We start from the raw sequence: 102,765 nt of genomic DNA on the forward strand, positions 1-102,765 counted from the left end.
AGTGCACCTGGCGACACTGTTATTGCAAGAGCCTCTTCATCTGAGAGGTACAGTCTATCTGTCGGGGGGGTTGAAGGCATTGTACTTGAGATATGTCCAGACATTTGAGAAAAGGAACTTGGCCACCGCCCATGTAAGGCCACTTCCGCATTATAATAGGTAACTTCTCTGGCCCAGTATAATGATGCTGCCTGGGTGCAGAACGTACTGGATTGGGGCGGGGCAGGCTCTTATAGCGGAACGGGCCAGACCCACATTGACAACATCTTGATGACGTCAACGTCCACTTCAAGCTCGAGTATTTGGAACCGAATGCTTAACCTAGCATTCATTCATGGCACTAACTTCCTCTGAAACACTGCGAAGGAACGACACGATAAAGGTTAGTGTGGGAATAACTTGAATCCGGAAAAATTACGATACCTTTTGATACTTACAATAAATACATGTATGGTGATAAAAATTCATTCCATACTGTACGAATTCACCTCTGAACCCGTGCCTGAACATGTCTCAAACCGGCAGTGTGGTCTGCGCTTCGGCTCTGCTGAATGTTATGTACTATTAGAGCAGAAAACAATTGAAAATGGAAATAGAATAAAGTAGACAATAGTTGGTCCCGTTTGATGCCAGTAATTTTAGGCACTACGTTCAAATTTGTGACTTGCCTTGTTCAATAGCCTTATCACATCCAGTCGTAGATGCTGCGTTGAGAATTCTACATCGGGATTAGGGTTGGATTAGGGCCATGACTTAAAACCGGAGAGGGCTGGATTAATAGCCTGATATCTGGTTGCTGCACAACAGCTAGGCTATCTGCTTGGCTCCAATCAATCATACCATCAGCTCGATTTAGTAATAGCATAAACTGCTTTCTGCCGAGAAGCCCAGTCATTGCACAAGCTATTGTTACAGAAGTACATTCCAGACTCATCTTGTCGCCTAATGCTCGAAACGGAAACAGCCACCATTTCCGTCCCACCTGCCGACTCCTAAATCAACTGCAGAAATATGCAAAGCACCTACCGCAGCGTTCCAGTTTTTCTTCTAGGGTCCGGCAATTTTTTGTAGTGGCAGAAGCTTCAGACAAATTTCAGTCTGCGTTTTACTTCATGCCTGGTACGGCGACCCCGTTACGTTGAATCCATTATAAAGTCAAGGGACAGTGCATATGTTCTGCCAGACTTCTAGAAGATCCGTCACCAACCAAAAATGAAAAAACAATGGTTTTTTATTTTAGCTGCCAGCAGTGGTCATTCAGCAGGTGAAGTATGATACTTAAGCAGCTTTTATAACAGTCGCTGATCCATTAGTGGCTCTCTGCACCTCTGGCATTGTATACTTGGAATATAGCTTGAATTGATGGTGAGTATATACTATACATCTACAGAACACAAGATACAGCTTCAATTTCAAATCGTGAGTCTACCGGTAAGTATCAAACACCTCTAAAGAGAAAAAAGGTGCTGAACGTACAGCACGTTTACAGCCGTACTAGGAAGTAGTCAACTCCGTTAATAAAACACACTTTAGCATGGCCTCTGGACTAGTCCCATTCCTCAGTAACAAATCTCGCAAATCCTTATACCTCCAGCTACTTAGGCCCTCCTGGCAGATTATCTTCACACCTTCTGTACCTTCAGCATTGATCACAATATCCCGATTTTGGGCCAAATCTCTGTATCTGTCGACAAATTTCTGCGCAATTCTTTGACGTTCCTCATCTACCATTGAATTTTGACTCAAGTCCACAAGCTCCAGTTTGCGGTTCGGATGCATATTATGATCATACGTGGCAGGATCTAGATGCAGATAAAGATTTCTCAATCTCTGAAAGCGCTCTAAACCCACTTGTTGATTCAAATAGAAGAGTGATGATTTCGCCACATCAATGCATAGTGATAAACTTTCAAGTCTCTGCAGTGCTCCCGGGTCAAATTGTTCCCGGAATGGAAAATATGCACAGATTTCATTAGAAATTACGTGCGGTAAAAGATGGCCAAACACTACAATATCATGCTTGAAGTTGAGATAAACCTTTGGCGAAAGTTTCGCCACCTCAGCTTCATTGCTTTTGGTTAGCGTCGAGTATGGAACGCCTTTGACGCTGAACCCATGATAATATACTCCTGCTCGCCTCAAGGGGGGACACCTGACATTACCGAAAGTGAGTTTATAGTGCGCCAGAGCAAGCATACGTGATTCAGAACAGATGTGTAAAGGCACAGGAATAGGTGTAGGGCAAAGAACTTCATATTCAGGTTCATAATTGTCGTCGTTGAAGGCGAGAGTATCGAGATGCTCTTCAGGAAACGGGCGCATATTTATGCATACGACGCGAGGCTGGGAAAGAATTATGTCCCAGATGAGGCGGCGGATCTCAGAAGGGAGGTCGTTGAACGCTGTCATTGCTGCTTTGTATCGTGCTTCTGTAAAGTCAGATGGATCCTAGCCAGAAAAGAGTATATTGTCGGTTCGATCGATTCAAGAAATAAATCAACTGTTTCATTTCTCATAAAAGTTAGATTCTGAAACAAGAGGGCTACGGTGGGGTTAGTTGGTTGGTTGGTTGGTTGTTTGTTTTCATACCCTGACCCCTCGCCGAAATTGGATCCCAGAATCATGTGATATTACGCGTGAATCGAATTTTTGAAATTGCGCGCCCAGAGCCAGCCGGAAATGGCTGTAATTTTCGCAGGTTATTCACCAAATCCAGCGCTATCAATTAATTCTAGTTCTACTAGGTAAGTCGCTAGCAATAGAGGAAGATGCTATAACAATACCATTAATAGACGAAAACCTCATTCTGCAGAGTTCAGCGCAACACAACAGAACTACTATAACAAAACAACACACAAGAACAAATCAAGCAGTAATTTTCACAGCATGTGAAAAGCATGTGATAGAAATTTAAACAAGAACAGATCCAAAAACTAAATACTATATATTTAATATCGTCAAAAATCAATTCATAACAATAGAGCAACTCATAGAAGTGACAGATCTCATACTACATATAATAAAGAGCAAATCATGCAAATACATTGATGCGCTCTTCATCAAAGCATTTCATTGCTCAATAGATCAAAGACTTCACAATCACATAAGGCGAGCGCACAGAGGCGTTACGTGAATTCAAGGGGCTGCTTAAATGGATTCAAGAGGATGTCACTGCAATTTGTACAATCACCGCGCAAATATCACAATCAAGCAAAGCATTGGGCACGTGCACGTCCAACTCTGATTCTGCTATTTAATGGAAAAGGTACCAAGCCCAGACCTGGCAAGCTGCTATATAGAGTGTGAGCTCATCTTAGTCCCAAAGCGTCGGTTTGTCGACTACTGGAGTCAGCTGTGCGGAGCTAGGTATAGATATTGAAATCATAGGGAAAATTTGTGACAATTTGGAGTGCGCTTGTATGAAGAAGCTCTAACCAATGGATCTTGTAGACTGAGCTGAGTGAGCTAGAGCTCGCGCAGTGAAGAGCAATCTAAGCCTGGCTCTCACCAGCCACATCTTTATTACCGCATGTCAATTGCCTTTGGGTGATATTAATCTTTTCGCGAACCATGCCGCCGGAGCCAAGGTCCTACACAATCACTACACTAGTTGGGTGAAGACCTTTAGCAGGTCCGCGTACGTGCGTGTTCCTACGTGGGGAATCGTCATTGACGGCATCCCGGTACGACACGTGGAGATGAGTGAGGAATTCATGCGAGAGCTCGCCGCGGAGAACACCAACTGGGGCCAACTAGGATTCGAGGTAGAGATCGCGTACGTAGGGTGGCTCACCAAGCTATTATTATTTTATAGATCGTACGCAGGCTGCCTATTAAGTTGTGTCACAAAAGGCTGAAATTCTGAAAATTTGTTCCGTGTAAGATTGATTTTTCCTCTTATTGTCAACCCTAGCATTTGATATTTCTAGTTGATTGAATCTTATTGATTTCCATATTCTATTCTGTAGGATTATCAATGAAGTTCTAGAATCTCGCCAGAGCCTTAGGAAATCTGGAGTTAAAGTTATAAGACTTGTCTTCACTACTACCGACCAGTTATCCCGCTATGTCGTATATAACTCTCTTTAAAAAAGCTACGCGCCGTCAGCACCTGCAAGTATCCTGGTTAAGCACGTTTTGCATCTGCTATTTCACTTCATGTTTCCTCTACTATCGCACAATCGACATAAAATGATGCAAAATCCAACTTGATGACTTTGATCTTTTGACGCCCATCCAAATAGAATGAAATGCACTGGGGGTCTATAGAAAAAATCAGTCCTATTCTTCTATTACGTGCCTGACCCCTTTTTAGCACTCTTCATTAGCCGTGTAAAAAATAAGCACCTACCGAAAGGGATGGAATTAGCCATGAAGACCATGGTTATTTCGCCATTAATATATCATCCCAAGTCACCTGAGTAAAATCAGAAATGAGTAGACGCAGTTTTAGCATTGACGAGAAATTATTTACAACGTTTCGTAGTGACTTCTGTCCTAGATTCGCTCTTTTCCACGGCCTACTAAAACATCTAGAGTATAGACGCCATGGACGATGAAAGCTAGAAGTGCGGGGAAGTGTGGTTGTCTCATCTCATGGCTATCATTTTTTTACATTGGAAGCTCAACCATAGAGTGCAGGATGATAAAATAGTTGAAAATATCAAACAGTCGAATATCGTGGGTAGATACGCACGCAGCTCTAAATAGAGTGTCAAAGCAGCTAACACGCCCACGGATTGTTGGTAAAATCTAATATGTAGCTAGTAGTACTAATCGGAAAATTATCCGATTTGGCTATATGGTAGATATTCAAAGATTATTTAGACCCTACGTTCAGTTATACAACATATGTTGTAAGGCCATGCGCAAATCATCACGATTCCGAGACTATTTTACCTGGCTGGCGATCACCCGACGAAATTTCTACATAGTTCGATCGAGATGTAGCATATAGACAAAACCCTGAGGTCCTCCAATACGAACATGCCTCTGAGAGACTGTGGCTACAGACCTCACTCACAGATACCTCTAGAAGTCATCAATATCTTCCCTAACTGTGAGTACAGTGGAAATGAATTGCGTAGTTGAGGAGTTTGGGGCCAGTACTACCGATGCTATCAATCATAAAACGCAGGTTCCAATCGTTCTCACGCCTTAGGACGTTACTTGGATAGATTGACGGAAGATTCAACTACTGAATTCCCTTAAGCTCCAGTGAACTTTATTGATGTCTCCGCTATCATGTCCATAATGAGTTTTATTTTTTAAGAAGATTCTATCAACGTTAGCAATTGAGCTTTACAAACTTTCTCTAATATGTGGTTCAATATTTTGACTTAGCAACACTCCTGGAACCATCTACACCGCACTATTGATTGTCACCTTGGTCCAGTGCTTGAATTTGTACATGTCCATAAAAATGTATAGAGAACAGAATCTTAGTACGTAATCTTGAATACCCACGCATACCGATCTGCATCAGCAACAGACTGAGAAACATTGAACTGCACAGACCCGTTGGACAGTTGTTGACTAGCTACTATTTTGCCGTGCTGATCACCACCAACAACCGTGACTTTGTCGCCTGGGACCCATGGGATGGGACTGTTCAGTACAATGGTAGAATTTGGCTGACTTAGACTCATGATGTAAAAGGCTTCTGGAGTTGTAGTGAAGCGGATGTTTTGTCCCTCCTCGGGAGTCACAAACCAGTAAGAAGTGTTGAAAATAGCTTCTGCGTGGGACTTGATCCAAACACCAGCATCACGAAGATTGGTCTGTTCGACTTCAAGAATTGTGCCGTTTGCCTGAGGGCCTATATCTAAGAGGAAGTTCCCATTCTTGCTTATAATATCGACCAAACTTGTCACGATCGCAGAGGCATTCATATAACCTGACAACGGGGTGGCTCTATTGTAGCCAAAGCTGAAAGGATCCATGCCCAGATTAGATTCCCACTTGCGGACTTGAACCCCAGAGTATCGTGCGTACTCGGGGGTGTCAAAGTCACCAGGTAATCCACACCGTGAGTTCATCAATACTTGGCGATTTTGTTGAGCGGCACGATTGAACCACGAAGACGCAAATTCAGCGGTCTTATTCGGTCCACCGATATCACACCACATGATTTCAGAACCGAGTTCCGCGAGAGCATTCATTTGCGGGATTATAATATCTTCGATGTAGTCAGACACATCAACAAAGCCAGTATAAGGAAGCGTTTCGTTGGTAAACGGATTTGTTGCATTTCCTACGCAGTGATTCAGAATTTTCGTACGATCAAAATCGTTTCAGCGGCAGGAATCTCACCTCCTGGCCAGGACCCAAAGCCATATTTGGCGTAAGCTGGACTGAACCACTCTGGTAGAGAATAGTACGCTGCCCTATGGAGATGTGGTTGGTATTTCTGGGCAGCATCAAAGAGTTCCTAATACATGTTAGAATAAACTATTTAGAAGGTTATAGGAGAGTGAGTTACCTTCAATAAGTTCCTATATGGATATTGAGCTACAGATGTTCTTGTGCTGACGTTGGCTGGAAGGTCAAAAAGAGCATATCCGTCATGATGCTTGCTGACTTGTACAAAATAGTTAGCGCCTGCATCTGCGAAAAGATCCACCCATTCTTTAGGATCCCATGCGTCTGCTGTGAAGTTCTGTATGAAGTTGTCGTAAACCACGTTTTGACCATATGTCTGCTGGTGATATTGGTATGTCTGTGACCATGAGTCCGGTCCTTGATTGAGAGCCCACCAATACCTATAAGAGTATAAGCGGCGCTCTTTCTTACATTAAAGATATAATTTTACCATTCGGCATAAGACTCCTTATTGCCAGTATTTCCCCACCCTGGGACAGAGTAAACACCCCAGTGAATAAAAATTCCGTACTTGGCATTGTTGAACCAATTGGGGGACTCATGCGAGTACACCGATTCGTAGGTTGGTTCATAGGTACCGATGCCGTACGTGGCATTAAATGTGTATCTATGACTCTTGACATCATGTCCTGATAAGACAATCGTCGCGTTACCAGTACTACCAGGTTTTATACCAGGCTTATTCACGACGCCAATATCGACAGTAACTTGATCACCTGGGCGCAGTCTCTTTATGAGCCCTTCCTGTACAGTATGCAATCCAGGAGATTCAACTGTTAAACTGACTGAGTTGTTCGACAAGACAAAATCAGAGCCAACATTATTCACAACCACTTCGATGATTTGAGTTTTATCGGATTTATCAACCCATTTCTTGGTTGATCGGGCAAAGTGAATTTCAAGATTCGGACCTGGTACAGGGGACGAAGATATCGGTGTCAGGGACATGGAGAAAACATGCATTCTGGACCCGACTCCAGTTCCGAGATCAGGAAGCGTCAATGATATCAAATCCTTTGATGAATCTAGCCAATTTGTTGTCTGGAATATATTAGTCCGGTTGTAGTCCACACCAACATCAGTAATGCGATATGGGAACACCAAATCTCCGCCCTCCGGGTATGGCCAGCTCCACCATGGCGGAACGAGCACATATCCTGTACTCGTTGTGCCGTCGGAGTAAGTTGCAGTGACTGGACCGGACTGCATACCAGACTCGGATGCCGCTAGCATCTCCAAGCTCAGATATCTCCCCTTGGGAACGTTGACAGTTTGTCCAAGAACCACAATATTGTCGTTCCCTGTTGCATTGTAATTGGGAAACGAGAAGTTGATACCATTGTACACAAAACTCGACGGTGGAATGTCCACAGCGGGATATGCACCTATCATGAAGGTATACCAATCAGGACCACTTTCACTCAACGTTATGAGATAGCCAATCTTACCACCACTGCCGTCAAAATTACCATCACCAGATACAGTTCCAAAACCACGATTGTTAAAAAGGGTATCTATGTCGAGAGTAATTGAAGGAGTTTGACCAGCAAGTGGTTGAAAGTCGTTGACGGGTTTGAATAGTACTTGGCTCAACGCGGAGGAGCACAGGGCCCCATACAGTGCCCAATACTTGTTAATTGAAGCCATGTTTGCATAGCGAAAATGCAAAATCATAGAGAAATGCATCCGTAGATATTTTCAGTGCCGACCAGTCCATTAAACTTAAATCTTTTTGTAGCCCCTGTTGACGTGAAGCACTCAGTAAGAAATCTTTGTTCGATAGGATTAAGTCATGCTAAACATACTATGAAGACCCACATGCGGGCAAATCCGTGAGGCTGTGATATTTTCCGGGGCTTTCATATTTCCGTAGGATAATTTATTTTCCTTACTGAATGAGTTATAGAGAATTTCTTTGTCCCGCATGTAGAGTCTCTTCAAGAAAAACACTAGAGTATGACTGAGTATCAAAATTAAAAGCTAGTTTAATATTAATATTTGTATTATATTTATATTAATAAGTTCTATTCTGATATTAAATTACTAAATCTATAAAGTTTATGAATTATGATTGTGGCGCTCGTGTTGCGGGTTTGAAGAAAGGTAAGTGGGAGACTACTTGTAGCGTTAACACTAAGGCCAATTAGCGTGAAATAGCTACTACTATGCAGTTATTTAATATACTCTGGGGATTAAAACGGTAGCGTCCAGAGTCCCAGGGTGGATCTTCAACTTAACTCGCTCATTTTGTGCTCGCTTTTCCGGGGATCTCGTTCCTACTAGAACACATCTCAGGAAATAGGCGGCTCGTCGCAGACGGTTAGAACATGTCCGAGGTAGCTACTGTAAGTGCGACATTCAACCTGTACCCATATGATTCGTCCTCTCTGTCCGGTCAGTCAAGTATTGCCCCGGGGTGACTTGCTTAGAGTTCATGTTTACGTTACATCTTTCATTCCACAGTCGCCTTCTCATCACTAAAGGACGATATTACAGATACACGATAGGGTGGTTAATATTCCAGTGTCTCCCTTCGTCCGTAAGACTTTTAGCCGTGTGAAGGTTTCCCCCTGGTTGTTTCTTGGTTGGGAATTACTGAGGGGCAGGTCTCGAAGTCCGGGGTAAATGGCCTTGCGATTCGTGATGAGTATTCTCGAATTACCTTACGTAACTCTACAAGGGAAACAGGCAATACGATTGAAAAGAGGCTACAAGAACTGGATTGGGAAAAGGCTACCCCGACAAGCCTATGATTCGAAGCAAAGGGAAAATACTTTGTATTCCTAATATTCTGCTCTTGCTAACTAAGAAATGGGGTACAGGAGGGGGGTTGCTATATGAGGCCTCTTACCTCTTGATACGTATTCCAGAATGCGTATAACAACATTCCGGCGTGTATACGTTGAAGCAAGGTTTGCCTAGTTGCTGATATACGAATTGACGTTCCGACATAAAGAAAGCGCTTTGTTCTTTGCCTCTGGATATCATATTTAGTGACCATAACAATGACAAGATGTGTAGGACTTTGATATAAGCCCTTACCTTCTTGCAATTGGCTTCTACAGGCTCTTTTTAGATAAGAGACACGGTTACAGCTTAGATAAACTTTAACTAAAATACTGACTAGCTGTAAAATCTAGCATCAACACTATTATATAATACAATTAATATTCTTGATACTAAGTTGTAAATTATACTTCTGTATAGTGTTTATTTTCAACTATGTTACTGTTACTATCTTTCTGGTTTATTCCGCTGAAGAGATGGAGTGGCAGATATCGGAGTGACTGTGTGATAACGTATCAGAAATTGAGGACAGTATAGTTGTGATCAGGGCACATAAGGCTCGTGCGCTGCTGCTTGGACTGAAAATTGCCTTTCACGTGATTGGCTCAATTGCAATCGACGCTAACGCTTGCACTTTCAGCCATGAATTGAAAAGTATCGTTATACTACATGATGCCTAGTTGGATGTTGCCGATGCAATACGATACAGTATCTGCATTGTTGACATGAATTCTTGTGCTATCGCGTGCTTATGTTCCTTCAATCAGCGTCAAGATTATTCCCAGCATGTACGATACCATTTTCAGGGGCGGGTGGTGCTACCTATCTGTTACGGGGCAAGAAAAGACTCTGTGAAAACACTTGATTGGAAACTAACGAAGACGACAGCTGATTTCTAACACTTACTACGGGGGCGAGAAGCCCATACTTATAGACGAAGGTCCCTACGCTCGGGCCAACCGTTAGGGCTCGAATAGGGATATCCGGGGGATATGCAGGCAATATATTGCCAGATATATATTCCGGGGTCGATAATTGACTTGCATATCCTCCGGGGCCCGTTGCCAAAGGCCCAACGGGGCGGATCTCCGCCCAGATATGTTCCGAGATATATATCCTCCGCGGTGGGCCCGTGACACTATCTATATCAAAGACCAAGTTTTCATTGGCTCTGACATTGGCCCCTGTACCTTTGGTGTGTATCGGCCTCGTTGAGGTTTAATCTTCGGTTGGCTAAAGGAAATTCCCAGACTCACATCTCAAGCGCCAAGAAAGATAGACGGTATCACACGTCTCTAGTTTATGCAAGATAATGCTGGACGATACATCTGAATATCTGAACCTCTAGAGAAGCCAGGCTCGAAGGCACGAAGGCATCAGATGAGACTCTTTGGCCTAAAAGCGGACTACCTCTAGATCTAATTCTACATATATAAACCACGCCTACTTCTTAAAGTCATACTTAACTTATGTTAATCCTCAATCTGTTCACTAGATGGTTGATCCAGAGATAAGTCCACATTAAAAGGAATAATAAAAAATTCAAGTAATATATCTGCAGGAGTCTCTATCATGATCTCTTCTTCTACTGCATATACAAAACCAAGGATATACCAGTTACCAATCTAGGCTGGTATAGGTGGTTGCTGTGTCTCCATTTCGATAGACATACTAGATATTAGAGAAAGAATTTCAAAAGGACAGAATAGTGGTAGGAAGTCAGCACTATTTATACCTATCTGACCTATTTTTAGGGGGGCTGAGCGATCCAACTCTCGTGATTTCATAGCAATCTAGTACATGAAAGAGGAGTAGAGCAGAGACGAGTGAGCCCATTATAAAAAACTTAGCCTCGTAAGTCCAATAAGGTGTAAAAGACGAACACCAACCATGCTGAATCACAGCGTAGCGTGACTCTCGTCGTTGCACAGTCGGCGCTAGCAATCCTGAAGCGGAAAATACTCACAGTGAATGAAGGATAGCCGATCAACCATCACCCCAGGCGGTAGAGCCAATTCCTCACATACCGTGTATATGGAGTTTCATCGGATGAGAGGAAGAGTCGGAGGTCGAGTTCCTTGGGGAGACACTGCTGGAAGCTCACTCCATGTATGATTCGTAGTCATGCACGCAGGAGTAATCCGGCATATCTCTTTCTGTTGTCTCACTTGAATGATATTTCTCTGTATCCCCTAAAACACTTAGAGGAATCTCGTCATAACTGCTCAAACTCGCAACGTCTCTTTCTAATATCTCGATCAAATCACCTTTTTCAATATGTAAGCGCCACTGTGGATTATCGTAGCAGTCAGAAAAATTATTTATCTATCTGAAGATTATAGACCATGTACAGAAGACAGCAGCGAATCTGGCGTTTCGTTTCGATCAGAATGAAACCTCAATCCCCCTTCCTTTGACCGGCAGAACATGTTCAGTAGACATTGCTCAATCCCTCGATGGGCTTCCAAACTCAGGCTACTTATGATGTTTGTCATTTGCATCACATAGTCCACTTTCTGAGACCCAGAGGCATAAAATCGTAAGAAGTGCTGGTCAAGAAAGGACCGTATGGCGTGGACAGATGATTTCCAGGTGGTCGGAGCTGCTGACAAGGACATGTCCAGAACTGCGAGAGCATTCATGTCGGTTGAGGAAAACGAAGAGACTTGCTGACCACGGGTCTGAGATAGATATTCTTGTACAATGACACTTATAGACAATAGAGATGATAGTCTGTGGTTATCGGCGTCAGAGGGCCCGTTCGGTAGCAGGAAAGTCGGGGATATAGAGAAGGCAGTGTCTGCGTCGTAATTTGATTTTATAGCCAAGACTGAATGATAGATGGATGGAAACATTGATAGACCCTCTTGGCGTAATTTTGAAGACATGCTATTCAGATTACGCATGTCTTGGATGAAAGATATGAGCCATAACGATCGCAGGCGTCTGATATCGATTTCCATACCCAGAACCGACCTGTGTAGGATATTCGGATTGGCGATAACGGAGAGATTGTTCGTTGGCGAAAACCAGGATGGTTGCGACATCAATGAGACTCTTATGAGCCTTCAGTTTCTCCAGACTCAAGAAAGTACTTCAAAGGGAGAGGATAGCTCTGTGCAGTAACTTACAGGGTGACCACTAATTGTAACCTCCAGTCATCATGTAATTCGTGTAGACCTCCTCTGGCTTCTATCATCCCTTGCAGCCCATCTCTATGGACTTGCCATTCCTCTTCAGTACCCCAATACCTCTAGTTCATCCAATGTCAATATGTTGCGAGGAAATACCCTTCGCCGTTAGGATATAACGTCATACCTCGAATGTGAGCAGTCGAACCACGGCTGCAAAAGCATCGTTACTCAAAGATTGCACAGGGTCATTCACCCATTGACCCAGTATGTCCACTGCTTGTGCCTTGTATTTCAAGACTTCAAATTCTGTAGTACCGCGGGTGGGCAACGTGCCCCCATACAGATAGGCAAGATGCGCCGCAGAATGAGCCATGATGGAATTAAAGGAAGCAGCATTAGAAAGATCCAGCGGAAACCAAACATCTCGCATGGGATTGAAATCAAAGGCCGGGATTTCGTCGAACATCATAGTTGCATGCGCAGTCAGCCCTGTTTTCAGTAAAGTTAGCTGTATGTACGAAAAGGCCAAGGACATGTGTCTTCGGGCACCGGGAGAACGGTACAATGATGAATTAGCTTATGATGCGTAGCGGTTAGCATCACAGGGAATACTTCGAAGGGGTCCAATCTGGATGAGCTTAACGCGTAGTTCAATCCTGTGAGGACCTGCGCTCGAATTCCCTGCGGAATCACCAGCTCGGTACTCAAGTTTGGGTTGTTCTTTGTCTGGCCATGCTCATACTGGAGCTCATCGACGGGGAATGTATCGGCAGAAGTAATCGTTGGAGCATTAGTAGAGTGTATTATTGAAGGAACTGCCTGGGTACTTGGGCTCCTGAAAGCCAAAGCTAGTTCCTCTGCAGCGGAGTCGGATTTGGCTCGTAATGGTCGTCTTGTGCTGTGATGAGATTTAGCCTTTTCCAATCGCTTTCGTCTCTCCTGCCAATGCGCTCGCATAGCATGAGTACGGAGTCCGTGTGGATTATTATCAAGAACAAAGGCGAAGCGTGATTGGCCATGCTCTCCGGAATGAGACGAGGAGTCCGAGGGGATGCTACTGCTGCCCTTTTGGGGTTTTGTCAGCTTGTGACTGTTTGATTGCATGTTTTCCGTCATCAACCGCATCGAAAAAGGAGAATTTTTACAGTCATGATCAATCGATTTGACTGACAAAACAACTGAAAACTCATCTCTTACCTTGGTCCACTCTAAACGGAATTCGAATCAATGAGATTAGACCGATCGATCGCGTCCAAGACCCGACCCCACACTAGTACAGTATTTTTAATAGTTACCACAAAATACCATAAATACAGCGGATAGATAAACCTTTGAAGAAATTCCTTGGTTGACATTCTCACATCGTAGGTAAATAAAGTGCGTGGATATTAGAAAACCGCCACATGTGCAGCTGGTTAAACTTCTTTTTGATTATGAAAAATGCAACGGCTGATACATCACGTTCTAGAAACGTTTCCATTCTAATAATAAATGCACGGATTAAAAATCAGGATACAAATGCGCCAGTGGTACGGAGGTTAATCCAGGTATTCCGTACCATTAGACCAGGATATCAGATCTCGGTCAGCAGCATTGCTACCGCGTGGCATTTGCGAACATAAAAAGTGGTTTTTGTTTAGCTCTGTGGAGTTGACAAGACGCTGCTTGCGAAGTCATTGACCCACTGCCTTTCTAAACCCACTAAACCCAGACATTTAGTCGATAGATCAGTCAGTCAGTCCATGATGCAACAGAATGAAATAAGAGAGTCCTTACATCGTATTGCATCTCATTTTCACCGCTCCGTACGCACGCAGGTAGAGAAGGCAACAAGTGGCGCATCTCCACCTGCACTAACTGTCAAAGCTTCTACGAGACAACCGGAAGACTTGATTCGTCACGTTGTATTTCCGGATCCGGATCAACCATCTTGTTATAGCTAGCTTACCTCCACTACCTAATTAACACCATACAGACTTTGGAGAGAAGGAGCTCGTCATATCATTTCACATTTGATACTAAGTCTCAGCGTCATGATCGACATTACTGTAAAATGGTGTTGTAGATTCTCATTAAGCATGATAATTATCGAGATTATAACTAGGATGTAGCTACCAGTAGTTGTGTCACACATTCAATTCTGTATTCATTTTCAACACAAAGACAAGCAATTATTATCTTCAAATACGATCAAAAGGAGAAATCTACAATCATGTCGAAAGGTAGGACTTGTGATGTGGTTACGGCCCCGAAATCAAGTTCAATTTTAACGAGTCTGCTATAGAAAATTCCGGTTCATTTGACAAACTCTTCCACCATAAAAATCGTGATGAGCACGGTGTACACTCAGGATATCAGGCTCAACCCTCAGGCGAGACTCGCCCACAGCATGAAAGTGAGATCAAACGTTTTGAGAACGATCTCAAAAAAGAGGAGAACAAGCTCAAAAACTATCTCGACAAGGACGAAGAACTCGAGGAGGAGGGCAAGACCTATGGAGGCTTGATGTAAAGAGCTCACAAGCTCTAGCAGAGTTTTTGTCACGCTATAACTGTTTCGTATTGATAATTTTCGAATTATTCATAATTACACATCCTAAATGGGCCGAGGCTAGTCGTTGGACATGAAATTTAGACGATAACAAGGTTTTAGAGAATCAATATCAGAGGGCTATCCGGTTAACTATAGCATTGTGCTCAGCTGGATCCATATCCACTATACTTAGACTAGCAGTACTGCCTTCGTTTCGGGAAATAGTAGCCCGCCAACCACGGATCAAAGATAGTCTTTCCCGATTCGTCAGTTGTTCAAAAGTCATGATGGCATACGAGCATGATCTACTTCCCGCTTATCCGTGAATGACACAAGCGCCGCTTCTGACTTGCCATGTTTGGCCATTGAAAATAGTCCAGATCCACAGCTATGGATAGCTGACACGCAGGATCACAAGTCATTCAATTGGTCAAGAAGAAATCATATCAATGATAGGTCAGATAATCCACGTCTTGAACTGGATATCTCGATGCGCAGATTGACGCTATGTCTATCTAGGTGAATTGTTGAAGAGTTCGACGGATATAAAGAGGTCGTATTTTCCTCTTGAAAGCATCAATTACTAAGGTACTCAAGATCTTGTTTAGGTATAGTTAGTCTTCAATTGACCGTATACCATCACTATGTCTTACTATACACTTGCTGAAGGTAATTGGAGCTCATCCTTCACCTATTGTTGCATTGTTAATCGTTTTAATGACAGGTTGCCCCTTTCCGAGAAATGATACCAGTGTTCAAGTCCGCAATGGGTCGGGAGGTGGCCTTGTATTACTCCAAGACACTCAGCTGATTGAAACACTGGCACATTTCTCTCGTGAGAGAATCCCCGAGAGGTGAATGGCCTTTTTTATAACCGCGTGTAGCCTATTATTTCTGACTGGAAAAACTTATAGAGTGGTCCATGCAAAAGCTGTTGGGTATACATCTTATTGAATCATATCTAAAAACCACCATCCTTGCCTAACGCATATTATAGAGCATACGGGGAATTCGAATGCACTCATGATTGCACTGATATCACTTCGGCCAGTTTCCTCAGTACGGTTGGAAAGAAAAGCGAAGTGCTTCTGCGCATTTCCACTGTTGGTCCAGAGGCTGGCTCAGCAGACACGACTCGAGATGTTCATGGATGGGGCATGAAGATAAAGACGGATGAAGGGAACTTGGACTGGGTGTTTAACAATACAGTCAGTACAACCTTTGACATGTGGCTCGCTCGGACTTCGTTCCTGACATAAGATCTTGGGTCTGGGTAGCCCGTATTTTTCGTTCGGGATCCGATTAAATTTCCGTCCTTGAACCGATCGCACAAAAGAAACCCACGAACTCATAGGCCAGACCCAAATATGGTAAATACAGATGTTGCAATTTTGAAAGCAATGAAAACTGATACTAACGAGCAAATAGTTCTGGGAGTAAGATATCAAGCTAGTATCTTGTCAATTTGGACGTTCATACTTATATTCTCTTCTCGGATAGTTTCCATGTCGGTAACCCCGAAGGCATTCATGAACTCATGCACTTGTTCAGCGACCGTGGAACACCAGCTTCACTTCGCCATATAAATGCATACAGTGGACATACTTATAAGTTCACTAAAGAGGTAAGTGAACTTTAAAAGGCTCCATTGAGCGACTGCTCACCTTTATCACTACAGGATGGCTCCTTCAAATACATCAAGATCCATATCAAAAGTCAACTCGGCGTCAAGAACATGACTAATGATGATGCTGTGCGAACTGCAGGGGAGAATCCAGATTTCTACATGCAGGACATGTATGAAGCAATTGAAAGAGGTGATTATCCCGTGTGGAATGTCTACGTGCAGGTCATGGACCCAAAAGAAGCCGAGACCTACAAGTGGAATATCTTCGACATGACAAAAGTGTGGCCGCACAAGGACTTTCCACTACGGGAAATTGGGAAGTTGACTTTAAATCGTAATGTGCGTATACTAAGCTTGTGTTGACATTACTTTCTCCACTCCAGCTGACCATGAGTCCCAGCCACGAAACTTTTTTACCGATATTGAACAGGCAGCTTTCTCTCCGTCCAACATGGTCCCTGGAATTGCTCCATCTGCTGATCCTAGTTCGTGCAGCACCCATTCTGCTCTTGAGAAACATGATTCTGACTTTTTGTCCCCTTATTACTAGTGCTTCAAGCTCGAATGTTCGCCTATCCCGATGCCGCGCGCTACCGTCTAGGGACAAATTATCAGATGCTTCCCACAAACGCAGCCAAAGCCCCAGTATACTGTCCATTTCAGCGAGATGGATTCATGAATTTTTCTGAAAATTATGGTGATGATCCCAATTATGTGGGCTCCTCCCTCAAGCCAACTGTGTTTGCCATGAACTCCTCCGGTAAACCCAAAACAAGCACCATTACCGAACATGAAAAGTGGGTTGGAGAGGTCTCTACGTTCACCAGCACTTTCCAGCCTCAGGACTTTGAGCAGGCCACAGGGCTGTGGAAGGTCCTAGGACGTGAACCAGGTCATCAGGACCGATACATTGATAATGTGTCCGGGCATATCAAGGGTGTTACTAGCAAGCAGCTTCGAGAGAAGGTTTACAGTATGTTTTTATTTACTCTCTCCTTGCATTCTAATATTTAGTTTAATTAAAAACTAACTACTTTCAGATCTTTACAGTTCTGTTGATGCAGCTCTAGGCCGGCGTGTTAAGGAAGTAACTGAGGCAAAGCTCTCCAAGGAAGGTCGCAAGTAATTCCTGGTTTGCGACAGTACTTGTCAATCACATCGTACCTGTCTTTGAGAGGAGATACTCAGATTCTTAATTTGTTACTAATTATGCTTCTATACTAAGAATTGCCATTTGTTAGAATCATAGCGATCTAAAGTAATAGTGGTCTTTTATTCTGTTCAACGCTGTCATGGTCAGAAATTAGATGAAGACTGTCTCACAAGGGTCATTTTCGAGTTCAACCAAGCTAGGAACCATAATCATTGTCACTAACACTGATATTTCGATATCACTATTTAGAAGTGGCTATTCGCCTATAAGAATCATCGGCCTGTTCTTCATATTTGCTAAGTTCGTCATCCCAGCGTGCGCTGCTTTCTTCCTCTTCACAGCCAAGCCGATCAACTCAAGCAGGTCACAATTTGTAGCACTCCTGGATGCATTGTCTGCAAAATCATCTGAGAGGTATAGATTCTTCATTCGCTCATCATCGATAGGCTGTCCATCATTTTGCATCCGTAGCAAATCTCGAAGAGACACCTCCGCTGAGCCAAACAAAACACCTTCAGATTTCCATCAGCTGTAATTCGAAGACGATTACAGGACCCGCAAAAGTTGTGTGTCATGCTAGTTATAAATCCCACTTGGCCGGCAAAACCCGGTATTTGATAATTTCTACTAGTGTCGTTTTCAAGGCCGGTCGTCTTCAAGATTTCCGGGTATTTGGTTCAGATCATCGTGAGCATCCCTTGATAAGATACCATCCAATTCTGCTCCCATTTATTCCCATCGAACAGCATGTACTCAATAAAGCGTACTTCAATTGGGCTTTCTCCGGCCATTTCCACGAAAGAGAGAATCTCACATTCATTCAGGCCACGTATCACTGTATAATTGATTTTTAATTTTACACCAGCGCCCATTCGATTCATCTCCAGAATCTAGCCGATGCTTTTTCTCTATACTTCTAACCCTTAGCTACATCTTCTTATTATAATCTAAAATTAAAATAGATCTAAGATGTCTAAACTTAGATTACTCCTATTAAACCAGCCTCCATCATTATATCTAGCTTTTATAGTAAGAATATACTATTTATTATCAAGCATAGTTCCTATAAACCATTTTAGCGTAGTTTGCTAATAGCTTACATCAAGGAGATAATATCTTTTTGTACCATTGGCTCCCCTCTAGTTAATCTAATCTTTGTGACTCCTTCTGAAACAAAAAGGGATGACAGGTATACAATTTCCGCAGTTGTCAACAAATGAGACGGCGGAGAAAGGTCAATGCCTTCTTCTGGCATGCAATACATACAACGCAGGTTGCAGCGTTCGGTCACACTGACACGCAGATAGTTATGTTGTCGATGAAACCCGTCTACTAGATTCTCTGAAATGGGTTTCTTCAGCGGCCGTAGAGCCGGGACTTTCTGAAAATTGACGGTACTTCAAAAAGGTGGAACACAGTGTTCTATCTTTATCTTGGGAGGTTGTATTCGTGCTATGGAGACGCCATGCTCCAGCCATTCTTCTCGCTCTTCGAGGGCCAGTCGAAGTAACACCACATCCCTAAATTGAGGAGAACGCTGAGACCCACGATCGGGGCTCTATTCTGCCTAGCCTTTGCGGTGACATTTTTCTCATATTTTTCTAAGTGAGTTGATCAGGATCGTAGAAGAATATGGTATGGAAAAAAAGAGGTTTGTAGCAAGTTCCATTATCACGGAAGGTCACATGTCATTACCAGTTTGGGCCTTCTGCAATGATGGCCTAGTTAGCTCTACTTTTCAGCAGGCTATCCTCGGTTGATTGGGTATCTTATTGGTTATATCTTGTCGAAGTATATCATATCAAGCTACATCGTGCGCAATGCAGGGACCGCGAAGCTGCGTGGTTAGCAGGTTTGGGTACTACCCAATAATGCAAGGGTCGGTTACCACGGACGACATAGAGTTTAGCCAGAATCTAAGAATCTCTCCGCTTCAAGTGTTTCTGAATCAGCACACATGAAAGGCTTCTGGTTGGTTTGATAGTATTACTCAACGCGGAAACTACCCATACTGCGTCGCTATCTTGTTACCCACTCTTGAGGACCATGTGCTTCGACATAGTACATCGTATCTTATTAGTATAGTAAACCCTGTTTATCACATCAATTGATACTCGGCTTCGGGGTGACATGTCCAAGTTCCCCACTTCCCTCTCTTCTCGTGACCCCGGTTTTGTGAGTCGATCAGCCATGCGCGTAGCTAATGAATTAAATAATAAATGCCACGCACGCCATGCACGGCCAAGACGACCGACCGGAAGATATTCGGATACATCGCAACCCGCCAACCATGACTGACTGACGGATTGACAGATGAGCATCCATTTTGTGTAGTATATGTTTTCCTCGTAGAGAATCTGAGCGTCGTTGACACTCCGCATCGTCCTACCCAGCAAGCAGCAATGTAGTAGTTAATATATACGCAGTTGGTCAATGATCCGGTGGTCAGATCCATACCTGAGATGAAACGAGGAAAACGTTTCCGCGGATCCCGCTAAAAAGGTATTTGGTGCTGTTGTCAACTTTGTGAAGAGGGTAAAGTGGACCTGATAGGTTCTTATCGAGGGATAGATAGATATGGAGGTCATTGATTTCCTCTTAAGCTGCATCTACCCCTCTTTCCTATCAAGTTTTCCTTCTTGTCTTTTCACAGTCTGAGTGCAATTCATCGGATAAAATGCATTACAAAAACAATCTTCTCGCCGCTGCGGCTATCATCCCAGCCATCCAGCTCTCTGCCGCCGAGACTATTCTCGGTGCTTACATCTTCCACCGTCACGGCGACCGCACATCCAAAAGCACCCCGCCTGCCTCCCTCACTGACCTGGGATACCACGAAGTTCTCGGTGCAGGCACAAATTTCCATGACCGTTACATTGCCGATGGCTCAGCGACCCAGATCCTAGGCATCCAGAGCGAGACCGTCAAATTATCGCAGTTGGCCGTCAGCGCGCCTCTGGACAATGTCCTCCAGAACTCGGCCGCGGGCTGGCTTCAGGGTCTTTATCCGCCTGTCGGTAGCGCATCGAACCAGACTCTTCGCAATGGCACTGTCGTTGAAGCTCCCTTGAATGGATATCAGCTTATTCCGATTAGTATCATAAGCCCCGGCAGCGGAAGTGAAGATAACGCATGGCTTCAAAGCTCTTCATCCTGCAACAATGCCCTAATCAGCAGTAATGAATTCTTCAGCTCAGATATCTACCTTGAATATCTCAACTCCACCACGGACTTGTACCAAAATGTGGCTCCTGCAGTGAATGCCACCTTCACCGAGTCCCAGCTGAGCTTTAAGAATGCCTACGTTATCTGGGATTTGCTCAATGTTGCATTAATTCACAATTCGACTACGGATTACCCTGCGCTCAGCGGCGTGAGTAACGAGACTATGCATGAGCTTCTCGTTCTCGCTAATATTCACGAATACAACCTCGCCTACAACGCTTCCAACACCGCGCGTGCCATTGCCGGCTCCCAGCTCGCCAGCCAGGTCCTGCTCGCTCTCAATAATACCATTACCAGCGCAAATGACGCCAGACTCAACGTCCAGTTTGGGTCTTACGGTACTTTCCAATCCTATTTTGGTCTCGCCAACCTCACCGCTGCCGACCGCATCTTCTACGGCATCCCCGATTATGCGTCTAGCATGGTCTGGGAACTGGTCACCAACGCCACAGTGACTAACGGCGCATTCCCATCTGCATCCGACGTCAGCGTGCGCTTCCTCTTTAACAACGGCACTTCAGCAACCACCACCAACCTAACCGCGTACCCGCTATTCGGTGGCACAGAGACTGAACTCCCCTGGACAGACTTTGTGACTCAGACACAAAAGTTTGCGGTCACGAGTCAGGATCAGTGGTGTCAGGTTTGCGGTAATACCACCGGTGTTTGTGCCAGCACAACTGCTTCCAGTTCATCTTCTTCGGCTTCGTCGTCGTCGGTGAGCAGTGGATCGGGCATTTCGAATGCTGTTGCGGGTGTGATTGGTGCTATGGTTACGCTTGGCGTTATCCTTGGTCTGGAGGTTATTGCTATGTTGCTGGGTGGATTGAGACTTGTTAAGAAGAAGTCTTTGGTTGCTTTAGCTGACGCTGGTGCTGAGAGTGCTACTGGTGGAAAGTAGAGGAACTTCTGCTGAGAGAAGGACGTAGTGAGCAATGATTCATGCTTGTTGCACTTGTTGTGCTTCCCCCCCGTTCCAGGCAACATCTGCCGAAGCCCCTATTTTCCCTTATCCATATAAACCTGCACACGCCCCCAGAACTTGAAGCTTCCCTTCCCCTTTATTTTCCTCATGTTGTGATATCTATTCGAGGATACCCTTATAGTGATCATTAGGCGGGATTAGCCCGCAACCACTAGTTTTGGGATATCTTTTACGTGCAAATTTTTGGGGATATTAAGATGTTGAAAATGGATTCATGAATTTCTCTGAAAATTATGGCGATGATCCTAATTATGTCGGCTCCTTCCTCAAACCAACAGTATTTAGTATAAATTCCTCTAGTCAACCTAAATTAAACACCATCATATAACATAAAAAGTGGGTTAAGGAAGTTTACACTTTCAGTAGTATTATTGAGTATTAGGACTTTTAGCAAGCCATAAGGTTATGGAAGATCTTAGGACATGAACCATGTTATCAGGACTAATATATAGACAATATATTCACATATATCAAAGATGTAACTAGCAAGGAGCTTTAAGAGAAGGTTTACTAAATGTGTTGAATAACTCTTTGCAGCTTTGATATTCTGGTTAAATAAAAACTGACTATTTCCAGACCTTTATAGTTGTGTTGATGCGCAGCTGGGCCAGCGTATCAAGGAAGCAACCGAAGCAAAGGTCTCCATTATGGGTCATAAGTAATTTCTCGTTTTCTGGCAATATTTTTCTATCATATCGTATCATTCAGGAGACACTCAGATTGTTCATCTATCACTCATCAATATTCCCTTACAAGATCGCTACTCTATTGTATTGATAGCCATTCAAGTAATCGTAGTCATTTCTAAAGTACTTTATGCTCAACGCTCTTATGGTTGGATAGAAAGATGTTGACCATGTCACAAGGTCATGAGATACTTGTTATACTAGCTGATTATTGTGTAGTACTTGACAGATATTAGAGTATTTTACTTGATGTGCAAGCCCAACCGATCAAGGGGCCATTTCCTGTTTCTTATCACTGGTACTTTGATACTTAAGTAGAAGTATCTATCCACCTATAAACAACATTGGCCTGTTATTCATACTCGCTAGTTCCGTCATTCTAGCGTACTTTGCTTTCTTCCTCTTCACAGCCAAGCCGATTAATTCAAGGAGGTCACGAGTTGCGGCGTTCCTGGATCCTTGTCTGCTAAATCATCTAGGAGGCGTAGATCCTTCATTCGCTCATGGTCGATAGGCTGTCCATCATTTTGAATTCGTAGCACTTACGCTGAACCAAACCAACATACCTTCATATTTCCGTCAGCTGTGATTCGAAGACGATTACGGGAGCGTGAAATAATATGGTATAAAAAAAGGAATTTGGTGGCACATTCCATTATCATGGAATATCACATGTCATGACTCATTACCAATTTAATTACTCTCAAATACCTTATTGCCTGTCTTTCAGCAGGCCATAGTATCCTCGGTTGATTCGGTATCCTATTGGACATAGCACACATCAAGCTGCTGCGTGCGGCGTGCGCAATGCTAGGACCGCGAAACTGCCTGGTCTAGGCCCCCAATACCATGCAGGACTAGCACGGAAACAAGATAAGTAAACTCATAGAGTCTAGAGAAAATCTTAGAATCTCCCCGCTTTAAGTGTTTCTGAATCAGCTCATATGAGAGGCTTCTCGTTGGCCCAAAGGTATTGCTTAACACGGAAACGCATACCATACCTAGTACGTAGTCTCTCACCATGCCCCACGCGATAGTACCTAAGACGTTGGATTCACATTGATTCGTTCAATGAAGAAAAGGGCGATCGCGTCCCTTTCCCTCTCAAGGAACAGGTAGTCAGCTTCGGATAATTACACATGAAAGCATCCATGCGCGTATCGACCAGTATCCGGATCCGGCGCATTACCCCGAAATATACAATAATATATTTCGAGATCAAAAAGAGCGAAGCATAAGGACCTAAGAAAGATGAGAGGTTGTTTTAGTTCTTTGCTAGATGCGTAGCGTAATTACCTTAACCACCACGATTACTGCCTGATAAAGTCTCCAGCCTTTCACTCCTGATACAGTATGTGGGCCATTTATCACTAGTGATAAAATCGAGATCTCTTTCTTTGGATAAATCACGACCATTTATAACAACCAGACAATCCACCCATGCTGATCCTCGTAAATTATAGGTGATTTACGTCCAACATTGACCAAATATGCTCATACCGAATCTGGAGATAGTAATGGCCAATAACCGCCCAGGGATACTCATATCACCTCGTGAGTGGCCCCACAAACTCATTCTGGCATGAGTACGAGACCTATGGTTATCCTATCTACAATCCTGCACGTCTCGACTTCACGCTTAAACCACGGTGTTTGAGAGGGCGCTGCAATTGTGGGTATGAGCAGCTCTTCACCAAAAAGAAGAAGAAGACATCACTCCTCAAAGACATAAAAGCTCTATAGTCTCCTCATGACAGCCACAGGTCAATTTACAAGTTCTATCGAATTGAAACATCTTCTACCCTTAAATAACTTTTGCACTCACCATGGCTGTCAAGGACGGAGCTCGCTTTGACTTTATTGTCGTCGGCGGTGGCACAGCAGGCAACATCGTTGCTTGCCGCCTTGCAGAAAACCCGAATGTCAGGATCCTTGTTGTCGAAGCCGGCATTGGCACATCTAAGAATAACGAAGAGATCCGGACTCCCGGTCTTGCAATGGAAATTCGCGGTAGTCAATACGACTGGGCGTACAAGACAACCATGGTCAAGCGTGATGACTATGAGCGTATCGAAAAGCCCAACACCCGTGGAAAGGCCCTTGGTGGCAGTTCGTCGCTGAACTACTTCTCTTGGGTGCCCGGCTCTAAGGGTACCTTTGACTTGTGGGAAGAATACGGCGGAAAGGAATGGACTTGGGATCCTCTGATTTACTACCTTCGCAAGAGTGTTACGTACCATGATGACGAAGGACTCTACTCGCCAGACCTGAAGAAAATTGGCGGCGGTGGACCGATCCCAATTTCCCATGCCCGCCTTATGCCTGAAATGAAAGGTTTCCGTGACCTTGTCACCAAGGCTTGGAAGTCCACTGGGGAGCCTGTCACCGAGAACATCTTCGATGGAACGATGCGTGGTCTGGTTCACAGTGTAAACACGATCTACAACGGCCGGCGTTCCGGGAGTTTCCTCGCAGTTGCTGACAAGCCTAATGTCACAATTCTTCCCGAAGTTCATTCGAAGAAGCTTATTATTAACAATGCCGATCGAATTGCCAAGGGTGTGGTTGTGATTAACGCATCTGGGCAAGAGCTAAGTTTCTATGCCACCCGTGAAGTCATCGTCTCCGAGGGTGTCTTTGAGACCCCGAAGCTTCTGATGCTTAGCGGTATTGGACCAGCACCTGAGCTAGCCAAGCACAACATCCCTCTTATTGTGGACTCACGCCATGTCGGTCAGCATCTCTTGGATCACCCTGGGGTTCCATTTGTTCTCCGTCTCAAGGATGAATATTCAATGGACAACCATGTATTGCGCAAGGGCCCTCTACAGGATAAAACTCTCTCAGCATATGCCAATGGCCACACTGGTGCCATGGGATCTCCGTTCCTGGAGTTGATCGGTTTCCCTCGTATTGACAAGTACTTGGAGAAGTCTCCCGAATACCGTGCTGCCAAGGCTGCCAACGACGGACTCGACCCCTTTTGTCCGTACGGCCAGCCTCATTTCGAGCTTGACTTCATTCCTCTTTTCGGCAGTGCTTTCCAATGGCATTTCCCGCACCCCAAGAAAGGTAGTTATATGACGGTCATGGTTGACCTCGTTCGCCCTGTCTCTCCGGGCGGTGAGGTTACACTTAACAGTGCCGATCCATTGGAGCAGGCGAATATCAATCTGAACTATTTCGCCAACGACCTTGATATCATTGCCATGCGTGAGGGTATTCGATTCACGTATGACGTCCTCAAGAATGGCCCTGGGTTCAAAGATATTGTTGTGGATGAATACCCTTGGGAGATGCCGCTAGATGACGATGAGGCGATGAAAAGAACGGTGTTAGATCGTTCTCAAACCTCGTTCCACCCTTGTGGTACTGCACGCTTATCTAAAAATATCCAGCAGGGTGTGGTAGATGCCGGCCTTAAGGTCCACGGCGTCAAAAACCTCCGTGTCATCGATGCCTCTGTTATCCCTGAAATTCCGGACTGCCGTATTCAGAACTCGGTCTACATGGTTGCTGAGAAGGGAGCGGATGCTATCAAGAGTGATCATAAAGATCTTTATCATTAGTGGAAGGGGGTTTTATTTTTGTTAAAATAAATGACTGATACAGAGAGATTCGGAACCTTCATGTGTCATGGACCTGGATCCACCCTATTTCTAACAGCGTGTCGTAAACCGGATGATTCGTAATCCACTAGAAGAGAGAACTCTTCACTTAACGGCGTTTAAATGATATTCTGATATCGAAAGGGCCTGCCGGATGCCTAAGTAATAAACAAGCAGGCCTAGTAAGGCGTTATATGGACTACGTATTTCCCAATTTCTATGGCAAAGAACGCTTACTGCTCAACTATTAGATTATTAGATTAAATAGTGATTTTACATATAGAGTAGCAAATACTAAAATAGCATTTGTTATATTTCCATTCTTTGAGTACGGAGGGTGCGCGAGATGATGACTTGTCAGCCTGCGCGTATCCCTGCGACGTTCAAGGTAGCCATTTGAAGCCTATGTGTCAAAACTATAAAAGACACGCGATTCATGACTTGATAAATTCAATAAGGTCTTTGTTCACTTCGTCAACATTGATATTATGAATAGCGTGTGATCCTCCCTTGTAGATCTTCAGCCTGCCTTAAGGCAGGAGCTTTGCTGACTTCAGCCCAGAGGCCTTAATTGGAACAACTTGATCATCATCCCCATGCAGGACTAGCACAGGGATATTAATATTCTTTAGATCTTGTGTGAAATCAGTTTCCGAGAAATCCTTGATGGAGTCATACGCGGACTTGAAACTGGTGTTCATTCCTTATTGTCACCAGCTCCGGATTTATCCCTTACTTTTCTGTGCATCAGGTCAGTTAAATCTAAAGAACGGTCCGCTGGGTACATCTAGAAAGAACTGGGCTCGATCTTTATGCATGGCCTGCCGGAACAAATCGAAGACAGACTTGTCGGTCCCCTCGGGGTTGATATCGGTCTTCACCATCAGAGGAGGCACGGCACTGACAAGGACGGCTTTCTTAAAACAGACAGTGCCATGCTTTCCAAGGTAATGGGTGACCTCTCCTCCTCCATAAGAGTGGCCAACCATCACTGCGTCTTTGACCTTCAGATGCGCAAAAAGTTCCTCGAGGTCATCGACAAAGGTATCTATGTGATTTCCATCCTAGGTCTTGGCTAGCACAAGTTTGACTGTTGCAAAACTTAAAAGACCAAGGATTACTTGTTAATATTCTTGTTTCCCAATATTCGTCACTACCTAGAGTATGAGGAACCAATATCAAGATGTGTATTGACTCAGGTAAAGAGGTCAATAGATCCTGTTGCATGACCAGGAGTAGCTAGAAAGAACCTCTCGTAGTTAGTGCCATCGTTTACGGTGCGTGCTTGGTATGAGCGGCGTCGCTCATGATCCCGAGATATGTATGCGGAGCCCAAGTAAGCGACGTTTACGAAGCCGGGTCAAGTATAAATACTATCAACAAAGTAAGTTAGGTTATATTGAGCTATGACATTTGTAACGGACCGTCTACCTCAATTGATGCAGTAGTGCCGTGGGAATATCTTAGAAATGTTGAACCTCACTCGGGCTCTAGTCTAGTCAACGATACAAGCTGAACAATAAAATGTAACTGGGGTACCTAAAAAATATACATAAGATAGAAGAGACTCTTTGTATAGCCTGGTGTCTATATTAGTTGCTATGCCAGGGGCGACATGGTAAAGCCCTTGCACTAAGCCAAGGATGGAAATAAAACACATATCAAAATCAAAAAAGAAAATTTCTCCATACTAATGAGAATGCAAATCCGACTCCCGATCGACGCAGCCCGAAAGTGATGTCCCAAGCCGCTGATCCTTTATGTGCTGTGCCTTTTTCTGAGCTGGTATGAGGCTCACACGCTAACTACATTGTGAAGACTCATATGAAAGATAAGGCCTCGCAAGGTGAGGTCTACGAGGCCCTTAGCTGGTCCTTACTGTTGTTCATCTGATTTTGGGCTTCATAAACTACGTGCACAATCGCATCTTTTCCTAAAGTCAAGGTATGAGAGCTTGGTGATGGTTTCCGGCTAGTAAAGCTCATCCTCTTATTGCCCAGAAGCCTAAGTCCCAAATCATGCCACATTCTCTCGTCAACGATATCAACGAATCTCCATTGCAAGGAACGTCGATATTGGTATGTGTTCCGTTGAATCCTAGTCGTGCCAATTCGTAGTTCGTAGGCTTCGCTGTCCGTGAGTGCGCGCGCGTAGGCTTACAACTCCAGTATGAAGTTGCGGGCAATTTATACAGCGGTTAGCTTAAACTAGAATTAAAGCTATAGAAAGCTCTAGAATAAGAATCACACCAGTATAGAATTATTTTCAAGTAAATGACGCCGTGGTCTCTTGGAAATATAAGATTGAGTGAATAGCGACATAACAAACCATTCGTGGGGCCCTAACGTGTGAAACTTTCACTGATATGTTTAAATTACCTATATTAAAGAGCTCTAAAGATTATAGCTATATTCTGGAACTGATTATAATTCTTATGGGATAGCACATGTATGGAATAGGGGACGTTACGCTCTTATCATGGTGAGGGGACAACGCTCGAGAGATAAATAGGCATAGTGTAAACCTAATATATTTGCCGTAAAATCTAAAGTGGAACCCCATCAGGAGCAGGCTATCTGTAGGGCCATATGTAGGCATTTTTCCGGCTGAGATATTCTCAGTCGCAGGGCCCCAAGGCTATACGGAAGGATCTCGTCCATCTTAGCTACATTCTTCACACAACTCATATACAGGTAGCACTTCAAAGAATTGATTGTCTGATTGTCTGATTATCTAAAGAACTGTCGACTGTGATTAATGGCAGATATACAGAGCATACATGGAATTCGTGATCAAACTTCTCGCTAGGCGAATTACCCCAATGTGTAAATGTACAATCGTAAAGTCGAAAAGGATACTCTAGAATCCATTTCAAGGACTTTAACTGGTCAGAATTTGGCTATTTCGGACGATGGTGAGGATTAATTTCATGCAGCTAGTCATCTTGATTCCTCCTGCTCATTTCAACTTGCCAATTGCGATTGCAAGGAAGAAGGCGCTCGCCTGGCCCTCAACCGCTTGGAAATCTTTCACTAAGAATATGGAAAACGAAAGAGTGATATCGTGCCATGCGTCTCAAGCAAATTGATGAACTACAGAACGGAGTTATGCGCGCATATAACATTTAATTATACCAAACCTCTTACCGCCACAATGTTGGGGACCAGTTGACAATGGTGGATCTAGCTCTTATCTTTTCAATGGAAAACTACTCCACAGAATGATCAAGCACACGTGCGGCAATGCAAACATTACCGGTAAACTTTCAATTTTGGCGCCAAGGTGGATACCGGTATACGATGTACTGCGGTACTTACTTTAATCCAGCCCTTGTGTGTTAAATAGTACGCCCCAAAGGCGATTCTTACGGCCGTCTCACCCTCGCTATTTTACATAGCCCTGGATGGCTTACAAGCACGTACGCAGTATGTTGGTCACGGCAACTAGGCGCTGATCATATGGGCATAGTTAATGCTCGTTCATGTACCTCGTATGCAGGACATGGATTGACATTAATTTGAGAAGCAGCCAATCAGAGGGCTCGAGTACTAGAGTTTATTATCCGTCGGGAAATTTATTCCAATTGAAAATTAACCATACTTAGTAACTCGACAGATACTTCCAAGCTAAGGGCATGCTAAGGAACACAGGCCCACCACGACAGCGTTTCAGGCCATGGAAACAATCGCTCTTGAGCATTTGAGTAAGAGCCAAGCTCAGTTTCACCAGTACTTCCATTGGCCATGTAATTTGGATGAAACATCCAACGTATATAGCACAAGTTGAAAGTTAGGATCTGCGGTCGAGGCTGCCTTGGTGGTACTGCACGAATTTACGTGGATATGAGGATGTCTACGATAGGGGGTCGAGTTGGTACTATGTATCTATGTAACACTTTTGTGATTGATACCATGCCTTTCTACTTGACTTGGACTTTTCTGAGTTATCCAAGAGTTGATCTCTGTATATTCTTGAATTTTCACCCCAGACGCTCCTTTTTCTGATCATTCACACGCTCATTACATTTGTTCATCAAAACATGTTTTGCTTCAATCATTTCTTTAAACTTTTTGTTTTGCTCGTCCCCCTCGTGTCCGGGTTTACGCATCCTGGACTCCTCGTAACAAGCAACGATATCAATCGCATAAAACAAAAGCTTGATGCCCACAAAGATCCGTGGTTGGCATCATGGAGACAGTTGATTTCAATGAAATCTGCGAGTGCCTCTTATACCAACAATGCCGTCAGCAGCGTTGACCGAGACACTCAAGGCTCAACCCCGCCAAACGCAGACCGGCTCTGGCATGACGCAGGGGCAGCATTTGCTCTTGCGCTTCGATGGAAGATTTCCGGCGACACCTCGTATGCCGACACCGCCGTAAATATCCTGACAGCATGGAGTGACAAACTCTACTCCATCGGAGCGAATGACGATCAGTATCTGGTGGCGGGCCTGCAAGGCCACGAACTCGCTAATGTCGGAGAGCTGCTCAGGGACTATCCGCCCTTTGTATCTGGGGGAGGCCAAGCCAAGTTTCTCAATATGATGACCAGTCTCTTCCTGGAGAAAAACTTGTTCTTCCTCAACCACCGCGATGGGTCGGAGCATATCGTCAAGCATTTTTTCGCAAATTGGGAGCTTGCCAACCTAGCCTCAGCCATGGCTATTTCCGTGTTGACAGATAATCAAACCGCATGGGAGTATTCCATTGACTATTTCAAAAATGGGGCTGGCAATGGAGCAATCAACAATGCTGTGACTAATATCGTGCTGGAACCTGAGACCGGCAACCCATTGGGCCAGGGGCAAGAGGAAGGTCGTGATCAAGGTCATTCGGCCCTGGATTTCCAGCTGCTGGGTGTTATTGGACAGCAGGCATGGAACCAAGGAGAGGACCTCTTTGCTTACAACAACAGTCGCATTCTTCTTGGGTACGTCTCATTTATCTTGCGGCACTAATTGTCAAAGCTGTAGAGCTTATCGTGAAATACTAGGGCGGAGTACTTTGCTCGATATAATTTGGGCAATGATGTCCCGTTTGAACCCTACACCAATGGGATTGTCTCCTTCCACCAGATCAGCAATGCATCACGTGGAGCTTGTCGTCCGGCATGGGAACTGCTATACAACCATTATGTCGTGATTAAGAACCAGAAGGCGCCGTGGACCACGAAATTTTGGAACAAATCCTTGGAGCAATTTGGAGGACATGAACCAGGAGCGGGCGCTTGGGGGGAAGGAAGCGGGCATTACGACTCACTGGGCTGGGGTTCTTTGCTGTACCGGCTGGAGGAGTCTGATGTCGCACAGGCAGCGAATATTGCGATCAGCACTTCAAGTTTGATACCCTCTAGCATACTACGTAGTGTATATTCGGCCGTCGGCTCGTCATTGGTTCTACCTACAATTACACCTACTCACACCCCAAGCGGTCGCCGACACCATCATCACTCTCATTACAGTTCATCTGCTTCCACTTCGACAACCGTTCCGCCTCAGGACGCGTGTTACGCTGCTTGAAGTAATATCTCGGCTCCTACATGGTTTGGAGGAGTGAGCATATTTATTCTTAAATTTGTCAGCTTTCTGGGCATATCACCGGGTAGTGAGAATGTAGTTGGCCAGTTTCATTAGAAAGCTCCACTTGAACTGCCATGAAACTGAGTCTCAGTTGAGTGAATAAGTAGATTATTTATACACTTTAGATTACTGAATCGAAAGGCAAAGCATCGCTCACCATTACTCTAAAATTTGCAATTTTCATGTCTATTTTAGCACAGTAGTGGTGAAAGTGTCACACAGTCAACGAAAGAATCATTACTCTATGCAACGTAAGTATAGCCTCTGCGATCGAGCCAAAAACATCAAAGGGAGCGAGCTATAGCTAGTTCGTCATATCTCCCCAACGATAGGCAGATGTAATAGTTATGCGCAGCAGCAGCATGGATATTCCATACCGGAGCTAGCCACCATCGAAAAGTTGCATCTAGGCGGATGCGAGAAACATCACGTACCTATGAATGACACGTCCTCGGGAAAGGATGTCCGGTAAACCCCGCAAACAGCAAGGACCAACCTCACTTACTTAACGTCCACACCATCTCATACAGGAATCTCGGGCAAATGCACGGAGACGGGGACCGGTGCCCATCCGGGACTTTCTCCGGGTGTTTCCAAGCAAATGCATCCTCCGCGGGGCTCCACGAAATCCAGGTTCTCTAATCCGCGGGAGATTACTTGTGGCGGGAATAAACCATGAAAATCAACCCAAGTCCATCCGTGGCGAGGTCTGACCGAATTCTTCGTGCCTCATGAAGAAGCCAACCAGTTCCTCCCGGGGCTTTTCCCGCGTTTTACATTCGGTCTGCAAGATTGCTCGACATGGTCGGCTTCCAGTGCTGCAATCGTCCCCGGTAGTGGTAGTCTATTTTCTATTTATCGTCAGATTGTCCGCCTTCTCGCATCTTAATCATAACAGGCAAGGGAAACGCCTGATCTTTTAGTTCCTAGCGAAAAAGATGGCTAAGTCTCTATCATCCCTGGGTCGAGCCGCCTTTGCTGCGCTTGGTTTTATTATTGGTTTTTCTAGTACGATAGTCACCGCCGATGCCACGGCAGCTGGTCCTGGGAGCGTATTGGTACCTTCGATTCCCAGTCCCATCGCTCAATCTAATAACTACACCGTCAAGGTCCGCTCAGGGGGCGACAAGCAATGGCGGTCAGTCGATCTGTACTGGACCAGGGTCATGGTTGCTAATGTGACGACTGGTGCTGGAATATATCATAACTCATCTGTGGGAATATTCGACTTTGACGGTGTTGTCGATATCAGCATTGAACCCAGCCGGGATCTTTTCCCCTCGATTGACTCTGTTAGGATCCGACCCTTGTCTTATGACATTCCCTGGACGCTCAATGGGCGCACTATCCTGCTTACACTCTCGGAGCCTACGAACCTGGTTGTGGAAGTCAATGGTGATGTCTTCCAGGTTCTCCACCTCTTTCTCAACAAAATAGACACGGTTGTCCCTCAGCAGGTGAAGAATGGAACCGTAACCTCCTTTAGTCCTGGTTATCATCAGCTCAACCAGACATACAAAATATCGTCAGAAGAGACTGTGTATCTGGCTCCAGGAGCCGTGGTCAAGGGATCGTTCTTATTCCTCAACGTAGAGAACGCTCGCCTTATCGGACATGGTGTTATCTACGGCAGCAGCCTTAATGCAGTCAACGTGAGTTTTTCCAACAACATCCTCGTCGACGGCCCTACCGTTCTCAGCCCCTTGCACGCATCCGTCGGGGTCGGCTCTAGCCACGATATCCTCATCCGCAACTTTCGGGTCATCAGCTCCGGCCAGTGGGGCGATGGCATCGACACGTGGTGCAGCCAAAATATCACTTACGAAAAGCTGTTCATGCGAACGGGGGATGATTCCTTGGCTTTCTATCTTTCGTCATCGCCCTACAGTGGCGACAGTCAGAATATCACCATCCGGGACTCGTCCGTTTGGGCAGATGTGGCACATCCCCTCAATGTTGGCGGCTTTGGAGGAAACGAAACCATGTCTGACCTGACATTCGACAACATCGATATTCTAGATCAACACGAGCCGCAGATCTACTATCAGGGTTGCATGGCAATGAGTACTAGCAATGGCAATATTGTGAAAAACGTGCTCTTCAGCAACATTCGTGTCGAGAATTTCCGTCTGGGCATGCTGTTTAGTTTTAAAGTGGCATACAACCCCAAGTATGATTCCTTCGCCGGTGGAACTTTATCTAACATTACGGTGCGGGATGTCGAATACAATGGCTCGGACAGCAATATTTCCATCATGTCTGGTTATGACAAGAATTCACAAATTGAGTTTGTCAACTTTGAAGGATTGAGGATTAATGGCCAGCTTATCTGGTCAGGCATGCAAAAGGCGCCTTGGTATGCTGTGTCCGATTATGTGCCTATGTGGGTTGACGATCACGTGGTGAATGTAACCTGGTCAGAATAAATTCTGCAATCGATCTGATTGTCAGGTAACCAGGAGCAATTCAATACGAGCTAATGAATGCCTCGTCTTAACTTGGAAGGTTCCCGTCTTTTTCTTTCTCCTGCTTCAATTACAGTTAGTGTTATCACGCATTTTTTGACCTGGCATCAGCACGGATTTCAGCTAACTTTAAAAGACGTCATATAACTTCTATATCAGATCATTGGTATTTTTGTTCAAATAAGGGTGCCCCATACTTGCATAGCTTAAGTAATTCCTCTGGGACCCGGATTGAGTGGGAGGTGCATCTGTGAATTATGATTGAGAACTAAGGCAGAAACAACCGTAGTCCGCTACGAGACTGTAAATGTTGCCGTCCTTGGAGCTTTAGATAGCGGCAACTTATTAGGATGAGTATAGGCTCAACTGCAGCAAGTTTCATGCAGATACAAGCTGTCAAATATGGGTGGAGAGTATCGTGCTTTCAGTCTACCCTTGCTGAAAGCCCCATTCTCGGATTCAGCTTATTCAAATACAAAAGGAGTCGAAAGAGAGAAATGAAAGGTGCTTCTTTTTGAAAAATGATCGATTTTTGTTACAGACTAGAGCGTCTCTACAGACGGGACGTGACACGAGCGTTCTTGATATTATACAAAATGCTCATTCATGTCAGATGACCTTCTCACTTTCGTTGATTTCGAGCAGCGTAAAATGTGAATTTTTGTGAATGACAGGACAGCAGAACGTAAGAGTCGTACCTCCCTCTGCTTCTCTTCGGAATGATGTAATCTTTTTCACCCATGCCTGAAACGGCCGCTTGATGGATCGCATCTGGCCATGTCTTTCCATGCTGTCTAACGGACCGCTCTCGCCAAATCTGACGAAATCTGGCCGGTCTGAGATATGCATGGCTGCCATGAGGGCCCAAGGATCAAGCCGTTCTCCTGCCCAAAGTCGCGCGAACACATCGACTGAAAGCTCCACACTTCCATTGATGGAGAATGTGTCATTCACGTCCAGTTTTCGCTTCTTGAACACTTGATTACTGATTTGGCTGGCTAATCGGTCTATTGCCTTATCTAATGTGACTGCTGAAGTAGAGTCCTGCAGATAATGAGCCTGACCATAATCCTGATAAAGCCAGATTGCTAGATTGGGAAGTCTCACAGATTCTGATTGATGTTTTGCTTTTATTTCTTGCAATTCGTCCTCCGAGATGACATTTTTCTCTCGCAAAGTTGACTTTGGGGTCCACAGTCAGTTCCTGTGTGGTGTGGAGACTTTGCAGGATCCGTCGATGGACAGTGTGTGGCAGGTCCGTCTGGTGCCTATTGAGTAAGTGGACGATGTCAACCATCTGATAGACCGTACCCAGAAAGGACACACACTCGGTGAGATCCTGTTCAGGCATGAATGGAAACTCTGTTCGCTGTCTGGACAGATGTTTACCAACTACTACACGATGAGATCGCAGACTGTGAGTAAAATGGGACTTTGGTTTGAATCTCTACTAGCACGAGTTGTATCGGGATGAGTTGGTGTTCAAAGCTGGTGTCAATTTAAGATGGTGTCAGATCCGAGTTGACAGAGTGGGTCTCTCTCAGTTAGCTGTACCCTATTCTCACTAGCTGCAGGCTCAGCGGTCACACCGCAATAGTAGTCGCTCTAACAGAGCCCCTTGACACATCCATCAAGACTACAGAAAGCTTCAGAGTGCTAGAGGAAAGCCAGTAGAGCAAGTTTGACTTAGTGTTTTATCGTGATTTCTTTGTCTTAAAAAGGAACTGCGACACACGGAAAGATCCAAGGGCTCAACCCCTCTTATTACACTTACGTAAGCAAGAGTCACAACCAGGTCTTGCCCATGTCTTGATCTCTCTTCAATCAATCAATCAATAAATCAATCAATCATGCTCTATTATATTAATCCAGATTGATTCCCCTTGGATCTTCTATAACCCCTCAATACGTACAAGACCATGCTGTAATTGTTTAACTCCACAAAAGCGTGTGCTTTGGCTCATCTGTTTTCAAACCCTATCCGTAGTCGTGGCGTCAAGGACTCGATCCTTATCCACCCGTTTGTCACGTGCACCCGTAGCACTCATAGCCAGCTGTGAGACCTACGGATATGATCATTACTAACTTTTGGTACTTCGTCGAGAATGCCATCATCGCGAAAGTTAGAAAAATTTCATAAATTCGTTGCCATCCAGCCATTTTGTTTGGCATCCAAAACCTGGAACCTTATTACTGCTGCGATACTTCACCTCTTGTGGAAGACATACGGTGAGGTGACTTCAACGAGATGAACCAGTCTCGAGTAGGTGGAGCTATTACGGGTCTTGCTGTGGCCATGTCGTTTATACTGCTCTCGACGGTCACACGGATATTTGTGAGGCTTGTCTGGCCTGCAGATGACAAGCTCTTCCTGGATGACTATATCATTGTCTTTGCCACGGTTTGTTTCGTCTCCGTCCCCTTCAAAATGATTCTCTATATTAGGGCTGACTATCTGAGTGGTAGGCCGTTGCGGTTGCTGACTGTGTAGTGTTACTAGGTCTCGGTGCGGTCTATCCCTCGACTAGTATTTCACTCTTGCTGACTGAGTGTTGCTCTACGCAGAGATCCCTCATGGATTGGGGAGGCATATTTCAACAGTGAAATATGCTGATTTACAAAGCGTGTTACTGGTGAGGAGAGTCTAATTTGCGCCTTCAATAGACGCTGATACGTTGGTGGGGTGAGGAAACAGGGCGAATTTATTACCAGTCACTTGTACAATTTTGCACTCGCCGGCATCAAACTAAGCATCCTGGCGTTGTACTATCGAATCTTCATAACTGAAACGTTCCGGAAAATTGTTGTGGCAGTTGCCACCTTTGTCGTTTTGTGGCTCATCACAATCGAGATTTCTGTCTTCTTGATCTGCCGGCCGTTACAGACTTTTTGGAATCCCCGCCTTTCCAAAAACTGCCTCGATGTAACCGCCATGATATACTATGTAACAACGTCAAACCTAGTCACCGATCTTGTGGTATTTGTACTCCCGGTTCCGATAATTATTCGACTCCACACAACTACGAGGAGCAAGGTCGCCCTATGTATTCTATTCTCGATTGGAATTTTGTTCGTCTAACTACTTTCCCTGGACAAGCCAATCTCAGCTAAATGGAAATTATGTAGGACATGCGGCATCAGTGCCGCTCGACTGACATATGCCTATATCCAGAAATCACCTGATATCACTTGTGAGTGTACTACTATTCCTCTGTACCTTCAACCATAATTTCTCTATGGGGAAATCATGCTCATGTGACTTTCCAGATGACGGAGTCCCATTTACACTTCTTTCAACCTATGAAATGCTGGGTGGCATTATGTGCGCAAACCTCCCAATCATCTACAAATTGTTAAGGCGCACGTTCCGGGGAGTTCATTCTGCGGAACACTCACAGGAGCCTTTTTGGCTTTCCGAGAATAATGATGGCAACCCGGCCGGCTGAAATCCACTATCCAATAATTATTATTCTCTTGGCAACAATTATGCGACAACCTTCGAAGCGCAAACTGAGGCCCAGGTAGGCCACAATACATAAAAGTACGCACCTTAGACATGTTTTTCTATTGAGAATGAAGATTCCACCAGAGGAAGGTATGTCTGACGAAGCTAATATTAGAGGCTAGCAAATGATGTCTACGTAAACGTTTCAGCTACAACACGAAACTGCTTCTACTCGTCATTTTCCACATGGATAACCGCATCCTTCAACGTGCGAGCGGGAACCTGACGATTGAAATCATTTCGATCTCGCGATAGAATCTGACAAGAGCTCCATCTCCTGCCCGACTAGCCTTGTTTGAATACATCCCAACAATCCCTTCCCGCTCCATGTCTTCGATAGTTGGCTTTTTAATGACCCGCTCATCGGCTCTGTTCGGTATATGCTAGCGAAGCTACTCTCTGTGGGTATCAGTGGGTTTTGGTTCATTCGCGGTCAATCATTGTAAGGCCAGATAGACAGGAAAAACTTCCGGGAGACTTTCTTCTAGCCAATGAGCTCGGCTTTTGTTCGCTTTGTTTCTTGCTTGCCTTAAGTTCTCTAGAAGGCAAGAAGTGCCGATCGGAGTGCTGATTAGTATTTCTTCGTCTTTGCCGATTTTACCCAAGTCGTGTTGAATAACGCTGCCATGAGAGCCTTCAGGGCGACTGACTACAATATTGCCCTGACGAATATCGTGCTCCGCTGAAGTAGCTCCTTCGCCAATGCCTACCATTAAAGACGGAAAGACGAGTGAGGCCATCCGCAAGGAGATCCGTGCATTGTGTTTTGAGATGGAGGCAGCGGGCTTGATGGCGGACTTCCCTTGCCTTATAATTCGTGGTATATGTGACTATGCCAACTCGCATAAGAATTTATAATGGCAAGGCTATGTGCACTAGCGGCGGCGGCTCCCACGAAAGAGCTGCTAGGCTATGTTCTAAAAGGTGTATCTCAAGAAAGTTTAGTTGCAGAGATCTGTCGTCAGTAATATCAGCATTCTATAGTCATTTTTTAGATTTTCTGATACCAAGTTTCAATTATAATCACTAGCCCTGCTTGAAAATATTAAGCAGGATCAAAGGAAGGCTTTTGATCAACGAGAAAGCCATCACCGCGAAAATCTAGAGAGAGATCAACGTCGTTGTCATCAAGCACTCAAGACATCCACTTATTGAAATTCAAGAATATCAATCCGGATCGAGTGGAAGGAACGTGCGAGTGGGTACTGAAGAGCCCTGAGTATCTGCGTTGATGGAATGCCACACGCAATGATCTCCTGTGGATCTCGGCTGACCCAGGATGCGGTAAATCCGTACTAGCCAAATCCCTAATCGATGGGGGTGTTTTGGATTTCCGACCAAAATATTTGCATTGTGTATTTCTTTTTCAAGGACAATGATGAGCAGAATAACATATATATGGAATTTTCAAATATACGAACGATTAATATAAATTACTAACATTCGTCACCCTAGACAGCGGCCCTTATTCAGTGGCTAGCTTCAGCAGGTATCAATACTATTACTCCTAACATTCGTCACGGATTGATCCTGGGGGCGTATTGCGGGTGCGCACCGCAAGGCTCACAACCGCTGAGCCAAAAAGACCAAGACGTCTAGCCAGAGTCTAGACGTTGCCCTCGCACATATAAATCATGGGATGATCGGAAACAGAGATTTAGAGAACGGAGCGCGGGGATTGTAAGGGTTTATCCTTACCGTTGGTCAAACGTTTCACCTTTAAGTGGGCTGCACCCATTAAGTAGTACACCATTACTAGTGAAACACTAGTGCATACCCAAAAAAAAGTAGTGATAAACACGGGCCATGCGATCTCGACGCGCTCATGTCATATTACGGACGTACTTCTCGATGCGGTCGATTATACGAACGCAAACCCCGACCGACCAATAAGAAAATGCGCTTCTGTGAAGTCGATGGCTCTTGCCCCTAACTCCACCATCAACTTTATCTTCTGTTAATAACTTGAATTGAGAATACGTCGGAACCTTCCCGGTGACTGCCCAGATGTGTTTTTTGCAAGAGTAATACGGTATGATGGTCTTGCTGGAAAATCAAAGCCATGAGCAAGCACGAGCCGCAGAATCCCTATATCAAGAATATAGTGATAATTGGAAGACAATTGGAAGAAAATTGGCCTATATTGAAGATAAAGTACCCAGGGTACATGTGGAAGAGAATGTAAAAATTATCCAGACAATTTTGAGTGACGACATCTGATACATCATATGCTTCATCTCTGCAGTTCTCATCATATTTTGCACGTGTGGCACTGCAATCGAATGAATTCTAAGTATTTAAGTGCTTTCCTCGTCAAGAAAAATTTGAGGTACTGTCAGTTCGGGTCTCTCCTGCAGAATTGGCATTCTTAACGATAATCGTCTCGCCTGTGGCGCTGGTAATTCGCACGTCAACATAATCAACGCCAAAACCACTGGCATTTTGGAAGAAGTTGTACTCGCTCCGCGTAGTAGGTTGCCACGTATTGCCACCATCGGTGCTAACCTCAAGAGATTTGACTGGCACATTGGAATTAACGACCTGCATACTAAACCAGTACTTGGATGATCCGGATTGGGTGCTCAAGTAGAGGGGACTGGGGATATCGCACTTGACGAACTCCCAGTCCACGTCGATACGTCCCACTTTGAGATCAGCCAATTGGGTGAAACCATTGGGCAGTAGGTCAAGGTGGTTCAAACCGCAGTCGCCAGGACACTGATTGACAATCTGCTAAAATTAGTATCACACAAAACCCAGAGCGTCTGCTTCTTGCGCTGAACTGACCATGAGCTTAACTGACTTTCCATCTTGACCAGTTACAGATACGCAAGCACCACAGTAGGCAGAAGTATCCCAGTTGTCTACTGAGAGAGCTGCGCCATAAATTCCCGCGGGAAGGTTGTAACCCGCAGTTGAAAACATACAAGTTCCATCTACATCGCCACCATCATAAGATGTAGCCTGGCCGTGCATAATGCCGCCCAATGGTGATGCCGCGCTCGGTGAAGGGGAAGGAGAAGACGACCCTTGTGAGGTGCTCGAAGTTGAAGAAACCGGAGGAGCTGGTGAATTGGAGACTGGAGAAACCAAGGTAGAAGAAGAGACGACACTGGCGTTGGGTGCGATGGATGGAACCTGAACATCCTGTAGCGTTGGCGAGACGGGTGAGCCACTGGCGTAGGTGACACTTTGAGCCGAAGTAGCTGAAGATGATGTTCCACCACTACCCAATGCCGTTGCGGATGGCGTAACGATCCCGGTTGAGGCAGGGTAGGGAATTGGAAGTACGGAAGTTGACGTGGCGGGAACAGCAGCTTTTGCTGAGCTAGCGATATGGCTTATTGGTGTGACTATGGTTTGGACGTACATCGCCATGGTATATCCACTGGGGCAGCTTCCGAACGCGATATCAGCCCTGACACTGGTGCTTAAACCAACCAAGCCGACAAGAATGGCCTTCCAATACATCCTGAATAATAAGTAACTTGAAGCGGAAAACGAATGATAGAAAGTAGCGAAATTCACACAAAAGGGTAGGGAGGAAAGTTAATTCCAAAAGCAGAAGGAAATAGAATCAAAGACTGATTGCGATCAACGCGAGACGGGTAATGTTTAAAGAGAGTAATCCTGTGGCAATGAAAAACAAGTCAAAATATCTGTAACAGCTTTTCGTCGGCCGCGCCTGGAATGAGGGTAGATTATATCTATCCTCAGCAAGCTGGCATGTATCCTGCCAGGATACTTGAATTTTGCTCCGCAGATATTGAGGCTGAACAAAGTTTCACGGTGCTCCACTGTGGAAATTGTATTGGCGGGCCATGTTTCACTTAAGAACATTGATAATGCGGTGGTAAAATGAATGAAGCTAATATCTCGAGAATAAGATCCTCGTGGGTTAGCTCACCAATCTGTTGAATCTAAATCCACATGAACTGGTGCTCAATCTGCTCATGTGCGCCATCTAAGCCTGTATACTCGATGGCTTGCTTCTGTTCCGGGTAATTTCTGACTTGTGTCGAGTCTCGATGCAGGTGAAATGAAGGCCCGTTAACTGTTTCCAGGCTTCTATCTCTTTTTAAATTAATCTAATAGGGGATCACAAGAGTGCGTTGCTTGTTTGAAGATATTGCTTTTTGCTCTGGATAGATCTGCTCGCAATTCTGCTTAAAACAGGATTCTAGAGCCATCATAGAGTTTGGGTTAATTGAGCATTATATTCAAAACATCTGTTTGGACAAGACTGTGTCCCTTTTCAACCGTCAGCTAATTCCGTTTTGTTGTCTATTCTACTGTTTCATCAATACTTTAAAGACAGCAAATTACTCTTGCTCCTGGATTTATAACTATTTTTAATAAGCAAGCATCCAATCTCTATTCCGATTTTTCATATCCTACAAATATAAAAGGACGATTAGAGCAGGTCTTGCTAGCTGATCTGAAGCAGACTCAACTAAATTGTTTATATTCACTGCCATGATGTAGCCACTATGTAGCCACTACCCAACGCGAAACCGATCAGAAACCCCTTCGAGGAACTTACTACTTTGAAAACAAGAAAGAGGTGGCTATATTAAAGACATGAATGAGAGATATATCGTCTAAAATATCATCCATGCAAATCATCGCAGCGCAAAGATTGCAGATTTTACTGTAAAAAAATATCTCGTATAATATCCACTCAGAATAGTCTAGATGAAACAATCGCATTTGAGGCTCCGTTTCCACGATATTAATTTATGGGTCCGCGTTACTCATTTGGGAGAATATGCCGGCTAATAAATTTAACTTAGATTGCAAATTTTTGGATTGCTGGAGGCCAGTAACTACCATGGGTACGAGATCGCCTCCTTAATTACCTTTACAGCGGATAAATTCCATAATACAGAATAGTATCTTTGCCGGTCTAGGGCTAAGTGCCGACTACTAAGCCATTTTGAAATCAGCATCGTTAAGAATTTTCCGTGCGCTCTATAAGATATGTCCGCTAGTTGGTTTTTATCCAAATTTACCGAAGAAACAGAGGATGGTGGAAGCAGTTATCCGCTCAGCCAGGTTTCATCCATCTCCGAACCTTGAAGCCTCAGATGGATCTACCGCCAAGAATCGACCAGCAACTCTAGATATAAACCAAACATGTCTGTACTACAGATACAACAGCAGTCACAATCTTAATTTCCTTCATCTCTAAAAAGCCAAGCAACTGCACTCTTCTTTCGTTACTCCCACTTTTACGCTCGCTAAACAACATACTCCTTCAACATGAAGCGTTCTTATTCTCTTTTACTACCAATCCTTGCGTTGGGCAATACTGTGACTGGATCCGTGATTGCCAGGCGAGACTTGTGTGGTCAGTATGAAACCCAATCTGTCGGACCATACACTTTTTACACGAACCTCTGGGGCGAGAGCAGTGCTACATCTGGATGGCAGTGCTCTGGCATTGACTACCATAGCGGAAATGAAGTTTCATGGCACACTGTTTGGGACTGGGCGGGAGGCCCATCTTCTGTCAAGAGCTACTCAAACATTGAGTATGCATTTGGTTGGAAGCAGTTTTCTTCCATCTCGAACATCCCAACAACCTGGAATTGGAAGTAAGTGTCGCGTTCATCATCCTGACCCGTTTCTTGTTTGTGGATTGTATATTGCATTGTATAAACATGTTCATACATTCGTTGCCATTTACCCAGCTGACGTGTGCATCTTCGAAATGTGTAGATACACAGGCTCAAATGTCGTTGCGGATGTCTCGTATGATATTTTTACCTCTCCCTATCCCGATGGACCAGCTTCCTATGAGATCATGATCTGGGTCGGTGCACTTGGTGGTGCTGGGCCTATCTCTAGCACTGGAAGCCCGCTTGCGACTGTCGATATTGCTGGCGCTACATGGAAGCTTTACAAAGGCCCCAATACCTCTTGGACGGTCTTTAGCTTCGTTGCTGAAAACGAACAGACAACTTTCAATGCGGATCTTATGGACTTTTTCCACTATCTGATTCAGAATGAAGGCTTCCCTGCTAGCCAGTACGTGCAACATATTGCATCTGGGACCGAGCCTTTTGATGGAATCAATGCGCAGTTGACAACTACTGAGTACATGATCTCGGTCAACTAAGTTGACGAGGGATGTCTCAACGAGTTGTTGTTCTGCAATATAATTCTGTGACTAGCACTTAACCCACCTGATTCGGTACGAAACAATACTGTGTTAGGTTCATTCTCGGTCAATACGAGTCTGAGCTTTTTGCAAGGCGTTGGGACCAAAGGCTAGATAAATTGCTAGTTACCTTTTTTTGTTCTTGGTCTTTTGATTTTGCTATTCCTCGAACGCGAGGCGAACCGTGTTGAGTGAGTTCTCTCCAGCTGACATAGAGAGGTGCTCAGGAGTAGATGTACGATTAAGGAGTAAATGTACGATTCTTAGCTAGAACGTGAAGGTCCATATATTAGCAGCTTTTCGTTGCTCCTTAGAAGCCTTAATTGAAGGCTGCGAGCCAGCTTGCTGACTAATACCCGCTAACAAGACGGGATCACGTGCCCTAGAAACAGTCGCGCATCCGGCCTGCCTTACAAAAGCTTTTGTCAGCTTGCATGACGTGGGAGAAAATACGTGCGTCGCGCTCCGCCCGCATGTCACGTGTACTTACTGGTAAGTCTCCTGGTAGTTCTTAGCAAGTTGCAGCGATGTCATATTTATATTAGATAGAAATTACGCAAACCGAGCTATCAAGGAGAGATTGGTGCTGAATGCCTGTCATCAATCATCATTATTGTGACGACTACGGAAGCTTCTCCGAATACGGGCTGCTTCGGATTTTTTTTTAAAAAAATGCCACTGCTTTTCTGCCATGGCGTTCGTGCAATGGGCGCGATAGGAAATTAGTTCGCAAGGAGATCAATACCTATCCTTACACTTATGTTGCGAAATAAATATTTTCCTCATCAAACCATAATGATGAGGTATTTACAAATATAGCCACTAAGACTCGTTCTCTAGTATGCCCCGGCTCGCTTTTCATATACAGGCTGCTCCGATGCCACAATGTCACACAGCGCAGAACGCACTGGCGTGGAATTGGTCAAACGGAAACCGCCCAGTTTCGCACCACCGTTCTCCTGAGCCCAAATCGTTAGTGCGACCCAGTTTTTGCCTTGATAATTCAATATTCCCTGTGGCACGGCAAACTCCGTTTGGGGTCCGATATGTGGCATGAACTTGCCGAATTGATATCCGTTAACATATAATTGCACCCTGTACGGCTTCGTGGTGGCGGAATCGTCGCTAAATACGAAGGACAGCGGGACATCATAATATCTAGGGAGATCGAGATGAAACGAAGTGGAGTAAAAGCCGACGCCAGCTTTGTCCAGCCCGGTCAGAGGACTGGATGTCTGCCAGTGGTCACTCGGTGGATCGGGTTGATGCCAGCCTTGTCGTTCTGCGTAGAGACCTCCTTCATTCAGTGGACCACGCGCAAGATCGATATAGTCCTCGCCGCCGAGATTTCCCGTCAGTTTCCAGGAAATGTCATCTTTGTTATGGCCCGAAAGGTTGTAGTCGAGTATACCCCGTGGGTTCTTCAATTGACGTGGGGGCCCTCTCCATTCTTCGTCGAGACCCATGATCTCGACAATAATCGTCAATACGTAGCTGGCTCCTGATTCGAGAGACGGCAAGTTGAAGGTAGACGACTGGGAGTCACTTGAAGGGCTCCCTTCCCAAGAACCTATAAACGTCTGGTTAAGCCAGACGGAACTTCCATACGCTGTACCACCTTGAGTCTGCATAGTGAAAGTCTTTTCTAAGCCATTGGCGGTGAAGTGGCCGCGGTAAAGCAGGGAGCCAGTATGAAATCCATAATCAGATGAATAAAGAGAAACAGGGGTTTTCAAAGGGGCGACAGTGTTATTGGTCGTATTGTGATTAGCACTAATCCAAGCGCTGTCGTCATAGATTGGTTGGACTTCTGGCAAGCTATTGATAAATTTCCATTCTAATTTTGAAAAGTCCGGAAGAATGAGGTCTGGACTCGTGTAGTTGAACTGTGCTATCCAGAAGTCGTTCGCATCCCTATTGTAGCTGAATTCCTCACCATTGATGAAAAGGCACTTGACTGACTTTGGAGCTCCAATAATTTCGACTTCTGTGGTGCTGTTGAAGTCGGCTGTGACATGCAGTTGGTCACCTTGTATGTAGGCTGTGCGGACAAGGTAACCGGCTTTAACAATAATTGAGTTTTCAACGGTACTCATCGTCGTAAAATCAGTCTTGGAGGGTGAATTATCAAGTTGAGGGACCCAATAATTGTATGCGGTGTTACGATCTGCACGTTGTTAGCCGTGACATACCGAAGAGCAGCTACTTTAGATCTCACCAATGAGTAAAATTAGTAGATTTTCAACTTTAACGATAATTCGCGAAGATGATACATCCCACGATATAACAGACTGGCCGTTCACAGACTTTGTTAGAATAGAAGACTGTTCACCACTCAATACAATAGCCGCCGACTTCGAGGAAATTGCAATCTCATGATGCTCGCCTGGCCCGCCGTAGACTATAAGCACACGATAGTCGTGGAACTTTTTCCAAGTAAGTACCTCTGCTGTTGAGTAAAGAACATTTATAGTCCCAACTTCATAGTCAGTGACATGGAGCTTAGTGTCGCGGCCATTCAAGGTCAGTGAACCTCCTAATTGAGGCACGGTCAGAGTACCAGCGCTCGTTGGAAGTTTAAGGGTATAGTTTGTGGAACTGGTACTAGCGTAATCAGTATGTCTGACGACGAAAAATGCGGAGTGAGTATTTTGCCCAATCAATGGAGTCACTGTAAGGTCCGCTGTTTGTGTATACTGTGTCGTTGATGCGTTGCCAGGTACAGCATCGAGATACGAAGGCGAGACTTTGAGGAAGTTACCAATGAGTTTAAGTGCGCTATACTTCTCACGGTTTATTTCCCGCGTTTCAGATATCGCTGCAGCGTAGTCATAGCTCGTGTACCCTCCTGGATAGCCGAGGTTGCCCCAGTTTGTGCCGCCGTATATCTGCAAGGAAATCAATGGTTGTTGATCCCGTTCGAAGAAATAGAAATCTCACCATGTACAAATTCATAATAGCAACTCCAGCGGCCAGGTTGTTTTTGTAGAAGACATTTTCAAATTGAGCATTGAATAGAGCACTACATTTGTCGTAACCGGGCCCTCCCCAAGCACCGAAGAAACCGCCTTGGAACTAGCAAAATTATACAAATGAGTGTGCGGAGAGAGAGAAAATTCCTTAAGACGTACCTCAACAAGTGACAAAGGAGTCGACGGGCTTTGCTGCATGTGACGCTCCAGGAAATAGGTAGGCAGAGCTCCTGAAGGCCATAACGACGCATCATCCTAGTTTTCCGTTAGGATAATGAGCTACATCGACTAAATATGATATGGACTCTACACAAGACCCAATACTAATCAAGACTGTTAACATATCGAAGACCTAATCGGCTTTCACAAAAACTTACGGGTAGGCGTCAAAACCATAAATATCCACTGCCCCTACTCCGGACCCTGGTACGGCGTCTGCAGCGGGCCACTGGTCATTATTAATGAACGGAATTACGACTCCCGCTTCTCTGGCAGTGTCCATAATGTTTTGCATATATTGAGGGTCAACGGTTGAGGCGTTTTCCCACGGAGTATACTCATTCTCGGGCTGATAGAGAATGATTGGGCCAACCGTTAGTGATTTGATTTTTGGCAATTGTACGGGCAACGCTTGTCAAATATCTATAACGAAAGGATTTTAGTCATGCAGCAAGATACCGAAATGTCTCAAATCAAGAGTCCATACAATTTGTAATTTTTCATATATTCAGGGTCTGCACTTCGCAAAGTCCCAGGAACTCTTGAAAGCCAGCCTGGGAAGCCACCACCGGAGACTTCAGCGTTGATATAAGGACCGGGGCGGGCAAGAAGATAGATTCCCGCTTGAGATGCTGCGTCAAAAAACGGCTGCAGATTAAAAACACCATCTGCGCGATAGGTGCCTCGGTTGCCTTCCAAAAGAGCCCAGTCGACGTAAAACGAAACCGTATTGAAGCCGAGGGCTTTAACTTTCTGGAACACGTCGAGATGAAGCGATTGGACAGGGAGGCTAGAACTCAATTAGATGATTTATTGTAGGATATTGATTCATTTGAAATGTACCGGAATGGATGTATTTCACCAGAAAAGATCATGATTCTCTCTCCATGGATATAAAGCGATTGATTATCCCAAGTCACCTGGCAGTGTCAACAGAAATTTCGTAGATGGCGCGAAGTGCCATTTTTCTTACGATATCTTGCAACAAAGCGTGCTTTTCGCCATTCAGGTGTTCTGCAACATCGTAAGAACCATTTCGATTGGACAAAGTGTTTCCTATGACTTGCACCGATAGACAAGCTAGGGCCAAGACTGCAGGAGGAAGTTTCATGTTTCGAGATGGCTGTAAGCAGCAACCAGCTTTGAGCTGTATTCAGATATCAGAAACGCCTGTGGATGCAGTCTACGCACTTTTGAAGATAACAACGTAGGATATGTTGCGCGGTCATTTAAATATTTTAATGCGTTCATTTGATTTTCCGGATAAAGAGAGAATATTTCGCTGGCAGATGAGAGATTCCCAAAGTCCATTGGAAAGAATTGTGGACCCAATCTTCGTATCCCGAAGACATATGCAGGGTGGACAGGTATCGATCAGCGGGGCATGGAGCGTACATAGTACATATCTATTCAAATTTCTAGTCCAGAGATAATATCCGGCGGGGAAGCGGAAAAAGATAAACATTATTAGATACAATGAAGGCGGCATAACGAAGATAGGCACGTAGGTTTGCTTACTAGACTAAATTATATACTACAGCTACAGTATGTACAAATACCATTACAACGGTGCCAACAACGCTCTGCTGTTCCTTATAATGTTAAGTGCTGTAAATGCTATCTGGGCCTAAAGGCGATAGTCATTGAAATATTAGACGGGAATAGGAGCGGATGTCTCCCAATTCGATCTACCATAAATGCCGAGAGCATGTTTTCTATCCAGTTGGTAGTTGCGTAGATTCCGTGGAGCTTACTTGAGGATGCGAATTGAACTCCAGCTCCAGTTACTCTGAATCTGAAAGATGTCTAGGGTCGTCCATGTAGCAACTGTGGAGCAAAGACTTCGAGGGAGGATGGCTTGTTTAGTGCTATGCTCTTGCCCCCACCTCGTATGGCCTCCAATTACCATCAACTCACGTCCCTACAATTATTATTCCAGTGGGCTTGTGCCGTGTCCTTTGGAAGTTATACTATGTACAAGTCAACTAGACCTCCAACCTCTTCAAAAACATCAAACTATTTCAAACTATTACAAGCAGTGAGGAGTCACTTGTGCCAATTATCCTTAGTCAAAACCGACACATTCTCCGCCGCTAGAAAATGCACCGCAATATCAAATTTACTGGTCTAACTCTACAGTCTGGAAGTATCCAGGCACTAACAACCCCGGATCACCCTTAGGTTACTTTCGTTTCCCAAAACGAGAAATACAAAAGGATCGAGCCCCGGATCTGGTTAGATCATCTGATTTTCAGCCCGTTTTGCCAAGATGCGTGATATTACAGCATTACAGCCAAATAACTACGGCCGACTTGGGATTACAAAGATAAGTTGACATTTTTATTTTGTTACAGGTAACACGGTCACATTTCTGATCGGCGCGTCAATACCGTGTTACTTCCTATTAGGCTAAATGACAATGTTTATACTCCTCGAGTATCATGATCGTTTTTTATGAAGTTGCTTTCTATTCCCAGAAACAGGCTGTTGACCTTTTTAACCCGTTGTTTGTGCAGCGGAAGAAGCACATAACCAAGTAATTAGCCATTGCTATATCGTCTTTCAGCAACTTTAACACTAGCTCATCTCATATCGCGAGCAGAGTTTGAAGAAAGTCATGCTTTTCCCGTATCGCATTACGGCCTGCCTGGCAACCCTTGTTGCTGCAACTGTCGCGAGTTCACCTCCGATGTCGTTCGATGTCGTGAAACGCCAGGCGCCAGAAGGTCACACGCCTTTACAGACAAATGTACGGATTACGAGATACCAAGTAAAATGCGCCATCTCAGATTGAATTAGGTACTAAATAACTTTTTAGGTGACTTGGGATTCACAGTCTCTCTTGATTAATGGGGAGAGAATCATGATACTTAGCGGTGAATTTCACCCTTTCAGGTAAATAGAACATTTTGACTTTGAGATGGGGAGAAAAACTGACTGCTGTGCTTTATAGGCTTCCAAGTCCTTCATTATGGCTTGACGTGTTCCAAAAAGTTAAAGCTTTAGGATTCAATACCGTCAGCTTTTACGTTGATTGGGCTTTATTGGAAGGAAAGCCCGGTGATTTCAGAGCCAATGGTGTCTTTGCTCTGGATCCTTTCTTTGACGCAGCCACGCAGGCAGGCATTTATCTCATTGCGCGTCCGGGTCCCTATATCAATGCCGAGGTATCTGGCGGCGGCTTTCCTGGATGGTTGCAGCGGTTGAATGTAACGCTCCGTTCCTACAATATGTCATATCTAGAGGCTACTGATAAGTACGAACATATTTGAGCCGTATTAATACTTAAAGGATTGTCAGACTGACGGTGTTTTGGGAAATAGCTATATATCCCACGTGGCGGGTTCGATTGCTAAGGCGCAAATCACCAATGGGGGTCCGGTGATTCTGTATCAACCGGAGAATGAGTATAGTGGTGGCTGTTGCGGTGTGTTGTTCCCAGACCCTAATTACATGCAGTATGTGGAGGACCAGGCTCGCAAAGCTGGGGTTACTGTACCCTTTATCAACAACGATGCGTGGGAAGGAGGGCATAATGCTCCGGGAACTGGACTTGGCCAGATTGACATCTACGGCTTTGATAATTATCCGTGAGTGGAATTTCACTCCCCTTTCTCATTTCTTTCAATGTTTCTCTCTCATTGACTAACCGAATTGCAGGCTTGGCTTTGATTGTGTAAGTGTACATCTTTCTGGACGGCAAATTCAGAGATTTTAACTCATTGCTCAGAGTGACCCAAAAACATGGCCTGGTCTTTCCGGCATGGCTACAGACTTCTATTCAACTCATCTGCGTATTAGTCCTAATACTCCACTATCTCTGGATGAAGTATGTAATATAGATTGAATCCATTTTGATCTTTCGGGAATATCTGCTAATCTTCGAGAAGTTCCAAGGAGGGTCATTCGATCCTTGGGGCGGAACGGGATATGCAGGATGTGCTGCGCTTCTGGGTCCTGAATTCGAACGTGTGGTATATAAGAATAACGTCGCGTCAGGAGCCAAGATCGTCAACTTATACATGGTGCGAATAATTCAATACCTCGCCTCTGTCCTTGCATGCACTTGACTAACATTTACCAGATTTACGGTGGCATGAACTGGGGAAATCTTGGCTATCCTGGAGGCTATTCCTCCTACGACTACGGTGCTGCCATAAGTGAATCCCGTAATGTGACTCGTGAGAAGTACAGTGAACTCAAGCTTCTTGGCAACTTCTTGAAGGCTTCTCCGTCGTATCTAACAGCCTCCCCTCAGAGTGCCTCGTCCGGAATTTACACAGACACCACAGATTTGACTATAACCCCGGTTGTTGGCAATACTACGGCGTATTTTGTTGTCAGACACAACAACTACACCAATCAGTCATCGATCAGATATAAGCTTAAACTTCCCACTAGTGCTGGAAATTTGACCGTTCCACAGTTAGGAGGTGTTTTATCGCTTAATGGACGAGACTCCAAGATTCATGTTGTCAATTATGATTTAGGGGGGACTGATCTGTTGTACTCTACCGCTGAGATTTTTACGTGGAAGAAGTATGCTAATGGTAAGATCCTGGTCCTTTACGGCGGACCCGGTGAACACCATGAACTAGCCATCTCAAGCACCTCACAGGCGTCCATACTTGAGGGGCTGGCAAGAACCGAAAACATTGGTCAGCATACTGTCGTAAGCTGGGACGTCGCTTCTACTCGGCAAATTGTCGTGATCGGGGATATGAAAATCTTGCTGCTGGGTAAGAGTTCTTAGGCACCATGCTTTACTAAGTGTTTGTCATCTCCACGAATGAATTATTGACCGAAGCTTAGACCGAAATTCCGCCTATAACTACTGGGTTCCCGAATGTCCCACCGAAGGCATTTCACCTGGCCTCAGTACTCCGGAGAAAACGGCCTCTTCGATCATTGTAAAGGCAGATTATCTTGTCAGATCCGCACATTTGCAAGGCGCCGACCTCCATCTTACGGCGGATTTCAACACAACAAGTGCAATTGAGGTTATTGCTCCTCCAAAGGGTGCTCATGCTCTATTTGTTAACAGTCAAAAAGTGCCTTTCGAAGTTGACAAGCACGGGTTCTGGACCGCTAAAATGCCTTATGTTCCCCCCAAAATTGAGCTTGTCGATTTCAAAGCGCTTGACTGGAAGTATCTAGATACGCTACCCGAACTTTCGCCTACTTATGATGACTCTACTTGGCGAGACGCTGATATTCCCCATACTACTAATACATTTCAACCACTGAACACCTCAACCTCGTTGTTTGGATCGGACTACGGCTTTAACACCGGCTATCTCGTGTTCCGCGGACACTTCGTTGCTCGAGGTACCGAAACCGACTTTTTCATCGAAACACAAGGTGGCACTGCGTTCGGCAGCTCAGTGTGGCTAAATAATACACATTTGGGCTCGTTTGCAGGAAATAGCATCGATGAGGACTCTAATCAAACCTATTCACTTCCTCCCTTAACACCTAGAGAGCATTATACGATAACAGTTGTGATTGACCAGACTGGCATGATGGAGAACTGGGTCATTGGGTTAGATGATATGAAGGATCCCCGCGGAATAATAAGTTATCAGCTGTTTGGCTCTAACGATACTGCAGTCACCTGGAAGGTAACTGGGAACTTTGGCGGCGAGGATTACATGGATAAGGTTCGCGGTCCTCTCAACGAAGGCGGTTTGTATTGCGAGCGCCAGGGTTTCCATCAACCTCAACCACCAAGCGATTCCTGGGAGACTTCTAGCCCATTCGAAGGGATTTCCAAACCAGGTATTGCGTTTTATTCGACAAGTTTTGAGCTTGACGTTCCGGACGGATGGGATGTTCCATTATCCTTCCAGTTTGGAAACAACACCAGTCCTCCTCCTAAATACCGCGCAATCCTCTTCGTTAACGGATACCAATTTGGTAAGTACATCAACAACATTGGTCCGCAGACTCAGTTCCATGTTCCGCAGGGAATTTTAAACTATCAGGGAACAAACTGGGTTGGTGTGACTCTGTGGGCTCAGCAGCCGAATGGAGCTAAATTAGACGGCTTTCAACTCGTCAAAGAGACGCCAGTCTTGTCTGCTCTCGCCGGAATCCGTTCAGTCGAACAGCCTAGGTACTACGCTCGAGCGGGCGCGTACTAAACCCGTTCATTTCAACTCATTCGCGGGATTTGAGATAGATTTTTGTTTATCTGGATCTCAATTTGAGAGTGCAGTGCCGAAATCTCCTCTTATAACTTTGTATGTGTTATAGAGAGCCCATAAGTCTTCGCGGAATTAAATCTGAAGTTTTAGTATGGTGTGGGCTGTGAGAATAGGAGTTTCGTACATTCTCGAATATTAGTTGTAATAACTTAGCGGGAACGCCTTTCAACGTCCTTCTTGTTCGGTGTCTTTCACCTTCGAGTTGGTGAACAAGATGAGCCGAGAATAGCTAATATATCTGCCTAGATATAAATATCTCATCTAACATATGATATTGCTGTAGAGAGGCCAAAGTTGGTCCCTATAAAAGAGCGTGGTAAAACGGTTTCGTACACTACTACGCAGGTTCAGTCACCAACCGATTACCGTAAGTTGGTGGATTCGCTTGGAGCTCATTTAGCCAGCTCCATCCTGCTCTAGGTTAATTTATGACCACCCAAGACGAAGTAAACCGAAGGAATTACTTAAGGGAAGAAGCTCTAGCACTTATCAACAATCCCAGTTCAAGTCTTGAGCTGTTAGGTTATAACTCCGGCTAAGCCTAAGCTTCCAGCTTCTCAATCAGTTGTGCATCACCAATATCAGTGTAGGAACTGTAATATTCTCAGACACAGGTTGACTAGCACTTAGTTTTTTTATATATAATATATATTCAATTTATATACAGGTTTAAAATTAATATTATAAAATTAACATTGAGCGCGTGTCCGGAAATAGGTGGCCAACGCACGTACCGATCACATTAACCCCGCGAACAACTTCATAGTTAAACCACACTGCACCCACCTTAACGCACAGGGCAATAACTTGTACAGCCTCCGGAATCCCGGGCCAATGCACGGAGACAGATCGCTCTTGCGTTGGAAAGAACCCAGCCAGCGCCCACCCGGGACTTCCTCCGCGTGGAGCATGGGTTACCCGTCATGTATGGGGGTACTCCACAAGTCAAGAGATTCGTAGGAACCCCAGGTTTCCCTATGTGCAGCCTCGCGTCGGCATGCAATATATTCAGCCAATAGAATACGGTAAAAGCCGCCGCGTCGATCCATGCCTCCCTCTGTCTGTGGCGCCGCTTCGATCCCGTCTACTAGTACGTAGACCAGGTACGCCGCCTATCATCTAATTAGGCTCTATTAATGTGCCCCACATCATGGATAGTTTACTTCAGTGCCACTCCGTAATATTTTGTACTCGCTACGAGTTGAGTTACTACGTATAACTTTTGCCGTCATACGTGATACGGTATTGTGGGAATAGATCATATAGTTTAGCTAGGGGGGCACAAAGTTTGCTGAGACACGATTCGCATTGCTACGAATTGCTAAATGCGGACTTCCCCTTTGGGTGTTGCTCGTTCGTCTCCGTTCATCGAGTGATGAGACACTTTTTCGCCGAGACTCTCCGAATCTTCTCACAACGGCAAAGATTCAAAAGCCTACTGCGCCCCAGGATTCTGCCGTATAATTGCCTCTTCCGAACTCCCAGCCACCCATAACACTATTTAAATACTGGTCACTGGTGTACCAGCCGTTGCTAATTCCGTGGTTAAAGAAAGGCCAGAGACTCCCGGAAAACCAGCCCGGGTTCTCGCGGTCGAGGTAGCTCATGGTATGGCCACCGCTGGGCCACCTACGTGCAGAGTCTTGTATTAGCTTAGGCTCATCTTGAGGGAAGTTAAGGAAAGGAAGGGTTCCTCGTTGAGACTTACGTGTATAAATATACATCCCATGCTTTGCCTCCTAGACTCACATTGGTCTGCCACGGAACGGGATTACCATTTGCATCATAATGGTCAGATAGAGGCTTGTTTGGAGCCTGATAACCGAACCAAATCATGATCTCGTTGATAGAATTACGATCGGTAGGTGCATAAACGGGATCAATAAAGATATCGTAGCTAATACAGATTATTAGTAACAGGATTCAATCGATTGCCACCGGGTATCATCTTACCAAGCGTCATATCCGTAGCCTGGTTCTGGATAGGCGTTCTGGGAGATCCAGGTGTTATGAGTCTGACTGACATCCTTCAGTTGTTTCGGCAAAATGTGAACTGGGGACCATGTGCCCCAGTCTTCTCCAGTGACCATGACAGCAAATCCCGTCCCTTCGGGGGCAGTCACTCCCCAAGAATTGTCATTCTCATACCATGGAGCGATGGTACCAGAGGTGGAAAAGTGCTTCCAGTAGTACGTACTTGATTGAGAATAAACCGAGGCACTGAGGCCTAAGAAAATGAAGGAGCACAGGGGTAAAAGAGATTTGTACTGCATTGTGACAGTCTGTCTGGACTCTGGTGGATGGTAGCCTTCACTATGATGGTAGGAACGGCGGTATTTATAGACGAATATTTCTCTGCGTCGTCTTGGTTTTCTAGATCCAATTATTTAGTTGATAGAAAATAAACTAGTTCTATATTTGTTTCCTGCGTCTACCCCTCCAAACGGCATGTGGCCAATGGACTATGCACGTTCGACAACTTCACTGTGCACATCTTCGCCTCTTTTACTTGAAATAGCCGACAATTTTCCTAATATCCGTGGAGAAGAGATTATTAGGCAGTCATCATCACGGCCCCTTCCCAGCCCCTTCCCAGCCCAAATGAGGTCAGTACTGATCTCCATATTTCATTTAATCATTGCGAAATTTTACACTGTATCTGTTACAACTAGCAAAGTTTGATGTCGAAGACACCCAGGCAAGATATGAGTTAAGGATGTTAAGACTAAGATTCAAGGAGCAAAGCCTGTAGCATCACACGCCTGTGAGGCTGCTGTTAGATCATGTATCGATCGATATTTCTTGACTCTCGGAGATTAAACTTAGGCTTATTCATGGATGGCCATCATCTTAGCAGCTATCACAGCCTATCAGAGCTTGACAAGCTATCCACAAGTCAGAAATCTAACTCTAATTTGGGCGGGGAAATCAGCAACAAATGCCGAAACACGATGGTAGAGAGTACATGTGCCGGCGGGGTCCCCGTATTCCTCCATATTTTAGCCAGGTTGATGTGATTTGCCTAATAGGTACTGTAATCACGAGATGAGGAATTGGACAATGGATATCAGGAGACCAACCGCGGGGAATATCCCCGGAGAAATGGATCGGGCATACGGAGACCTCAGGCTCACCAGAGTCAAGAGCTTTGGACCCGTCGCTCCTGAATATTTAACTTTTTATCAATAAACTCAGAACTTTCTTTACGCCAAAGCAACAGTGAGTGAAACACCGAAACAGAAACATATACGCTATGCATGGACTACTAGCATTAGTTAGGTTTTCCTGTTTCATTAGTTAATTGAAATCCCCACGTACATTTAATGAGTTAAAATTGGTACCACTTTTGCCACTCATTCTAATCTGCTCTGGTGCAGAGATCTTGTTAAGTTTCGAGGAGAGGAGCTACGAAACGAGTACGAATCCGTACGGTACTTGCAGTGTTGACGAGGATGAAATGAGCAAATCTCCCGCGGAGCTCTGCAGGGCTAGCATTTCTATACTTAACCTTATCTGCCTCTAAAAGGTATGGTATATACAGATGGCCGCGATTGGAGTAACTGTAGACCCGATGGGATTGGGCCTAGCTTTATTAAAGTATCTATATCACAAATATTATTCCGTATTTCAGGGTCTACATTTAACCTGAACGATACGAAATGAGGGGGTTTGGAGACAGCGTCGAGCCACTGCAGATAAATTCTGCCGGACTGAGTTCATATGGAGAAACGGAGAATAAATGAATCGTATATGTGGATAAATTAGTTTTGAAAGAGAGACCAGGATATATTAGTTAGTCCAATAATTGTCCCCATAAGCCAAAATAGCTATAAAGGTGCTTATCAGCCCAAGGAAATTTTAATGTTTTAACCATCTCCAGGAACGAAAGTAGGGAAAGAAAGAGAGAGCGAAAAAAGATCCCAAAATCGCAACAATAATAACATTCAATATAAAATTATGATGATCCACTCATTTGCTAGCGCTCTCCTCGCGCTGACCTTGCCCATGATTTTACCGACGGCCGCTCAGACAACAGTTCGCTATATGCCCTTGGGCGACTCGATCACTGAGATCACCTGTTGGCGCTCACTCTTGTGGACGCAGCTACAGGAAACGGGCTATCAGAATGTCAACTTCGTTGGGTCCATGACGGACGAAAATCCGGCTGGATGTAGCATCGAGAACTATAACCATCATTCTGAGGGCCACCAAGGGTATTCAGCGGTGGGTATTGTGAACGGCAACGACCTCGTCGGCTGGCTAAACAATAACCCGGCCGACGTAATCACAATGCACCTGGGGACAAACGATATCTTTGGGGGGCAAACCACCCAACAGATCCTCAACGCGTTTACGACGCTGGTCCAGCAGATGAGAAATTCGAATCCACGGATGAAGATCATTGTATGTTCGCTAATATTATCTTCTACTCCCCTTTGCTCTCTATTCACGCACGCATATATTAACTACCCCTATCTCTATTCTCACCTTGACTAAAGAACATCTGATTAATATAATAATCTCAAAAGGTGGCCCAAATCCTCCCTATTTTTGTTGGCTCCGACAATACGCAGGTACAGGCCTTGAATAGCGCTATTCCTTCCTGGGCCGCCTCCCAAAACACTACCCAGTCCCCTATCTGGGTTGTGGACCAGTACGACGGGATAGCCCCATCCGACTTGCGAGACGACGTCCATCCAAATAGCTCTGGTGATTCCAAGATGGCCGCCAAGTGGTACCCAGCGGTGGTGGGCGCAGTGAACACAGTCCTGGGGGCGACAACGACTACCCAGAGTCTTTACGGCCAATGTGGTGGTCTTGGATGGACGGGACCTACGGTGTGTGTTTCGCCGTATACTTGCACTTTTGGTAATGAATATTACTCGCAGTGCCTGTAATCGGTAGTATTTATCCAACAGGTGTTCTAGCGAAAATGAAACATTACAAGCATATAACGCCTGGTAAATAAATCCCTCCTAACGGAGTCCTCGTTTTAGCTTAGCGATCAAATTCATGTCTATTATTTCACGCTTCAACACTAGATAGTGACTCTTGGCCGTGGCAAGCTACAATATAGCAATGACTACTGCTAGTACTACTATAACAACCACATATACCTTGCCTACGCTTTCATATAGCATACGGCCAATAGACTCCTACGTTCGATAGCGTTCACTGACTAGACTTCATCTTTATTACTGAATAACGCAACAAAATTTCCTAATATCCGTTGAGTAGGTTCCATCACGGACACGGTAAACAATACAAGTAGCGGCGGCGTTCTCGTATTTCCCACCCCTGGAACTCAAGCCGGTTAGCAAATGAAACAACTAGTTGCAAAATATCCGCAGTTTGAATTGCGGCCTGTAGAGGTCCACTTGGGAGAGCAAGGATTGTCAAAAACCGGGATTCAATTTGCCGATTTTTACATCCATCCGGGGTATTGCATTCAAGCCGAGATTTAGCGAGATCACGCTAGAAGCAGATGTCAGAACTAGATACCGGTAAAGTTCAGCCAACCAGTTTTGCTGAAAACCGATGCTAGTCTATTAGAATGGGGATACGGCGGAATTGCAGTCGTCCATACATCCCCGAACTGATCTTCCCCATCTCCATATTTCGCATCTCCGCTCTACTTTTTTTTGTAGTTATTGGTGGTCGGGTTGCAGTATTGCAGGGCTAGTTATGGCACATGACCCGGCTAAAAAAGTTAATGGGATCCCATACGTCGGCAGTATTTGACGACCTTACTATGAGCAGTCACAAAGCCCGCCGTTTCTACTGTGCTAACTAGGATATCGGGTCACCCAACGGCAGTCAACTCCGTCCCTATTGGTCAGTCAGTGAGTGTTTGTGTCATGTGATCGACCGCATCAAGAAGTACGTCCGTGATATGCTATGCTTCGAGATTGGATGACCCATGTTTAACACTGATGTTTTGGTACTAGTATTGCACTGGTGATCATGTAGCGTTGTTTTAGCCCTAGGCGGCTAATCTGCAATCTCCACACAGGGCATCGAGTGGATCTGATAAGCAGAGTCTTACATCAAGAGACTAACCCAAAATAGTAAAAACGGGAATGCCCATCATCTTAAAAATACTGGTTGATAATTACATGTTGGGTTTGGCATATGGCATTTTGCAGGGGTGAGATGATTCCAAAACTGTAGTATGAACCAAGTAGAGAGTTTCGTTTCTTTTCATTGATCCGTATCACTATGCCAATTGTTGAATTCCTGGTGGGTTGTGGTTGCGAAGGCACAAGTTGGGTTTTGGCATCCTAGGTCTGGAATCCTGGACTGTACCGTTGTAAAGGGCCTCCTGCATTCGCTCTTTTCATTAGGAAGTGGCTGTTGCAGTATGACCTGCCGACACAAGTCGTGGTAATCTTCGCCATCGAGTCGGAACGATGTGAATCGTGACAGCGCGTTTGGTCTCGAGTTGTAGTTTTGGACATTGTGAGAGCCATGCGTCTTGACCAACACGAAACGGATACTCACTAGATATCGTGGTATTAATAAAGAATGAGATTCTGCGCCCACCCCACTTGATGGTATGTGTAAATTATGGATTTTCTCAACGTTCCGTTGATTTGAAGTTGTGAAATCTTCGCCAGAGACGATGCCCACGTAAATGGTCTGCGACCGCGATAATCTTAAGCGTTAATCATCTCTAACATAGAAATGAGATTAGGTTGGGGGAAAAAAATACGTAGACTTGAATTTCGGCATCCCAGGATATTAAATTATAAATATAGAGAGTAAAGCCTTCGGCCTGTACTTTATCTTTACTAGTAAATTCCTCTCCTACGGAGTCCCTGCTACTATTTATCTAGATGAAAGTGACTATCGATAGAAGATAGGCAGTAGTATTAGTCTTGCTTTTAGCTTTTCCGACACAGATTGACAGAATTGTTCATGAGGAATGAGCAAAATTGATCCTATTTACGATAACCCTCCTCACTTTTCCTCTACACACGCTGCGTCCACAGAATACATCAACACCTTCGACTCTCTCGCGACTAAGAGACATACAATGTCGCACTCCCTGCGATATCTGTAGCACTCCTAGCAATTTGAATAGTAAATGCACCTGGCTCAACAGTGTATTGCATCTTTTCATTCCACAAACCCAAATCTTGGACTGGCAGCTGAATCTGAACGCGCACTGTTGCCCCAGACTTGATAAACACCTTCTTGAACCCTTTCAGTTTCCGATTCGGAATATCGACGCTGGCAATGTTATCAATAACATAGAGCTGGACCACTTCTGTACCATCCACTGGGCTTGTATTGGTGACCTGCACCTCTACCGTCACGGTATCAGATACAGTGGCATTTGCCTTGTCCAAGGACACGGCCGAGTATGAAAATGTTGAGTACGACTTTCCATAGCCGAAAGGATACCAAGGTAACGGTGTCCCAATCACATACTGGTGGCCAAAATGTATAGATCCGTCGGGATTGACATATCCCGCATCCGGTGAAGAAGTTCGACCAGAATTGAGATAATCATAGTATATGGGAAGGGAGCCAACATCATGTGGAAAGCTGACCGGGAGTCGTCCAGACGGATTATAATCACCGAAAAGGATGTCTGCAAGTGCATTTCCTCCTTGTTCAGATTGGTAGAATTGTTGAATAAGAGCAGCAGCGCTATCGGCAATCCAAGACTCGGAGACCGGCTTGCCCGAGGAGAAAACCACGATGGTAGGAACACCCGTTCCAGTAATAGCGCGTACGAGGTCAGCCTGCGCCCCAACGAGGTTTAAGCTGTTAACGTCCACGTGTTCACCTGTTCTAGCATATAGTCAGCTAACGTACTCCTAAAGCGAAGACAAAGAGAGACGTACGTCGCATTGAGTCCCTGCCAGAGTTCATTTTGATCCCTGGACCATGTACCAACAACGACGACTGCAACGTCCGATTTCTTAGCTGCGTCGATGGCTTCTGGAAAACCGGACTGATCATTGCTCCAGCGCTCGCATCCCATTGCGTAATTAATGGTCGCTGAATTGCCAACAGCAGCTTTAATTCCGTCCAAAGGGGTAACGCCGCGGGCCATACTCCCTTTAACGACGTAGTCGCCGTACTAGAATATTCAATACAGTTAACATACAGAGGTCTGCTGTACGAATACTAGCGATAAAACCCAAGTACGCAAGTTGACTTACATTCACGAATCCATGAGCCATTGGCCCAATCACTGCAATACTTCCACTTTTCTTTAGAGGCAAGGTGTTGTTATTGTTCTCCAAGAGAATGATTGATTCTCGATCAAGACTGTATGCTAGCTGAACCGCGTCAGAGGTGTGAATTAAAGCTGACCACGTTTGGTCTGCGACGGAAGCAGGATAGGGATTTTCAAAGAGGCCCATCTCAAACTTAGCCCTCAGGAACCGAGACACCGCTGTATCAACCGTTTCTATATCAAGGCGACCTTCCTTGACCAGCTGTGGGATTTGTTTGTAGTTGCTAAAGAGCGTTAGAAAGCATACCGCTAACAAACCACTGCTTTGGAGGTAGTGAAGGCGAATATAAACTTGGAACGTACTAGGAACCACCGCCCATCTCGACATCGGTACCGGCAGGAAGAGCAGCCAGAGTAACTGCATCGGAATCAATAGGGCTTGCTTCGCACATTTTGAAGGTATTGCATAATCGGTCTGTCGCTCCAGCATCGCTGATTACATAATACTGATAGTCCCATTCTCCTCGGAGGATGTCATTAAGCATATGGCTATTTGCGACAGCCGGGACACCGTCGTATCTAGATCTCCTTGTCAGTTGGTCCTGGTTGATAAGAGTGTAGTAAGCATTACGAATGGTATGCTCCCATAATCCCCCATGCACCTGCATCAATAATTGCCCTTTTGTAGGATGGCATCCAACTGTATCCGGCGTTAGTACTGTCTTTTACGAAGCGAATAGTTCATTGCGTACGTAGTACGAAGCTCCCTCTCGCCGCCATGGACAGGGCCTGTGTTCAGTCCTTGCTCCGGCGCTGAAAAACCGAGGAAATGCTTCACAGTCGCAGACACATTCTCACTCTGCAAGCCTGTGACAACCGAGTAGGCAGTTTCGCCAGCTAGATAAGGGTCTTCAGAAAAGCATTCCTCTACCTAAGAGACTTGTAGATGTCATAAGTAAATGTAAGAAAAATGAGTAACTTGAACTAACGTACCCTTCCATAACGCAGCTCCCTGGCTAGATCACCGAGTGGCGCGAAGAGTTGGTTCACACCGATAGCAGCAGCTTCGCGAGCGATAGCTTTGGCCATATCTTGCACCAGCTAGATATATTACGCATGCTAGGTTAGAAAGGAACAGCTAGATCAAGTGGCAAGTGGATTGTACCGTTGGATTCCAGGAAGATGCGAAAGCAATTGGAGAATTAAAGATGGTTGCATTTATCAACAGAAACCCGTGGATTCCTATAGCGCGATTTTAGCAAGTACAGTTCGATGGGCTGTTCGGGATCCTAAAAAAGAATTAACGTACCCTCTGATTGAACGAGAGCGGGGATTCCCAGTCTCGTTTCATTGACGAGATAATCTTGAGCCTTTTTAATATTCTCGGCAAGCCACGATGCCGGAACAGGATATCCCACTGGAGAATATAATTTTGTAAACCATCAGCTTATTCTAGTTCACTTTTCATTTCATTTTCCCCAGTACTGAACAAATATGAAGGACCAGTCTTACCATAAAAGCTACCTGCTTTAGTCTTCATGTTATCGGCAAGGCCCGACTGGTTGAAGGCTCCAGTGGTAGTATCCATCCAATTGCCAATATCACCTACATGCACGTCAGTTTCACTACAATGGTACAGAATCATTGTCTGCACACCTTGCAATAATTGAGCTGCCTTTTCCTCGATCGTCATTCGGGACACGAGATCTTTAACCCTCTCGTCCACAGATACATGCGGGTCCTTGTATTTTGGCTTGCTGGAATTATTGTCCGCTGTCGCTGCCGTGGCAAAGGCCAGGCCGATTGCCACGAGAGACGTGAATTTGACCATTTCAATGTTTGAGCTATAGAATCCGATAGGAAGAAGGGGGAGAGATGTTGCACGAGGAAGGGTAAGACAATCAACGTACTATGCCGGGGAATAGCACGCAATATATGAAAAAGCGAAATGATATGGAGCTATCCCTTTCTCCACAGTATAGTTTCAATTCATTCGATGGCAGGTGGATCAAAAATATTCCTTAGCTATACATCAGGGATTATCTCGTTTACCAATCCATAGTAGGAAGTCTCACTCATCTACAGAATTCAAATCTTGGTATTTTACAAGCTTCTGTTTATCCAGAATGGCTAAATCAGTAGTCTATTCTAGAATTTAAATCGTAGTCAGCGCTTATTACTTTATGATTTATCCGGTCAGTCTCTGAAATTGGGGGTGGATGCTGTGTTCCGGTAGAGACTGTTCTCTCCAATACTAGATTACTTGATCATGCAGAAACCTAGGTTAAATCTGATTTGTGTTTGTTATTCAATTTATTCTTAACACCATTCTAGTGAGATTGGATTATTACAAGCGTATAACGCCCTAGAAATAAACCCCTTATAATAGAGTCCTTGCCTTTAGCTTAGCAGTTAAATTCATACCTATTTTATGCTTCAACACTAGATAGTAATTCTTGACCGTGGAAAGCTAAAGTATAGCAATACCTACTACTAGTAATACTACTTTTACTACAATGATTATATGTATCTTGCCTGTACTTTTATATAGCATATAGCTAATAGACTCCTATGTTTAATAGCGTTCACTGATTAGACTTTATCTTATTACTTAATAACGCAATAAAGTTTCCTAATATCTATTAAGGAGATTCTATTATAGATACAGTAAATAATACAAGTAGCGGCGGCATTCTCGTATTTCCCACCCCTGCAACTCAAGCTGGTTGTTATTTCGTAGCTTCTATGCAGGCTGCCTATTACGGAAGGTTGAAATTTGGAAATTCGTCCCATCTGAGATCGATTTACCCCTCATCGTTAGCCCCGGCATTCAACACCCCTGGTTGGTTGAGCCTTATTGATTTCCACATTCTACCCATAATGATCACAAAGTGTCCTAGAATCTTGCCAGAGCCTGAGGAAATCTGGGGTTCGAGTTTCAAGACTTGTACTAACCACTACCTMCCAGTTATCCCGCCATGCCATATTTGACTCTCTTCAAAGATGAAGCCACTTAGGATACATCCGCCCAGACTGTAATATTTCAACTCGATATAGACAGGGGAGCTACGCGCCTCAGGCACCTGCAAGTATCCTCGCTCAACCACGTTTTTCATCTGCTATTTCAAAACCTCTGACCTTCAACTTCCAATTGGAATCTCGACAATTTTCAACCCTGGCCAGCACGAATATCGACATTCTCGACCACTTGAGTATTTGATTTGACACCGTCACCGACGACCTGTCATCTGCCTATCGACTTCGTTGTTTTGTCTAATGTAATCTTTCCAAACTTGAACTGGTAGTACCGCAATCCATACCGAAACGAAAAAAACTATGGGAGAGAAGTATCAAGGACATACTAGTGGCGAGAGATAAGAGTGCCATTAATCTGCCGCAAATCGCCATGTCGCTAGTAGCTCGGCCAAAGTCCACACAGTTGACTGGCCAAAGCGGTATGATGCCGAATGGACGACGCCTTTTCACAATCAGGGTACAAGGGATGGATTTCTAGAGGTATTCAATCTGGTGTACATAATCTGAACAGTTCGCCGGACCTAGTGCTCTCTTATTCAATTATTAATTAGGGTAATAACTAAGATACCAGGGATTCTGATCGGTGTGGGACAAAATTCTGCTATGATTTGGCATATTTTGTTTAATAGAGAACAAATCATTCTGCACTCAGACAAAATATGTAAATAATAATCCTTGACTAAAGAGGCAAAAGAGAAGCTACCTAAAGGGACAGCAAGGCAACAGAAACCATATATCAACATGATTTCTATTTTTCTTTTTTTGCACCATCCGTTTCACTCCTTCCCTTGTGTTGTTTGATTCCGGACAAGACCTTCCTGGGAGACAGACGCACCCACGGCGTATGGATCCACGTGAGTCGTAGCAAATTTGCGGGCTGGAGTTTTGCTTGCGAAGAGGATGTCAAGCTCGGCGTAAGTACGCCCCTTAGGCTCAGGAAGACGGAAGTATGCCCAGATGAAGACGCAGAGTGCTGTGGCACCCCAGAAAAACCCTGTCTTGCCAGATGCGTTCCAGGCAGTGGGGTTCATGAAGTAAGGCTCCAGCACCTGCGAGATAACATTCACTAACTGGTAGGCTGTACGCGCCAGGCAAACGGTCAATGGTCGCAGCCGCACCGACGATGTCTCCGAAATAAGAGAATAGGTGATAGGACCAATAGTCAGGGCAAAAACGAACAGCCAAAGGAAGCAGAAACCGGCTTGTGCCCACATGGCGCCGGGGGTATGTGAGGACGCACTGATGATACCAATAATGAAGAGGATAGTACTAAGGCCGCCCTGGCCCCAAACATACAAGGTTCGCCGGCCGACGTAGGTGATGAGGAACCAAGACAACACAACTCCAGTAAAAGCCACTGCGGTGCAACCAACTCCCATCTGGAACGCCCTGTTGGGATCCATACCGGCCTGCTCAAAGAAATACGTAGGCGAGTAGGCAAATGAGCTTCCAGAAAGAATCTGACCGGCAAATGCTACGCAGCAGATTTCGGTGCGGCGTAAATCAACACCCTTGAAGCAGTCCCAGTACGTAGTCCCAGCTTCGATTTCGGACTCGATCTTGGCCGTGTGAACCATCATCGCTAGTTGGCCATTGATTTGTTCTTCAGTCTTGTCACCTCCCAGGCGACGGATACTATTCTTAGCCTCCTCGAGACGATCACTGCGTACCAGGAACCAGGGACTCTCCGGAGCCAGGAAGCAGATAACCATCAAAGGCATAGGCCAGATCCATTGCAGCGCAAAGGGGATGCGATAGCCCCATTCATCGGTCCGCTTCAGCATAGCATAAAGCACGCCAGCGGCAATCATCTGGCCGATGGCCCAGCACATGTTGACATAGATGGTGAGGTATCCACGCAAGTTAGTCGGGCAAACTTCTGAAGCGTAGGCAGGTCCAACTGTGGCGAATACACCCCAAGAGAGACCACAGAGGAGCTCGCCCACAAGCAGAACGGGGGCAGAGTTGGCAAAGAAGACGATGAAAATAAAAGCGGTCAAAAATCCGAGAGCGACGATCATGACTTTGCGATACCCGTACTTACTGGCAATGTAGCCGTTAAGCAGACCACCTGGAAAATGACTGTCAGCGCACAAGTCGACCATCATAACCACAACCCAGGCAAAGCTTTCGCAACTCACCGAAAATAGCACCGATTGTGCTGGCCATGTTGAGCCCACTTTGCCAAGGAGCTGATACCTGCCAGCCGAGGGAACCCCCATAGAACTGGCCATATTTTTGGTTAAATGTGGGGAGGGCAAAGAAATTGCCCATTAGGATAGTATCGTATCCCTCCATAATAACAGACATGGAAATCAAGACGGACCATCCGACGGCCTTGCGGTTGGCTCGAAGGGCTTGCCAGAGAGTTTGCTCATGTTCTTCATCAGTGGCTCTCATCGCCTCGACGACTGCGCCGACACCCAGCGCATCCTCGACATGGTGGAGGGCTGACTTTTCAAGAGCGTCAATATCGTTCGCGCTCGTCGCCATATCGAGTGCTGTTGACTGATTCGATGACTTCCAAAGTCTTCAGCTTTGAAACGATTCTGTATAGTTGAGTATTTCTTGGAGGCAGATGGTGTAATTTCGAATCGTTATTTCCTCTTGAATAGGAATGTCCCATTTGACGGGGAACGTCCATCCTTTTGTTTGATATAGCCTTCCACTGGGCCGAAAATGCTGCTCCATGTGTCATCTGCGAGTTTCCATATGGGAGGATTAGAGAATCGTGCGGAGAACTGACTTCCCACCACGCGTGACAAGGGGAATCTCGTATTCCATTTAGGCCGCTGAGCGCGGGCCAGAGCCGAGCAAATGAAATAACCGGCTGCAAAATATCCGCAACTTGAGCTACAGCTCATAGAGGTCCACTTGGGAATGCAAGGATTGTCAACCACCGGGATTCAATTTGCCAATTTTTACATCCATCCGGAGTAATGCTTTCATGCTAAAAGAAAAGGTCGCAAATATAGAGAAGATACCGGTAAAGTTCAGCCAACCAGTTTTGCCGAAAACCGACGCTAATAATGGGGAAAGGGCGGAATTAAAGTCGTCCATACATCCCCGGATTGACCTCCTCAATCTCCATATTTCACGCCCCCGCACTACTTTTTTTGTAGTTATTGGTGGTCGGGTTGCGGTATTGCAGTGCCAGTTACGTGTCATGAACCGGCTAAAAGGGTTAATTGATTCCCATACGTCGATGGAATTGGACGATCTTACACTGAGCAGCTACAAAGCTCGCCGTTTCTTCTGGGCTATCTGTGATACTTGGTAATCCAATGGCGGTCAACTCCGCCCGGTGATTTACCGAAGCTGCCCAAGGGCTTCGGCTTCTTCTGTAACGTCAGCTCAGCGTTAAGAGCAATTGCTTCCCATTTACAGCACAATCAAACGGCTTGGGATTAAATAGCAGGGCAGATGGCCGCACTATATATAAGAAGATGACTTCATAGGTTACTTTAATAAGCGTCCAAAACAATGTCTCAACCAAAAATTATTGTCTGGCACACGGACACTCTGACTGTTCAACTAGCCGTTGGAAGCGACGAAATTGTTCGTATTCTAAATATTCTCCCTCGTGATGTATCAGTGGTGGTACAGGATCCCTCGGCTTCCAAACAGGGTGCGATTCCTCTGTTTGGCGTACGACTGAAGGCTGAGGGAAACCCGGTTCATAAGTCGGCCAAGGCGCTCATTGGCAGTTACGTATCAAGCAGGCTGAAGTATCAAAGCCATCAGGAACATAGTCATGGTTTGCTAAAGTCCCTCAATGTTACTGCGTATGACGAGATATCGCAAATCTCCGTTACCTCTCACATGTCGGTGTATTCGGGAATCCCTGTAATCCGCTCGACGGTGACCATTCGCAATGAGTCGCAGGAAGACATCGTGGTCACCCAACTGTCCTCGCTCATTGTGGGTGCTCTAGGTGAGAAGCCGATTAGCTGTTGGCTAGACTACACCTTGTCCACGCCGACCAATACGTGGTTCAGAGAAGCGCAGTGGCGGGATGAGTCCCTTCCCAGTGTCGGATTGGACGATATCGGCCTTTCCGAGCTGCCTGAACATGAGGCGTCATTAGCGCATCACTCCATTTCAAATCGTGGATCGTTTTCAACAGGAACCTATCTCCCAGTTGGATTGCTGAAGAAGAACGATGATAGTGAATGCTGGCTGTGGCAGATTGAGAGCAACGGCTCATGGCGCTGGGAACTCGGAGATTTTCAAGAGAATGTTTATCTAGCTCTAGGCGGCCCAACAAACAAAGATCACGGCTGGAAGCACTGCCTGCGTCCGGGTCATTCGTTCACCACGGTACCGGTAGCGCTCTGCCACGTGTTGGCCGATCCGGACAACGCCTTCGCCGCCTTAACTGAGTACCGCCGACGCATCCGGAGACCGCATAAGGACAATGAAGAGCTTGGTGTGATTTTCAATGACTACATGAACTGTCTCATGGGCGATCCTACTGAGGAGAAGGTCATGGCCCTTGTTGACCCTGCGGTGAAAACGGGTGCGAAGTTCTTCGTCATTGACTGCGGCTGGTATGCCGATGACAACGGCTGGTGGGACGACGTTGGTCTGTGGGAACCATCCACCAAACGGTTCCCCAAAGGATTGAAGTCTCTACTCGATATGATAAAGGATAAAGGACTGACCCCCGGGCTCTGGATTGAGCCAGAGGTAGTTGGCGTTCGAAGTGTCGTTGCAGATATGCTTCCTGCGGATGCTTTCTTCCAGGAGAACGGCCGACGAATTGTTGAGAAGGGCCGGTACCAGCTGGATTATCGGCACCCTGAGGTCATTAAACGTATGGACAAGGTGATTGACAACCTTGTCCTCCAGTATGGTGTCGGATATTTCAAGTTCGACTACAACATTGAAGTCGTTCAGGGTACGGATGTAAACTCTTTTAGTCCCGCTGATGGGCAACTGGGGCATAACCGGGCATATCTCGAGTGGGTTGGCAAGTTGTACGACCGCATGCCTAACCTAGTCATCGAGAGCTGTTCCAGTGGTGGTCAACGTATGGACTACGCCCTCCTGTCAGTCCATTCACTGCAGTCGACCAGCGACCAGCAAGATCCAGTGCGTTATTCTGCCATTGCAGCGTCCGCGCCGACCGCAGTCACACCGGAGCAGAGCGCTAGCTGGGCATACCCGCAACCTGAATGGGATGATGAGAAGAATGCGATGACAGTCGTCAACAGTCTACTGGGCCGTGTTCATTTGAGTGGTAGGATCGACCTGCTAAGCTCTCAGCAATTAGAGCTCGTCGTGAGTGGTATGGCGGTATACAAGCAGCTCCGTTCTGATCTTGCTACCGGCGTCCCATTCTGGCCGTTAGGTCTACCAACATGGCACGACAGTTGGGTGGCACTGGGCATTACCGCAAAGAGCGGAGTCCGGTATCTTAGTGTATGGCGCAGATCTGGGTCAAACACACTCTCCTTGCCCATTCCTGCACTCAAAGGACGCGATATTGAAGTCAAGCTTTTGTATCCGGAGAATTTTGAAGCGCACATACTATGGGATTCAAGTAATGGTGCTTTGTCAATTCGTGTTTCCTCACCTGTATGCGCTCGCCTTTTCAGACTCTCTGATAAATAAATTATGCTATTCACAACTTCACCTCGTCCCTCGCTTCATGTAATATGACAGTGGTATCGACAGTAATCGTTAGAATATGCTAATTACAGACGGACAAAATCAAGTACCAATCAAATTTCCAATATTTAATTTTCACCCTCCTACAAACATCGTGCCGAACTGTTCTTAGTACGGCTTTCGTTAAAGGGTTTCTTTCGTAACAGGTGGAATTCTGATCAATAACCTCCGTAGGCGATGAATAGGAACCTGTTCCTTTGCCGAGCGAAATAAACACTAAGGTCCACGTATCTTGTGCGACTTTGTCGCAACTATAAAGTTTGCCTGCTAGGAGATAGTCACTTGACAGACCAAATACTACCTGCGGCTATAGGCTTGTCGACACCTGCAGTGAAGGCAAATTAATATTTGCACTTTGCCCCGAATAGATAAATATGGCCATTATGTACAGAAATATCTTCTCATCAAACCAGAGATCTCACCACTAGTAGGGCTTAATCTAGAAGCAGTCAAAATAGGAGACACCCAGCGGAATATCGTGGTCCTGGAACCCATCAAGGAATCCAATTACTATACTCTTATCTTTGTTAGTAGTGAAGCTAGTTATCAGCCGGAGACTGTAGCTTTATAATAGAACTAGGCCCGGCCGTTCAGTGAGAGTAGTATATCATCATAGAATACCCTTAGAGGTCTTGTCATAGATCATGAAATACTTGATCTTCTGGTCCAGCATACAGATGTTAACTCGCGTAGTCTGTTCAGACTGAACCTCTAAACTAACCTTACTAGGATGATTGACAAAAAGACCGTATCTATTGGATGGTATGTAAATAAGATCTTTTTCTGTGTACCTAGTACAGCTATCGTCATTCCATATATTATGGACTGTTTGCCCGTGTTTGATAAAAGCGCTGAAGCGCTCGCCCAGACCATAAACTCTCCCGCCAGCGCCAAGATCTAGCTCCGCGAGCATGCAGCTTTCACGGCGTACATGCAGTCTTCGTAGCGGTAAGACTCAGCGCGTGATCTTTGACGTAACCAACTGAGCGGAACGAGTGACCAGTGAGTTTTTTGCCACTCAAGGAGTGGAAATCAAAGTCAAGTCTGTTGGCTGTGGTGTTGACATCCAGGGTTTAAGGTCCGCTAGTGTACTTAAGCTCATTAGCAGTCTTGTTATGAGTGATGTTGGCGTGGCCGGAGATTATATTAAGATAATAATATAGGACATTGTCGATTTTCCCCACCCTACCAGGGTATCACTTTCGTTCTAACTATTACTACCAGGGTTCTTGAAGTCTTACCAGTGAGTGAGCTTTACGCCACCACTTCCTTCCTAGGGCGACGTGACTTGCGCTGAGACGGTGGCTACGCAATTTATGTAGGCAATTTGGGCCATTGGCTTCTCCATACGAGCGCATTGACAAAGAGGCGGCTTGAACTTTGAGTTATTGGCTGAAGGTATGGAATGCCTCGGTTTATACCCTATTTTATTGGCTGGCCCGTTCGACCCGGAGCGCACATGCCTTGCAAACAAGAACCTGGATGATCCCCTGAGAAACTCCACGAAGAAGAGATCGGTACTCCGTACCAGCAAATTTTAGAGAAAATATCTAGAGCGTTGGCCGTAAATCAGGGCGGATTTCATCCCAAACCAGAATTGTTGGTCCACTCAGCACCTGCATGTGGTGCCGGCTCATCTATGAATATCCCCGTCCAATATTACAGCTATTATTTGCTGTAGTAAACCCTTAGAGTCTCGGATAGAATTGTACTTATCTGCTAATACGGTTTGATATGTTTTCAGACTAGGCAAACACAATACATTGATATAATTTAGCACCATACAGTGCGTAGATGTAACATCGACTCAGTCTTTCCTCCTTACATCAAATAGGAGTAAATAAATTTATTCCTTCTCAAGTATTGTTCTGATCAAATGTAATTTCAATTCCAGCCAGCGTAAATGGGATTTCTTCCGAGGCCACATCAGTTCTTTCATCGACTGCCCTCCCAAAGTCGCGTAGGAAGCGAAGCATCCAGCCGTCCATGAGAAATGTTTCTGTCATGCTCCTACGACAAGCCGTATGAAATATTCGGAGTCGTAATAGGCACATTGCGAGAGTGGGCCACAGGTTGTCTAAACGCAACATGATCTCAAAATTTCGTTCTAGGCGACGTCTCGTAGTGGCAATCTCTTCTTCGGAACTGGAATTCAAAAGTGTGTGGATCTGGACGGTGGATGCAACCACAAGAATATGGCCTATCATGTTGTACAGGACATCACATCTAGGAGTAGAGTGTGCTGCATAAATGATTTCGGAGAGACCCGCAGAGTATGCATTGCATCGAACAGCATATGTGGCAGCAGTTGAAAAGACTTCATCCTGATTTTTGGCATGCAGGAATTGATAATACAGCAATTGACCATAGTGGTAGTAGCCGCAATATACAGCGACGAAGAGACGGCCCAAACCAACTGACGCAAACCGAGCGAGGTTTTCTGGTGTGTCTCGCATGTGATCCGGGAGCGCTGCATACCACTCATCCAACTTGAGCCCAAGACTGGTGACACGCGTCTCTATAAATGAACCACCCATTTGTCCTTTGATTGTATCTTCATGTAACTCATATATCTCTGCAAATATACAATTCAATTTCACCATTTCGGAAAGGAGCGAGGAACGGGGAATGGATGTTTTGGAGCTCGAATCCATCACCCAGTTGTTGTCGCTATTGAATGCTACATCATCACCAGGCAGCGGTGATGGTTTCATCTTACTGAGTCTCGGTGGAAGACCAACGCCGTTCGAAGCCCACACGTCAACCATCCGTAAACTCCACCAAACTGACAGGAATCAATTGATCAGGCCATTTTTTCACATAGAATAAAGGATACGTACTTCGTATATTTGTTTCCTTCTCGATCGGTGAAGCCGCCGGGTATGATGCAAGATCAATCAATGATGCCATTTGAACGGCAATACTGACAAACACAGACTCTAAGTTAGGGTTCCCTTCCCCCGTCCAAAATGCTCCCAGAAGCAAAGCTGACTGTATCATAGTGACGGACATTTCATGGAGATTCAACAGTCTTTCAGCATGTCTTATATAGGGTAGCCCTCTTTCTTTGGCTGGGATGTTGTAAAAAACCTTATTTTTGGAGAATCTTTGGTTTTATGGTCAATCATGTCAGTTCAATGCTATCTGAGGGGACCGCGGAAACTAAATAAATTACTCACCTTGCAGATAGTGCGATCATTCCGAGGACCAATATTGTAGGAGCTTTTCCTTGTCTGACAAGCTCGATCATAGTTGGAGGATGGAAAATGGAATGGAATTGGTCATGAATATAATCGAAATATAGGCCTACCAGCTCCACCTGTAATTCAATATCGGGGATTGTATCTGCCCTTGAATTAGATCGAGACCATCCGAGGGCAGATCATTCGCAGTAACCGAGAGAGAGGAAACTATACTTGAGTAATCTGAAACATCCTGCTGGCCATCTTTGCCTGTGCAAGACGCAGTATAGGTATAAGCCGTGGGTGAAGATACTATGAGACGCACCAGACTACACGACTTGCTATGTTGAACACAGTAGTCGCAGAAATGGCTTTGGTAGGATGTTATGCATTTTCTTTTGCGTTTCCTGCTCAGGGCTTAGCCAAGCAATGCATCCTAACCCTTCTCCGCATCTTAATAATGGGTTCAGAGCTTACCGGCATTCAGCGCATGCACTTGCTTGTCTCATTGTGTTAACGGCTGACTTGTAGAATATTAAGGAAACAACTATCAAGTCACGCAAGCCGACGACATTGAAACTTAAGGGCTGGGGAGGCTGAAGAGGATTCAATGGTCTTTTCGCCTTTATTCATTGGCGAAAAAACTTTTTACGAAACGAAGCCCCGTCGGTGATGCTCCTGATTGGGATACACGCATTATAACTATACTGTGTTAGGAAATGATTATTGCGACGTCTCGTAACTATGTGGATATGGCACCTTAACCCCGCACGCGCATTTGCAAGCCGATGAGGAGGCTAAATTCCCCGGATTACAGAAGAATCGCATGGAGATAACCCCCGAAATCCAAACCGCTGTCACAGTCCCGCTCTTCAGCTTATTAAATCTTCTATTCTAATCCGGCTACATGTACGCCACATCGATATTAAAGGATGGATTATAACGCCAAGTATGGGGAACACCTCTGAACGAAGGAACGCGTCATCCGGAAAATTCGAATTCTGTCACAGGCCAAATTTGCGTGGTAACATCCCCAGCACCTATACATAATAAATGGGCTCGCCATGTCCATGGCGTTTCGAAAAAATTCTTAATCCCTATATCGCTTGGCAGTCCTGCTAGGTGCAAGTCGCATACATCCATGGCGTAGAATGAATTGGGATGCAGAGATGTTTTGGCCCTAAGAAGCGCAAAACTATGGTGTTCATCACGCAGCAGATGTTTCTGCCACGACCTATAGATATACCGAAAATTGGGCGCGTTCATGATAGGTAGTCAATCCACGGAAGGCCTCTCTCATGTCGCCGCTTAAGACGCATGCTGCTCCTCCAATAAAATAACCCTACTGCCATAACCGCTTTCAAATGAATGTTGCAATCCTAAATTCATCAATGCTTGACCCGAGAACGGGCCTCTCCATCCACAAACAATGATGAAGGAGCATGCAGTCCCTGCAGTTTCATGCGACGGAAGGCCATTATTGACGAGCGATTTTATTTGAAAGTAGAATAGCACCGCCTGCGAGCCTTCCTGGGACATAAACATCATAGCTGGCCAATCTGATTCCTCCGGGAGACTAGTGGTCATAGTTTTCCGGTTACCACGATTGGACTAATCTTCTCTGACAGTGCTATGATTTGAGGTAACATAGACTTTTCGTGTGGCAAAAGCTCTGCGTGATTCAATTCGAAGCCAAATGAGCGACACATAATGGCAACATGGGCGCGGAAAGTTGAAGGAATAGTACGTCCCGTTTGATGGTTGGGAACGGCGGAAATGTGGCCACTCATTTCACCCGCAGGATACACAATTGAGGCGCCAAACTGGATGAAAGTTCACTCTAACACATCAGTATTGTTGGATGTCCAAACCTGGAGGAAGTCTTGTAGAACGCCTGGGTCACATCTTCCACCATCAGAGGCAAATCCCTCCCACAAGATGTTAGGGAATCTTGAAGTAGGCTCCTCAATGACTCGGTATACGCCTAGCATGTATGGATGGTGACTGGTGGAAGATGGTGCCTCGTGTATATATCTGTTGTGGTCCCATATGGTGTAGGTAATGTGAGATTGAATTGATAATATGGTCCTGAACTTCGAGTAGACCAAGGTTCAAATAAGCTGGTTCCGCTGCTCTGTTTGAGGATATTGACCAGTGTGTAGGATCTATTCCGGGCGTTCCTCACAAAGACTTGATTTTGGGCTGGCCATCTCCAGTTTAATCCAGAGCCCAAAACGCACATCGGTGGATGAACTCTTTGACTTTAAGGCTGTGATGTCTTTGACCATGGGGCCAAGCCCATTCGGAAACCGCACTGGACTTGGAATACAGTCACCAAGGCCGGCTGTATCTGACAGGCGCGGGTGTTTGTCACTAAGCCAGCCGTCATTGAGTAGAAAAAGCTTAACACCTAATGCGGCTGATCCGAGAGCTATTTGATATATTTTACTCTGATCGAGATTGTAGTATAGAGCTTCCCAGCTGTTCAAAAGCACGGGCTTGATACTGGTTGTGAAATGGCTTTTTATAAGATGATTGCGGTAGAGACTGTGTAAAGAGCGAGACATGCCCCGAGGCCATCTTTTGAGTAAACTGAGACACACTCGGGAGAAGTAAGCGTGTCGTTAGGCCGCAACAACCATGACAGCTGGTCGGGGTTGAACCCTATCAGGGCCCAAGTAAAGCCCTGGCCACCCTTCTCAATAATGACAGCAAATAAGCCAGAATACACAAGGGAAAACCCTCACGCCTCACCCTGTGATTCAGTGGTATATGTCGATGCAAGTGCAAAAAAGGGATTGCAAAAATGAGACGCAAACCCTGTGCTGCTTTTGAACCTATTAAGCAAAGTAGAGATTAGTAGATGGTACACATAAAGCCTCAAAAATGATTCCCGACAGGCATTATAAGGTATCAGCATACCCTTGTGTCCCATAGTCAACTCGTCGTCTCTGCCATTGCGTTTCTCTCGCCCAGTTACACCTGAGGCTAATCATATCATAATCATCGCGGGGCATATATACGCTGAAATTTGCTAACTCTTCAACCGTAATTATTTCGGAGCCCTTGTTTGTAATGGAAACACTCCGCTTAATTGCGTCAAAATCCGGGAAAATAGAATATAACATGTCTGCAGCCACATTACTGTGATCGTCATACATGTGAAACACTAAGGTTCTGACATCTTTCTCGCAACCAAAGCTAGTTGGAAGTGCAGGTAATGCCGGCTTTCCTTTGCCCACTTCATGAGACTGTTATTCCAGGGCTAATATGAAGTGGGTATTGGCATACCAAAATTCGTATTGCAGGACTGCGAAAGTCCCCTCGACCTTGGTCAGGGAACTCGCGACGCGTACGATCTAGCATACCGGACCAACCAGTAACAATTGGTATGGGGCCATTGGAGAGCACACCACCAATGCGACCTCCAGAATGAGTGGACGAGAAATCGCCATTGCTGTGTACATAGAATCGATAGGACACATTTTTCCATGCAGAGCGAAGGTTCTGCCATCAACACAGCTGCCTGTAGTGAAAGTGCAATTTTTAGGAGCGCAATCTCAGTTCTCGGAATGAATAGGTAGCTGTTTCTGTTTAATTTACCGGTTCGGCCAATAGGTTTTTGCGGAAGTATTGACTTTGCCTGGCTTTGCAAGCAGTCGGTAGAAGCGCCGTCTTCTCGAAGCATTTTTTCGGCATGCTTATAAAAAGGAAATTTGATAGGAAGAGAATAGAACGTGACGTAGAGAGAGATGGGAGAGAGAGAAAACACACCCCAACTCAGAAGATCCTACTTATGGGCTTTAATGTTCTCCAAATCAAGCGCCTTATAAGGGGTGATAGGTATACCCAGCTGTGCGTTCGATTGGTCCTGGAGATCACGTCTCAGCGGTGCCACGAAGTACAAGTCATCTGCCAGCAGCTTGATGGGATTAGGGGAAAAGCAGTCGATTGAAGTGGGCAGTTTGCACGATCCGTACCAACAACTTTCCGGCCTTGGAGTCATTCAAGAGGACCAAGTAAATGACTTGAACGATTTTTGGAACCTAAACTTCCCACTCGTAGCAGATTTCCTGATTCTCATGGAAAAATGGATAGCCTGACTCTGTCCATCAAACATTCTGTTGAGCTTCTTAGATTACCATGTATTAGGTGGGAAGCACGGTAGCGGCGGAATATAAACCAGTGAAAACCAAAAAAAGCCCTTGATACTCCAGATGAACACTACTATGTACAGTCGGCATTCAATATACTCAGCCAATAGAGTATGGCCAAATCCCCGCGAGTGGCGGCATTCATCGTGTTCAGTTGATAGATCGCATTATGGCGGAATTCGATATGTTAATCCAATGGCACGTGGTAAAGGCCACCCAGCCCTCGATCCCATCCAGTCCACGATGTCGATCACCATGATAACCTACTTCCGTATACAGGGTGCTTTTCGATTGATACGAAAGTGACTACGCTGGTGCTCGACTCGGACGTATTACGGTGTCCCGGGAAAAATCAAGAAAGTCACAGACACAATGCTTCTTTTTTATGAAATTTGCAAATTCTTGATTTCTATTGTTGTTTGTTGCACGTCCCCCATCTCCATTAATCGAGCGATGCAGCAGCTCATCGCTGATACTCTCAGAATTCCCTCAAAAGCCAACCGCCCCACAGGACACTGCTGTATAATTGCCCCTCCCGAATTCCCAGCCACCCATAACCTCATTAATAAAATCAGAATCAATAGATGCGTAGACTAGATCGATAAAGATATCGTGTCTAATATGAATTGTTAGTCCTAGGATACATTTCATCATCACAGTAGCATAATCTTACCAGGCATCATGTCACGGACCTAGATCCACCTTGACAGGGTGATTTGATCCTTCTCTCTTCCCTACTCTTCTCCTGATATCGTATCCTAGGTTCATGGGTGCGAATAGTACAAAGTTCTATCTGAAACTCTTTTGGTGTGGTAATTAGCCTGAATGCGACCTGAAATTCGCTCCATGATTGATCTCCAGCTCTCTCCACACGTCCCCTACCCTCCAGTCGGGACTTGCTAACTCCACGAGAACTCTAATCGTATAATCCCTGTCAATCGGGATATTCCAGCCAAGGGATATCGAGACAACCCCACATCCACCTCTCACGATATTAGAGAGCTATCGAATTCTGTGCCAGGTGCGTCGGAACTCTTGGACTTAGTCACTCGCTCGCGATATCTAAGGCGACGAACGTGAACCAGACCGAGCCCACTTTGGGAAGTCAGCCCCCAACTACGGGAGGACATGCAAGAGCGAGGAAGGCCACTAAAAAAGAACATGCGCACTTTAGCAAGCTCCGCAAGCTGATCACAAAGCTGTCGCATAGTCCATCTTAATTTCTATGTCGATTATCATAGAGAAACGTGATACTATCCTAACAGAGAATTTCTTTGCCTATTCTATATTTCAAAAAAGAGAATGGCTAGTAGACATTAGCTTCTTAGTAGACTTAAGCGGAATATAAGCAGCATGGTCAATTGTATCTTCAGTGAGTTACAAGAGCTTTGCAGATATAATCTAGTTTCGTGCTTGGCCCAGTACGAATGGAAAGTACACAGCAAATTATTTACAGTCAGAATCATCATGAATGTATATAAACAAAATTACTGTAGAAGAAGGCTTCGACTTCTTTTCCGCCTCTCTCACTCAAGCTAATGCTATTGAGATTCGGTTCGGTTTCCAATCAGTCCAATGCTTTATTGCTGACCAGTTCCTTAGACCTCCATGATCGGGGCAAGAGACTGCCATAGCCAGCATTTCTCTACTTGGCTGTCCGTGATGTCTACCATTGCAGTATTATTGGTCTGCAACCGAATCTGACGTCCGTCTCCATTGCCCCATGGTTCCCATGTTGGTGCTCCATCTGCTTTATAAGAGTTTGGATTGAGGTTCCGTACAAAGCTCACCCAGTAGCCCATGGTAATGGGGACAATGGGCGCATTGTCATTGTAAAAAGACGAAACGGTCCATCCTGTTTGTCCTGGTCCAAAAACGGCTTGTACCTCCATGGTATGGAAGACTCCAACTCCAGCAGCTGTATCACCGGCATCAATTACATTAAACCAGTAACCCCATACGCGCTCCGGATCCCAGAGCTGTGCTACGGAGCGTGCCATCATACTTGATGGGCAGGTAAAGGTAGCGTCACCATACGCAGCCGAAGCACTTGGAAAGTATGCGTTATGCTCAGGCAAGGGGTCCATCTTTGGGTAGAACTGATTGATAGTGTCTAGTTGAAAGTTTGTAAGATGTGGGTAATTGCTGCGTAAGAAGGCAGAGACTTCTGCAGCACTTGAGGCATTATTCGCAAACCATGAGCCTTCATTTGTGGTATGGCCGAGGAGTATTGGTACATCTGCGAAACGGCCCTCTTCGAAGAGGTTATAGAGCTGGTCGGGAATAAAGTCGCCGTCAATGACAGGGAGCCAATAGAAAAGTGGAAATGGGTCTGTGGGTTGTGTTCCAGGAAACACAGTCCCATAACTTTGTGCCTGGAGAGCGGAAGCGTTCATCTCTCGAAGACAACTTAGGGACGAGCAGTTAGTCATATTGAGTAGCCTGGTGTATTGCCATTCCATATCTTCCACAGTTCGTAGCGTAGGCCAGAATGGGCTTTCAAGGACCGCTCCAATAAAGTGCCGATGATGGTCTTTGCCTCCATATGCTGTCAGGTGATGTGATACAGATCCTCCACCTGCTGATGAACCGCTGATAACAACGTGATTTGGGTCGCCACCAAACTAAGAACATGGAGACTGGTTAGTTGCTTGTAAACCCCGTGCTCGGAAGTTCGTTTGGATTACACACCTTGCTAACATGTTCTTTCACCCAGCTAAGTAGAAACTGTTGGTCCAAGAGCCCAACATTCAAATTCCCATCCTCCCTGACCTCATCACTGGCAAGGAATCCCAGCACGCCCACGCGGTAGTTGAAATTAATCTGGACGATATTGCCACCCGAATAACTAACGACTTCTGTGCCATTGTAGTTGGGATTTCCCATGGCTGCGTATCCACCACCCTGGATGTATACCCAGACGGGGAGTTTGGAATCCGAAGTTGCATTGGAAGGCTTGAAAACGTTGACATATAGACAGTCTTCATCGTAGCCCGAACCTACTGGCTGGCCTGTACCGAGACACAACGGGCCAAACTAATGACAGAGAACGTAATATTAGTCTCAGTTTTCACCAGTAGGTCTTGATTTGCCACCCACCTGGGATGCGTCTTGCAATCCAGTCACTGGTTCGGGCTGCTGGGGGGATCTAAACCTGAGGTCTCCCAATGGAGCCCTGGCATATCGCATGCCCAAGAACTGATCGACTCCGGCTGGGAGTCGGGTGCCACGATACGATGCGTACCCGAGATCGACCATTGGAGTGTCGGTTGCCGTATCGCCGCTGGATCTAACGACAACACCGCTGGCTATCTTCGCCAGACAGAGAAGCTGCGTGACGGATTTCAAGAACGGCATTGTGACCACTTGAAGGAAAAGAAATTGTAGCTGAGGTTCGTATACTATCACTTCATCAGTTAACTGCTGTCAAGAAAGTCGTAGACAAGCTCACGATCTAAATTGCATATTTATATCGAAGGGACCAAGGTTGGTAACGCATCCAATCCTGCGAGACCAAAGATTCCCTACTTGTAATTACCCGGAAGGTTCTTTGCATTCTCCCGGCTTAGGCATAAGGTAATGGAGTTTGCGTCCTTTTCATCTCATCAAGCCTGTGTGCTGCAGGTGATCAACCGGAAAATAGTAGTGTATGCACACCGTAAATGATCCTACTGGAGTATATCACTCACTAAGAACTTTAAGATTTGCAGGAGCCGGTGGGGCTTGGGTTCCGTATGACCAATCCATTTCTTCAGGGATACTACACGCAATTTAGGATCCAAGTTTTCGTTTCTCATCTCGCAGTTATAGTACGGAGCACCTTACATCCCGACTAAAGTGCTCAGATGAGGGGAATTCTGGGGACCCCACAGCTGAGATGTGGAAAACGATACCTAAGGTTCAACCAATCAGGCGTACTGAAATCCGGCGCTAGGTAACTCTTTGGCGTGACTTGAGGGTAAGTTTTCTGTTGTTGCGGGTTTGACGAAGATAAGTTGCAGACTACCTGTATCGTCAACAATCACGCCAAGTAGTAAAATAAATCAACCGCTCACTGTATTTTCGAGAATTTCGTGGGACTCGGTCCTAAGGAAGGGGCGGCTCTTGACAAAACGTGTCCGAGCTAACTTAACTACTGGTATGGGGCATTGCAAATGCAGCTATTCAACCTGCCCCCAGTTTACAGTCGCACCAGAAATCTCCTTCTGTCACGGATCTGGATCCACCTTAGTTAAACAGCGTTGTGTCGGGGTACGCTAGGCTTGTTGCACCACACAAAGGTTCGGAGGTTGTCGTCGATAGGGTAGGCTAAGTAAATAGGATAGCAATAGTCGATCTGGTGCACTGAAGTCTTAACGTAACTAAGATAGAAGAGATCCCCCGTACAGCCTGGTGCCTGTACGAGTATGAATGCCTTACTGACTTTCATGAATGATTGATTGATTGATTCACACACGCGTCTAAGCCTAGTGGCCGGCGGCGCCTCCTATTGGGCAGCGGGCGTACTACCATACAAAGAAAATAAGTGCCAAGGCTCCCGGCTTGGCGCTGGCTGACTCAGCCCGCACCACGCGAAAACCTCGACATGTAGCCCCAGCTTTAAAACAACAACACGAATGAACAAGTACGCCGAAATGCTAACAAATGAAATATGCAAATACGTACCTGAGCACGGGGTTGATGGAACGCACGAAGGGACTAACACTAGGAAATACGTACAATGAAGGACAAGCTGGGGTTGGAGAAATGGAATACGGAGAAAGGGTTGCCCGGTGTCGTCAGTCGAATGGATCAAGTGGCCGATTCGCAGCGAGGCGAATCGACAGAGATATCTTCCTCGAGAAGTGGTTGCACTCACTGAGAGCGCGATATTTGGTTATATCGTAATATCACGGAACTGTGTCAACAGACGCGTCCGCGGTACAAATTCGATACATCTTCAAACCCATTGCGGTTCAGAGAGGAGCTTCCAGTCGTCAATTTCACGCGCTTCTGCATATAGGGTCTCTATCTGGAGTTCGGTGTGGAGAGGACATTGGACAAGCACATACACCGTCGTCTGGTTGCCGCGTCCACATTGACACGTAGGTGAGTCCTCGATATTGATGCTCGCAAGATATCCACAGAGCGCAGATTTGCCAGTTTGCAGCTAGATAAGCACAGAGCTCCACACTCTCTACAGTCCCTCGTGTAGTTGTAAGACCTTCTTTGCTAGTGTCCATATAATCCAGTGGAGGTGCCGTCCATGCTTGGCACCATCCCACTGCTCTTTCCACCAATTCACAAAGCCCACTCACGATTCTCTCTTGTTGAAATGGACCCCTACCATTGAAAAGGTGCCTTATATAATCATTCGAGCAGTATTCTAGTGCTTCGAGCAAATAACCGCACCTTATTGGCCGTATCAAGCCTACCCCCGTACTTCTTATCCAACCCTAGAGTGTTGTACGTGGGATTATATAAAGAGCTGTAGTCTAGCGAATACTGCAAATCCTGCCATTTTTCAATCAGAAATAGCTAATAGAATACGGCTCTCAACTTCCGTAGATTTTGGCGCTTTCTTATTGCGTATTGGTGGCATTTTGACGTGATGAAATCTTGTAAATAATATAAAGCGCGTTTTCCGGGAAAAGTGGCCGGGTCCGTGTCCCGGCCGAGTGAGTGTCCGATTACGTTAATGAGACGGTAAGCCAATAAAACAGTCTCCAGTCGGACAGAGGCACGTGCCGCATTGCTCTTTCTTCCTCTCGCCTTCCCCAGACTCCCTCCGTCTTCAGCCTCCCCAATCATTTACTACTCACTTATTTGACTCTAGCTCGTTCAAGTTTATTCCATTGATCAAATATCAAGGCTTACGACAATGCTTGACCATTTTAGCTTGATTCATGTTCCTCCCCTCTTTGTTGCCGCTGCAACCACTTTTGGGGGCTTGATACCGTTCTTCAACGCCGAATATGCCATCCTTGAGTTCGGCCTCCCCCAACGCATCGCCATCTCCAAGTCGGCTCAGTCGGTGATGATCCTTAGTTCAGGACGCGTCACTGCCATTGGCCTATGTCTTTTCTCTTTTTATTTCCAAGGAAAATTGGTCGAATTTGATACCGTTCTCCTGATCTTGGGTGCGTACGTCGGCCTGGTCGATGGCTATGTTTGCATGCTGGAGGGTGTGCCCAACAAAGCTATTTTTCGCACAGCTTCAGGCCTGGCAATTGCTGCATGGGGCTTGTTCGGCCTGACGAGTCATGCATAACGGCCGCCCATTTGTTTCCACCCCCCTGGTGCTTCCAATTCGGCTATCAACCCAAAAGTGCATGATGCGGTGACCAGTGTGTAAACAGTGTGCTGCAAAGTCACCTCATTATACGCTGGTAGCGGTGATCAGCTAGAAAACGGACAGGGTGGTAGAGATCTGATTGACATGGCTTTATTCTTATTTTTCGGCCTTCTCTGCGCAATTGCTCGCTGAAATTACAAGTAGTTAGTTTGGCCTGTCTCATGGTATTTATTTATCATTAAGAAAACATCTCCTTCCGCGTGAATCGAATTTTTGAAATTGCGCACCCAGATCCGGCCAGAAACGGCTGTAATTTTCGCAGTTTATTCACCGAATCCAGCGCTATCGACTGACCCTAGTTTTGCTAGCCTAGTTTTACTAGGTAAGTCGCTGGCAATGGAGGAGGGTGCTGACGACGCCGTTGACGGGCGAAAACCTCATCCCGCAGGGTATTCGTCACGACGCGTCGGGACCACCACATTAAAACAAGACGCAGGAACAACTCGAGCAGCAATTCCCGCGACGTGTGGAAAGCGCGCAGCAGAAATTGGAGCAAGAACAGACTCAAAACAATACACAACGCATATTCGCAATCATCAAAAATCATGTCACCACAATGGAACAACTCGCGGAAGTAGCAGACCTTATACTACAGATCATCAAAGAAATTGGGCAAATATATTAATAAGCTTTTCATCAAAGTATTCGCCTGAGAAATTAAAAACTTCATAACTGCGCAAGGCGAGCGAATAGATATATTAATAAAGCTCAAGGGGCTCCTAGAACATATTCAAAACAACATAATAGCAGTCCATATGACCACCACACAAATATCACAATCGAGCAAAGAATCCGGCACGTCCACACCGAACTCTACTATTCAATGGAAAACACACCAAGCCCAGGCCTGGCAAGCCGCCATCTAGAGCGCGAGCTCCCCTCAATCCCAAAGCACCGGTTTGTCGACTCCTAGTGTCAGCTATATAAAGCTAAACATAGATAGTGAGATCATAGTGAAGATTCGCGACAAATCAGATCACATAATAATAAAGAAGCTCCAACCAAAGACCGTTATAAAATAAGCTAAGCAAGCCCAGGATCATATAATAAAGACCACTCTAAGCCTAGTACTCACCAGCCACATCTTTATTATCATATATTAATTACTTTTAGATAATATTAGTCTCTGGACAAGCTATACCGCTAGAGGTAAGGTCCTCTAGAAGCACTACACCAGTTGGGTTAAAACCTTTAGCAACTCTCTCTCTCTCTATATATATACTGACATAGGGAATTATTATCAACAGAATCCCCATTCAACACATAGAAATAAGTAAGGTATTCAAGCAAGAGGTTACTGTAGAGAACACTAAATAGAGCTAACTAGAATTCAAGGTCAAGATCACGCACGTGGGCTGGCTCAGCCAGCCAAAGCCTAAAAGCTACTCCAACTCACTTATAATTAAGTTTACTAGCTCTATAGTAGCTAACAACGCAATTGCTAACAGGAAAGTGTAGCGTGCCTATTCCCTCACCAACTAGCCTTATCATCGAGAAGGACAGGTAAAGATATATAGAAAGTGCCAAAAATACAGACATATATAAGTCCAGTGCCTAAATCAACGATATATTTATAGGTTGTGCGTAGAGGAGTACCTAACCTGAGAGTGCCTGTTTAACCAGGACTAGGATATACTAAAATACACTAATTATAAAGAGTCCTATAAGACGTCTAGTGATGAATGTGAGGTCTAGAAACTAGAAACCGCATAAGCATGTCAGGTGGTTATTATAGGGTTAATAGAACACTATGTTATGTAGTATTTATAAACAAGAATAATTGAGCATATAGCTTTGGAGCCAACCCCCGCCAAAGCGGCGAGAATTGTGACTACGAAGAAGATCACGCAGGCCCAGAGAAGAGCCTCAAGAAAGATGACCGCGAAGGGTACGAAACAGCAACCACATCAATAACCACACTATTAACTGTACCAGAGTCAGTTCATAAATCAGCTCCAGAACCACCTCCGGAGCCAGTCCCCGAATCGGCGCCAGAGTCCACTCACGCGCCAACTCGCGAACCAGCACTGGAGCCGGATACGGTCGTTCCGACAGTTGAGCAACCCGTACGTGGACCTACCAAATCTGTAGCCTTCAAACCAACGGAGAAACGGTCCCGGGGACGACCTCCCAAGTCCAGATCGTCCAACGGCGATTCGTGGAGGACAATACACGGCTTCAGAAGGTGGCGATCTTCTCGTATAGTCAAGCCGCGCTCCGAGCCATGTTGAATCCGAAGATGGGCTCGGAACAAGTATAGATCCGGGACTGTATCGAGTCGTACTGGGAATGCGTGGAGATGGGGATCGACGTGGTTTTTCATTAGATTCGGGGTCACGAAGGAATCCCTGGGAACGAGGCTACAGATCGAGCAGCGAAGCGCGCAGTCATGATGGGTGCACGTCAACAAATTATACCTGGCGATATCAAGAATTAGAACATGCTCGGCATCTTATCTTGTAATCAGAGATTAACTACTTACTTGCTATACATATTCCATCTTAGTCAGCCTCTATTCTATCAATCTCATCTCGCAACTGCGGTAGCGAGACCTGCAACGAAGTTCGACATTGAAAGCAATGATCAGCTTCAAAAACGTCAGGTAAGATGGCGATTCGGAGAACACAAAGTTGCCACGACTTTTAGTGATAACACAGTGCTGACTGAGATGAAATGTGTGTAGACTGTGAGTGGTCAACCTCTTCTTGGGAGAGGAGATTGATGATACAGAGTCTAACTGAGACGGAATGTGTATAGGCTGTGAGTGATTGACCTACTATTGGGAGAGGAGATTGATGATACAGGTGCTGACTGAGATGGAATATGTATAGGAAGTGAGTGGTTAACCTCTTACTGCGAGATGAGATTGATATATAGAGGCTGACTGAGATCATATATATATAGCCTGTGAGTGGTTAATCTCTTATTGCGAGATGAGACTGATAGTACAAAGGCTGACTGAGATGGAACATATAGGTTGTGAGTGTTTAACCTCTTACTACGAGATGAGATTGATAAAACAGAGGCTGACTGAGATGGAATGTCGTAGACTGTGAGTGATTAAGCTCTTATAAGATAACATTGATTCTTCAGAGGCTGACCAAGATGGAATATGTATAGGAAGTGAGTGGTTAAACTTTTGTTATAAGATGAGATTGATAGTACAGTGGCTGACTGATATGGGAATGAGTACAGCCTGTAAGTTATTAACCTATTATTGCAACACAAAATTGACTGTGCAGAGACTGACCAAAATCTCTTTAGAAGGCGAGTGATTGACCTTGTATTATGAGATAAGATTGATAATATAGGCACTGACTGAGATGGAAAATATACAGGATGTAAGTGGTTAACCTATTATTACAAGATGAGATTGATGATGAAGCGGCTGAGGCTGATTGTAATGGAATATATATAGGATGTGAGTGATTGACCTCTTACTATAAGATGGGATTAATAATACAAAGGCTGACTGAGATGGAATATATATAGCTTGTGAGTTATTAATCCCTTATTATGAGATGAACTTGAATGATGAAGAGGCTGAGGCTGACTGTGATGGAATATATATAGCCTGTGAGTGGTTGAGCTCTGGTTGTGAGATGAGATTGATAGTATAAAGGCTGACTGAGATGAAATATTTAGATTGTGAGTGATTTGCCTCTTAATGTGAGATGAGATTGATAGTATAGAGGCTGATTGAGCTGGAATATATATAGGAAGTAAGTGGTTAACCTCTTTCTATGAGATGAGATTGATACTATAATAGGTGGCTGAGATAGAATATGGATAGAAAGTGAGTGATTAACCTTTTAATGCGAGATGAGATTGAAGATTCAGTGGCTGACTAAGATGGAATATATATAGACTGTGAGTGGTTAATCTTTGATTATAAGAGGAGATTAATTATGCAGAGGCTGACTGATATGGAATATATGTAGCAAGTAAGTGGTCAATCTCTGATTACGAGATGAGATTCATGGGTCACAGGCTGACTGAGATGGAATATATATAGGAGGTAAGTGGTTAATCTGTTATATAATGAGTTTAATTATATAAAGGCTAACTGAGATGGAATATGTGTAGACTGTGAGTGGTTGACCTCTTACTGTGAGATGAGGTTGATGATATAGAGGCTGACTCAGTTGGGAATATCTCTAGCAAGTGAGTGGTTAACTTCTTATTGCGAGAGGAGATTGATGATATAGAGGCTGACTGAGATGGAATGTGTATAGGGTGTAAGTGGCTCAAGTATAATTGCGAGATAATGTTGCAAAAGGTTTACCAAATCATCTTAGTAAACCAATCTTTTACAGCCGACAAGGGAGATATGGGAAATCGAGAAATGTAAGCTGACACGGCGACTTCAAAAAACTCGCTAATACTTTCATCAGCTGTCTCGTCTTATCAGGGTATATCTCCTGAAGCCCTCTGGCTAGTTGCGAAGCTTTCTTCTGCCTTAGTACAGGTTTTCCCTATTGATTTAGGTTTACCTGTACTGTTATGTGAATGCAAAGGCCTCATCTGAATATTACTCCTTGTTTCTCTATTATAAATATTTTATGCGAACCAGGATGTACACTAGAATCGAATTCTTGAAATTGTGCGCACCGGGACGGTTTTAATTCTCGCAGTTTATTCACCGAATCCAGCGCTATCGACTAATCCTAGTTTTACTAGGTTAGTCGCTGGCGATGGATGAGGGTGTGGTAACAACGCCGTTGACGGGCGAAAACCTCGTCCCGCAAGGTGTTCGTCGCGACGCGACGGCACCACAACAAAACACTACGCACCAACACCACCAAGAAAAAGGGTTCGCGAAGATGGAGGATGTGACTGCGTCAATCCTTCAATGGATTGAGAAAACACCCAATACGCATGTCAACCATCCAACGTTCGTGAACACGATACGCAATATTCAAATCTTCGCATCCTCGCACGGCGAGAGCACCGAAGCGATTGCTGACCTGCGGAAACTGATCGAACATATCCAACGGGATATGGCATTCAGGGAGCTGGGGAAAGAAGGCCTCGCTGAGCAGCGCGGTCTTGTCCTCCACCGTCTCCGCGGTGTCACCGTTGGGTGCTTTCAATGTGGGTGTGATCCCTGATTCGTACGCGCCTCGACGTGAGCGTGCCCATTTCGCCAACCTCCAGAGACCTAGTGGGCCCTTTTCGGTGGCTTCTTGGACGCGGCGGCGATGGCCGAGTCTCAAGGACTTGCTCACGAGTCGTTTCTTCTGGTTCCGGGCACGGAGATATGCGCGCCAGTTCCACGAATTGTGAGTATTGAAGTATAAGCGGCGTAAACGACGGCACGTTCGTACCGCCTCTTTGCATTCCGGTGTGAAATCGGGGTTGCTCCATTCGCTCGGCTTCGCCCAGGGAACGGAGTAATCAATTGCATGTCGAATGGCGCTAGTAAACGCGATGGTGGTGAGTTCAATGTGAGATTTGAAAGCATTCGCGAGATCTGGGGTCACGAGGATCTCAAGGCTCTTGGTAAGCTTCTCCATGTTGATCGCTTTCCAATTGCGGCGTGATGGCGGTTCTTTAATGGGGGTTTGGATTTCAATTCGCGTCCGAGTTGGCCAGTGGTCGGAGTCATGTTGGACAGTGTCGGCGCGCTCGATCAGGACGAGGCGGTGGAAGAGGGTTGCGGAGAGAAAGGTAAGGTTAATCGTAGACTTGGATTGGCCACGTTCCCACGTTACGATACCTTCTTCCGTGGCGAGCTCGAGATCGTGACGGTCCGCGATTTCAAGCAACTCGGTGCCTTGGGTGTCGATTTTGGTGCCAGGGCCACCCCACGCGGGATGGTGGACGTTCATATCTCCGAGAACGAGGTGCTCCGTGGTTGGGGATCGTCCCAACTTGGTGAGTTCTTGGTGGAGCAGGTCGAACGTGGATATCGGTAATTTGGTGTCGTTGTAGATGTTGTGGATATATAAAGAATGGGATATCTCGCCACGAAGATGCCGTAGGTGCAGGATCTGGTAATCTGGGGATACCGTGCTGTGCGTCCACATGGCGGGATCGATTTTCTTGTTGACGTAGAGCGCCACACGGGCTCGTACGTCGTCCACGGCCTTCAGATGAAGCAGTTGGTGGGTCAGTCTCGCGGGTTGGTGCGTGGTGTCGTCGTACTCGATCTTCCACGGTTCTTGAATCGCGATGACAGATGCTTTGAGGACCTCGGGGTCACGGAGAAACGTCGCCATGACCTCGTCTTTTGATTTATGCGTGTTATACTGCAGGATCTCGAACGGTGTACTCATAGGAGCTCGTCCGGGGATGATAGCGTGGTTATGCTATATCCGTCGAAGCTATCCTCATTGTCTTCCTCGATCCATCCAGGAACCGTATATCAATAACAAAACAGACCCCTTAACCACATATTCACTGGCGCTCCAAAACCGATTCCACATCTTGCTGCAGCCCACGCCGCGAAAAGACTTCATGGAGTGTCCCCGTGTGTGTTTCTACGTGAATAAACGTATCGACCCAACCACGTGGGAAATCCGGTTCCACAACCAAAACCTGAGCACGCTGATCTTTCACACGGAGACACAAGGCACTATCCACGTGCACAATATCTACAATCCTGGAGTGGCCAGCGGTGAAGCATCGTCACTACCTTCTCTCCGCGAAGCGATCCAATCCGGCGCGCAAAATATCGTGCTTGGAGACTTCAATCTCCACCATCCACTCTGGCAGGGCACTCAATATCGACACACGGATGACGACGCCACAAATCTCATTGACCTCATGGACGAGCACGAGCTGGAGCAACTCCTGCCTCCGGGCACCGTGACGTACGAGACCAATGACGCCAAGACCACCATCGACCTGATCTGGGCGTCACCCACGTTGTCCAACCGGCTGGTGAGCTGCTCGGAGAAGCGCGAATGGTGGTACGGTGCGGACCACGTCCCCATCCTTACCCAATTCGACTTCACCCCGGTGAGCACGCCTCCCGTGGAACGAAGGGATTGGGCGTCGTCCGATTGGGACCTCTTTCTCACGCTCATGGGAACGTACGACTGGCATCCACGCACATTGGTGGACAAGGAGGGGATCGACACGGCGTTACACCACCTGATCGACGCGATCAATGAGACCGCCGAGCAGGCGACTCCCATCAAGCGGATCACCCCCTACTCCCAACCCGGATACACTCCGGAGATGGCAGACCTCAAGCACCACGTCTCACGGTGCCGACGACACGCCCGCCGAATCCAGACGGAGGACGCGTGGCTGGCGTATAAAAAGGCGAAGACAGAACTCAAAAGACGTACGAACCAGCTTGCGCGGGATCTCCATCGCCGCCGAATCGAGGAAGCAACCGAGTCTCTGAGTGGCTTCTGGAAAGTGGCACGCTGGGTCCAAAACCGAGGCTCGCCACGTGCCACATTCACGCCGACGCTGAAATATAACGACACCGAATACACCGCTCCAGCGGAGAAGGCAAAGCTCCTTCGGGAAGTGCTCCACCCGGAGCCTCCAGAGGCGGATCTATCAGATATCGGGCCTCGATATCGATATCCTACTCCGTACGAGACGCCGCCCATCACGTTGGACGAGGTCCGAACGGCCATCCTCGCCGTGAAGCCGAACAAGGCTCCCGGACCGGATGGCATCCCGAATCTCGTCCTCCAACGACTGCTCCCACTGATCGAAGACTACCTCGTGAATCTATTTAACGCGTGTCTACGATGCCACTATCACCCGGATCATTTCCGACAGTCCACCACGGTGGTGATCCGCAAACCGGGGAAACCGGACTACACAGATCCCAAGGCCTATCGCCCCATCGCGCTACTCAGCACGATTGGGAAGGCGCTAGAATCCGTGATCGCAAGACGGTTGAGCTATCTAGTAGAAAGACACAATCTACTGCCGAAACACCATATTGGAGGTCGACGAGGCCGCTCCTGCGAGCTCGCGATCCATCTCCACTCACCACGCCTGGCGAGACGGCTCACGCGTGGCCTCCGGGCTCGCATTAGACGTGACCGGGGCGTTTGACAACGTGAACCACACGAGGGTGCTACACGACCTACGGAAGCGCCAGGTCCCAGACGAGATCACGGGGTGGATTGGGAGCTTTTTGAGCCACCGCCGCACGTCGATCGTACTGCTAGAGGGCAAGATGGGCGAATTCGATATCAACACCGGGATCCCTCAGGGGTCTCCACTGTCGCCGATCCTGTTTCTCTTCTTCAACGCGGATCTCATCGAGCAGATACGAGCCGAGTGCCCGGATACGTACGTCATCGGATACATCGATGACATCTTTATCATGGCATTCGGGAGATCCGCGGCAGCCAATTGCCGCACCCTCACCCACGCGCACCAGGTGGCAGAGCGCTGGGAGAGGACCCACGCCTCTCGGTTCAACCCCAAGAAGTACCAACTCGCCCACTTCTGGCGGAAGCACCAATCGGTGCCGAGACCGAGAGGCAGACTCGACGTGCCGTTGATGGTCAAGGGAATGCAGATCCAGGCCACGGACTCCATCAAGTATCTCGGAGTCATGCTTGACACGCATCTCACGGGCGACGTGCACGTACGACAGATGAAGAAAAAAGCCGCGAAGATGGTGGCAGGACTGGCGTCCATCGCGGGATCGACCTGGGGGACTCCGTTGATCCACCTCCGGAAGATGTACACCGCCGTCCTCCAGCCACAGATCATGTACGCGTGCTCGACGTGGTACATCCGTGGCGGGAGAGGCTTCGTGGCCGCGCAACGTGCCGCGGAGAAGGCGATCCTCTCGATCCATTCCCAGGCACTCCACTGGATATCTGGCGCGTTCAAACGGACGTCGCGGCAAGCGCTGGAGGTCTGCCTCCACGTGCCACCTCCCGAACTCACGCTCGCGAGATTGGCGGAGGAGGCATGTCTACGGCTGATGACCTCACCTCTACGATCGACCCTTCACTCCACGCGGACTCACGCACATCAGAATGACCCCTTCACGTCGCCACTACACCGATTGGAGGCAGTCATTGACCGGAAACTCGGACGTGGCGTCTGCCACCGGATCGAGACCATTCACCCCTTTGTGGTGCCACCGTGGTGGGAATCACCAGACATGAGAATCGACGACACACGGGAAGACGCCGTCAATGCACAGACTACGACAAAAACAGGACTTCAATTCTTTACAGATGGGAGCGGATTTGACAATGGGATTGGTGGTGCGGCGTACTCACCAACACTCGGCTACGTGGCGAGACCGGTGGGCTCGTCCGAGACACACACCGTCTACGCCAGTGAGCTGGAGGGAATTGACGCCGCATTGAGCCTCCTGATCCGGAACCAACACATTGATACTACAGTACGAGAAGCCATCATCTACACCGACAACCAAGCAGCAATCCGCGCCACGTGCCACCCTCAACGGTCCTCCGGGCAGTACATTCTGCGTCGAATCGTCCGTCAACTGGATCTGCTACGGGACCCGAGATCCGGGTGGAAAGTACGTCTACAGTGGGTGCCAGGGCACGAGGGTGTCCCTGGCAACGAAGAAGCAGACCGGTTGGCGAAGCTCGCCGCGGTGGAAGCCACACAACGGACACGGGAGAATGAGCGTAGAGCTCGGATTAATGCACCCAACCAGACTACGCCTCATGCCGCACGTGTCTCCTACAACCCGTATCACTCTGTGATCCTCGTGGCGGTGTGTCGGCAGCGTCTGCGAGCGGGTTTCACGAACCGGTGGAAAGAGCAGTGGGATGGTGCCGAGCATGGACGGCACCTCTATCGGATCATACGGACGCCGGCAAAGAAGGTCTTACTACTGCATGAAGGACTGCGGAGAGCGTGGAGCTCCGTGCTCATCCAGCTGCAGACCGGCAAATCGGCGCTCCGCGGATATCTCGCGAGTGTCAATATCGAGGACTCACCCATGTGTCAATGTGGACGCGGCAACCAGACGACGGCGCATGTGCTCGTCCTATGTCCTCTCCACACACAGCTCCGTACGGAGACCCTATATGCAGAAGCGCGTGAAATCGACGACCGGAAGCTCCTTTCCGAACCCCGTTGGGTGCGAAGATGCATCGAATTTGTATTGCGAACGCGTCTGTTGACGCAGTTCCGCGATATCACAATATAACCCAGTATCGCGCTCTCAGTGAGTGCAACCCCTTCTCGAGGAAGATAGCTCTGTCGATCCGTCTCGTACGAATCGGCCACTCGACCCATCCAACTGACGACACCGGGCACCCCTTTCTCCGTATTCCATTTCTCCAACCCCAGCTTGTCCTTCGTTGTACGTATTTCCTAGCGTTAGTCCTTTCTGAGCGTTCCATCGTCCCCCGTGACCAGGTACGTATTTACACGTTTCATTTGTTAGCGTTTCGGCGTTCTGCTTCTCGCGTTATTGTTATTGTTGTCGTTGTTTTAAAGCTGGGGCTACGTGTCGAGGTTTTCGCGTGGTGCGGGCTGAGTCAGTCCGCGCCAAGCCGGGAGTCTTGGCACTTCTTTTCTTTGTATGGTAGTATGCCCGCTGCCCAATAGGAGGCGCCGCCGGCCACTAGGCTGAATCAATCAATCAATCAATCAATCAATCAACCTGGCACTTGCCGGCCACGCCTTCATCGCCGCACGTCAATTGCCTTCGGGTGATATCAGTCTTCGCGCGAGCCATGCCGCCGGAGCCGAGGTCCTCCGGAAGCACTACGCCAGTTGGGTCAAGACCTTTGGCAACTCGGCGTACGTGCGTGTGCCGACGTGGGGAATCGTCATCGACGGCATCCCCGTCCGACACGTGGAGATGAGTGAGGCATTCAAGCGTGAGCTCGCCGCGGAGAACACCAACTGGGGCCAACCGGGATTCGAGGTGGAGATCGTGCACGTGGGCTGGCTCTCCAGGCCGAAGCCCAAAAGCTATTCCGGCTCACTCGTGGTCGAGTTCACCAGCCCCGTGGTGGCTAACAACGCGATTGCCAACGGGACGGTGTGGCGTGCCCATTCCCTCACCAATCGGCCTTATCATCGAGAAGGACGGGTGAAGATGTGCAGAAAGTGCCAAAAGTACGGGCATATACAAGTCCAGTGCCCCAGTCGACGATATATTTGCGGGTTCTGCGCGGAAGAGCACCCGACCTGGGAGTGCCCGTCCAACCAGGACCAGGATACACCAAAATGCGCCAATTGCAAGGAGTCCCACAAGACGTCCAGTGGTGAATGTGAGGTCCGGAAGCTGGAGACCGCACGTGCACGTCAAGTGGTCGCCATGGGACCCATGGGACATCGGGTTCCGCAGTATCTACAAACCAGAATGATTGAGCAGATGGCCTTGGAGCCAACTCCCGCCGAAGCGGCGAGAATCGTAACCACGAAAAAGACCACGCAGGCCCAGAGACGGGCCCCAAGAAAGACGACCACAAAGGGTAAGAAAACAGCAACCACACCAGCAACTACACCAGCAACCGTATCAGCAACCGCATCAACGACCGCACAAGAGCCAGTTCCCGAATCCGCCCCGGAACCACCTCAGGAACCACCTCAGGAGCCAGTCCCCGAATCAGCGCCAGAGTCGACTCACGCGCCAACTCGCGAACCAGCACCGGAGCCCGTTACGGTGATCCCAACAACGGAGCAACCTGTACGGGGACCTGCCAAATCCGTAGGATTCAAACCGACGGAGAAACGGTCCCGGGGACGACCTCCTAAGTCCAAATCGTCCAACGACGAGGAATCCATGAGACCCCATGAGCATATTGACACCGCCCTATCAGCAAGCCAGCCAACGACCATCAACCCGAGTCAACTCAACGACTTCGGTCCAGTCGCGTCAACGGCGCCACCACCAGCACCAAAGAAGGCACTCCGTTCACGAGGCCTGGATCAACCGGTCGATATGCGTAACGMCCCGGACCGGCCTCTCCGGGAGCAGCGTCGACGAGAGCGTTCCCGCTCTCAATCGTACGATAACACGCCGTTGCCCCCATTGCCGCCAATGGACATGAACATCGACAACCAGAACGTCGTCTTGAACAGCGCACCAAGCTATCAAGAGATTGACAGCGGAGAGCTCAATTCAGATGTCCGCCAGGATCTACTGTCGAAATTCACCAACCACCGGAGCTACTATCCCCGGAATCCACCCATCGAGGAGGATGACGATGAGGATAGCTTCGATGGATACAGCATAACCACGCGATCATCCCCGGACGAGCTCCTATGAGTACACCGTTCGAAATCCTGCAGTATAACACGCATAAATCAAAAGATGAGGTCATGGCAACGTTTCTCCGTGACCCCGAGGTCCTTAAAGCATCCGTTATCGCGATTCAAGAGCCGTGGAAGAACGAGTACGACGACACCACGCACCAACCCGCGAGACGGACCCACCAGCTGCTTCATCCGAAGGCCGTGGACGACGTACGAGCTCGTGTGGCGCTCTACGTCAACAAGAAAATCGATCCCGCCATGTGGACGCATATCACGGTGTCCCCGGATTACCAGATCTTACACTTACGGCATCTCCGTGGCGAGATATCCTATTCTTTATATATCGATTGATTGATTGATTGATTGATTGATTGATTCATACACGCATCTAAGCCTAGTGGCCGGCGGCGCCTCCTATTGGGCAGCGGGCATAAAGAAAAGAAGTGCCAAGACTCCCGGCTTGGCGCTGGCTGACTCAGCCCGCACCACGCGAAAACTCGACACGTAGCCCCAGCTTTAAAACAACGACAACACTAATAACAACGCAAGAAGCAGCACGCCGAAACGCTTAACAAATGAAACGTGCAAATACGTACCTGACCTCTGGGGACAATGGAACGCTGGGAAGGACTAACGCTAGGAAATATGTACAACGAAGGACAAGCTGGGGAGAGAAAAGGATAGGCAAAGGAGGAGCCCGTTATCGTCGTTTCATTGAGTCGAGTGGTCGATTCGCGACGAGACGAATCGACGTGGACGTCTTCCTGGAGTAGAGGTTGCACTCGCTGAGAGCGCTATACAAGGGGAATTGCGTTACGGAACTGAGTCAACAACCCAGTCCGTAGCACGAATTCGACACACCTTTTCACCCAAAGAGGCTCACTGAGGAGCTTGCGGTCATCCGTCTCGCGTCTTTCTTTGTAGAGTATCTCCGTACGGAGGTATGCGTGAAGGGGACAGCGGATCAGGACGTGTGCCGTGTCTTGAACCCCCAGTCCACATGGACACGTTGGTGAGTCTTCGATCCCCACACTCGCGAGAAAACTGCGGAGCGCGGATTTACCGGTCTGCATCTGTATAAGCGCCGAACTCCATGCTCGTTTTAGTCCCTCGTGCAACGAGACCACTTTCTTCGCTGGCGTCGATATGATACGATAGAGGTGCCGTCCATGCTCGGCACCATCCCACTGCTCTTTCCACCGTTTTGTGAACTCCGCCTGCAGTCGTTGCCGACACACCGCCACGAGAATCACGGAGTGATATGGGTTGAAGGAGATACGTGCGGCATGGGGCGTAGTCTGGTTGGGTGCATTGATCCGAGATCTACGCCTATTTTCTCGTGTGCGCTGTGTCGCGTCCACTGCGGCGAGCTTCGCCAACCGGTCTGCTTCTTCGTTGCCAGGAACACCTTCGTGTCCGGGCACCCACTGTAATCGTACCCGCCAGCGAGATCGAGGGTCCCGTAGTAGGTCCAACTGACGTACGATTCGACGAAGGATGTACTGCCCGGAGGACCGTTGGGGATGGCATGTAGCGCGGATCGCTGCTTGGTTATCGGTGTAGATTGTAGCTTCACGGATCTCACTGTGGTCTTGGTTGCGGATCAGGAGGCTCAGCGCTGCATCAATCCCCTCCAGCTCGCCTGCGTAGACGGTGTGTGTTTCTGATGAGCCGACTGCTCGCGCGGCCGCGCCTAATGTTGGTGAATACGCTGCTGCTCCAATCCCGTGGTCGTACCCGCTCCCATCTGTAAAGAGTTGAATATCTGTTGTCGTAGTAGTCTGTGTACGGATGGCTTCCTCCCTTGTCTTATCAATCCTCATCTCTGGCGGCTCCCACCACGGAGGCACCACGAACGGATGGATCGTCTCGATACGCTGGCATACGCCGCGTCCGAGTTTCCGTTCTACGAACGTCTCCAGTCGGTGTAGTGGGGACGTAAAGGGGTTGTTGCAGGGAGCCTGATTCCGTGTAGTCTGCAGTGTCGGTCGTAGTGGTGAGGTCATCAACCGGAGGCATGCCTCCTCCGACAGTCTCGCGAGCGTCAACTCAGACGGCGGGATATGGAGGCAGACCTCCAGGGCCTGTCGTGACGTACGCTTAAACGCGCCAGATATCCAGTGCAGCGCTTGGGCGTGGATGGACTGTATTGCTTTCTCTGCCTCTCGCTGTGACTTCATAAAGCCTCTCCCACCACGGATATACCACGTAGAACACGCGTACATGATCTGCGGTTGGAGCACGGCGGTGTACATCTTCCGGAGATATGTCGTTGGTGTTCCCCAGGTTGAGCCTGCTATCGAAGCCAATCCCGCCACTAACTTCGCAGCCTTCTTTCTCATCTCTCGTACGTGGGCCTCCCCCGTCAGGTGGGTATCTAGGAGGACTCCGAGATACTTGATAGAGTCCTTGACTTTGATTTCCCGTCCTTTGACGACCAGGGGCACGTCGAGTCGACCCCTCGGCTTTGGCACCGATTGGTGCTTCCGCCAGAAGTGCGCCAACTGATATTTGGCCGGGTTGAACTTGGAGGCGTGTGTTCTCTCCCAGCGCTCTGCGACCTGGTGCGCCTGGGTGAGTGTGCGGCAATTGGCTGCCGCGGAACTCCCGAGTGCCATCAGAAAGATGTCGTCTACGTATCCAATAACGAGCACCTCTGGGCACTCGGCTCGTATCTGCTCGATGAGATCCGCGTTGAAGAATAGGAACAGGATTGGTGACAGTGGGGACCCCTGGGGGATACCCGTATTGACTGTGTATTCCCCCATATTGCCCTCTAATAGTATGATTGACGTACGGCGGCTGCTGAGAAAGCTTGTAATCCAGCCCACTAGCACGTCAGGGATCTGGCGCTTCCGTAAATCGTGGATGAGCCTCGTGTGGTTCACGTTGTCAAAGGCACCAGTGACGTCCATTGCGAGACCGGAGGCCACTCGGAGACCATCCCTCCAGGCGTTGTGAGTTTCTTCCAGTAGGAGATGGATTGCGAGCTCGCAGGAGCGACCTCGTCGTCCCCCTATATGATACTTTGGTAACAGGTGATAACGCTCCACTAGATAGCTTAGCCGTCGTGCAATCACAGATTCAAGTGCTTTCCCTATGGTGCTCAGTAACGCTATAGGTCGATATGATTTCGGGTCGGTGTAGTTGGACTTCCCGGGCTTGCGGATCACCACCGTGGTGGACTGTCGGAAGTGCTCCGGGTGGTAGTGGCGCCGTAGGCAGGCATTGAATAAGTTAAGTAGATAGTGCTCGATGAGTGGGAGCAGTCGTTGGAGGACCAGATTTGGGATCTCGTCCGGGCCAGGAGCCTTGTTGGGCTTCACATTGTGAATCGCCACTCGCACTTCGTCTAACGTAATGGGAGGCGTCTCATGAGGTTTCGGATATCGGTAGTGGCTGATGTCCGAGAGGTCTGCCTCCGGGGGCTCCGGATACAGGACTTTTCGGAAGAGCGCTGCTTTTTCCCTTGGGGCGGCATACTCGGTATCATTGTACGTTAACGTTGGTGTGAAGGAGGCACGTGGTGCGCCTCGGTTGCGAACCCAGCGTGCGATTTTCCAGAAGCCGTCTAATGACTCGGTCGCTTCCTCAATTCGTTGACGGTGGAGCTCTCGTGCGAGCTCATTGGTGCGTCTTTTCAGCTCCTTCTTTGCCTCTTTATACTCCTCCCACGCCTGGTCCGTATTGGTTTGACGTGCATGTCTCCGGCACCGTGAGACCTGGTGTTTGAGCTCTGCCATCTCCGGTGTGTATCCAGCGCGAGAGTAAGGGGTGATCTGCTTGGTAGGAGTGGCCTGTTCCGCCGTGTCGTGAATCGCCTCGACCAGATAGCGCACTGCCTTATCGATGTCTCCTGTGTCCGCCAGTTGACGGGGATGCCAGTCGTACGTCTCCATCAGCCTGAGAAAGAGCTCCCAGTCCGACGACCCCCAGTCCTTGCGGACGACAGGGGGTACGCTGACCGGAGTCAGGTCGAATTGGGTAAGAATAGGGACGTGATCCGCGCCGTACCACCACTCCCGTTTGTCGGCGCAGCTGATCAATCGGTTAGATAGAGTGTTAGACACCCAGATGAGGTCGATAGTTGTTTTAGCTTCCTTTTTCTCGTACGTTATCGTGCCACGGGGGAGCAACTGGTCTAGTTCGTGCTCGTCCATGAGATCGATGAGTTCTGTCGCTTTGTCGTCTACGTGTTGATACTGCGTACCTGCCCACAGTGGGTGGTGTAGGTTGAAGTCTCCCAATACAATATGTTGCGCACCAGGCGTCATCACCTCACGGAGAGTCCCAATTTCAGATCCCTGGCCGCTAGATACTCCCGGATTGTAAATGTTATGGATATGGATAGTGCCGTGATTGGCAGTCTGAAGGATCAGCGTGCTCAGATTCCTATTGTGAAACCGTACTTCCCACGTGGTAGGGTCGATACGTTTGTTGACGTAGAGACACACTCGTGGGCGGATATCATAGTCTTTTTGTGGTGTGGGCTGCAACAGGATATGGAAACGGTTTTGGAGCGCTAGTGCGTACGTGGTTAGAGGGTCTGTCCATTTATTGATATAGGGTTCCTGAATGGCCAGGATGTCGTATTCTTGCACGTCTTTCTCACCAAAGAGATGCATCTGGACCTCGTCTCGCGATTTCCAGCAGTTTGCCTGTAAGATTTGGAGTCGGTGGGCGTGGTACCTCATTGAGAATTGGCCCATGTGGAGTCTTCAAGGTTTGTGGTCATCATTGTATCACCCTCTTCACTAGGTTTCCCAGTAGGCTTGGTGATATCGTAGTCTGAGCGGCTAAGCTCGTCATCGGACTCGTCATCTGGGATGGTGCGCGCGCTCCGTGCACGACGGATAGGGCGGATTGATTCCACTTGCGCTTCTTGGAGTGAGGCGATATCCGACTGGAGGATGAGGCCAGTTGGTGTCTTTGGCGCTTTGGAGCGGTTCTTCCGTGTGCGGTCTTCGTATACGATCATCGAGTGAGGATCGACTGCAGCCTCTGGTTCTGGGTTGACATTCATCACTTCATTCCCCTCGTCGTCCTGTATCCGTGTCGCCTTCTTTTGGGCCCGAGTATTCGGCCGATTTGGGCTTCCAGGGTCGGCAGTCCGCTTACGCGCTGCCGTGCTCTTGCTCCGTGACGGGGCTGAGCGACGTCGTGTAGGAGGCTCTGCCCGGGTCTCGGTGCGAGGGCTACGCTCGTTGGCTGCTAGGGCTGTTGCTTCTGCAGGTGTAGGATCATTGTGGGAGACGACTCCAGGAGTACGGTTGCCTGGTCTCGCGACCTCGGGGTGATATTGGAGGCCGTGGGTGCGCTGTTGATGAGCCTCTGCTAGGTACGAGGCTCTGATTGGGCACTCACGGGCGTAGGAGAAATGCTTCTCATCTAGCTTCTTTGTAGGGTCTTTGATACGTGCGTTTTCTGCGGCGCAGTTGGCGCACTTGGCGTATTCCTTCTCTCTGGGTGTAGGGCAGTCCCCTGTATCATGAGATCCCGCGCAGTAGGCGCAGCAGATCTGGCGCTGACAGTGTCGTGCGATATGCTTGTACATCTGGCATTTATAGCATTGCTGGAGGTTGGCGGCCTTATTATAAATGGAGACCGCGTGCTGGAAACCGTTGATAATGAGGCCTCGCTTAATCGCGAGATTGGCCACCCGCTCGTCGTCGAACATCACGACGAGGTGGGCTCGTGGAAGCTTCAGTTCCTGGATCTTCTGTTCACTAAGTAGCCAGCCCATATATGTGGTGTTGAATGGGGCTAGGATGTGCGCAAATACGGCGGCATTCTGAGAGGCGAGTGTCGTTTTGAAAATCTCCTGTTTTGGGTTGATATTGGTGCTGACGCTGTGTACCACCACGCCCCAGGTGCGTTTCCGGATACGAGTCTCTGCTCCGAAGGTGCGAATCCAGCTATTCTTGCGCGTGAGCTGGTCCACGTCGTCTACGGTGGCCGCAAGGAGGATGATATCCCCACTGGGCTGCACTCTCGCAGCGAGGAGGTGTCGGTGCGCGATTGTGGCATCCTGTGTCGATTGGATCGCCAGATTGGCCCGGTGGATGACCTTATCCGGGGACCGTCTCAGGGGATTGATGGTGTCGGCGTCGGTACGCTCGAGGTAGATCTCGAGGTCTTCCTGAGATGGGAAGGGTGTCAACGGAGAGCTATTCCCGCTGGAGACTCCCACGCTAGGGACAGTTGGTGGATATGAGGGCACTCGTCGTCCCCAGCCCTGCACGTACGATTCGGAGCTTGCCGTCACGTGACTATACGACTTGTTGCCGTTGACGCGTGAGCTTGGGGGTGTATGGCAGATCACCTCGACGAGGCGGTTGGTGTTGCTCTTCGTCGTGTTGATCTCCCGAGAGGCCTGTGAGACCTCTTTCTGCGTCTTTTCCATGCTCAATTCCACGCGCGCGAGTCGCTGCGCGAGCTGCTCGTTCGTCGGCGCGTCCTTCACCCGACGAGCCAGGTGCAAGAACGACGCCACCACGTCGTTGGCGATGTCGATTGGCATGCCATTCTGCTCATTCTCACAGCGCTTCTTCAATGCCTCGAGTTCTTTGATGGCGGAGGCTGCATATGCGCGTATATCAGGGTCGTCCTCGAAGTGTGGCATCGGCCACGCTCCCCCTTTTTTCCGACTTTTCGGCGCCATCGCTCAACCACGTTGATTGAGGCGCTGAAAGTTGGTAAATGGGTTGCTTACGGAGTCTTTTATAACTTAGATTCGTTCCCGCAGTACTTTTTACCTGGGGGGGTGCGTTTTCATAGGTG

The 102,765-nt window shown here is 46.7% G+C and overlaps 23 protein-coding genes across 23 annotated transcripts; 13 read left to right on the forward strand and 10 right to left on the reverse strand.

The window, feature by feature from the left end:
- Positions 1-5,441: 5,441 nt before the first annotated feature.
- On the reverse strand, positions 5,442-8,028 carry BHQ10_009471 (uncharacterized protein; the record flags this gene model as incomplete). The annotated part of the gene is made up of 4 exons (XM_040882390.1): positions 5,442-6,253; positions 6,313-6,430; positions 6,482-6,761; positions 6,812-8,028. 4 exons carry the CDS (start codon positions 8,026-8,028, stop codon positions 5,442-5,444), a joined length of 2,427 nt encoding a protein of 808 aa, XP_040737973.1.
- A 6,486-nt stretch (positions 8,029-14,514) lies between these two features.
- Positions 14,515-14,813, forward strand: BHQ10_009472 (uncharacterized protein; the record flags this gene model as incomplete). The annotated part of the gene is made up of 2 exons (XM_040882391.1): positions 14,515-14,524; positions 14,587-14,813. The coding sequence occupies 2 exons, from the start codon at positions 14,515-14,517 to the stop codon at positions 14,811-14,813; spliced, it is 237 nt and encodes a 78-aa protein (XP_040737974.1).
- A 1,388-nt stretch (positions 14,814-16,201) lies between these two features.
- BHQ10_009473 (uncharacterized protein) lies at positions 16,202-17,587 on the forward strand (the record flags this gene model as incomplete). The annotated part of the gene is made up of 7 exons (XM_040882392.1): positions 16,202-16,204; positions 16,263-16,270; positions 16,335-16,458; positions 16,513-16,800; positions 16,862-16,946; positions 17,012-17,434; positions 17,502-17,587. The coding sequence occupies 7 exons, from the start codon at positions 16,202-16,204 to the stop codon at positions 17,585-17,587; spliced, it is 1,017 nt and encodes a 338-aa protein (XP_040737975.1).
- Positions 17,588-20,291: 2,704 nt separating this feature from the next.
- BHQ10_009474 (uncharacterized protein) lies at positions 20,292-21,740 on the forward strand (the record flags this gene model as incomplete). The annotated part of the gene is made up of 1 exon (XM_040882393.1): positions 20,292-21,740. One exon carries the CDS (start codon positions 20,292-20,294, stop codon positions 21,738-21,740), a length of 1,449 nt encoding a protein of 482 aa, XP_040737976.1.
- A 2,596-nt stretch (positions 21,741-24,336) lies between these two features.
- Positions 24,337-26,079, forward strand: BHQ10_009475 (uncharacterized protein; the record flags this gene model as incomplete). Its single annotated transcript, XM_040882394.1, has 1 exon — positions 24,337-26,079. One exon carries the CDS (start codon positions 24,337-24,339, stop codon positions 26,077-26,079), a length of 1,743 nt encoding a protein of 580 aa, XP_040737977.1.
- A 4,078-nt stretch (positions 26,080-30,157) lies between these two features.
- BHQ10_009476 (uncharacterized protein) lies at positions 30,158-31,639 on the forward strand (the record flags this gene model as incomplete). Its single annotated transcript, XM_040882395.1, has 2 exons — positions 30,158-31,050; positions 31,114-31,639. 2 exons carry the CDS (start codon positions 30,158-30,160, stop codon positions 31,637-31,639), a joined length of 1,419 nt encoding a protein of 472 aa, XP_040737978.1.
- Positions 31,640-32,637: 998 nt separating this feature from the next.
- Positions 32,638-34,125, forward strand: BHQ10_009477 (uncharacterized protein; the record flags this gene model as incomplete). Its single annotated transcript, XM_040882396.1, has 1 exon — positions 32,638-34,125. The coding sequence occupies one exon, from the start codon at positions 32,638-32,640 to the stop codon at positions 34,123-34,125; it is 1,488 nt and encodes a 495-aa protein (XP_040737979.1).
- Positions 34,126-39,982: 5,857 nt separating this feature from the next.
- BHQ10_009478 (uncharacterized protein) lies at positions 39,983-41,047 on the reverse strand (the record flags this gene model as incomplete). The annotated part of the gene is made up of 2 exons (XM_040882397.1): positions 39,983-40,399; positions 40,457-41,047. 2 exons carry the CDS (start codon positions 41,045-41,047, stop codon positions 39,983-39,985), a joined length of 1,008 nt encoding a protein of 335 aa, XP_040737980.1.
- Positions 41,048-42,931: 1,884 nt separating this feature from the next.
- BHQ10_009479 (uncharacterized protein) lies at positions 42,932-43,790 on the forward strand (the record flags this gene model as incomplete). The annotated part of the gene is made up of 2 exons (XM_040882398.1): positions 42,932-43,266; positions 43,391-43,790. 2 exons carry the CDS (start codon positions 42,932-42,934, stop codon positions 43,788-43,790), a joined length of 735 nt encoding a protein of 244 aa, XP_040737981.1.
- An 878-nt stretch (positions 43,791-44,668) lies between these two features.
- BHQ10_009480 (uncharacterized protein) lies at positions 44,669-48,134 on the reverse strand (the record flags this gene model as incomplete). The annotated part of the gene is made up of 7 exons (XM_040882400.1): positions 44,669-45,999; positions 46,051-46,720; positions 46,773-46,907; positions 46,964-47,059; positions 47,600-47,813; positions 47,867-47,943; positions 47,997-48,134. The coding sequence occupies 7 exons, from the start codon at positions 48,132-48,134 to the stop codon at positions 44,669-44,671; spliced, it is 2,661 nt and encodes an 886-aa protein (XP_040737982.1).
- Positions 48,135-49,640: 1,506 nt separating this feature from the next.
- BHQ10_009481 (uncharacterized protein) lies at positions 49,641-53,166 on the forward strand (the record flags this gene model as incomplete). The annotated part of the gene is made up of 9 exons (XM_040882401.1): positions 49,641-49,772; positions 49,842-49,918; positions 49,977-50,279; positions 50,347-50,613; positions 50,684-50,699; positions 50,754-50,852; positions 50,914-51,048; positions 51,108-51,762; positions 51,836-53,166. 9 exons carry the CDS (start codon positions 49,641-49,643, stop codon positions 53,164-53,166), a joined length of 3,015 nt encoding a protein of 1,004 aa, XP_040737983.1.
- Positions 53,167-54,656: 1,490 nt separating this feature from the next.
- Positions 54,657-55,502, reverse strand: BHQ10_009482 (uncharacterized protein; the record flags this gene model as incomplete). The annotated part of the gene is made up of 3 exons (XM_040882402.1): positions 54,657-54,858; positions 54,938-55,126; positions 55,183-55,502. 3 exons carry the CDS (start codon positions 55,500-55,502, stop codon positions 54,657-54,659), a joined length of 711 nt encoding a protein of 236 aa, XP_040737984.1.
- Positions 55,503-57,189: 1,687 nt separating this feature from the next.
- Positions 57,190-58,127, forward strand: BHQ10_009483 (uncharacterized protein; the record flags this gene model as incomplete). The annotated part of the gene is made up of 2 exons (XM_040882403.1): positions 57,190-57,633; positions 57,759-58,127. 2 exons carry the CDS (start codon positions 57,190-57,192, stop codon positions 58,125-58,127), a joined length of 813 nt encoding a protein of 270 aa, XP_040737985.1.
- A 2,124-nt stretch (positions 58,128-60,251) lies between these two features.
- On the reverse strand, positions 60,252-63,251 carry BHQ10_009484 (uncharacterized protein; the record flags this gene model as incomplete). The annotated part of the gene is made up of 10 exons (XM_040882404.1): positions 60,252-61,029; positions 61,083-61,321; positions 61,404-61,704; positions 61,784-61,999; positions 62,173-62,351; positions 62,414-62,521; positions 62,586-62,662; positions 62,730-62,837; positions 62,933-63,025; positions 63,077-63,251. 10 exons carry the CDS (start codon positions 63,249-63,251, stop codon positions 60,252-60,254), a joined length of 2,274 nt encoding a protein of 757 aa, XP_040737986.1.
- A 1,981-nt stretch (positions 63,252-65,232) lies between these two features.
- BHQ10_009485 (uncharacterized protein) lies at positions 65,233-66,949 on the reverse strand (the record flags this gene model as incomplete). The annotated part of the gene is made up of 2 exons (XM_040882405.1): positions 65,233-66,527; positions 66,598-66,949. The coding sequence occupies 2 exons, from the start codon at positions 66,947-66,949 to the stop codon at positions 65,233-65,235; spliced, it is 1,647 nt and encodes a 548-aa protein (XP_040737987.1).
- Positions 66,950-67,939: 990 nt separating this feature from the next.
- On the forward strand, positions 67,940-70,072 carry BHQ10_009486 (uncharacterized protein; the record flags this gene model as incomplete). Its single annotated transcript, XM_040882406.1, has 1 exon — positions 67,940-70,072. One exon carries the CDS (start codon positions 67,940-67,942, stop codon positions 70,070-70,072), a length of 2,133 nt encoding a protein of 710 aa, XP_040737988.1.
- Positions 70,073-71,985: 1,913 nt separating this feature from the next.
- On the reverse strand, positions 71,986-73,141 carry BHQ10_009487 (uncharacterized protein; the record flags this gene model as incomplete). The annotated part of the gene is made up of 2 exons (XM_040882407.1): positions 71,986-72,914; positions 72,970-73,141. 2 exons carry the CDS (start codon positions 73,139-73,141, stop codon positions 71,986-71,988), a joined length of 1,101 nt encoding a protein of 366 aa, XP_040737989.1.
- A 5,922-nt stretch (positions 73,142-79,063) lies between these two features.
- On the reverse strand, positions 79,064-80,822 carry BHQ10_009488 (uncharacterized protein; the record flags this gene model as incomplete). Its single annotated transcript, XM_040882408.1, has 3 exons — positions 79,064-80,089; positions 80,157-80,501; positions 80,565-80,822. 3 exons carry the CDS (start codon positions 80,820-80,822, stop codon positions 79,064-79,066), a joined length of 1,629 nt encoding a protein of 542 aa, XP_040737990.1.
- Positions 80,823-83,325: 2,503 nt separating this feature from the next.
- BHQ10_009489 (uncharacterized protein) lies at positions 83,326-86,236 on the forward strand (the record flags this gene model as incomplete). Its single annotated transcript, XM_040882409.1, has 4 exons — positions 83,326-83,690; positions 85,592-85,865; positions 85,940-86,053; positions 86,126-86,236. 4 exons carry the CDS (start codon positions 83,326-83,328, stop codon positions 86,234-86,236), a joined length of 864 nt encoding a protein of 287 aa, XP_040737991.1.
- Positions 86,237-88,640: 2,404 nt separating this feature from the next.
- BHQ10_009490 (uncharacterized protein) lies at positions 88,641-90,077 on the reverse strand (the record flags this gene model as incomplete). The annotated part of the gene is made up of 1 exon (XM_040882411.1): positions 88,641-90,077. The coding sequence occupies one exon, from the start codon at positions 90,075-90,077 to the stop codon at positions 88,641-88,643; it is 1,437 nt and encodes a 478-aa protein (XP_040737992.1).
- A 181-nt stretch (positions 90,078-90,258) lies between these two features.
- On the forward strand, positions 90,259-95,998 carry BHQ10_009491 (uncharacterized protein; the record flags this gene model as incomplete). Its single annotated transcript, XM_040882412.1, has 5 exons — positions 90,259-91,650; positions 91,718-93,853; positions 93,928-94,078; positions 94,163-94,244; positions 94,441-95,998. 5 exons carry the CDS (start codon positions 90,259-90,261, stop codon positions 95,996-95,998), a joined length of 5,319 nt encoding a protein of 1,772 aa, XP_040737993.1.
- A 53-nt stretch (positions 95,999-96,051) lies between these two features.
- BHQ10_009492 (uncharacterized protein) lies at positions 96,052-96,336 on the forward strand (the record flags this gene model as incomplete). Its single annotated transcript, XM_040882413.1, has 1 exon — positions 96,052-96,336. The coding sequence occupies one exon, from the start codon at positions 96,052-96,054 to the stop codon at positions 96,334-96,336; it is 285 nt and encodes a 94-aa protein (XP_040737994.1).
- A 349-nt stretch (positions 96,337-96,685) lies between these two features.
- BHQ10_009493 (uncharacterized protein) lies at positions 96,686-102,646 on the reverse strand (the record flags this gene model as incomplete). The annotated part of the gene is made up of 3 exons (XM_040882414.1): positions 96,686-96,779; positions 96,847-100,621; positions 100,732-102,646. The coding sequence occupies 3 exons, from the start codon at positions 102,644-102,646 to the stop codon at positions 96,686-96,688; spliced, it is 5,784 nt and encodes a 1,927-aa protein (XP_040737995.1).
- Positions 102,647-102,765: the final 119 nt, after the last annotated feature.

This window comes from Talaromyces amestolkiae (assembly GCF_001896365.1).
Source record: "Talaromyces amestolkiae strain CIB chromosome Unknown scaffold24.1, whole genome shotgun sequence".
Classification (NCBI taxonomy): Eukaryota; Fungi; Ascomycota; class Eurotiomycetes; order Eurotiales; family Trichocomaceae; genus Talaromyces; species Talaromyces amestolkiae.